Source organism: Electrona antarctica (assembly GCF_951216825.1).
Source record: "Electrona antarctica genome assembly, chromosome: 12".
NCBI lineage: Eukaryota > Metazoa > Chordata > Actinopteri > Myctophiformes > Myctophidae > Electrona > Electrona antarctica.
The window spans coordinates 18,021,297-18,165,475 of record NC_136793.1 but is presented as its reverse complement, the minus strand read 5'-3'; the positions used below and the strand labels follow the sequence as shown (position 1 = coordinate 18,165,475).

The window sequence follows — 144,179 nt, the reverse complement described above, 5'->3', positions numbered from 1 at the left end:
CGGTTCTGATATGTTTACTTTTTGGAATCAATACTGTGAAAAGGGTTTAATCCACTGTTTGTGGACGGTCTCGACCCAGCTAGACCCCATTTCGACCTGTGCAGGGATATCACGGGACGGAACCTCATCTCATCTAGCAGCGTAGATGAGATGAGCGTAGATTGAGGTTCCAAACGGAGCTAACATCCATGGCACCTTGGGTCACGGGTGAGCACTTTATATTTAGAATCTGAACGTTTATGTACACGTTTTCTCTGTAAATGTAGCAGTCCCAAAAAACAGGCTGAAGTTGAACCATGACGAGCGTCATGTGAAACATGGCTAGATGTGTGTGTGAAATCTGTGAATCCACTGACAAATATACAACAGTGATTGTCAACATTTTTCCATGTCAAGGACCCTAAAATTTAGGGATGGGCAATGAATCGGTCATCACATCGGTATTGGCCTTAAAATGCAATATCGGTATCGAATCAATATACAAATAATATCCGTTTTAGCAGATATTTTATTTTATGCAAATTCTATAAATATAAATAAATAAAATACTATATTCAAGCTGTTTATGCTGAGATATGGGCCAACATTTCAATTCCTAGTTTTGGAATAAAGAGGCATTGCTCTTTTGTAATTCAGTGTTTGTAAACCTTTTTCAGAATGGACAAAATTATTATATATTTTGAGGGGCGCTAGCCCCTCCTATCTATGTACAGCTTTGAGGGTCTGTCTAAACACAAACATTGAAGACAAAAGTGTGTAAGCACAAACGTTGAAGACAAAAGTGTGTAAGCACAAACGTTGAAGACAAAAGTGAGGACGCAAATTGTGATTGGCCAGAATGTGATGATGTATGATGACGTATGATTACTCACACTACTCACTTCACACGGGTGTGATTTTTTTTGATACAGAATGAGATAGCGACATCGGTTGACATATGGCCAATATTGCGCCCCTCACTTCACAGTGTGATTTTGTACTCTATCATCAAACACAAGCTTAACATTTTCAGGACATAAAGGAACGTAGGACATGTGGTAGTCTAATGCATAGTTATGTTTATTGTTCAACAATTAGTTAAAGTAGGCCTACATAATAAAAAAACAAACATATTTGCTCATTATATTTTGTAATAAATATAGTACAAGCAGCTTATATTAAACACAAATTATATACATTTACAGGTAAATGAGAGGCAGTTTTATATGACATAAATAACGCTGTTTTAAAAACAAAATAAATAATTCCGAACTGAAGCTTTACTCAAGTAAAGTGCCTCTTCATAACAGCAGAACTTTCAGGGTGGTTGAGAGGTCACGTGGTCCAATGGTCATGTGTGGACTGAGGAAGTCGAGGTCAGGGCAGAGAGATGGGGGAATGTTCACTTTTCTTTATCGACCCTGAAACAAAAAAAAGTCAGTCTTATAATATTGTTTTGTGAAAGCATCCGTATCATTTTAGATTTTAGCGTTGGCTTTTCAAAAATAGCAGATCTTCAAGCTCACAGCACGCGAAAGTCTCAGACACAAATCGTCTCTTCATGGGTGGTCCCATGGCACAAAACATTTTCAGATGGGGGTCTGTGGCCAAATATATAAATGTGGGGGTTTATTTTCTTTCTTTTTTACTACTGATTTAGAAGGCATTTGTAGAATCGGCCTCAAGTCAGGAGTAAACGCTGTTTTCCATAATTTATATTATTTTAGTGCAGTTCATTCAGGGTTTTTTTTTTTTTCCAATCATATTTTTATAGATTTTTACATTTTATGACGAAGACAAAACAAAAAGGTCGATGTTAATCTTACCTGTCTATGGTGTTTATTGTAGAGATACTTTCCCATCTGTGACTCTGGATTCAAACATTTGCGGCCTTTTGTTGTTTCCACACTGGAGATGGATGAAATCATATTAGTGACAGACAGGTGATGGAGAACAGTGTGTAAAGTTAAATCATATTAGTGACAGACAGGCCCCTCCTATGCCCAGATTTGTGTGTTTGTGTGCACCCTATAGCGATGATTTGATCGGCTGAGCGCGACAGAATTGAGGATAAAAATCACACCCGTGTGAAGTGAGGGGATGCTAATATATTAAAGTCTAACTCATGTTGATTAGGTGATGTCAAACAAACGGTGCCAACACAAACATTAAACGCTATTAACAATACAGTGACAATATGACGTAAACGACACATTATGACGTAAATGTTGCCTTCATTGTCAATGCGTTTACTAAACAAACTTTGAACTAAAGACAAACATTAAACCTGTGTATAGGAGGGGCAAGCGCCCCTCAAAAAGTGAGGACAGAAGAGTGAGGACGCCAATTGTGATTGGCCGGAAGGACAGAAAAGTGAGGACGCTGAGGAGGCCAATTGTGATTGGCCGGAATGTGATCATGTATTCACACGTGTGATTTTTTACTTAAGTAAAAGTATCAATACTGTAATGTCGAAATACTCTATTACAAGTAAAAGTCCAGAATTCAAAATGTACTTGAGTAAAAAGTATGAAAGTATTTATTGGTATAAAAATGTACTTTAAGTACCAAAAGTAAAATAACTCATTATGCAAAATGTCCCATTTCACATGTTTTAAAATGTATAAAATTATTTTTCAAATGGCTGAAATGTATATAGCCGGCCTGAAGTGGTTATAACCACTTCAGGCCGGCTATATGTTGAGTATAACATAACAATACAGTATACTGTATTGTTATGTTATACTCAACATCTACAAAGTAACTAGTAACTAAAGTTTTCAAATAATAGTAGAGTAAAAGTACAATATTTTCCTCTGAGATGTAGTGGAGTAGAAGTAAAAGTATTGCAAATTGGAAACACTCAAGTAAAGTACAAATGCCTCAAAATGATGTAGGCTACTTGAGCAAATGTACGTAGTTATTTTTCCACCACTGTTTATAACATTGTACTTACACAATCTCCCTGCGAGGACAGAAGGCACTGGCTTCATACACATGGTAAGCGTTGATGAGTTTTGGGTTCATGCCATTGAGCCCTTTTTCTCGACATTTGCAGGAAAAGCGATGACTTATGGGATGACCTGTGGAATGAAGGGACACAAGACACCGTTAGCCAAGCAGTGACATTACAATAATTAAAGATTAAAACCTAATTTGTGTTTTAAAACCACTACTGACAAACTGCATTGGCAGTCAAATCAAAGCAAAGTATTTTGTGACTATAAAACTACAAGACAATATAATTCCAAAACCCATCTATCCATACAACTGTGCTGGTATTATCCAAAGCAACTTGGTGTTGCTTTGGATAACCATGCATATTATTGTAAAAGGCGCATTACCTTCTAAATGAAGAGCTAGCAGACAGACGAGAAAGATGACGACAGCTGATTTCATGATGCTGGACATAATGGATCAGACGCTTCTTCAAGTGTTCTCCCTTAATAATGCTGCGAATGGACGGGAGCGCTCATATTTATACTTTTTCAAAGACACCCACTCAAACCCCTCCACCCACTCACTCACACACCCACACAGGACATTATTTCACCCTTTCCTCTTTTGGTTTCATTTTCCCTCGCCTCAGGCTCAGGAGAAACACATTTGGGATAATCTCTTCACCGTTTCAAGAAGACAGCTGGTCATTTCTTGAAAATGGTACGACACACTGAAGCCAAGTGTCTGTTCTAGCATTATTAATTTGAGACTCTTGAATGTTGGAAGAAATATTGTAACTACAAAGTTGATATTTAAATCGTCCTATACTCGGGCAATCTTCAACCGATTGTTCTAATTCCAAATGGCCTATAATCCGTGAAGTGTACATTTTCATTGGGTGTATAATTCATGTTTTGTATATGCTTTTATTAAATTATATGGAGTGAGATGCTAACATCGGCATATAATGCTCAAGCACAGTTCACGTGCACTGCATGTAGTGGTTACACATGTGTGTTGATACGCTCCCTCTTACAATTAAATCAAAATGCATTGCCTGCAATGTTTATTGTTTACCATACTAAAAAAAGATGACTGCATGTTTGGTGGCGAGCCTTTCCAAAAAAATTATTAGCCTACTCCATTCATATACTGCGCCATGGCGCAGCAAAATGAAGACGACGCATGGAGTTACAATAGCTGCATTTTCCTAAATGTGCTGTCACGGGTAATCCAATAATTCTAAAAGAAATATAAAACATATGGCAAGATGGCTGAAATTCTCTAGATGATGCTAAAAATATTAATTTAATTACGACATTTTTATATTTAAAAAGGCTTTAGGAAAAACGGGGTTGCTTCTAAATTAATTCATGCAGGAGGCCTTATGACACGTAAGGCTGTGCTCTATCTAGGTATTCTATGTCTATCTTGTCGTGTTTGATGGCGTTTCCCAAAAAAGGACATGGTGTCTGATTCGCTGCCCATGCAGCCAATTATGCAGCAGACAGGCTTCTGTTTGCGGCCTAGAGGGCTACTGCGCGTGCCTAGAACTTTGCTCTTAAGAAGATGCGTAAGAAATCTGTACGGGAAACAGGGCCGGATTTAGCCAGCCCCACTCAGGTGGTGAGACAGAATTGTAAGGGGGGGGGGCGACTCCGCCGGCGCGGGTGGGGTGTCAAACCCACATTGGGTGGGCAGGGCGCACGTTTGGGTGGGCTATGCCCACCCCTGCCCCCCCCCTAGAACCGGCCCTGAGTCGGGAAACGCGGCCAATGGCAGGTGGTATGGTGATTGGTTTAATCATTGTAACGCCCAAACCACACCTATGCATAATGTAAGGGGTAATGGAGGTGTTTCAGGGACTTAGGCTGTGGCACAAGATAACACATTTTACGGGGCCACACCTCTCACACAATACTAAATCCCCAAATTAAGGAAAAAGGGCCCCTGCCGCAAGACAGAGCCCAGTGTCTATTCTTCCCTTGTTGGGAGACTATCTATGGCCAGGAGGTTATTATTTTATTGTCCCCACCAGGCCTAAGGCATGGGGAGAGAGTATGTTTTGCACTCCGTCCGTGTGTGTGTCCGTCCGTGTGTGTGTCCGTCCGTTACCAGCTAATCTCCGGCACCGTTAACCCGGTTGATGCCAAACTTTCTCCCTAGATGCCAATGATTACTCCTCCAGATTTTGTCCAAAAATCCCGCAAATCGTTACACAGCATCTCTATAGTGATGTGCTCAAGACCGGTCTGTCCGATATTTCATATTCCATCCTAATTGGCTAACATTGGCTTTCAAAGTTTGCAGGATTGGCCCGTTTTGGGAAAAAAAAGCCTCAAATCATGAACGCAGCGTGCAATTTAAGTGAAATCTTTCACGCACTTTCCTATACTAGGCTGAGGAATATATCCCACCCTTTTCACATTGGCCTGTTATAGCGCCACCAACAGGTGGATTTTTGAATGCCTCAAATCATCCAATTGCCATTAAAGGCGTAAGAACAAATGGCACCCTTTTCACATTGGCCTAGTGGCACCAGGAGGCCACAATCTGACCTGGCCTGGTGGAGTAGGAAAGTGCACCTGAGGGGAACTTTTTCTAGTTTTGTTATTATTCTTGTTATGTCTTTGTATACTTTTCTTTCTTTTTTTTAACAATAATGTTGGGTCTGAGGTTTTATTTTCTTGTATGTTTTCATGTTTTTATTGTGTGTGTGTATGTGTGTTGATTGTCTTTGTTAAAAATCAATAAACATACTTTGTAAAACAAAAAAGAGTGTAAATGTACAGTCCTTAATTTGTAACATGATCAAACAAATGGTAATAAAAGAAGAATGTTGTTGAACCAAATAAGGTAAAACCAAATATGTTAATGCTTCACGTTATATCTGAACGAGATCTCATGACTGACTCACACTTATTTATTTTTATTTCAGAAAGAGAGAAAAGGCAGGAGATGGGGGCGTTAAGGTTATATGCGACAAAAGGTCTTATGTCGTATTCGTCAAACCCAGGCCAGCTGTGGGAAGGACTATATATAGCCTTATTCACGCACACTCTGTGAGCAGTGGGCGTCTGCGTCATACTCTGTGAGCAGTGGGCGTCTGTGTCATACTCTGTGAGCAGTGGGCGTCTGTGTCAGCATTTGAAACATGTGTGGGCCCCCGGATATTGACTCCACCTCCTTCCCTCGCCTTCCCACACCTCCCTCTGAGGAATTGAAAAATTCCTCTTCCAGCAGGAAGTAATATTGACTTCACCCCATGAAGTTTACGAGGCATCCTGGGGATGCCTCGTAATCAGACTCGTCAGAGTCACAGAACGTGAAACATGATCATGTTAATTGTAAACAGACAAGAGCAGTGAAGACTTGGGTCCATTCCCATGTGTGTCTGGGTCTATTGCAGTGGTTCTCAATCAGTGGTCTGGGGACCACCAGTGGTTCTTGAATGGGTTCCAGGTGGTCCCCAGCTAAATGATGGAGAGTTGGTAACCTTAATGGACCCTTATGGATCTTTAACTCTTGTCTTGAGAGTGTAAAGTGGGTAAGGGTCCATTTGGTTCCATTTTACACTCTCAAGAGTTAAATTATTGTTAAACATCTGCATTACTTAATTTACTATAACGGTAGAACACACCACTGACCACTGGTGGTTCTGCTGTTGGGAGAGGAATTCAATTTGTGTATTTGTGGATCTTTTGTGGATCCTTTCTTAAAGGTCACATCATTTCAGATAGTAGTGTGGTTCAATGTTGAAATGTCTTGCCATATACACAGTACACAGTACACGGTACACACACACAGAGAGACACGCACGCGCCCACACAGTCAGTCACACATACACACACACATACTGACACAAGTTTTTACTAGTAAGAATGTTATTATTAATATTGTTAATTACCATTATGACTAGTGAAAAATTCTGAGAATACAATTTTGACTCTGAGAAATGTGATTATAGATACCTATCTAATTTTCAGATCAGAGTGTGGTTCGATTAAATGTTAAAAAGGCTTGCCTGTTTCCATATGCCACTGACTCTGATTCTGATGTGCACACCTTTGTTATTAATCCCCTCTAATAACCTCTAATAACTAAAATAAAAACACCATAAAAATGTATTTATAGATAATCTTCACTCAATAGGGACCACTCCTGTTGCAAGTTGATGATGTCTTATCATGTCCATGTGTGGTCTAGCCCTATGGAATGTATGGGGTGCTAATAAAAACAATGTAATACTTCCTACGGTTAATATCAACGCAATTGAAATACTTTTTATTAGCACATGCATTCCATACATTCCACAGGGCTGGACCACACATGGACAAATTACATCATCAACATGTGACAGGAGTTGTCCCTATTCAGCCTGGGCACATCTGAACTTCCATGCGCGGCCAAAGGAAGCTGTCAGCCGGGGTCTCTTCCGGGTTTTTAGACAGCTGGTGGATGGAAATGAAGCTCCACCCACGCGGCAGAATGCCGCTGGGGCAAGCTTTTCTGGGAATCTGGCCGATGCTGCAATCTGCCGCATGGGTGGAGCTTCATTTCCATCCACCAGCTGTCTAAAAACCCAGAAGAGACCCCGGCAGACAGCTTCCTTTGGCCGCGCATGGAATCTTAGGTGTGCCCAGACCCATTGCGTGAATTTCTAAAATAAATTAAATATTGAAGGTGTTTTAAATTTCAGATTTTTGTTATAGAGGGGAATTATAATGTATTATTAAGGCATATTTGTCTTACTAGAGCGGTGCCCATTGGAGCCTCTACAGCGGTGCCCGTTGGGCACTGGCCTACTTACGATGCAAGTTGGAAATTAATGACCCACCCAGATATTATCCCTTTTATGCCCATATATGGAGTTCTTTGTCAGGCATGCCCAAATATGGAGTCTATGCAGACGTCAGAATGATGTCAGAACAGGCCAGCTCCATATATGGACACTGGGCAGGGGCCCTGTCTAGAGCCCGGGCAGAGGCCTTTTTGGGGCGGTTCTGGACAACCGTGGCACACGGTTGTCCGTGGGTTGGAACGTGTGTGTCGAATTTGAAGTCGTTGGGGCAAACGGTTCTCGATACTGGCACATCCGCTGAGGAGGCAGGTGCAAGATAACAAATGTATTTTTAACAGTGGTGGAAAAAGTACTTACAATGTTTACTTAATTAATTGTATGTCAATATCGCAACAATACAAAAATACTTTTGGTACTTAAAGTACCAAAAGTAAAAGTATTCATTATGCAGAACGTCTCGTTTCAAGTTCCTTAGCATGAAAAGGTTTGGGTTAACTACAGTAACTGCTCTCTGGTACGATGGAAGCATATTTAAACAGCCTGAGTGAGCATGTACGGTAGATATGCCTTTTTCACTATTTACAATACAAGTAGTGATTGCTAATCACACTAATCGATTTAGTCGATTTTTGGAAAAAAAACTTCAAATTTCAATAATTTGCTGCTATAAGAAATGGAACAAATTCTCAAAGGAAAATGTGGTTCTCCATTTTCCGATTCGATGTTGTTCACAGAACCGCATATCATCACTGTCGGGAGGAAACCACATAATGTCCAAAACTGTTTATTTTCAGCATTCAAATGCAAAAGGAGCAAAAGGAGATCTACAAGCTCGAAACTTACGTGTCGCTTCTTCACACCCTGTTTCGAGCTTGCAGATCTACTACTTTTGATGCTTTTGTGTGATCGAATATTATTATTATAATATATTATAGGAGGTTTTTGCCCAACAGCGATACACATCATTGGTCACTTCTCTGTGGATAAGAAAAGAGAAGTGACCTTCCTTTCACTATAATGTCCACTAGCTGTGGAAAGAAGACTATAAGGAAACACATGGATTCCTTTTCCTTTTGAGAAAGCTCCTACATAAATGGTAAATGTTTTTTCAAGGACACTGTTCCTTTATGCATACATAATTATATAACTATTTCTAACAACCATAGTATTTACAAGTTGCAATGTCACATAGCTCTGTGTACACAATGCAGCAACTCTGTTTAATTTCCCTGTTCTTTTTTTCTGATTTTTCTTCAGAATCTGTTTTATTATGTTTTTGACACTTGCTTTGACAATGTATGTAAAATTGTGCTTTCTCATGCCAATAAAGCTCATTTGAATTGAATTGTCAATGCGGCTTCCACTTTGTTTTGGCCTCCTACGCCTCCTAATCCAATATGCATTGAAGCAGGTCTCCAATATTAAATTCCCTATAACGCATAATGAATGTATACAACATGCATTATGAGTTAGACCACAGCTTCAATACATACATACATACATACATACATACATACATACATACATACATACATACATACATACATACATACATACATACGTCTCTATTGAAGCAGGCGGTCTTTCCACTATTAATATCATCATCACTGATACAGTGCATTTGGCTACTGTATTGAAGCACTATTAAAACTAAATTTCTGATTTTCAAGCGGTTTGCTTTGATATAAAAAGGCCAGACGTGTAGTTATGTCACAGGACACGTCTGGTTATAGTTAAAAACAAACGGGGGGTTTCATGCCAAAACCACCAATGTCTTACAAACGTCCAGCCTAGGCATAATATGCCTAGGCTGGACGAGTGAGATATTTATAGCTCGTTATCTAGACACAATAATATTGTGTAACGAGCTATAAATATCTCACTGATTTGTATCAGATGTTGCATCAGCTGAGATTGTTATCACATGTGTATGGTCTTACCTTCGGACAGTGGTGGACATTAAACTAAGTACATTTACTTGTTTGTTGTTTACTGTTTCTTTCGATCGCTCTGTATTCATTTTGTTTGACTGCGAGTCACTAAATGGTACTTAAAATGGTGTACACTTTGAATAAAATGCCACAAGACATTTTTATAGAAATAGGGCTTTATCCGTGTGAAAGTGATTTTGATATGTCATATTCTTCATGGGGAGGGGGAGAGGGGGGATTCCCACACTTCTCACCTACAGGATATGGGGCTCTTTTCCCACAGGAAGTTAGGACTCCTGGCAGCCATGGCCAGCTATGAAGTCATGTCACACAATAAAGGTCCCTTTTCAGATAGTTTATTGACCTCTCCACAGACAGAACAACGGATGCATTTCAAGGTCTTCCTTAGCGTTGAGGACTCCTGGGTGACAATGTTATCACACGTAAAGATGAAATTACCTACCTAGGTTCCATCCTGGAGGCTAATCTTTCCGGTGATAAAATGGCCACCAACGTAATCAAAAAAGTCAACCAAAGAACAAGATTCCTTTACAGGATCTCCTCACTGGTCGACAAAAACCCCTTGAAGACCTTAACAGGAGCCCTTGTACAAGGCTTCTTTGACTATGCATGCACCTCCTGGTACCACAGCACCTCAAAGGCCCTTAAAACTAGGCTCCAGACCTCCCAAAACAAACTGGTCAGGCTCCTACTTGGCCTCACCCCCCGAACCCACCTCACCCCTGCCCACTTTGACAGACTGGCATGGCTTAGGGTCGGCGACAGAGTACAGCATCTTGCAATGGGTCTGGTCCACAAGATTCGATACTCCACCAAGATACCCATGTACCTGTGTAGATACTTCCTTAATGTTAACGAAGTCCACACCCACAACACCAGAGGGAGTGCAACGAATCATGTTCAACCCAGATTCGGCACAAACAAGGGACTAAATTCTTTTCGCTCCTATGCCACCAAAATGTGGAACGCCATACCAACAGTCATTAAGACATGCGAATCCCTTGACTCCTTCAAAACCGCTCTCAAAGGGCACCTACGGATGGCTGCAATTCGAAACTGGCCCCCGTAAAATCTGAATCCCCCCCCACCACCCCCCCCTTTTTCCCCTCACTGTATATGTTTCTTTTCCCTTTTTACCTCCATTATGATGAATTCCTGTACTGTTCTTTGTCTATATAGAAGTGTCTATTTGTACGTCTCTAAATGTTTTGATGAATTGAACATGGTGGACCCTGTTGTAAACAAGTGTAATGCTTAATTGGGTCGTCCACTCACAGTTAACAGCCTTTGTATTGAGTTTGTGCTTGAAATGTACTGTAATTCTGCAAACTGTTAATAAATATTTCAATCAATCAATGTGTGCTGGATTCTGGACAGGGCTGTAGAAGCTGTCCTATACTGCCCTATTTAATCATACGTGTGTGAGATATATGAGAGAGAGAGAGAGACAGAGAGAATAGTTATATATCCATAATATAGCGCGAGGGAGAGAGTCACACTCAGGCGGCAGTGAGATGAATGCGCCGGTGAAACGTTAGTCCATTATTTATTTTATCCCCTTTATTCTGACCTTGTTTATGGTGAGAAGCCTACTTGTTGTATTTCACACAACAGTAGGCTTAATAAATCCCATTTTGGCGAACTGAAAGAGCTCTAGCACCGTGCACTAAACACTCAAACACCAACTTTATACACTTGATGCAGATCTAATATGTAGTAGGGCTTGTAGGCCATCACAATCACAATGGCGCTCACGCCTACCGTGACGTCAGCCTTGCATCTCCTATTCTGCAAACTGTTAATACAATTTTCAATCAATCAGTCAATCCTGGCAGCCATGGTCAGCTATGAAGTCATGTACCTAAATCAAGACGTCGTCACGTCACTATTTACTTCCCGTCGTCAGCTGGCCTTTGTATACCTTTCATGGTACTGCAGAGAGTGGTGTAAAGTAACTGACTGATGACGTTTCAAAACTAACGTGATAATGGAATGACGTTCAACACAGTCAGCTAGACTGGCTAGAGCCTTCCAAGCCCCCACAAATAATCAATCATATTTGAACTGGGGAGCCCCCAAACTTATCATATTTGAACTGAGGAAATAATAAACGTGACGCTCTGTGTTGCACTTCGTGCTCGTAGATCTGCTACTTTTGATGCTTTTGTGACACTGTAGTATGATCAAGTAGGGCTTTAATTTACAAACTAAATTACATAGTTAGAATATGGAGATAAGAGGTTTCTACACGACAGCAACAATAGAAGGTATGCGCATGTGTTCTGCCCTCGCTGCTTCGAGGCACAGTTAGGCAGAAAGATAACTCCGGACAAAAGTACCAGGTGTAACAACTGTTTACTGAAGTCCCAGAGTAAAACTGTAACAAATACAAGTAGGCCTGCAACAAAACATAATCAGTTTGATTAAAATATAGCATAAATGATCATTCCTTTGACATACATAATCAGATGCAGAAATAATACTGACAATGCTTTGTCACACAAGCAAGAAAAAAGGACATCTGTCTGCATTCACACACCAAACTGAACAAACTAGATGCTGTACTGCTAATTACAATCTAGCACAATGTCAAACACCTGTCTTAAAACAAGGTACACTCTTCAAAATAACTTGTGAAATAGCACCACCCACTGGCGGACATAGTCTCAGCCAGCACAGCATGCATAAAGTGAATAGGCAAATAGTGGCAAAGTGAGTTTAATGTTGTTTAATGTAATTTAATGCAATCAGATTGGACTTTTCTGTTTGGATGTATGGGCTGTCAAGGCCAGAAAGTAGTTTTTTGCCACTCAGTAGGCACATTCCCGCATTCCGTACGTGTATGACGATGATGTCGCGCATATAACCTCTATATAGCGGAGAACGGGTTAAGATGAACCACTTTTTGCTTAAGTTGTCCTGGAAGCAAGGCAAAATGAGATGGCAGTAAAATCTAATGATCTACCCATATTTCAGGATGTCTTCTATTATTGAAATGATGAGTAAGCATGACAAAGGGCCATGAAAATATGACCTTTTCAAAAAAAGCGGTCATGTGGCTCAATTTGCCCCATGTAAGGGGTAAGTTGATCCAAGTCGAGGGGTAAGTTGAACGACATGATATTTTAAGCTTAAACTTGAACAGATAATGTATTCACTTATCGATAATAATATAATAACAGTTTTCTCTTTTGCAAATAGTCTTTTATTATTTAAACAATATTAAGACAATTAAATACTTGTTATTCAGAACCTTATATTTGCAATATTGTTATGTTAATACAATATTGCAAACTTCTCTTAAATGAGTATGTAGATGCAAATTAAAGGCCATTCAGTATAATTTGAGTAGCAAAGACTTAATAAAAAAAATATGAATAGTGATTCACATTGACTCAATTTACCCCCGGACATTGGTTCATTTTACCCATAGCTACCAATTTAGAAAACAATGCTAGAATAAGCTACTTCAGACAATTTATTTGCTAAATGATTCACATGGTTCATTTTACATGATGTGTCGAAATTTTACTTTCCCCATGTGCTTCCCAACTTCACAGCCAGGTGTAAATGATGGATGCTTACTAGATTTAAGGTCACATGGCAACACAGTTTTCTAGTTTTCTAGATAAAGGGGGTGGTTCAACTTACCCCGTTCTCTGTAACATCTGACGGTGAAACATTGTATACTAAGCTCTACTTGATATATTGGGTAACCGGAGAACTCGCCGGTGTCACGTTTGAACTAAACTGGCAGACCCAAATGCAGACACCAAGGAGGGCAAAGTCCAAGGGTGTTTATTGAAAACAAAGGTGAGCTTGTCGATAGGCAACTTTTCAGAATGAGCTTGTATTGGCTATACTTTTCAGAAAGTTAGCTGGAGCTGGGATGGTGGGTAGGCTGGCAGGCAAACAAGCAGGCAACTGAAGCTGAAGGAAAACACCAAAACCAAAAAACACTGGGAACAAAGCAATAGTAGAGCAAAAACACTAGGAAATAATTGTCACGAGAAAACCAGGGCTTTTATGGAGTGGTGGTGATGAGAAGATGGCAGGCAGGTGAGTGAGATTAGATGATCAGAGCCAGGTACGTGTGCCAATCTGGAAAGCCAGGAACCAAGCCTACACCCACATGCTCACACACAGACAGACAGACACAAATAGACACACCAGGACACTGGCAGGGGCCGACTCGCCGCGGTTTATTTTAGTTTTACTTCACCTAAATTGCATTGAATTGAGAGAGAGAGGATAGTTGTTTAGAGTTTACACTAGATGAAGTAGGAATGCTATTAAGTTTAAACACCAAAGTACCGAAACAATGTAATTCATTAGTAAACAATCCTGAAATATCATTGGTAGGCTACTATCATTGGTATTCACATACTCTTTTTATTATCATTAGCTGACCATTTAATTGCACAAAATAATTTGATCACTTTGGAAATTAACTATAACATCTGTGGGTTTGACATACTATACTGATGAAGACAGCATGTTAGCATAACGATGAAGACATTGAAACTTGTTTCTCTCCACTTTTCGCTGCAGAGAGTTGGTAAACCGGCGAGAGCTCATGCTGAAGTACCTCGGTGTGAGACACTGGCACCAAAGTAATATCCAGTAGTCTAATGTACTCAGTAGGCTAAATATACTCAATTGACAATTACTGTACTTAAGCACAATTTCACTGTAGTACCACTTATGATACTTAACTTTTCTATATTAAGCCTTTGCGTTTTATGTGTGCATAATGTCCTCCTCCTCTTGCCATATTTGTCAAGAGAAACAAACCACCAGGTCTATGAAAACAAGCCCAAATGTTTTAACACTTTACATCGGCTATTTTAAAATAGCAGATCTACAAGCTCACAGTGACACGTTGTTACACCTGTTATTTTCAATATATATATTCAAAATATTTCAATTTAATCTCAATATTTTGAATATTTATGAGACCTTTTAACAACACAAATCTTGTGTATGGGGGTCCCTGGCACAAAATATGTTAAGATGGATGTCCGTGGACAATTACCATTCCATATTTTACTGTATCCGTAGTCGGGTCGCGGGGGCAACAGCTCCACAAGAGTGTTCCAGACTTCCCTCTCCAGAGCAACATTAGTGACTTCCTCCTGGGGGATCCCGAGACGTTCCAAGGCCAGTGAGTCAATGTGTTTCCTCCAACTGCGTCTTGGTCTGCCCCGGGGTCTCCTCCCAGTGGGACGTGCCTCGAGGACCTCCCTAGGGAGACGCCCAAGAGGCATCCTAACCAGATGCCCGAACCACCTAAAGCCCAACACACACCATCTGTGAACGCCGCGCGTCAAAACAGCCGCCTCCGTTCCCACCTATCCCAACCTATCCTATCACCGGTGGCGTCAGACGCGCGTTCACGCCTCGCCTGACGCTCCGATACGCCGCTGTTCTATTTTCCAGGCGTTGCCACGCGGCCTCCATCCGGGAATCCGTGGGCGTGACTGGCCAGCCGCGCGGTAGCGCGCCGCGTCCTGTGGATGTTGCTGTGCGGCTATGACGCGCGGCAATACTGTGCCGCGTCGCTGCGCACCCGCTTCACAGACGGTGTGTTGGGCTTTAGCTGGCTCCTTTCCAGGCAAAGAAGCAGCGACTCTACTCCGAGTCTCTCTCGTGTGACTGAACTTCTCACCTTATCTCTAAGGGAGATGCCAGCCACCCTTTGAAGAAAAGTTATTTCGGCCGCTTGTATTCGCGACCTTATTCTTTCGGTCATGACCCACACTTCGTGACCATAGGTGAGAGTAGGAACGAAGATTGCTCGGTAGACAGAGAGCTTTGCCTTCTGGCTCAACTCTCTTTTCGTCACAACAGTGTGGTACAGCGACTGCAATACCGCCCCTGCTGCTCCGATTCTCCGTCCTCCCCTCACTCGTGAACAAGACCCCGAGATACTTGAACTCCTTCACCTGGGGTTTAGCTCAAGGAGTGTTTTTCGTGCAAAACTAATGCTTGGAATGGGTTTAGACTCATGAAAACCCCCTAGTTTGACACATCACATGCTTCTTAAAGCATACAGGTAATTAAATTTAGATTTTGTTTTGCCTTGTAGGTTTTTAATGGTACTCCAACTTTCAACGCCTGAATTTTCCATGATCCAAAATGTTTATAATTCTCTGTTAGTTGGATCACCCTAAGGATCATAAATAAAAATCACACCCATGTGAACTGAGTGGTGTAAGGTCTTATATAGACTGATCAGCTGTGGTCTGACGTAATGTCTGACGTAATGACATCACACCGGTGTGAACTGGGTGACCATAGCAACCATGCTCATTTTTTGACACGTAAACTAACAAAGCCAGTTGTAGGAGTGGTTTACACCACTCAAAAACCTTGAACGATTGCAATTTCTTTTGGGTCAAATCTTACATTGACTGGCCTACACTCAATAGTAGTATTCCATTCTTTTGTTCTTGCTTACTGTAAGACTATGGAATGGAATCCAGGCTAGTCTATGATGTCAATAAACACAATTATGTCATATTATATTGACGTCTTTAGGGTAACAACTCTCTGGCCTGAGATGGCAAAGCTCATGTTTCTGATGACCAAACTACTTAATCCAAAAAAGGCGTAAAAACGTTGAAAACACTGTACACGGAACATGTTTTTGTAGAATGACTCCTATATTTGGAAAGAATTATGTCATACTTGATGCGATATTATGTACGCAGGTATATTTAAGAAGTCCACTCACAATATTTCTGTTAGTTCTCATAATCCAGCCTTGGTTTCTGTCTGAGTTAATAATCTTCTGATTTAGTAGCAGTTAGAACTAAGGAACTAAGGAACTATGGGGAAGGAGAAGGCTCACATTAACATTGTGGTCATTGGCCATGTCGACTCCGGCAAGTCCACCACCACCGGCCACTTGATCTACAAGTGCGGAGGCATCGACCAGAGAACCCTTGAAAAGTTCGAGAAGGAGGCCAGCGAGATCGGCAGGGGCTCCTTCAAATACGCCTGGGTGCTGGACAAGCTGAAGTCAGAGCGCGAGCGTGGCATCACCATCGACATCGCTCTGTGGAAGTTCGATACCAGCAAGTACTCGGTCACCATCATCGATGCCCCCGGGCACCGGGACTTCATCAAGAACATGATCACTGGGACCTCCCAGGCCGACTGCGCCGTGCTGATCGTCACGGCCGGCAAGGGCGAGTTCGAGGCCGGAATCTCAAAGGAGGGACAGACCCGCGAGCACATCATGCTAGCCTACACCCTGGGAGTGAAGCAGCTTATCGTCGCCGTCAACAAAATGGACAGCTCTGAGCCGCCGTACAGCCAGCCGCGCTTTGAGGAGATCACCAAGGAAGTGTCCGCCTACATCAAGAAGGTCGGCTACGCACCCGCCACCGTGCCCTTCGTGCCCATCTCCGGCTGGGTTGGGGACAACATGGTGGAGCCCAGCACCAACATGAGCTGGTTCAAGGGCTGGAAGGTCGACCGCAAGGACGGCAGCAGCGCCAATGGAATCACCCTGGTCGAGGCCCTGGACGCCTTCGAGCCCCCCATCCGTCCCGTCGGCCGACCCCTTCGCCTGCCTCTGCAGGACGTCTACAAGATCGGCGGCATCGGAACAGTCCCTGTGGGGCGCGTGGAGACCGGCGTCCTGAAACCCGGCATGGTCGTCACCTTCGCCCCTGTCAACATCTCCACTGAAGTAAAGTCCGTGGAGATGCACCACCAGAGCCTGGTTGAGGCAGGGCCCGGTGACAACGTGGGCTTCAACATCAAGAACGTCTCCGTCAAGGACATCCGCCGTGGAAACGTGGCTGGGGACAGCAAGAATGACCCGCCCATGCAGGCCGCTTCCTTCACCGCCCGCGTCTCCATCCTCAACCACCCGGGGCAGATCACCAAGGGCTACACACCCGTGCTCGACTGCCACACGGCCCACATCGCCTGCAAGTTCAGCGAGCTCCAGGCGAAGCTTGACAAGCGCTCCGGCAAGAAGATTGAGGACAACCCCCCGGCGCTGAAGTCTGCCGATGCCGCCATCGTCGAGCTCATCCCCCAGAAGCCCATGTGCGTGGAGGTCTTCAAGGAGTACGCTCCCCTTGGACGTTTCGCAGTGCGTGACATGAAGCAGACCGTGGCCGTCGGTGTCATCCTGTCTGTGGACAAGAGGGTCGGCGGCACCGCCAAGGTGACAAAGTCTGCAGTCAAGGCACAGAAGACTAAGTGAGTTCTGCTCATGCTACAGCGCCCCCTCTGGTTGGAGGGTCTGCAGCAACACCAAGATTCACATAGAAATAACCTGAGCTCCTTTGGGATTTTTTTTTACCCCATATCATATATAAAGGACCCGCAGTTATGGACCATCTGAGTGAAGCTGGAACGGAATTCCCCCTCAGATGGTTGTAATGAGGGGACATGCATTTCATGCTGAAATCTTTTCCCTGCACAGGAGGGGAACCCAACATATCTTACAACACTGGCATTGTCTTCCGCTGAATCTACAATTTAAGTTGAAGCAGAATTGGTTTTAGAACTGTTCCTTGATGTTGATGCCACAAATTGGAATTGAAAAAGCTGCTGGTGTGACTAGTGAAGTAAAATAAATAAATAATAATAAATAAAAACAATAATAAAAAGGAACATAAAATGAAAATATAATAATAATTGTAATAATAATAACATCAGTTGCCCGAATATGGAGCCCAAGTCCACACTGGCCCGAGGCATGGTGGGTTACTCTACTCCCCCTCAGAATCATAAAAAAATAAATAAAAAAAAGATTGAAATGCGTTGAGTGAGTGCATCCAGGCGACTTTGAATGAGGCCTGAAGAAAACATAATCCCATGAAGAACGAGACCAGAAAAATAACATTAAATAACTTTAAACTGCACCAGGTCAGGAACATTTGTGATGTTTGGACAAAATATGTAGGAGTAATATAAACATGTTTTTTTTTTTTTTTTTGCAAAAATGTGCCTCCTGTTGGCACTATAATAGGGCAATGTTAAACAGGTGGCATTAATTGAGGAAATAATTGTTCCTCAAAGTAGTGGAAATGTGTGTGAAAAGTTTCACAGCAATTGGGTGCTGTGTTGATTTGATGCATTTTGTTCAAAACGGGCCACACCTGCAAACTTTAGATGTCAATCTTGGCCAACCATGATAGAATATAAAAATCACACAGATCCGTCTGGACTACAAAGATCATATGTAGCAATTTGTGTGATATTTGGATAAAATCTGAAGGACTAATATAAAAACATAAATTGGCCTCCTGGTGGCGCTATAAAAGGCAGATGAGAAATGCACGGCAAAAAAAAAATGTGTGCAAACAAAGTTTAAGAGAATAATAATAAAAATCACAGTCACCCCTGGAGTGAGGGGTCCTTGGCAAAACGCAATATATCGAATATCATGTTATCAAGGACCTAATATCACCACTGATATCGTATCGTGAGGTATACCCATATCGTCCCACCCCTAGTAAGTGGCCTTACTTACCCCTTTTGAAAAAATAAATAAAAATGAATCATCCTAGCATAATCATAAGACCTGATGATATTAGGCAGGGGGGAAACAAATCATAGTACTCCGTCTGTAAGATCTCTTCCATGAAGTAGTATGTGAGGCCGGCCAGACCCAGACATACTGTAGGTAGCCCTCGTAGATGGGCACTGTGTGGTCACACCATCACCGGAGTCCATGACCATATGGGCACTGTGTGGTCACACCATCACCGGAGTCCATGACCATATGGGCACTGTGTGGTCACACCATCACCGGAGTCCATGACCATATGCCAGTGGTACAACCTGGTCACACCATCACCGGAGTCCATGACCATATGCCAGTGGTACAACCTGGTCACACCATCACCGGAGTCCATGACCATATGCCAGTGGTACAACCTGGTCACACCATCACCGGAGTCCATGACCATATGCCAGTGGTACAACCAGAGGCATATAAGGAGTGGTGGCCGAACGGATTGCGGAGCGGTCTTGATACCGGAAGGTCGCCAGTTCGAATCAGCGGTCCGACACGTTAAAATTACCACCGCTGAAGTGCCCTTGAACAAGGCATTGAACCACTACGATCAAATGTTTTATGAGCATGGCCTGGCTGGAAACAAGTTCTTGAGCTTAGCCCAGATACCCTGGGTAAATATAGTAATCATTTCATTTCATGTTATCCTTATCTTTTTCCTTATTCCTAATTCAACATTTTAACCACTTAATCCATTGTGTCCCTATACTCTACTGCACCACTCGAAGCCCACTAGAGCTATTACATGCTTTAATGAAATACAAATGTGTATACTTTTTGAATCAAAAAGTAAAAAATATCCAACGTTCTGTACAGAAATACAGTCCAGTGAGCCCAGGCAAACAGGTTGTAAAGAATCATGTCAAAATCTCGTAATAGTGATCCAAGAAATGTGCTCTGAGTAACATGTTTCATGTCTCCGCTTTCACCATGTCAAGTTAAGGAAAAGAAAGAAGTAAAGAGTAAAGGGGGTGGGGGGGTATATGAAAAATATACTATGGGGAAATCCAAAGAACGAAAATCAATTTTTTCACTAATCAAAGACAACCACCACCAATGGTACATGTACACAAATACATTACATTAGTCAGACCATTTCACACCACCGGTCACGCCTAAATAATAAAAAAAATAAAACACCAACAGAAAAGACAGTCAGTCACCTGAACACAAAATTATGTCAAAAAAAACAACTAATAAGCAGTCAAGTGTACAAAGTGGGAGACATTTACAATCAGCATCAAGCACATCATGAACGAGACATACTATTGGTCTGACTAACTGTCATTAGACCGACACGGACAACCTACACCTCCGGGAACCTAACCCTAACCGCAAGCACGGGAGCAGTGCATGTCCGACCGTTGTTTCCACATGTCAGTCTGTTGGTGTCTGTGTCTATTCTGCATGTGCATCCCGAACTGCCTGCTCACGAGCTTGTAGATCTGTTATTTTCGCCAGTTATTTAGTGTATAGCGAAAACAGGCAGGCCCCAGTATAAAGCTATGGGGCACTACAGTCAAATATGTATATTTAGTATATTATGTATATTTTGTTAAAATAATGAGTTTTCCTTTGTAAGAGCTGATTTCAATGTAATCATTTCTTAAACAAAATCCTATTACTGTACAACAGAATCAACTGTAATGTTATGCAACATTTCCTTAGTAAAATTAAATGTGACTGCAGTTGGGATTCTGGAGTGCCATTTGCCGTGGCCTGTGTCAAGGGCTATTCAATTCACCTGAATAAATAAGATTCATATAGTTAAGTCAAAGGTTTATTTAAATCGACATTGTCAAAAGACAAGACACGACCTCTACAGACTTTATAGCCACTATGCTTGAAACAAGTTAAAGAGCAATTTATTCAATAATAACAGTAATCACCAGTATTAAAGGGCTCTGTAAACTGTGGCATTTCTTTGTTAAAATACATGTTAAATATATTCTGATAGTAACCATTCTTAGTGTTTGCTCAGTAACCGGTCGGGATAAGTGGAATTGGAAATTATGAAACTAAACAAGTGAGCAGACACAATTGGGAGAAAAAAAACATTAAAATTGTTAAAAAGTAGCTTTAACTCAAAAAATAAAAATAGTTTTAAACTACCTTTAACATTTTCTAAATCAACAGTCAAATGTTGCAGCCGTATGCTGTACATGTACCATATCAGTTCAAACAATTGTGTATAGTTCAAATTCACATCATTCTCAATACAATACAAAAATAAAACTTTTTTCTTTCTGTAATAATGCATTTATAGTCTCTCTGTCGGGTGGAAACCTCATAGTATGTCCAAAATGGTTACTTTTCAGGATTCAAAATGACAAAACAGCAAGAGTAGCAGCTTGCAGATCTGCTACTTTTGATGCTTTTGTGTGACACTGTAGTGTGATCGAGTAGGGTGTTAATTTATTTCAAAAAGTTTAAATAACCGACAGCGATGATTTGTTGTCGAGTGGTGACACCCATGCAGTTCAGTTCATGTTTGGCCTCTAGAGCTCATTGATGTGCAGGGGGAAAAAAGCCATTCCATGATGATGACATTATTTATACACAATCAGTAGGCTATTTAGACTGTATAAGAGCATTATGACAGCATGCAGTCACATTGTATAAAATAGTGGTTCATAGTGATTAAAAACAATGAGATTCGTTCTACGTCATAAATAAAACCATGAATTTGGAGACTGTGCTGATTTTTACTGAAGGATTTTCCTGTGTGTAATTTGTTTTTGGCCAACAGGACTGGAAGGATTGTTGTGTGGGCTTAAGTGGTTAATTTATAATGTACTTTTTTATCCCTTCCAATAAATGTAATGGGGTCAAAAGTGCAATTGTCTTTGAAACATAGTGGAGTGAAATTCACCCAAAAAGTATCAAAACTACAAATACTCAAGTACAGATACTCAAAACATTTTACACAAATATAGCCTAGTATTCAAGAAAATGTGCTTCATTACTGTTTAGCACTGGTTATCTGGTTTTGACTGAACTGAAGTTATTGATTGAATCCGTTACGGTCTGATGATACTTTAATTGGTTATTACCTGGTTTGGATTTTGATACGCCCGTTTCCAAGTAGGATCGTCATTGAGCTAAATATCTGTGTGTCTAATAATGTGAATCCACTTCCCTTTTCAATTATCTTTGATTTGTCTTGTTACAGAATCAGATGATGAAGGAAAATTACTTAATCCTCAAGTTGATACTTGTGTTTTGTAATTGTGTAAAACTGATCTATAGTCAGTCTGACTAAGTCATTAAAAAAAAAAGACATTTCCTGTTTGGAACCAAGGAAGCTCTTTCTAAAGTAAAGGTCAGCCTGGACGCCGGCAAACCAAACTTCGCACCGGATGTTTCGCTGAAATACATAGCAGTGGATGGAGCCGGCTGGATCAACCCGTAAATAAATGTACTATTTCACTAGTAAGAGACCAGACCTGTACTTAAGTTTGACAATTTATTTAAAACAAAATTAGATGAATGTTTTAATCAGTCTCAATGGTATCTCAAAACAGCCTATAAAAAAGAAATTGTATCGGCCTAAACAGAAGGAATGTGCTCCAATATTGTTCTGCTGGTGAAAAGGGGTTCCTGCCCGATTTTGGGCAGGAACCCCTTTTGGTGTTTTAAGCATTGTTATGCTTTAGCTGTTGAAAAATAGCAGATCTACAAGCTCATAGCGGGGCAAGGTCTGCTATTTTTGAAAAATTGTGAAAATGTGGCGCAAATCTTTGAATATATATATTCTTTCAGAGTGGACGTTTTTAACATATTTTCAGATGGGGGTCGGCAGCCAAATGCATCTATTTTTGGGGATCCTTGACATGAAATAGTTTGAGAACCACTGATATGGAAACATAGGGTTTTCAGAAAACTTTCAGGATTTAGAAGACATTTGTAGAATCGTTACCAGGTCTAAAAGGGTTAAGGCAAGACTCAGGGTGGGGGCAAAGTCTCGGGAGCTGACAGCCATCGTTGCTCTACTTGGTGAGTGGTCGTCGCCTCTGCTCTGTCACTGCCTGCCTGGATTCCTATAGAAGAGCGAGAATCGAGGAGGAAGGAGGAGGTTGGGGTGGAAGAGGATGATGAATTTGAAAGCAATGAATAGCAGAAATAATCGATCTACAAGCGTATTACTCACGACCCATGTTTGGTCTGTTGTGAAGCAGAACAGACAAGCCGTGGTCGAGAGATCACAGGTATATTTATACTGTGGTGTGATTGCAATAAGGATTGGCTGTGGTGAATGGAGGCAGGTGTAGTGGATACGGGTGATTGTGAATGGGGAGTGGCTAATGAGAGAAGGCAAGTGTGGTAGATATACTGACACCACAGCGCGTAATCAGCGCCTCAAACTGTGACTCCGCCCACCCCCGGGGGAAGTTGTGATTTGCACTCGGTCACTGCAATGCAATTTGCGGCATTTTCAAAACAATATTGAGCAGAGTAGCGATTATCAAACGTATTTGCGATGCCATACGTTGAAAGATCTGTTGCCCGTGGACAAGGCACGCTACCTCCGCAAGTTAGATAGCATCGGCATAAATGTTTGTCCGTATGTGATTAAGGATTGGACCAAGTTGCATTGGCAGCCATAGAAAATTCTTACCCCAGGCTAAAACTGGATGTGACGTTTTTGGGCGTTCCTGTCTAGCGTGGTGTCAGTGTATAGGGAAGCGACTGAGAACGAGGAGTGGCCGTTATAAGTAGAGGGTGGTCTCTGCTCCTGAACCTACGTTGATCACAATTACATTGATCACAAGAAATGTATGAACGATTGAAACTTTTGTCATAATAATCAGTTCAGGAATATAAAAAAATACCTATCACAGGTTGTTTTCTAATCACTTTCTTTTTTCGATGTGCACAGCACTTTTGTGTTCCAGAAGCGATTACTTGATCTCTGCCATAGGAATAGTGTTTGTTCATGAGCTAGTCGCCGAGCTCTCATTGACTCCAATGCATTCCACCGAACTTCCGGGTGCAGTTTGGCTCCCATGGAGCCGTCTCTGCCGCCTGAAATTGCATGATAGCAATTATAGTATATAATCTTGGTTTGAAGCAACAAGTGGTGAGCTGGGTGTGCAAATAACATTATTTTCTGTTGCAGTGCTTGACTTTATCATATGGGTTGTGTTTATGCCTGATTTAGACTTGGTTGTGTGACGTGTCACGCACCAAAAATATCTGCAAGCTCAGAAACCGCGCCGCTTAGCGACCGCCTATGCGCTTTGCAAGCTTGCAGATCTGCTATTTTCATCGTGCTACACTGACACACAACTAAGTGTGAGAGAACACCAAGAGTTATTTATGCAAGATACATGTTGGCCTCTTTAGAATCTAAATGACAAATAACGTTATACTGTGAGGGCTCTATTTGGACCATAAAAAGCACCCCTTCTGAAGAAAAATGGCAGAAAATGGTCACCTACTAATCCAGGGAGGCAGAGTGGTCGAATTAAGCAAACGGCAAACAGAATCTCAATGCAAGAGCTTGAAGTCCATTCATGTAAAAAAAAAAATGCTACTTTGACATACTATTTTGTACTTGCAGATGCCAACTTTTACACGCGAGCAAATTGTCATCAAATCCAACACCGCAATCACACAGCTACAAGCTCACAGTTCCATTTCAATTTCTCGGCACGTTCACTTGATTCACAAACAGAATGACTTGTCGACGCGGATGATTGTCCTCAGATTTGCGGGGTTGCGGCAGTTCGGCTACGCTTTCCTGGGATGAATTGCGGCCGATAATCCAGCATCGTTGACGCCACAGCAGTTTTGTTCTCACAAAAAAAAAGTAAAAAAAAAGAAAGTGCTGCTCTCAGTCTTATATCCACGCCTCTGGAATGTGACGGACGTCTTGATGTAGCAGAGTGGATCAGAGACTCTGCCTGACGTCTTGATGTAGCAGAGTGGATCAGAGACTCTGCCTGACGGACGTCTTGATGTAGCAGAGTGGATCAGAGACTCTGCCTGACGTCTTGATGTAGCAGAGTGGATCAGAGACTCTGCCTGACGACCGAAAAGCCTAATATCCCCTTTTAGGCTAGTGGTTAAAATGTTTGGTTTTAGTTGCCTTTACCAACCCTGGGTTCGAATCCCCGGCGCAGTGACCCGGATCGGGTTTCCCGGGTTGGGGGTGAGTGAGTGTAGACAAAAAGCCTAATATCTCCCCCTGCCAAAGGGTGAGTTCCCCTTTCGGCTTGGTGGATAACAAAATGTTTGGCTTTTGCGTCACCTTTCCCGTGCGGGAAGACCAGGGTTTCGAATCCCGGGGCAGAGTGAGCCGGATCCGAGTATCCCAGCGGAGGAGAGGTGAGGTTAGCAGCGGTGAACTCAGAGCCTATACCCTGAAGACCAGAAGCCTAATATCTCCCAGGGTTCCAGACCAGGGTTCCAGACTCCAGCTGGAGGGGGGGTCACATTTGCGCGTGAAAGCGTCACACCGAAGTCCTGGGTTTCCGTATGAGCAGCACGACGGCTCCGTCGGCGGTGGATTTGATGGCGTTCCAGGCGTCGTAGTGCATGAGGCCCTGCAGCGAGCGGCCGTTGATCGCCAACACCTCGTCGCCCACGTCCACCGCCCTGGACAGCTCGGCGGCGCCGCCTGTTGGGCACGGCAAGCACACGTTCAAAGGGTCAATAGACTCTATGGACACAGAATAACTCTTCCTACTTCCTCTAATGGGCTCTAGTATGCACACAGAATAACTCTTCCTACTTCCTCTAATGGGCTCTAGTATGCACACAGAATAACTCTTCCTACTTCCTCTAATGGGCTCTATGCACACAGAATAACTCTTCCTACTTCCTCTAATGGGCTCTAGTATGCACACAGAATAACTCTTCCTACTTCCTCTAATGGGCTCTATGCACACAGAATAACTCTTCCTACTTCCTCTAATGGGCTCTAGTATGCACACAGAATAACTCTTCCTACTTCCTCTAATGGGCTCTAGTATGCACACAGAATAACTCTTCCTACTTCCTTCACGGGTGTTACAGATGATACTAATTAAGGCTCTGTTCCATTTAGTGTGCAGTGGTTTTCAAACTTTTTTAATTTCAAGGACCCCCATAACTCTTAGAGTATACAAATAGAAACAAATTGTACACTCTCAGAGTTACACACCTGTACGGGGCCATTTGGAACCCACTCTAGGACACTTTGAGACCCACTACGGGGCCATTTGGAACCCACTCTAGGACACTTTGAGACCCACTACGGGGCCATTTGGAACCCACTCTAGGACACTTTGAGACCCACTACGGGGCCATTTGGAACCCACTCTAGGACACTTTGAGACCCACTGGTGTAGCAGAGTGTTCCCAGTGAGACAACATGCACAATAGCAGCACCCTGACTTTGTTTGACCAGAATGGAACAGAGCCTTCCTTAGCATCAGCGGTAACACCGGAAGGAAGTAGGGAAGGGGCCCAAGTTCTTCCCAAAATGGTGTGTGTGCATATTTGCATAATAGCCCATTGCTTGTCAGTCAATGCAGGTGTGGAATGGACACATGAACCATTTTTATATGTCATGTCAAGGACGCCCAGTTTGATATGCATTAAGCCACCCTCCATTAGTCGACTACCATTTTTTACTAACAAAACAACCTTGCAGTCATATGCAAAGGCTAAAATATGTACAGTAATTTAGATAACATATTATGTAGACATAAGAATCTATAGTATCATTGTACAGATATTCTACTGTTAAACGGATGTTAGGTTCTTAGTTTCCTCATGATCCTTGATGTCTATTTCTATGCATTAGTAAGTCGCTCTGGATTAAGCGTCTGCTAAATGCCTATAATTGTAAATTGTATGACAGCAACAACTAAATACACTGACAAAATCACTGAAAAAACTAGACGGAAATGTGAACTAAGCATATTTATGCTTGGCTGTGCGTGGGTGCCAGTGTGTCACGTTCTGGAAATAGCCAATCTAACTAAGCTCACAACACGTTGCAGAAATCCGGTATTACGACCCAAAAAAGGCCGCCAAAAACACATTTTAGTCGACTAAATCAACTGTACTGTATTTAGTAAATCTTATATTTAGTCAACTAAAACTAGACAAAAGGAAACCATCTCAAATGATGACTAAACTAGGACTAAACTAAATTTCATTTTATTCAAAACACTATGACCAAAATTAAAGCAACATTTGATGTAAAAATTAACGCTGCAATTAACACCCTGAGCGGCAAGGACGGAGTTCTCCGTTCAATCAATTAATAATGCCCAACACTCAGGACGGAGATTGATAAAAAGGACGGAGATTATTGATATCAAAACCGATCGCATCGCTCCACAGGCTGGGAGCGTATGTGACGTCATCGAAAATGTTCCCCCCCATTTTAGCGGATGAGATCGAAAATCTTAAAACGTGAATAACTCTTGATCTAAATCATTCCGTCCAATTCTAAGCAAAGATTATGTGTTAGACGGCCCATCACGGTCCCGTCACTAGTCGCGTTAGAATTAATCATACCTCCCGTTGTTGTCGTTCGCCTCGAGAGTGTTTTCGGGAGCTACTACAGCTACATCCGGGATAGCATCCGGTGCGTCGCTAAATGTGCTCCGCTGCTATAAATCGCTGGGCGCTATGATTTAATGGTAATGATTAAATAACCCCTGGTGTTAACACAGTGACAATCTACACTGTGACAATGTTGTTGTACACGGTTCATTTCCTATAAGGGTCCATTTGGTTCCATTTTGTACACTGAGAGTTACAGAGCCCTAACTCCGGTGTTGATAACCAGTGTGCTAAACACTGTTGCAGTACACATCAGTACACGTCTGTAGACATCAGTCTCTCAATCTACAAGCTCAGAACGTGTCAGAACCCGACACGCTTGTAGATCTGCTATTTTCAGCACACAGAGTGACACCAGTGTGCAGCCAAGCATACAATGAACTTGTTTCAAAGTTCTACTGGATCTCTAATCCACTGGTCCCTCCCCAACATTTTAGTCTAGTTGTTGAGGAAATGGTCAGCATATTTAGTCTTAGTTTCAGTCATCATAGCTTAGTTTGTATTTAGTTTTTTGTCAATTAAAAAAAGGTAGTCGACAAACATCTTTCATCATGGTTTTCGTTGACAAAATTAACGTAGTAAATGAATACATTTTGTATATATTGCAGTAACCTTTAAAGATGCGCTTGACGTGCAGCGGTCTGTCGCCCTGTGCGGACGCTCTGCCTCCTTCCAGGCTGAATCCCAGGCCTGCGCACGTCTTCTGGAGCTCCACCCGCAGAACACCATCAGGTCCCACCTCCACCACTGTAACATTAAGCCATTAAGACCTGGAATGCATCTTTGTCACCTTATTTCTCACCTGATTTTGGGGGGTCCCCAGAGGACAGTAATGTGACAATATAAGAACGCACGCACGCACATGCGTACATGTGGCTATTTGCACGTGCCAGTAGCCAGGGCCACCCCAGTTGAAACACTGTGGACACACCACTGCATGGCGCTCACTCACCTGCTCCCGTGTCCACAGGCTTGTCGTTGGAAGACAGCGGTGTGCGTCCGGGACGGCCCAGCAGCGCGTTGTGTCGGGGAGAGGAGGAGGCGTTGTTATCGGCAGCGTCGCTGCCTCTCCGGATCACCACCAAAGCCTGGGTGGACAGCCGGGCCTGGTGCAGGCAGGACAGGGCCTGGCCGTGTGTGCTGCCCTCCAGACTGCTGCCGTTGATGGACAGGACGCTGTCTCCTCTCTGGATGGTTCCTTCAACACCCGACACCCCTTTTGTGAAGACACGATGCACCTGTGCCAACAAAGTTAAATTAAAGATGGATTGCCGTGATTTTTTTCCACCCTAAAATATGATCATCAGGTATTATTTGTATATAAGGAGGAAGAATTTTGTCAAAAAACTTTGGTCAGAGCCACTTGGGATGGGATCCCTATACAACTTGATCATATTACTCCAGACATAATGTGTAGAGGCTATTTTTGGTGAATGTTTCCCCCAGAATAGGAATGCTGGGGTTTAACCCATTTTGACCTGAGATCAGATTCTAAAATGTCTTCTACATCCTGACAGTTTTCTGTAAAAGCTATGTTTCTGTCAGTCGTTCTTCGATTTTTCAAAAATAGCAGACCTACAAGCTCGTAGCGCGCCACTCGGTGGCGCGCAATGAGCTTGTAGGTGGACATTTTCTTTTATTGTGGTGGACATTTTTGTCAAAATTCTATTTTTACATAATGTATGATCAAAATAAGAACATTATAATGATGTGTAAAAAGTTAAAACTAAATGTAGAATTGGCCACGGACGAGGCCAAGCTAAATCTTTGCCACGGACACATTAGTCCATGTTGAATGACCCCTGGCTATATTGTACTTACAACTATGTTCTTCTGTTCTAGATCCACTCCACCGGCGATGCTGAAGCCCAGTCCAGAGCCCTCCTCTTTGTTCAGCACAACAAAGTGAGTGTCATCTTTACTCTGTGGACATTTGACATACAGTATATCCAATTATGCATCAAATACGAGTCAAAAACGAGTTGAGCAAACCAAAAACAATTCATGCGGAATTGTAGTTTGGCTTCATGGTGAACGAAGAATCAAAGATGCAGAGAATACTTGATGCATTGAACTATTGTTAATAGTGGACCAACATAAGGTATCCAATCAATCTGAAACATTCTTTTTTTAACACTTCTGGGGGGGGGGGGGGGGGGGGGGGACGACGACTTTTGGGAGGACTTTTGATGGTATGTCGGTGCAAACCCTTGGCCAATAAGGGACCACTATTATTAACGTATTATTGATGTATTATAGAGCACCGAAGTCCTGACGTCACTGCCCTCTACTATCAGTAGAGGGCGCCAGTCCCTAGGTTCGTGTATTTTTTTATAAGCATTGTAATCTCCATAGGGGGATTTTAGATCGCCTCATATAAGAACTGTGTTCCCCGGCCTTTTCACTCATATGGATATGAAGCATCGACTGAAGGTGGAAATGTACAAATATACCCAAAGAGTAACAAAATAAGCGTTAGAAACGAGCCAAACAACCCAGAGACTACATTTCCGGGTAGGCTGCATCTGCCCGCAGCCCGTCGCACAACATAAACTGAACGTTAATTACGTTTATTTTAATTTTATTGATATATAATGTATCGTGGTTAGTACGAGTCGAGTCACCACCAGCTGAGCTTACGTCAACGAGGAATCTCAGGAACGCAATATGTTGACAGCTGGGCGTGACGTATATGCTCAGCGACATTGCATTCATATGTAGTTTCAAGGCTTTTGCGGTCACATTAATTCCATTTTCTCCAGAAACTGGCTGTATCAAATATGAATGGACATCATTAACGACGCACAGCCACTCCCCTGACAGAAAGGCCGGGGTGGTCGGTTTATTTTTCAAACACAGTTCTTATATGAAGCGACATAAAATCGCCCTATGGAGATTTCAATACAAATAAAAAAATACACAAACCTGTGTGTTGGTGCCCTCTACTGAAAGTGACGTCAGACTTCGGTGCTCTATTGACGTAACTAAGGTATCTTTCAAGGTCGGTATACTGTAAGGTCAATAATGGGTTTAAAGGATTTAGAACTGCAGTTGTATTAGACATTACTGTTTTATTGGATGATGTACGATGAATAGACCGCCCCTCACTTCACACGAGCATATATGATATAAATGTAGCTTTCCATCATTCAAGTATTCTCTTAATTCTTCATTCACTATGACGGAATGCAACACAAACACACATTAACAGTAAGTAATTGACATCTTGTCAGCTGTAAATCTATTGGGGCGGACGTGGTGTACCTCAGAGAGAGGCTCTATTGGGGCGGACGTGGTGTACCTCAGAGAGAGGCTCTATTGGGGCGGACGTGGTGTACCTCAGAGAGAGGCTCTATTGGGGCGGACGTGGTGTACCTCAGAGAGAGGCTCTATTGGGGCGGACGTGGTGTACCTCAGAGAGAGGCTCTATTGGGGCGGACGTGGTGTACCTCAGAGAGAGGCTCTATTGGGGCGGACGTGGTGTACCTCAGAGAGAGGCTCTATTGGGGCGGACGTGGTGTACCTCAGAGAGAGGCTCTATTGGGGCGGACGTGGTGTACCTCAGAGAGAGGCTCTATTGGGGCGGACGTGGTGTACCTCAGAGAGAGGCTCTATTGGGGCGGACGTGGTGTACCTCAGAGAGAGGCTCTATTGGGGCGGACGTGGTGTACCTCAGAGAGAGGCTCTATTGGGGCGGACGTGGTGTACCTCAGAGAGAGGCTCTATTGGGGCGGACGTGGTGTACCTCAGAGAGAGGCTCTATTGGGGCGGACGTGGTGTACCTCAGAGAGAGGCTCTATTGGGGCGGACGTGGTGTACCTCAGAGAGAGGCTCTATTGGGGCGGACGTGGTGTACCTCAGAGAGAGGCTCTATTGGGGCGGACGTGGTGTACCTCAGAGAGAGCCTTGGTCTCCTGCAGCAGAGACAACACATCTGACTGGGCGGTGAGAGAGGACAGCACCGTCTGCAGCTTACTCTGCTGGACCGGAGAACTGGCCAGCTCCCTCAAACTGCACGCATGCACGCACGCAAACACACACAAATGTGCACACACACGCACAAATGTGCACACACACACACACACACACACACACACACACACACACACACACACACACACACACACACACATGTTTCAGAACTGCATGTTTCAATGTGAGATGAAGACCCCATGTACGCTGTGGTTCGAAAAACGTGTTGTCTAATAATACATTTGTGGGAGCGTTATGAAGACAAGTGTACGGATATCCTTTCTCAAGTGCAAGTGTCTAAGCACCCGTCGCTAAGCTTGGTGTGTGCTGTGCATGCACCCAGGGGTCATCAATATGTCCGTACAGACAAATGTGTCCGTGGCAAAGACTTGGCCTTGTCTGTGGCAGATTCTCGATTTTCTGTTTTACACAGCATTATAATGTTCTTATTTTGATCATAAGACCCAATTACTGAATGTCAGTCTCCAGATTTTGTTCAGAATACGTATACGTGTGTACTATGGCACATCATGAGTCCACTACTCATCAAGAAGCAGAATACTGCTTCACCGTGTTTTTATAAGCCATTAAGACACATCGAGCGAGTGGAGGACCTGAGGGGGGCGGTTTGGGACATATCTAGACAGTCGTATAGGTAGGAAGGTGCCAGACCATTGAGAGCTTTATAAACACAAGTAAAATAAATTTAAAATCAATTCTAACTAGAAAAACTGCCCTTCTGGGCACAGGTCTCCACCAGGAGGATAGGAGTGTGTGTGATGTTTGGCAAAATGTTTAGGAGTAATATAAACATGTTTTTTTGTTCGTTTGTTTTTTGCAACAATTTTCTTCATTTTGTTGAGGAAATGCAGAGCCAGATCACTCATAGAATCTCTGAGGATAGAATTGTGGATGAGCAGGACATGTGCAGCATTTTGAACGAAACGGGCCACTCCTGAAAACTTTAGAAGGCAATGTTAGCCAATCAGTGTAGAATCTGATAAATCATACATAAGTTGTATACAGATTGATGAAGTTATAGCTAAAAACAGGAATTGGCCTGTTATAGCGCCACCATGAGGCTGATTCGGAAAAGAATGAGTGTCATGTCGTCCTCGGCCTAGTGGAAATGTGCGTGTATAATTTCACGGAAATTGCACACTGTGTTTGTGATTTGTGGCATTTTGTTCGAAACGGACCTATCATGTGAGCTTTGGAAGCCAATATTAGCCAATCAGGATGGAACATGGGAAATTGTGCAGATCTGTGTTGATCACATGACTATGGAGATAGTGTATACCGAATTGTGTGATGTATGGATAAAATGTGTACGAGTAATCTACAGAAATGTGTTTTGCCTAAATCGGCCTCATGGTGGCGCTATAACGGGTCGTTGAAGAATATTTGGGGCAGAGGTTCATCGTTGGCATCCATGGAGTGTGTGTGCAAAGTTTGGCATGGATCGGGCCAACGGTACCGGAGATTAGCTGATAATGGACGGACGGAAGGACGGAAGGAAGGAAGGAAGGACACACACACACACGGACGGAGTGAAAACGGTAACAAGACAACTCACCCCTTTTCTGTTTTCCTCCCGGAATTTTCCCCAGTGAGGGGTGGGAGAGGCTGGACAGCAGACGGCTGGACTTTGAATTTATCTAACTATAAACTTTCACGGCAGCAGACAGCCTAAGTACAAATATAATTTATGAAAAGCTACTACAGTGAAGTCTGTTCACAGAAGTTGTTGTAGGCTATGTGGGGATTATCTGACGAGGTACCATTTGAGTGGGAAAAATCTTACATATACTAAATAATACTAAATTGTTTATAGGGTCAATATAAGTAAAATAATATAGCCTTTCCACAGGAGTATCTTTTTATATTTGTCCAAAAAGAATACAAACAGCCAATAGCATATTACAAAGTTATCCCCCTCACTGGGGAAAATTCCGGGAGGAAAAACGGGCAAGCACCGGGGTGAGTTGTCTTGTATTCGTGAAAACATACTCTCTCCCCACGCCTTCGGCCTGGTGGAGACAAAAATTAGTTAATTTCTCATCTTACCTGATAGACCACCCGCACGCATCCGTCCGCTGCCCGTGCATCCTTCTACCATGCAGAGAGTCTTCACCGCAGCCAGCTGCATCTCCCTCGCCTAACGTGTTGCCGAGATCCACTCCCGAGACCACCAGGGGGCAGGCTTGGCCCGCGGACGAGGCCTCGGCGGGCCTGCTAGGCTGGATGAGCAGCTCGGTCTTATAGACGGCCGTGGCTCCCGCCGGGTCAGAGCTGAAAACCTCGGTGCAGAGCTTGTCCAGGTCAGGCATGCTGAGAGCCCTCAGCTCACGCAGCCTGACGGATCAACAATCAAACGCCAATTAGTCACACACGCAGAAGTTTACACAGGTGTAAAAAATTATATTAGTATATTATTTTTCTTTTTTTTAAGTTTGGTAGTTTTTTGTCCGGAAACGGAAAAAGAGAAGACGAGGGGAAATTAAACAGTAAGGAAACATGTTAAAAAAAAGGGAACAAAATCGAAGATATCGTTGCTGTCAGGGAGAAACCTCGTCCATATGTTTTAGTTTTTACGAATGAATGCCCTAGTTCATCATACAAGAATGTTGCACAAAATCAGTGAAAATAGGCGATCTACAAACGTCGCGGTGCGACGGGTTGTGAGCTTGTACATGGTCAATTTTCACTACATTCAAATGCTTTTAATGTAATAATAAAAAACGGAACAGTTCTGGACATGCAAGGTTTCCACGCAAACAGCAACGATATATAAAAGCCTTGCTGAGCCATGCGTGACTGGAATAGGCTAGGCAATCCGTAGGCACGGGTGCCAACATTGGCACAGGGAAGGTACTAAAAATTACAAAAAAGTAACAACCTGTTCCGGGAGAGGTGGCCGTGTCCCCTGTGCTTGCTCCGCAACACGGGCGGGGTCTGGGGGGCCACCAGCCCCTCGGGAATTCTGGGAACTCCGTCCACAGCTCTGTCCCTGGACGACAGAGTTGAGCTGCATAGAGAAAATCATTACTGTGTTTTGTTATGGCTGACCTGCTCTACAGTTAGCTCATAACATTAACCGCCTGTTGTCAGCCGCTCCGCTCCGCGTTGCGGTCTGGGTGCTTCTGCGGTGCGCGTGTCATAGCTTAGGAGCCAATCATGACTAGGTCGCTAGTACTACACGATTGCCTACACAAGTGGCTCAGACTCCCATTGGCTGAGGCAGTATGGAGTCAGACTCCCATTGGCTTAGGGGGCAGTCAATCATATCTAGGTCGCTAATAAAAACGGGCCTGTTGTATGTCAAGTTTCACCTGACAAAAAAAAGACGTAAAACATGTCATTGGCAGTGATTGAGTTTAAATAGAAACCCCAACATAATGAAAAACGATACTAACCTTAACGAGCTGCAGCTTGGAGGAGGAGTGGCGGGCAGCAGGGGGTCCACGTTGATCAGCATGAACGCAGAGGGGGACGAAGGCACAGCGGGGATCAGGTTCTCCACGCAGGAGCTGAAACTCCGACGCAGCAACGCGCGGCTGTCGACCGTGGTGCCACCGCTGCTCGCAGACTCCATGTAGCCGGACAGCCTGCGGTTCAGCGGCGGCCGGCTGGCCAGGGCATAGGACTGGATGTCCAGGAACTTGATCACCGGCTTGTCGAAAGTAGCCAGGTTCTCGAAGGACTTGATCCTCTGCCGCACGGAGAACGGGTTGGGGTCGCCGGGCAAGGCCATGTCCGTGGATAGGCTCCGCCTCTCCATCGCCTTCAGGAACAGCCTCGACCGGCCGGTCTTGAGAACGTCGTCCGTCGTCGCGACGCAGCCTCGCGAGGCCTTTACGTCCACGGGTCCGTTGCTCGCGAGCGAAAAGGCTCCGTTGGCTGTGGGATCGGCGGAACTCGCCACGGAGTTCGCTTTTTCGAGTTTCAACATGGAGCTGGCAGACGCAAGCCTCGCGTCGGTCCTTCCGTTGACCTCGTGGTGGAGAGACGGCACGCTCTGGCTGGGTTTGGAGTCTTTCACGGCGGCGGTTTCTTTGCGCGCCAGAACCGGCGTGGAGGAGGAAGAGGAGGACGTGGAGGATGACGGCACCAGGCGGACCTCTATGAAGGTTCGCTGTTTGGTGGGGGGCTCTATGGAGGTTCGCTGTGTGGTGGGGGGCTCTATGGAGGTTCGCTGTGTGGTGGGGGGCTCTATGGAGGTTCGCTGTGTGGTGGGGGGCTCTATGGAGGTTCGCTGTGTGGTGGGGGGCTCTATGGAGGTTCGCTGTGTGGCGGGGGGCTCTATGGAGGTTCGCTGTGTGGCGGGGGGCTCTATGGAGGTTCGCTGTGTGGCGGGGGGCTCTATGGAGGTTCGCTGTGTGGTGGGGGGCTCTATGGAGGTTCGCTGTGTGGTGGGGGGCTCTATGGAGGTTCGCTGTGTGGTGGGGGGCTCTATGGAGGTTCGCTGTGTGGCGGAGGGCTCTATGGAGGTTCGCTGTGTGGCGGAGGGCTCTATGGAGGTTCGCTGTGTGGCGGGGGGCTCTGGGACCACCTGGGAAGTGTGTTCTCCTTCACCTGAGTGGGACGCCTTATTCCTGGAGTGTGTGAGAGCAGCGTCTAACGAAGAACCTGCAGATTAGATTAGATTAGATTAGGCTTGATTGCACCACTGCAATCCTCACACTTTTTCATGTCAAAGGCCCCCAAATTGACACTTATTAGCCTGTGGTCCCCCATTTGAAAAGATATACCAGGGACCCCCATAATCAAGATTTGTACGGCTCTAGCAGAGATTCTCGTCCATTTTAATCCCAGTTTGATTTAATGGCATTTCTAACTCTAAAAGCATGCGGAGCAATACAACAGAATATCGTCTCTGTCAGGTGGAAGTTGGAAGATACTTTTTAGGATTAAAAACAAAGCTGATCCACAAGCTCAACGTGACTCGTTTCGAGCTTGCAGATCTGCTACTCTGCTTTTGTGTGACGCTGTAGTATGATCAAGTAGGGCGTAAAAAAGCTAAAAGTGAAAATATGGAGATAAGAGGTCTCTGCCCGACAGCGACAAATGTTGGACTGTAGATTTGTAGATTACAACCAGAGAGCCGGTGGTGGCCTTACCTCGCCCCGTGTCATTGACCTCACATGAAGCAAGGCTGCTGCATCTGTCCCACTCTTTCCCGCCCTCCGGGCTGCTGGGAACGGCCGCTTTCTTGGCGTGTAACTTGGGGGACTGAGGCACCGGGGAAACGTTGGCTTTCCTCAGAACCGGACTTTCTGCTCTGGCGGTTCTCGGGGACAGCTGCTCTTGCGGCTTGCTCTTACTCTTAATGGTCAGGCCCTTCAGCTTAGGAGTGTTCGAGAACGGTCTGCCTTGAGCTTTGTCCATGAGTCTAAACTTGCTGCTCAGCACTGGCGAGTCCGAACCGACAAGTGATTTCGCCTTAAGTGAGGGACTAGAAGGGACGTGAGGGATTGTTCTGGAGTTCTCGTTCTCCCTGTCTCTTGTCGCCAGGGACGTCGATGGCCGTGCGCCCGCTCTGCCGTTGCTCAAGGCGGAGGATTTCGGGTCCACCATAGGCGAGTGTGGCGGCGTTAGCATGTTTGACTCCCTGACGGAGGCCGAGGTATTGCTGTGCGCCCTCGTCCTCTCCTGACTCCGCGGGGTGACGTGGCGGCATCTGTCCGTCGTCCTCTCCTGTCTCCGCGGTGGGGCGGCGGCGACGCCGTGGCACACGTCCAGCTCCGTCGAGGGACAGACGCTGAGACACGCGGGACGGGACGATGCGACAACGGACGCGTCGTCGCCGTGGCACAGCCCGTTGGCACTGCTGCCGCCGCCGGAGTGGCACTGTGAGTCCGGGGAAGGCACGAAGGTTGAGGTTGTGGTTGTGTCGGTGGAAGACGAGAGCGCCTCTTGGCCAGAGGCGGCTTTGGGTTCCGTGGCTACGGTGATGCCGGAGGACTGGTCGAGCTGGAGGGAGACCGCCGCGGACTCCTGCACCTGCACGTCAGCGGTTTGAGGCACCGCCGCGGACGCCTGCACCCGCACGTCAGCGGTTTGAGGCACCGCCGCGGACGCCTGCCCGTCAGCGGTTTGAGGCACCTCAGTGTCTGTGCTGCTGGCTGAGATCATATGCTGGGGAGAAGACAAGGAGCTGTCTGTTAAATGATTACGTAATAGAACTTTAACAAAAACATAAATAAGCCTGCCTAAATTCAGACGAATTCAGTGCCGGAAGTCCTTCAAAATAGCAGCTCTGGGGTGCCGGAACAACATGGCCGCTTTTACTCGGAAACCCATGACCCGGAAACAATCCACTAAAAAAGGTTTACTTTACATAGCTAGCTTACATTGCGATCGTTTTAGTTTATACGATATAAGATCCAAAAAGCGTTCATATTTTGCGGGAGAGACGGATGAGGAGCAGAAATGAAGCGCCAGTATATCGATCCGTTCAACACCACGGAGAGCGCCCTGGATTAGGAGAGACGAGTCATTCTTTCCGCTGCGCTAACGGCTAAGTCAATGATAAGCTAACAATTGCCTAGAGCGTAGCATACGGTAGCCGAAAGGCGAACTGACAAATAAAAAAAAGGAAAAAATACAGAATATTCTTATCTCGCCCCGTATCATTGAGGATGCGCTAGGATGTCCTCAGACGTCCTATGTACGCGTCGATTGGGACCCCTAGGACGTGTGACGACGTCCTATGTACGGAAACGGTTAAAGGACCACTTCACCACTTTTCAACCTATCTTCTTCATAGGTCCTCACTAATAATCATGAAAAAATTGTGCAATTTTTTTCTACTCGGTCTGTGTCTCATAGGAGGGCTGTGGGCAGTTCAGAAACCGTCTTCCAGTGACATCATCGATGGGGAATACAAGCCAATAGAAACTGCAGGCTTTCTAGTCCTGAAAAGTTGCAATGCGAAAATGGAAGCCATCATTCTCACGATCTCATGATCTTGTTTAAAAAAAAATCTGCCTAATGATGATGTCACTGGAAGACGGTTTCTAAAAGAAAGAATCGTGCCATTTTTTCATGATTATTAGTGAGGACCTATTATATGAAGATAGGTTGAAAAGTGCTGAAGTGGTCCTTTAAGCCTTCCAGGGCCCCGGTGAATCATGACCATAACATCTAGCTAATAGCCCACTGAGCATTTTTCAGGCTATTAGACGTCTAAAATACGTCTAAATGGCCGTCTAAAAATGGGTTATATCAGGTCAAAAATGAACGTTTTCTTTAGCGGTCTAGGCTTAGATTAGACGTGGAAACAACGTAGTTTCAACAGGATGCACGTGCAGATTAGACACACCGACGAACCGACATGCGGTCGAACATGCGCTGCTCCGTGCTTGCGGTTAGGGTTAGGTTAGGGTTTGAGGTAGGTTGTCGGTCTAGTTTCAACAGCTATATATATATATACGGTCTATATAGACGTTTAAATAACGTCTAAAATATATACTGTATATAGACGCTTAAAAACCAGCCAATCAACGTCTAAGCTAAGCCTAGACTGCTCGTTCACTTTATAGACTATTGCTCAGTAGGAGCAGATCTACAAGCTCACCAGTTTTGGAAAAGTTACTCAAAAGGGTTATATATTAGCTATTACAGTTACTTAAACAAGGTAATATTACTTTACATATTACTCCCTGCCAAAAGTAACTAGTTACTTTACTTTCCCTCACTCCCAGTTATTGCATATTTTGTCCCCAAAAGTCTCACACTACCCAGATAAGGCCCTTCTGACGAGTGCCCATCATTTCCATATCCACTCTAGGGTCTAGAATAGATCTAGACCGGATCAGCAGCCTGAAAAGCAACTCCATTCCAACCCAGTCTACCATTAATAAACACTCAAGCCCACAGTACCACCAAGGCTCTTGAAAATAGTAACAAATTACTTAAAATAGTAACATATTAGTAATATTATTACTCAAATTGTAAAGTAATTAGTTATATTACTAGTTACTGGAAAAAGTAATAATATTACTTTAAGTAATACGTTACTTTAGTTACTTTCCAACACTTGCTATTTTTCTGAACCCTAACCCAAACAAAACACAAAAACCTAAAAAGTGTGGTGTGACCGTGCCCTAAACCAGCAAAACCTCTTTAAAATCCAATTATAACTAAGCTGAAAATGAAAAACAAAAGTCAAAAGGAAACAAAAAATACATAAATAGAAACAAATGAAGCTCTAATAACCTTGGGGTGAAGTTGGATGGGAGCACCGGTGGATCGCTGGGCTTCGCCGAAACACATCTCCACTTCCTCCTCATCCGTGTCTGGCGATCGCGCCGTGCCGCCACCAACCGTTTTGTCAGCCAGTACCTGACTGTTGTCCGTGGTGGAGTCGCTCTCACTGTCGCTGTCATCCGCCACATACATGTGCTTAGAGGCCACTTCAGACCCATCTTTGCCCACGTCTTCGCCACAACCAGAGCCGCAGCTCTCCCCCGCGAGAGGACAACAGTTCCTGGAGTAGCTGTTTAAAAAGGTTTTCCCCACGGCCTGAAGGCAGCCTTTATTGTCCTCTGTGTCCAATATGGAGAAGTCCAGAACGTCGGAAACACGGACACTATTGTCTTTTTCACGCGCAGGCAGTGTTGCTCCGCATGGGCCCCCATAACCAGGTAAAGTCTCGTTAATGTTCATTTGAGAGTTTGTACTTGTGCCATTAACAGTCATTTGGGAGCTTGTACTTGTACCATTAATGTTCATTTGAGAGTTTGTACTTGTACCATTAATGGTCTTTTGGGAGCTTGTAGTTTTACCATTAGTGGAGCTTAGTTCTGATATGATATCGTCTATATTTGTGACGGGTATCGGAGAGTCACGGGGGGTTTGTGCGTTGGGCTGGGGGTCTGCGTGTGCTGGAGCGTTCGCTGAGTTTTCGCTGGCCGCTGTCGGTCTGTCATCGGTTGGTTCCTGGGAGGGTGTGAGAGGGTTCGCTCCCGATGACATCCTTAAACTGGACAGACGGTCTACAGCTGCAGGGGAAGAAGTAAAAAAGAAACGTTTCAGCCATAGATATTTAAAAAACAGATGCCTCATTGGCCGCAGCAGTTCATTGGAGCGATGTGTCTCCAGCAAAGGCGGAAGTCAAGCGGAAGTGCGGAACGCACGCTGCGTCGCTGCCACTCAAGTGACTACTGGCCAATCACAGCGCGTCTTTTCCGGGACTTATCAACTCAATCCAAGGGAGCTTTATTGGCATGAGAAAACATAGGAGCCTCTGATTTGCCAACTGAACGTCTCCTTCTGTGCCGCTTGATGGATGAGCGGAAGCTTGGCAAGCTTCCGCTCACGCTCCCGCTCATGTAGTGGAGCAGATTAAGTCAATATATCATAAGAATCGTTCACTTGATGGTACAAGCACCAAAATTGGCACACAAGTGCTTCGGAACCTACTCTCTCAGAAAAGTACGTTGTCCACTTGAAAAAAACAAAATGGACACCATTTTTCAAGATGGCCGCCATTCGAGGTCGTTTTAAACCGTGTTTGAGCTATATTGAGCTATACAATCCTATTTTGATGGCCTATACATCGAAATATATGTTTCTGAGTATGATAAATCCAATTCTGCATTTAGAACATCAAAACTATTTAATATTATGATGATACAATGGGAATTCAACGATATAATGGGGCATATTAAGTCCATATTCCATAATAATCCTTCACTTGGTGGTACAAGCACCACATTTGGCACAAATGATGTCCAGGATGTACTTTCTAAGAAAAGTACGTTATCCAGCTGAAAATCCAAGATGGCCACCAGTTTTCAAGATGGCCACCTCGTCAAATAAATACGTATAACTTTAATGAACAGAAATGTGTGATCCACACATTGATCCAAACATCAAAATGAATGTATTCTGACTGGAAGAACTCAATGGTGTCAATTATTTAATTCCAATATGGCCGCCAGTTTTCAAGATGGCGTCTATTACGCAACTCAAAATTAGCGTTTTTGGAAGCTGTCTGATCACCGATATTGTTGAAGGGCAACATCATTCATTGAAATGCTGTGATCAAGCTCTATTGGTTTGTAATTTTGTATATAAGAGTTATGTCAAAGCACAACCAGGACACACTGGTGACATCACTGCTGTGAGACTCAGCATGGGGTTCAGTGTATGCTTGTAGCGTACTAGCTGTAGTTGTGGTTTACTAACTGTTGTAGTGGTGTAGCTACTCACTGTAGTTTGTAGTATACTTTAGTGTCCTAAATGCTATCTAATAAGCCCCTGTGTATATCTCAACTAGAAGTTTAGTTAGTTGTAGGATTGTAGTTGATAGCCGCACCTGAATTGACAGGATGTGTCAGCATGGGAGAGCTGAGACAAGGGTAACAGGGATTCAGTTACCTGGATGGTGTACAGATCGCAGAGGACTTGCACTGGATGAATGGTCGGGCTAGGTGTAGGGCACCAGATGCTTGAACCTAGATGCATCCCATATTTCAATGTGCTTTGATGTTTTGTACGGTTGGGTGGTACAAGGATATAGCCCTCAGCCTTTAACCGTATAACACAAGATGTTCCGCTACTAAAACTGATTGGAGGAAGTGTGTCAAACAGATACGAAAGAGGAGTTGAAGTCTCCCCGTATTTCCACCCCATTCGACCGTTATCTCTGTATTGGATAGGCGAAATCCTCCGTTATCAGCACCTTTATACCGCCAATATGGCCATACTGGCATACTCACTGTTTCAGTATGTCATTATCACCTATTGTGTGACGGGTGATAATGGTATTTTTGTGTCACTGATGTCAATGACGGAGGTGCGCTGTGTCTGGTGGCCTTGAGCCACGTGAGACAACGTGCCGAGCGTTGCGACGGCCACCAGACCCGGCACCGCCTGAGTTACGTCCCGATAGGCAGAGGATAGTATAGTAGCCCCTAGTTTCCATGCGCTGACAATAGAGTTGGAAATGAAACGTTCAGCCAAGGGTGAGTATGCCAGTATGGCCATATTGGCCGTATTCCAAGGTGCTGATAACGGTTGATTTCGCCTATCCGATACAGTGATAACGGTCGTGCCCATCATGTTAGACTCATCCAGATTGGATGATGGAGGTGGCAGTGAAGATACATTGAAGCAAAACAGTACAAAGTTAGTTAGTACCAAAAAGTACCAAAATTGTCGGCCAAATGTTTAGCAACGGAAACTCCAGTTTTCCACTAAGAGAGCAGCTGAAATTCAGAATGATCCTGGTGACGGACATGCAAAAATTCGAAGAGTGCAGTGGATGTGATCTCCCCCCATCGAAGCCCTGTATGACGATCGTTGTGTCAGCAAAGCTCGTGGACTTATGAGGGACCCAAGCCATCCCAACCGCAGAGATGCTTGCGGATGCTGCCACATGGAAAACGTTTTCAGTCTCAAAGCCACTGGAAATAGACTGCAAATAAGCTTCTTTCCCCAAACAATCAGATACATGAACGAACTGATAAGAACCGGGGCGAAAGTTTACCTAACTTTGCTACTACAGGGAAAACATGCACATATATATGTTACTATTTTTCTAGCACTCTTTATTCTATCCCTTTGTTTGCTGTGCTTGCTGTGTTTTTTGTTGTTTGCCATCTATGCCGCTGCATTGTCTGTAAGGAAGCCAAACTAAAATAAGTTTTACTCTTATGTACCTGTCCTGTACACAAGATGTAACAATAAAGTCCAACCTTGAACCTTGATCTAGGTTCAAGCATCTGGTGCCCTACACCTAGCACGACCGTTCATCCAGTTCCATTTAAGTCCTGTGCGATCTGTACACCATCCAGGTAACTGAAGTTCCGTTACCCTTGTCTCAGCTCTCCCACGGTGGCACATCACGTCAATTCAGGTGCGGCTATCTAACTACAATACTACAACTAACTAAACTTCTAGTGGAGATATATACAGGGGCTAATTAGCATTAGGACACTAAAGAATACAACAAACTACAGTGAGTACACTACAACAGTTAGTAAACCACAACTACAGCACTGAACCCCATGCTGAGTCTAACAGCAGTGATGTCACCAGTGTGTTCCTGGTTGTACTTTGACATCACTCCTATAAAATACAAACCAATAGAGCTTGACCACAGCATTTCAATGCATGATCAATGAATGATGTTGCCCTTCAACAATATCTATGATCAGACAGCTTCCGAAAACACTAATTTCACGTAATAGCTGCATCTTGCAAACTGGCGGCCATATTGGAATTAAATTCCAACACCATTGAGTTCTTACAATCAGAATACATTCATGTTGATGTTTGGATCATTAACACAATTTTACTTCGAAAACCTTTTTGTTGTTTTGTTTTTTTGCATTTGACGAGGCGGCCATCTTGAAAACTGGCAGCCATCTTGGATTTTCAGCTGGATAACGTGCTTTTCATAGAAAGTACATCCTGGACATCATGTGTGCCAAATGTGGTGCTTGTACCACCAAGTGAAAGATTCTTATGGAATATTGACTTAATCTGCCCCAGCTTTTTGTTTAATTCCCATTGTATCATCATAATATTCAATAATTTTGATTTGCTAAATGCAGAATTGGATTTCTCATACTCAGAAACATACATTTCCATGTATAGGCCATCACAATAGGATTATTCAATCAAACTATAGTTCAAACACTGTTTAAAACCATTTTGAAAGGCGGCCATCTTGAAAACTGGTGGCCATTTAGTTTTTTCAAGTGGACAACGTACTTTTCTGAGAGAGTAGGTTCTGAAGCACTTGTGTGCCAAATTTGGTGCTTGTACCATCAAGTGAACGATCGTTTCAGTAATCTGCTCCACTAATGCTTCCGCTCACGCTTCCGCCATGCTTCCGCCACGCTTCCGCCACGCTTCCGCCATGCTTCGCAAGGAATCTCTGGAAAGTTTGCTTTCTCTCAAGTACGCCCCAGAGCCGAAGGAGGTGTCTACCTTTTTTATGGTTTCAGCCACTAATCTAAAGGACGTCTATAACTTTAACTTTGACTATAATGTACAGTACAACTATAACTATAATTATTACTATAACTATAACTATAAAACTATAACTGTAACTACTAACTAGAAAAGGTGCAATTCTGGAAAATTGCAAGTGTGGTTGCGAGCTGCGAACAACACGCTGGGAAATTAATTCTGTAGTTCTTCTTACAACATGTGTTTTCTTGATTAATTCTGTTTTGCCATTCATATTACATATTGCGATGTCACTCCTGTCTGATTGGACATTATATTGTCCAATCAGAAAAGGTTACAAAAAACATCCATTGAACTCAATGAACAAAAAAGGTTAACACAAAACAGATCTTTTAGCTGGCATAAAAGTTTTTGGACCTAGAACAATAGTGTGTTGCCAACAGCAAGCAATATGGGTAAATTCTCCTTCTACAGCACGGCCACCCAGGCGTGGAATTAGCCTGGCTAAAGCCAGACACGTGATTTGAGTCTGGCTTATTAGCCAGGCTAGCGTGGAATGCCCTGACCCCCTCCCTCAAAAAATGCAGATCACTTACTTATCTTTTAAAACAGGCCTGAAATTCATCTTTCAGCAGGCCCATGGGAGAGGAAATGATCCTTCCCCCTTAATGGCCCCTAGATGTGTCACAGAGACTACATTTTTTGGGGGAGCGTTTTACTCAATGCTGGCTGTCTGAATACCAAATATATTTAAAACAAAGTCATTAAAGATTTGACACATTATTGCTTATAGCAGCTTTAAGTTAAGAAGACCGGGAAAGCATCTGTGTCATTTTAGATTTTAACCACTTGAACCATTAATTTGTTTTTCAAGAAAAGAAAGAAATCTGCACACCATTTTCTGCTCCCTCATTTCTGCTCATTTTCTGACCTTCCTCAGAAGGTCTGAGGAAGGCCTGAAACATTACCACTTCAGTAAAATAAATATCTGGGAGCAGAAAATGGTGTGTGGATTTCTTTCTTTTCTTGATTTGTGACTTTATTTGATCCAGCACCCAGCCTAGTAGGTACTTTGATGTGCGTGTTCCTTTTGGCTATCACCTATAATGACGGACACTTAAAGTGGCTAAACCAAATTACAGTGCAATAAACAAATAGCTGTCAATAACTAAACACATACTGTATAAAGCTAAATCAATGTTCAGCAGAAGCAGATCTCAATCCATAACCAGCATGAGGAGCAACCAGCTCCTGGGAACAGGGTGGCATTCCGACGCACCGCCATTCCGACTACGTGGCTTCCGTGTGCGGTTAGGGTTAGGCTTAGGCTTAGGGACAGGGTTAGTATTCAGCGAGTCAGAATGGCAGTGCGTCGAAATAACGGGCTTCGGAATGCCGGTGTGTAACCCGGGCTCCTAAACCAGCATTCCACAGCCACACAAAAACATAACGGAGCCAGAATAAAGCTTCATATATACTAGTACATCATCGTAATAATACATTTACTATGACATACTCGTAGTACAAGCGCGTTGCTTGCAAGAAAGACCTAATCTACAAAATGAAAGTGTCTTTATTTGCAAGTGCGATGGAGTATAATAAATGCAAAATGACTCTTTGGTAGATGTTTGGGTTGTCATGATGTAACTCCAAACATTAGTGAGATATCTTCAATAGTTGTTAAATTGACATACCAAAAATTGTAGATCTGCTATTTTTCAATAGCTAAATTATAACATAATGTTTGAAACACCAAAAGGGGCTCCCGCCCAGAATGGGTTAATGTGCTAAAAGAGTGACTTTGAGATTTTTAAGACTTTGCAAGACTTTTGTGTACTTGTAACTTGACTTGCAATGTACAGTATAAAGGGTATGCGCGTGACCTCATCATCATACCCGGACGTTATGTGGGAACGCCTACTGAGTGGCAAAAAAACTACTTTCTGGCCTTGACAGCCCATACATCCAAACAGAAAAGTCCTATCTGATCACATGAAACGACATTAAATGTGTGCTCTTTTTCTGTCTTATATCTTTTTTTGCTGTTGTTGATATCTACTGTATGATGAACACATTAATAAGTCAGTGTTGTCAATTTACACCATAGCAAGCAAGCAGTAAATCAACGAGGAGATTAATCACTGTTGAAGATACCTCACCAATGTTTACAGTTGGGTAGCTACGCAATCCTAATCTCCACCAGTGTCATTTGTGTTGACTCTAAAGATGCTATGGGATTATAGTAGAAAAGCTAACTAGCAAAGCAAGCAGCTAAATGGTGGAAGGATGGGTTGGGGGGGGGGGGGGGGGGGGGGGTTTAGAAGTGTTGATTTCGTCAGCAAATTCTGATTTTGTTTTAGTCATATATGGTCACACTTTTGAATATATCATATTTTAGTCTAGTTGTAGTATCATAAGATTTTAGTCGACTAAAATGTGGTGGGCCTTGATGGCGTCATAATGGCTGATTTTACACTTGTTTGGTGGCATGCTGAAAATAGCCGATCTAGTTTGTAATTTTTTTTGGCAAAATGGTCAATCTACTTATTTTTAGTCATCATAGCTTCGTTTATATTTTGTTTTCATCAGTGAAAAGGTAGTCGACGATCATTTTCCATCATAGTTTTAGTCGACGAAATCGACACTGGGGGGGGGGGGCAGGCTAGTAGCATAATTATCTACCATTAGCTACTGGAGGGGGAGAAAGAAGTAAAATAGTCACCATGGATACAAAGCCAGCTGTGTGCAGGTATTCCGTTTGGGGGTGTGAGGGGGGGTGTGATCCTACATCTTAGAGCAGCGTGGGGGGGGGGGGGGGGGGGAGAGACACACTGCTCTATTGAATGGACGTCCCAATGCATAACTAAACCCACAAGTCCCAAAAACCAGGACATATCCCCGATGTCAGGTGGAAACCTTGCATGTTACTTTTCAGAAAATGTAAAAAAATAAAAAGTATACCAACATATCAGATACAGGTGATGGTATTCCTGCTGGGCATTTCTGCCTGACGCACCTCCTCCAGTGCCTTTTGAACAGGTGTGCTGTGACACCTCACTGAACACCTCTGTGGACCTAAACGGGTCTAGGTGTTTGTCCCCCAACTCTTATGTTTCCTCCTTAGCCACAGCCAGAAGCTGCCTTTCTCCGCCTCCTCAGCCAGCTCTTTCATGGCTTTCCGATGCCCCACTCCTGTGCATCCCATGTCGCGGAGTAGGCGAGCAGTTGAGGAACCTAACCCAACAACATGACCTGCATAGCTGCATAGCTGCTAGGCTTCTACAGAGGTATTATGTATGCAAATCACCCAGGCATGCACGGCTTGGACTTGTTGTAGCGGGCACACAGTCTCGTGGGCACGCACGTGAACTTGGGTGCATCTGTTCTGCAGGCCCTCGTGTGTGGTTCAAAAAGGGGCCAGGCCATACACCGTAGCTACTAGCTACGCGTTGCAGACCACTACAAATTGACCCGCCTTTGTCAAGCCTGTGGTTGTGCCCCTCTTTGCACCCATTGGTTGCTGTTTCTTGGTTGGACAAAAATCCTTTCTCTCCATCCACTACAATTGAAAAAAAAATGTGTTCATATTGTATTCGTATTGATATTCTGTGTATTAAATTATTTTAAACTTGGTGTCAGTAAAAGATCTCAGGTACAGTATAGTGACGAGGCATATATATATATATATATACACATTTTGGATGCGCCCACAGTTATTCATTCTTTAATGTGTCCCGTATCTCTGGCACCTGCACAGCGTTTCTATTCTAACAGGTGGCATGGATAACTTATTCTCCATTTCCTGAAAAGTAATCAATTTGGGCATACAAGGTTTCCACCCGACAGAGACAATATCAAAAATAATCTTTGTTTAATTGACACTAGTGACACAGTATTGACTTTAAAGGTCCATTCTCACCATAAGCAGTAAGCACCATAACTATAACTTAGCTCTGGTCCATATAGCTCTAATGCTGTCACATTACTGCCGACGTCCGGGTCTCGCATAAATGCCTCTCCTCTGTAGCGAAAATAATGTTTTACCTATACTCACCAATACAAAGAGGGGTTGTGCAAAGAAAAAGCCTACTTTCCTTAGTGGACGGCTGGACGCACTTTGAGCGCCCCACCACATGTATAAATGCACTATTTGGCCAGAAAGGGATTTTCTTTCACCCGAAGGAAAAATCTTCTCTATGCAGGTTTTCTTTTGGCAATATCGGTAGAGGGCGCAGTGGAGTAACTAAAATATTTTTTTAAATCCCTTTCTGGCCAAAAAGTGTGGTGGGGGGCTCAAAGTGCATCCACTAAGGAAAGTAGGCTTTCTAATTACACAACCCGTCTTTATATTGGTGAGTAGGTAAAACATTATTTTTATTTTCGCTACAGAGGAGAGGCTGGTCTGCATTTCATGCGAGGCAGGAAGCTATTCAATTCCATAGCCTTAATGCAACGGCAGCAAGAGCAGTAAGACCAGAGCTAACTATAACTATAGTTAAAAAAATATATCTGTCAAGTTGATGGCAGTGTTCACATCACAACAACAAAGACAATGGTGAACAATATAGTTATAATCATCGTTATAGTGCTTAGTACGAACGGCCCTTAAGCCCTAATTTATGCTCTGGTGCGCCGAGCCAGAAAGTGACGGCCGCCACACTGCGAAAGTGGGCTTAAATGTGCTTCTCACCTGAAACGGGTCTCTTGATCTCGAGGCAGAGGGTGACGGGGAGGTTGTGCATGAGGTCACAGATGTCCTGATAGCTGGACGAGGACACCAGTGTGTCCCCGATGGCCACGATCTCATCGCCCACACTCATCTTCCCCATGGATTCCTGGGAAGGGAGTCACGGGACATTCCAGAAAGGGACAAATTACCAACTGCTGCTTTTTCAGTGGTGGATACCACGGTTGATTTTGACAGCAAATTTGGATTTGGTTTTAGTCATAGTCTTTAGAATAAAGTTCCATTTAGTTTTAGTCACCTGCATAATAATAAGACCATTACTACCATGTCAAAAGTACATACTTTAGTCACCTGCATTATAATAAGACCATTACTACTACATCAAAAGCAACCAAAAAACTATACTATAAAACACATGTCAAACATTGGCCAAATATAACCTAAGGCAAAAATTGTGAAAATAGCCGTAGTGTTGTGATCTTGTAGTTCGGCTATTTTCACAATATTTATCTGTGGAACCGACTCCCACAGTTCAATATTATTTTGGGTGGTCGTGGCCAGGAAGGTTTGACAACCCCTTGGTCTAGGGGTGTGTGTGTGTGTGTGTGTGTGTGCGTGCGTGCGTGCGTGCGTGCGTGCGTGCGTGCGTGCGTGCGTGCGTGCGTGCGTGCGTGCGTGCGTGCGTGCGTGCGTGCGTGCGTGCGTGCGTACCCTCTCTGCAGCCCCTCCGGGCCTCAGCCCGGTGACGACCACCCTCACGGGGGACGACTTGATCTCCAAGTCCAGGCCGAACGACTCGTCCTCACTCCTCCTCAGCACCACGGCGTCGATGGTGCACACACCCGCCAGCTCGCTGCTGGGCTCCGCCCCCTTCCTGCCCCTTCCTCCAGACTGCGTGCCTGCTGCTTGGGTAGAGGTGGGAGACGGCTCGTCACCTTTGACCTTGGGCTGAGGGGACAGGTTGGGCGCCTCGATGCTCATCATGCTCTTGACGCGCGTGACGGCCTTGTGCTCCAGCTTGGGGGAGCGCTTGGACTCCACCTGGCCCACGTCTCGACTCGGAAGGCTGTCCTTCTTCACGCTCAAGCTGCCAGAGCCGGGGACGCCACCTAGGGGTTTGCCACGGTCATGACATGTTAGTTGACGTATTGGCAGTAGCCAATACGTCAACTATAGCGTTGTACTGGCCGTCAATATAGCGTCATAATCATTTAAAACAGTCTTACTGCCGGGGAATTTTTCAGAATAAAGGCGCTAGAGTGGGCCTTACCACCGCCACCTGCCGGCGCCTCGTGCTCAAAGGGACAGCGAATGGGCATGAAGGGCGACTCGCAGCCCGAGTTGACAGCGACGCCCTCCTCCGACTCCAGTGAGCTTCCGCAGGGCGGCGTGGGCACGTCCACGCTCCCGCCGCCGTCCTGGCTGCTCTCGTCCACCTCCGCGGAGGACGAGGCCATCACGATGCCCGAGTCGTTCTCCGCTGGACGGGATGGCCGGGCGTCACCGGAGGCGGCGCTCCTGCGGATTGGTCACGGGGGTTAATAGTGGAGACATCCAATAATATCGGCCCTCCGATATTACCATAAAAATGTATCGTATCTTGTTTTATCTAGTTGTACTGGCCATCCCCAGTATTATCTCTGGGAGAGCATGAACCAAGCTGTTTGGGGCAAAATGTAAAAATAAATAAAAATGCATCCTGTGGGGCATCACAATCAAAGTGAACATAATGTGTTAATTCCACGACAGGAGATATGTGACCTGACATTAGTTTTGGTGGGGAAAAAAGCCCACATATATCAGTAGATTGGAACGGATATATGCAATAAAGTCAATATCAAACATCCGTTGTTATAACTAACACTAGAATTAAAACATTTAAAATCAGTACAAAAACAATTTGCATCGTGACACGTTGTGAGCTTGTAGATCGTTTTTACCTTGTTCAATTTCACACCTGACAAATTCCCCAAATTACGGGAAAATAATTTCATACTGTATGTCATTGTCAGCAGAAAATAAATTCATATGTCATCTTGAAAAGTAACAAAAAAGCTTGGCAAGGGGAGAACAGGGGCGAAAACAATCTGGCAGTCAATGAGTAAATTACCTTGGATTGTTAGCCCTCCCGAAGGTGAGGGCGGACCCGGGAGCGTGGTCCAGGTCTTCGTCCTCGTCGCTGGGCTCGTCCTCGTCGTAGCACATGATTCGCCGCTGGCGCAGCAGCGGGCTCCGCACGGAGGTGGGGCTACCGCACACGCTGGGCTGGCGTGCTGCGTCCGCGTGGTGGTTGGTGGAGCCGCCGCGGGGCTTACCGTCCGCTGGGTACGCCGCGCCCCCTGCCACGCCTGTAGCAGGAGTCAGAGAACACATGTCACACACACGGAACTGAAGGGACCCCTGCTAACAGCCGAATATGTCAGCACCACTGCCCTAAACATGCAGTGTTGTTGTTAGTAAGAACGCAGAAGGCCTAAGAAAGGGGAGGAAGCAAACTGAGTCGCCGCCCTCACCCACCATCCACTCAAAGTGTTTGTTCAGTAACAGGTGTTTCAATATAGAGTGGCCCAGGAAATGATTCTCCGTTCATTTTCCTCATAGACATTTCAGAAAGTATTTATTTAAAGACGTTTACACCGCGGACAAAGCCAACTCGAGTCAAATCATGACAACAAATCATGACAACAAACAACATTTTTTGGGCCGAACAAATAATTAGAAAGAAGAAAAAAACGGCAGGTTACAACACTTTTTTTGTTGTTTTTCTTCTTTGTAATCATTTGTTTGGTCCAAAATATTGTTTGTGTTGTCATGAGTTGTCACGACTCAAGTTGGCTTTGTCCGCGGCGTAACCGTCTTTAAATAAATACTTTTTGAAATGTCTATGGGAAAAATGCATTGGGATTCATTTCCTGTGCCATGGTAGGGGGTGGGACTGCAACGCTCTATAGACATACTCTATTGCAAGTAAAAGTCACAAGTTAAAAATGTGCTTGAGTAATAGTATAAAAGTATTGGCATCAAAATGTACTTCAAGTACTGAAAGTAAAAGTAATCATTACACAGAAATGTCCCATTTCAGGTTTTCAAATGTATAACTAGCCGATCTACAAGCTTACAATGTGATGCATCACGATGCATTGTGAGCTTGTAGATCGGCTATTTTCAAATCGCTGAAATGTATATGGGGTTGAAATGGTAAATGTATGTTTTGTGATAATAATAATCAAAATCTACAAAGTAACTAGTATTAAAGTTTTCAAATACATATAGTGAAGTAAAAGTACAATATTTGGATCCGAGATGTAGTAGAGTAGAAGTAAAATTATTGGAAATTGAAAATACTCAACTAAACAGACAATACATGTTCATGTCAGGATTTCATGACACCTACACGCAATAAGCCCATAAAGCCCATAAATTACTTGTCTACCGGATCTCTTCTCCACTAGTTACAGCGAGTCCCTCCCTAACATTTTAGTCGAGTTTATAATTGCCAATATACTAGTTTTAGTCACCATAGCTTTGTTTTTCTTTAGTGTTTTTTATCAGTGGGAAAAAAAGGTAGTGGACCGTACCGTGTGTGTGCATAGAGGAGTCTTCCATGGAGGCAGCAGTGCAGCTGCGCTGGTGCAGCTGCATATCGTCGTCGCTGGATCCCAGAGCCATGGACTCACACAGCAGGGAGGAGTAGTGGCTGGAGCCTACCACCTCCTGCAGGGAGAAGTACTGAGCCAGCTCCGACTCGGAGCTGAGCGACGCTTGCTGCACGGCCATAGGAAGAGAAGAGACATACAGTGAGGGGGGACATGAAGGACAATCACATGGTAAAGAAGCATGTATTTATGCCAGGGTCAAGGTGACTATTTGTTTTGTCTTTGTTGGTGCTTTTTACCTATCTTTCTCCCCCAATTTAGTCCTTGCCAATTAGCCCTTTGCTAAACCCCAACCCAAAAGCGATTGTCCAATGCCAATCCAAATAAGGATGCCAAGCTTCCATGTCACCTCATAGCTGTCAGTGTTATTTTGCATGGCTGTGTTGTTGAACACATACACAGCTTAAGAAGAAGTCCCGTCATTTAACATGCATCTCAATAGGCAGGGCCGGATTTACTCTCCCAAGGGCCCCCGGGCTAGACAAAATTTCAGGGCCCCCCTGGGGCACCCGTGGTGCATGTCGGTCGCGCGGCTTTGGAATAAAATTGGCGTATTGTTCTAATTTTGCTGTAATTTTGGTGTCACCCCAGCCCGTAGGAGTACGTACAGTAACAACAAATATCACCCTCCCCGCCCGGCTTCCCTCCTCTGAACATGGGCCAATTGTGTTGGTATATAGACATTCGACAAAGCCGGATGCAAGGATCAAGGTGCTTATGTAGAAGTAGTAGTGGCTCAGAACCTCTGCCTGACGACCACAAGCCGAATTTCTACCCTGGCAGAACTGCAAGCTTTTTGAATCACGCCCTGGCCCTGACTAACCCCATATTACATTAAAGAGCCAAGCCTTTACAAAACATAAAAACACATCAAAGACTAAAACGAACAAGTCTCACACTAATTTGGTTGCACACAGGTGTGTTTTTTCACTGTGTTTTTTGCAGATCCAAAAGTAGTAGGCTATCACTAGCTGTCAGCCTGTCACCAACACCCCACTAGACAGCTCTGGAAAATGGATAAAATCGACCCGCTCCGGAAAAACTTTATACGGACAAAATATCCGGTGGCAGTGTGCAGTGTGACATGAAGTGAGGACGATTTTTTTTAGGTCCTCCGAAATTCGCTACGATATTCAGCCGGGAAAAAAAGGCATACCAGTGTGCAAACACCTTAATTAGAGCAAAATCAAAAACATGAAGACAAAGCAAAAATAATAACACACATGAATGAACAATTCAAAAAGAAGTACAGATTAAAACAAATGGAACATTCAGAACTATTAACAACCTTGGAGTGTAGTGAAGCATGTCTCTGTGTCAGTATTGTGCCATGCAGTCTTACCCTGCTTGCGGGCTCCAGGAACCTCTTCATGGTCCAGCTGAGACCAGGAGAACCTTCTCCCTGCTTGCACTTCACTGTGGGGGACGGACTCTTAGACGGAATACCTGGACACACCAACATAACATCCACATCGTCTTAGAACGCCAACGCTAAAGATCTGTTCACAGACATTGTTACAGTACCTCCCATTCTAATTACAAGCTGACCCATAAGCAGTACTTATGTACGTATTCCACGTTGGCACAAAGTTCCCCACGTCGGTAGTTTTGAAATCACGCAAATGAGCAAAACACATAATTTTTCTTCAATTTGTTTTTTCTTTTGCCTTTTAAGTTTTTTTTTCTCCTCTTCTTCATATTAGTTTTAATGTTGAAAAACCTTTTCATTACAACTGATTTAGGATTAGTTTAAAGCACAAGCATAATAATGGTCAGAATCCGCTTTGCTTGTGTTCGTCATGCGCATTGTGCACAATTTAAGTCAATGAGGAAGGAGATGAGGAAATGTTACATGTGAAGCGCAGGGGTGGAAAAAATACCAATACTGCAATGTAGAACTACTCTGTAACAAGTAAAAGACCGGAATTGAAAATGTACTTGAATAAATGTACAAAAGTATTGGCATCAAAATGTATGTACTTATGTTAAAGCACTTCCTACCTAGAGCGTGGGATGCTGTGTGTCCATCCTTGCTGAGGCTCTCTCTGTGCGTGGAGCGAGCGATCACATGGTCCATCTCCTGCTCCGACACCTATACAACCACAACATGACATAATGGTAAATGGTAAATGGTGCATTTATATAGCGCCTTTATCCAAGGCACTTTGCATAGATTGTGCATTACATTCACCCATTCACACACACATTCATACACCGATTGCGGCGGAAGCCATGCAAGGTACCAACCAGCACATCGGGAGCAATTTGGGGTTCAGTGTCTTGCCCAAGGACACTTCGACATGTAGCCAGGAGGAGCCGGGATTCGAACCGCCGACCCATGGATCATTGGACGACCTGCTCTACCTCTTGAGCCACAGTCGCCCACTGGCACACAGTTAACTGCACAGTAAGACACTTTGAACGCCATAACGCACTTTTCCAGATGAAGTGCCGTGATGTAAAACATGATCATCAGATATTATTATAATATAAGGATTGTTTCAAACAAGTGTAAATACGAATCCTTTTGGGGGGTCCTTGACATGAAAATGTTTGAGAACCCACACGGTCCACTTAGAACTTGTCAAAAGAGCTGCTGTCAGAATGTAGATCTTGTTCCTGTTTTCTATGAGTGGCTGGTCCTGCCAACATATTATTATACACCAGTAGGTGGCAGTGGAGATCAAGAAGCAACATAAAGGACACGTGTTGAATCTGTGTTGTGTTGTGTTGAACACAACACAACACAACACGCATAATGTGGCCAATATATCAAATTGTCACAGGTCCAAATAAAACTGTTAACTGTGTTCCAATGGATCCATATATGGATCCACTATAATTTAGTCACAAGCTGTTTTTAATACTTTTCATTGGTTGAATATTTATAAAAACCCACACACAACATTAGTTTAAGTATTTCAAAAACTTAGTTCAAAAAAGTAGTAAAGCATAGCAAATCTACTGTACAACCTCACAATGCATCACATCACAACATGTTGTGAGCTTGTAGATCTGCTATTTGTGCTTGACAAAGTAAAAAAGAAAAAGAAACATGATATATTAAACATAATTATAGCCTGGCACAAGAAAGACTTGCATTCTGCTTAAACTGCAGAACACTAACACCATTATTACATAGCTGTGCGTACATACATGCATCATTATGTTCGTCCATGCATGTGTGCACAATAGCTTCCCTTCCCACACACACACACACACACACACCACGCCCCCACACACACCACGCCCCCACACACACAGTCACACACACACACACACACACACACACACACACACACACACACACACACACACACACACACACACACACACACACACACACACACACACACACACACACACACACACACACACACACACACACACACACACACACACACACACACACATCTTTATCTCATTTTCTCCAGCTTGAATAGTTGGTATTTATGAGCATGTAATTCTGAATTCAACTGAACCTCCAAGCACAATAGCTCCCCTTGGTCAAGTCGGCGACCTAAGTTCGAATCCCAGGACGGACATAAATTATATTGCTACTCTAAAGTCAACGGTTCCTTTGAGTTACTGCTGTTTACTGCTTTCTATACCTCTCATGATCAGTGGTGGAAGAAGTATTCAGATACCGTATATTTCCAAATAGTAGCCCTGCCTCAAATAGCCGGCCGGTTCCTTTTAAACGCCCGGGGTCTGACACCATATTGCGTATTAAACACCCTGTCCAAATAATAGCCCCGCCCTAAGAAAAAAAGCTATGGATATAATTTGCAGTGGGGCAATTTGCAGAGTCTTCAGCCTAATTGGAATTGTCACCAAATAATGGCCCAGTGCAGGCCAGTGCAAAAATAAATAATAGCCTGGTGCAAATAGCCGCCTGGTTCCTCTTAAACGTCCGGGGTCAAAAACGATTTTGCATTTAAACACCCGGGCTACTATTAGGAAATATAGGCCTACAGCATTTTACTTAAGTAAAAGTAGCAATACTGTAGTTAAAACACTTTGTTACAAATAAAAGTCTTAAGTACAGAGTACAGAGATATTGGCGACTGGCGTCAAAATATATAGGCAGAAAGCTCTTATCTCCATATTTTAACTTGTTTGTGTTTTTTTCATAAATGAATGATCATACTACAGCGTCATGCAAAAGCATCAAAAGTAGCAAATTAGCAAAGAAATTACATTTTGAATCCTGAAAAGTCAGTTTTGGAAATAATGGTTTCCACCTGACAGACGATATACTTACAAAAAGTAAAAATACTAATTATACAGAATGTCCCATTTCACAAGTCCCCCTCCCCCACCAAAGTTTTCAATATTAGTCCAAATCTTTCCTTTCCTGATCTACAAGCTCAAAATGTGACACATTGCTGATTGGTTGAAACAGCCTTCTAGTCGTGGTTCAAACGAGCACCACTCCACACCTAATCAAAACAAAGAATTCAGCTGCTCTGTTTTCCCCAGAGTGCAGCAAACTCGTGGCTAGGCTAGCTAGTTTCTTGGGACATTTGTGGTCGTAGTGACTACATCGGTCATTAAAAAAAACATGTTTTTTCAGCGAGTTTTAAGGCTAACTGTTGTATAATTTCAATATTACACGAGAGGGTGTGGTTTAACGTGATTATTGCCACTTCAGTGATGCTTGCGGAACTCGACTACGTCTCGTTCCTGACCGCATCACTGTCAAATAGACAAGACATAAAAAAGGGACTTAATTGGTTAACTTACGTTTGTGAAAATGATGTAAATCTACAAAGTAACTTGTGGCTAGTCTACAAATAATTGTAGGTTTGCACTAAAAAGTACAATATTTGCCCGTTGCACAGTAGAAGAATGAAGTATTGAAAATGAACATACTGTACAGTACTGAAGCAAAAGTACCTATTTAAAAAATAATTAAGTACAGTACTTGAGTAAATATATTTTGTACTTTCCACCACTGCTCATAATGGAAAAAAAAACTTGACTCAATACGCAATTGAGTAGGCTATAGCTATCTGCTATTTCCTGCGAATATATTGAATGTACAGCCGGAAACAGAAAATACCCTAGTATTGAGCCCTGAGGGATTCGGCTCAACATTAACCTATGAGCTTTAACGTGGTTGATAGTCTTATCTCTTCTCCTAATGAAATCTGTCACTCCACTGAAAGACGAGAGAAATAGCGTTGGCCTGAAATGGCAGCTTATGTTTCTTGTTAGCTCCTGGACATGTTTGACATGAGGGTGGGATAGAGGGGTGAATCCATATGGCTATAGGCCCCAGGCAAATCTTTAACAGAGTGCAGAGCAAGGTCATTATAGGTTTAAAAACATTGTATTGAGTTTTTAATTATTATTTATTTCCAGTTCCACTTTGTTTTCAATATCAGGTTGTTTTAATTTGATTTTAAAGTGTGTATTGTAGTTTAGTTTTTATAGTTGTATTAAGACCTGAGGCCGATTCTACCATTTTGAACCTGGTTTCCCGCGCAAGTGCAGACATTTTTACCATTGAGCCTGCCTGCTTGCTCACACTGAATCTTGACCATCAGGTCATAATTCGTGTCAGATCCTGTGTCTAGGTGAGACATGACCTTTGACACGAGCTAAATGTCTCAATAGAAGAGCAGGGAGACAACATACCATTGTCTACCATACAGATTGGACAAAATTACATTTTATTCACTACAAAATAAGTTTGATATTGCCACTTTAACTTAAATACTTTTCCAAATGTAGTAGTTTTTCCGTTATTTCTTCAGTTATAGTTAACTGTAACAACTGGAAAATATTAAACACCATCAATCTGAAATGGTTCCATATTTCTTCTACCTCAGGGGCATGTTTGACATATCAGTGGGATAGGTGTGAATTCACAGGGGTATCGTCTTGGCCCCGGGGCTCATTTTAAACGGAGTGTACAGAGGGAGAGACGCGCTAAAGCACCTTTTTGTGTGCCTGCAGGGAAATCCATATTTCTGCAGCTCCGAGTAAAGCTAATATTACATTTCCTGTCTGGGCGCCTTGCTCAAGGTGTTGGGTTTCAAAAAGGTGGGTGGGGATTGAACCGACAGTGTCTGCTGGCTGCGACCTGCATTGAAGGAATGTGGAATGTAACTGAGAAAGGAAAAAAAACATAGAAAACCTCCCACAGATGCTGGCTGAAAGCGGAAACCAGCAGCAGAAAGTACTTTTACTCAAGTACTCTACTCTTTGAGGAACTTTTACTTTAATTGCGTTTCACTATTTTCAATATTTGAATACGCTTCTCAACTCTGCACTACTCCAATTTACTCCATATGTTTTTACACCACTACAGTTATTTGAAAAAAACACTAGTAACTTTGTATTATAGAAACCTCCCACAGATGCTGGCTGAAAGCGGAAACCAGCAGCAGAAAGTACTTTTACTACTAAGTACTCTACTCTTTGAGGAACTTTTACTTTAATTGGCGTTTCACTATTTTCAATATTTTAATACGCTTCTCAACTCTGCACTGCTCCAATATACTCCATATGTTTTTACACCACTACAGTTATTTGAAAAAAAAACACTAGTAACTTTGTATTATCACAAAACATAACATACCGTAATAACCAATTAAGCCCTATCTAATTCTTTGGCTATTCTAAATATCTACGGTAACTTGTAGATCTGCTACTTTCGAAAAGGTTTTGAGAAACTCTGCAGGGGTACTTTTATATTTTGGTACTTTAAATACATTTTGATGTCAATACTTTCATACTTTTTAAGTAAAATGCAGAAGTACTTTTACTTGTAATGCTTAAGCATGTGGCTGTGACCTGCACTAAAGGAATATGGAAAGCACAAAGGGAGGACAGAGATCCCCCACGTACGTACGCACGCTGGCTGCAAAGTGGAGACGCAAATAATCAAAGCATGAAGAAATCATAGCCTTTTTCCAGAGTGGAGAAAGAGGTACTCAGACATTTAACCCATTCAATCTGGGAAAGAATGTCATTTTAGATTTTAACCCCTTTAACCATTATTTTATACTCTTTTTCATACATGACCACGTTGTGAGCATGTAGATGTGTTTTTGAATAGCCGAAGTATAAATGAGGACTCATGTGGTTGGTTGATGTAGTTTTTTGTAATAATAATCGAAATCTGCAAAGTAACGATAACTGTAACTAAAGTTTTCAAATAACCGTAGTATAAAAAAGTGACAATAATTGCCTCTAGCATATATTATTGAAAAAAATAATAATACTCAAGTAAAGAAAAACAAAACCCCTCAAAATAATAGGCCTACTTAAAAAGTGCAGTACTTTGTGACACTGTTTCGCCTCTGCACAACGTGAACTTTTCTCCCTTCTGCAAATACTTTGGAGACTTTTGATAATGTGAGTATATTTTCATAATCGTGTTATTGCCACTTAGGGCTTAATTGGTGTTTATTTAGCTTTCATTCTCTCTATCCCTCCATGTCACTCTACAGCCGTATAGTTCCCAAACCCTTTTAACTCGAGACCCATAACTACTGAAAAGAGCCGATCTACAAGCTCAGATCTACAAGCTCACAACAGGTCGAGATTGTTTAACCCCAAAAAATGGGTCCAGATGCACTGCTTAGGAACCGCTGCACTTAAGAATCTGTGAACCCCTAAAAAGGGGTCCATGGCCTTTCAAACCTCCCTCCCATCCATTAAATGGTGCATTCCTTATGACACACACACACACACACACACACACACACACACACACACACACACACACACACACACACACACACACACACACACACACACACACACACACACACACACACACACACACACACACACACACACACACACACACACACACACACACGACAATAATAAAGGCTGCCGTGTTAAGTCAGCACATTCCAGCTGTTCCTGTGTGTCGAGCCTTTTTGGGGTCTCTGGTGCATGTGCGGAGTCCCACAGGGCTCAATACTAGTGTAGCTTCTGTTTTCACTCTACATTAAAGGAATGCTTCACCCAATTTTTTTCCCCTATCAATTACTCACTCTACGAAGCCTTGACTTCATGGAGATTGACATTGTGTTAGTTTTCGTCACATTCCTGAGACAATAATCCAATATAGGTGACTCTATGTCACTAGGAGATGGTGCAAAACTATATAAAAGAATAATATAAACTCACACAGTGTAATCACTGAGGCCTACTGATGATCCAGGTTCAAAGATAATATAGTTTTGCTCTTGTTAAGGTTAGTCTCCTATTAACTTCAATTAGTCAAATATTGGATTATTGACTCCAACCAACCAAACAAACAAATATATATATATATATATCCATGTATTCAAGGCTGGGGTGAGTAATTAAAATAAGACTTTTTTTCCAATGTCCAACACTGTAACTTTTCGGGATTCAAATTCAAAAACAGCAAAATAAGCAGATCTACAAGCTCAAAATGCTTGTGTGTGACACTTTAGTGTGTAAGTAAAAAATAAAAAATAAATAACAAACACACAAAAAGTTAAAACATCGAGATAATAGTTTTTTTTGCCCCGACAGCAACGTTATACTAAAGTGCAAAAAATGGAGTACCTGCTTCCACTACTGTTTGTGTGAGCGTGAATGATTGATGCGGTGGGGTCATTAGCATATTAGCACAGGTGATGGGTTGGGGAGTTGGGGACTACCTTCCATATGGCCAGAGTCTGATAAATTAAACTAACTAACAAAAGAAAGAACATGAAGGTGAGACAGATGGCAGTGCTGCCATGTGTTGAGGAAAGGTGTTCCACAAACAAGCTGACTCCCTGGTAAACAAGCTCTTTGTGAACTTGCCAACACAGTGTTGTTCTGCCCCCTTGAAAGTGAAATATCCCTTTAAGGGTTGGGGTTGGAGATCTGCCTGATTTTATGAGTAGTTGTGAGCTGGGGTCACATCACAACCGCTATCGCAAATAGCAGATAGACAAGAACACAACATGTACAACACGCTGTGTGCTTGTAGATCTGCTATTTTCGGCGCAAGGGTTAAGGCAAAAGAGTGGCAAATTGTAGAAAAGGCATTCATAAAACCTGTCATCCTAAAAAGTTAGGTATATAAAAAGTGTGTGTGTGTGTGTGTGTGTGTGTGTGTGTGTGTGTGTGTGCGCGTGTGTGTACCTTGGGGTTGGGGTGTCTGCCTATGATGAGGCTGACCGGCCCAGGGCCACATTCACTGAGGATGGCGTACGCCTCGCTCAGCGCCACGTGACGGAGGCTGACCGAGTCCACCTCCAACACCTGATCCCCCCGACTAGAGAGAGAGAGATAGAGAGAGACACAGACACAGACACAGACACAGACACAGACAGACAGACAGACAGAGATCATATCAGCCGGTCCATATTTTCCTTAGAGGACATGTATGCGACATGTAAGGTCTTTCAGCCTTTCATACAATAAATGGCTATGCCAAAAATAGCAGGTCCACAGGCCTTAGGACCGTAGATCGGTGTAGTTTGGCTGAGTCAAGGTGACAGGAACGGATAGGAATCATCTGCAACACACCAGCGCCTGTCACAACCAGGGGGCCCTCCCCTGCCCCCGCCCCATACACACACACACGGGCGCGCACAGGGGGTTCAACTGGCACCAGGCTATGCCCCCTGGGATCTCTGCTTCCTGCCTCACCCTTCCTCAATGCGCATCAGATGGTGTACTGTATGTGTGTGTGTATGTGTGTGTGTGTGTGTGTGTGGGTGGGTGTGTGTGTGTGTGTGTGTGTGTGTGTTGTATCAGTGGTTCCCAAATCTTTTAGCTCAAGACTCTTTATTTAAATTAGACGTTTTGACCGGGACCCAAACTAGTGAAAATAGCAGATGTCGTATTCCTGAGCCAATAATTTGATGACGGGCGGAAAGATGCTAATGTTTCTGCTACAATACGTTAGCATTGGCTTTGGAATGCGACAAAAATAAAAAAAAACAGAAAATAAATTGAAGTCTCCATGGGGTGAGTAATCAATATAAAAAAGTCGTTTTGAGGGGTGAACGATCCCTTGAAATACTGTACTATTCAGAGTCACAAGTCTGTAACTCTGGGAGACAAATGGAGCCATGGACCAACCCCGTAACGGTCCAAAGTCAATGTCACATGACCTGCCTGGTCACAAAAAAAACCAAAACGATACAGATATTTTCTGATATAGAATTGTATGCACATATCGGGAGATACTATCGGACATACAGTAACTAGTCCTGTGCGTGGTACCTGAGTCTGTTGTCCATCTTGGCCACGGAGCCGGGGGCCAGGCTGTGGATGTAGATTCCGGGGGCAGAGTTCTCCAAGGTCAGACAGCATGCTCCGATGCCCAGCCCTACGCCAGGCTCTAGAAACAACAACACAATGCACACCATAGTTCACTTAAGCAATATTACACGAGAGGGTGTGCTTTACCGTGATTATTGGCAACGAGTTCCATAAGCAGCACTGAAGTGCCAATAATTTAATTGTAACTGAAGATATTCCATATTTTTTAATGCCAGATTTAGCCACTACGACGGCAAATGTCCCAATGCAAACTGCTAGCCTAGCCACTCAGCCGACAGCCGTCTCTGCTCTGCGAGACAGATTTTTATGTTTTGATCAGTCTATTTCAACCAATCAGATTGCTTCCTCGAAACTACCTGTTGTATAATGTTCATTTTAAACCAGTGGTTCACACGACTGTTGATTTGTTTCTCAGTGGGTTCTTGTAAATATTCAACCAATGAAAAGTATTAACAAGCGCTTGTGACTAAATAATAACTACATTGGATCCATTGGAACACAGGTTATTATTTATTTTCCTGCAAAGTGGCAAACAAACAGGAGAAGGTTGCACACCAGTATCGATGAGGTGCTGCTGACCTTGGTAAATAAGTCTAAAAGTGAATAAAAGGCTGCACGCTCATAGCCACGATGTATACTGTTCTTTCATTAAAGGAATACCGAAATAACGTTTCCACCTGAGAAGGTATTTTTCCCCAAAGAAGACCTTTCCAGGTTGAAACGTTGGTAAGCGGTGTTAATTTTGACAGCAAATGGACCAAAAATAAAATGACTTTTAGTTCTACTGGATCTCTTCTCCACCAGTCCCTCCCTAACATTTTAGTCTAGGTTTTATTTGTTGACCAACTTGTTAAATATATTCAGTCTCATAGCTTAGGTTTTCTTTAGTTTTCATCAGTAAAAAATAAAATAAAAAGGTAGTCGACTTAAAAAAAAGTCATAGTTTTACTCGACGGAATGAACACTTTAGCTGGAACAGACCTTTGTTCAGGGTGACCTCCATGATGATGCGGTCCTTGGGCCCTGGACCCGGGGGACCGACAGGGCCCTTGCGGCCGTCAGCAGCCTCCTCCGGTCCCGAGGAGGGGACGGGTGTCGCCCCCCCGCTGGCGTTGGAGTTGGGCGAGCTGGAGCGGCTCAGCAGGGTGGGGGTGGGGCAGGGCGTGAGGCTGGGGCTGCGCAGACGCGTGCGCACGGTCAGCGTGACCACACCCTTCTTCAGTTGCTGCATGTGGGGACAGAGTGGACAGAGACACTTTTATCCAGCATAGACAACACGTGCCTTCTTTTGGTTTTGTTTCTCTACTTCCTAAACGGTTCTAAACTGTTAATCTTATTCCTAACCAGTTTTTTCTGGTTCCTAAACTATTTCTCTACTTCCTAAACTGTTCCTCTACTTCCTAAACTGTTGATCTTATCCCTGCCAGTTGTTTTCTTCCTAAAGTGTTTATCTACTATTTCTCTATAGTCCCTAAAAAAATTATAGTTCCTAAACTATTTCTCTATAGTTCCTAAACATTTTTTGTAGATCATAAACTATTTCTCTACTTCCTAAAACTATTTCTCTATACTTCCTACAGTTGCTTTTCCCCTCCGAAACGGTTTTGTCTTCTTCCTAAAAAGTGTGTGTATGGGCCATGGGATCACTGAGCATTTTATCTTGGCCAAAAGCCTCCCTGACACGTAGTTGAGAAATAGTGTGAGCTACGTTCCTGGCTGATGCTGATACAGAGTCACAGCGTGCCATCAGACAGCACGACTGCTCGCCGATGGCTTTGTTTGGCCTGGCGAGCTGTGTTTATGTGTGTGTGTGTGTGTGTGTGTGTGTGTGTTACTATACTTATGAGGACCAAATACCACTATACCACAAGTATAGTAGAATTTGAGCAGTAGACACTGCAAGGACCATTTCCCTGGTCCACAAAGATAAATGGCTGTGTTATGGTTAAGTCATAGCTAATCATCTTTTAGCCATCTGAAAAGTGTAGTTTTAGTCGACTATGACTAAATCTACAGTTGATTTTCAGCTGTAGATTTTACACTTGCTTTCTGAAAATAGCCAATCCAGAAGCTCAACGTGTCACAGCACGATGCGTTGTGAGCTTGTAGATCTGCTATTTTCAGAGAGAAACACCCGAGCGCAAGCAAACATAAAATGACTTGGCCTTTAGGTCTACTGAATCTCTTCTCTACTAGTCCCTCCCTAACATTTTAGTCTAGTTTTTATTTGTTGACAAAATTGTCAGTATACTCATTCGAACATTCTTCGTCATAGTTTTAGTCGACGAATTAAACACTGGTGTATTGGTGGTGATGTTACCTTGAAGGTGTGTATGGCCTGCTGGTGTGTGAGGCCTTGGAGAGACTCGCCGTTTACTTCCAGAATTTCATCTCCTACAAGGAGAGAAACAGACAGAAGGACAGGGAGAGTAAGAAGGAAACAGACAGATCCTTTAACCCATTTTGGGCGGGGACCCCTTTTGGTGTTAGCATTATGTTATGCTTTAGCTATTGAAAAATAGCAGATCTACAAGCTCATAGCGCGCCACCGAGTGGCTCGCGACGAGCTTGTAGGTCTGCTATTTTTGAAAAATCGAAGAACGACTGACATAGAAACATAGCTTTTTCAGAAAACTGTCAGGATGTAGAAGACATTTTTAGAATTTGATCTCAGGTCAAAATGGGCTGGACTAGATCTTGGATCCAAATATTGTACTTTTACTCCACTACATATATTTGAAAACATTAGTTACTATTTACTTTGTAGATTCTTATATATATATTAGTATTACAAAACATACATTACCCACTTCAGCCCTATACTTCAGCCATTTGAAAATAGCTGATCTACAAGCTCAAAATGTGTCCATTGTGAGCTTGTAGATCTGCCATTTATCATGCATTTTAAAACATTCTGCATAATGAGTACTTTTACTTGTAGTACTTTAAGTACATATTGATGCCAATACTTTTGTACTTTTACTCAAGTAAAAGTACAAAAGTTATCTTCATATAAGTGGCCCTCACTAGTGTTCATGATAAAATACCACCATGCTTTTCTACTCAGTTTGTGTCTCATAGGAGGGCTGTGGGCAGTTCAGAAACCTGTCTGCCAGTGACATCATCAATTTTGTAAAGATATTTAGATTTTCATTATCGTGAGAACGATTAACCATTATTGCATCGCAACTTTTCAGGAATAGAAAGCCTACAGTTTCTATTAGCTTGTATTCCCCATCGATAATGTGAGCTTGTAACCACTGGTTACAATGCTTCCTGCCACAACTCGTCTATGGTTTTGCTCTGGCTAGGATTTGTCTCCTACTAACTTAGTCAAATGTTGTATTCCTTCTTTAACTAGTTATTCACATTAACATGAACTAGTTAAGTTCATGTTAGGCCAGCCGGGGCGCCTGATGCAGGGGAAAGGAACTGGTCGGAATAACGTCTTCCTTCCATGCGCTACGTCCGGCCGTAGCGCAAAATCGTGTGATAAAAATGTATTAAAAAAAAAACATGAACTAATTAAGTATTCTTACCCTCCTTCAGTCTTCCGTCGGCTGCAGCTGCTCCATTGGGGAAAATAGTTTTGACAAAAATTCCCATCCGGCCGCGTGCCGAGTCCTGTCCTCCAACAATACTGAAGCCCAAACCCTGGAGATGATATTAGATCATAATTAGCTCACATTTAACCCATTCAAACCTCGAAGGTGTCCGTGTCATTATTATTCAAACCACTTTAACCATTATTTTATACTTTGGCTATTCCAGAATAGCAGATATACAAACTCACACACTGTAGACACTTTGTGCCACATTAGGAGCGTAACAGTAACAGTAGATCTGCTATTTCTTAGGTGACAGCGCATCACTTCGTGCCAGCTTGTATATCTGCTATTTTAGAAAGAACATTGTGAAAATGTGTGTAAATTCGAATCTTCTGGGGGGTCCGTGGAAGAAAGTATTTTGAGATGGGGGTCGGCGGCCAAATACATATCATTTTGGGGGTCCTTGACATGAAGAAGTTTGAGCACCAGTGACATAGAAACATACTGGGTTAATGGGTTAAGAAATCAACAACAACAACAACAACAAATATAGGCTACAGGTACAGCTACAGGTACATTCATGAGGAATTTCTAGAAGCTAGGGGTGCTAGGTGCGCAATTTAAATTCCACCCACAAATAGTGTTAGTGAATCATGTTAACCCATTTTGACCTGAGATCAGATTCTAAAAATGTCTTCTAAATCCTGACAGTTTTCAGAAAAAGCTATGTTTCTATGTCAGTCGTTCTTCAATTTTTCAAAAATAGCAGACCTACAAGCTTGTAGCGCGGCACTCGGTGCCGCGCTATGCGCTTGTAGATCTGTTATTTTTCAATAGCTAAAGCATAACATAATGCTAAGACCAAAAGGGGTTCCCGCCCCAAATTGGGTTAATTGGGCAAATTGTAGGAATACATCATGTCAACTGTTTACTGAGATAATTTGTAACCAACATTTTCAAATAATCGCAGTGGAATGAAAAGTAGACCACTAGACCTACTGCACATGTAAACAGAGCTGCTACCTTTAAACACATCTTTTGTATGCTATATAAATAGTCTTGAGAAAGAAATGACACTATTTGTCCCAACGACACAATGTGACATACCAGTAGCTCTGTTTACAAAATGCTGTACTCCTCCAAACGTATATACTTTCCCCATTTTCAACAGTTTATTATATTTTGACCCTTGCTTTGGCAATGTAAATATATGTTTTCTCATGCCAATAAAGCTCCTTTGAATTGAATTGAATTGAATTGAAAAGTGCAGTGGAGAAAATTTGCTTCTTTTTTGAATACTTGGGGAATTTACTTTTTGAGTATAAATACTTTGTACACGGCTAGCCTTTCAGATCAAAGCGTGTCTCACCTTGCCCTGGCCTTTCATCAGGACGATGTTGGAGATAATGGACGGCTGGGCTAGTCGCCATGGAGACTCCACTTGAACCGTGCTGAGGGAGCGGGCCGATTTCTTAACCATCTGATATTCCTAACGAACACAGAGGAGGAAGCATAATTAAAGATCTGATATTCCTAACAAACACAGAGAGGAAGCATTATTAAACATCTGACATTCCTAACGAACACAGAGAGGAAGCATTATTAAACATCTGATCTCTAGAACACAGAGATGAAGCATGACATCTGATATTCCTAGAACACAGAGAAGGATGACGAGAGACAAGGAAGGCGCATTAGGCCTGTCAAAATTATTACATATAATTTATATATATTACACAGATGCCTATAGTCACAATTATAATAATTAACACAATTATTTAGCAGAATCATCAAAATTGTTTCCATGTTGAAAATAAATAATGAATCATAGATTTTTTAAGAAAAGGGGTGTGACAGCAGCGGAGGGTGTGACAGCGGCGGAGGGTGTGACAGCGGCGGGGGGTGTGACGGCGGCTGACCTGTCGTGCTCCAGATGTGTCCAGCTGTTGAGGCAGCGAGTGTTTGCGGCGGCCGTGCGGAGGCTTGTCCGCCGCATCGGCGCCGCCCGGCACGTCTCCGTTCACCATCAGCTCATCGTCCTCCCCCACCGACTCCAGACGACTGCCTCCCCCTGCAGGACACACGGTCACACTGCAGCTGACCAGGGCAGCGCTTCTCAACCCATTGAGACCTGAGACCGCAGATTCTACTAAATGTCTTCTAAATCCTGACAGTTTTCTGAAAAAACCCTATGTTTCTGTTTCTGTCAGTGGTTCTCAAACTAGTTCATGTCAAGGACCTCGAAAATAATATGTAATTTGCCCGCCGACCCCCATCTGAAAATATGTTGTTCCAGGGGACCCCCAGAAGCAAAGATTTGAGGTAAAAACTATATATATATATATATATATATATATATATTATATATATATATATATATTCAAAGATTTGTGCCACATATTCAATATAAAAAAGCAGATCTACAAGCTCCAAGCGCGGCACTCAGTGCCACAATATGAGCTTGTATATCTGCTATTTTTCAATAGCTAAAGCATAAAAGAATGGTTATGTGGTTAAACGCTGAGGTGACACAGATGCGTTCCAGGTCCAAATGGGTTAATGTGGGTGCCATGGCACCCTAGGGTGCCGTGAAGTGTTGATTTCGTCGACTAAAACTATGACAATAAAATGTCCGTTGACTACCTTACGAAAACGAAAATGAAATAAAAACTAAGCTATGGTGGCTAAAACTAAAACTGATTGATTGATTTATTGATTAGTTGATTAAACGAGTACAGTCAAACACTTGGTCTAAAAAGATAGCACCAAAGGAAAGTCCTTGCGGTCTTGTTTACATTCGGTATTCAATTCATATTAAACATGACATGAAAAAGTAAATAACAAAATTCGATATCATAAAACACTATATGTGGAAGAAAATACTATTTGGGGGGAGGGTCAAATTTGATTAATTTGGAGGGGTCCCCTCCCCAGTTCAAATATGATTAATTTGGAGAGGTCTCCAGTTCAAATATGATTAATTTGGGGGTCCCCAGTTCAAATATTATTAATTTGGGGGTCCCCAGTTCAAATATGATTAATTTGGAGAGGTCTCCAGTTCAAATATGATTAATTTGGAGAGGTCTCCAGTTCAAATATGATTAATTTGGGGGTCCCCAGTTCAAATATGATTAATTTGGGGGTCCCCAGTTCAAATATGATTAATTTGGGGGTCTCCAGTTCAAATATGATTAATTTGGAGGGGTCCCCAGTTCAAATATGATTAATTTGGAGAGGTCTCCAGTTCAAATATGATTAATTTGGAGAGGTCTCCAGTTCAAATATGATTAATTTGGGGGTCCCCAGTTCAAATATGATTAATTTGGGGGTCCCCAGTTCAAATATGATTAATTTGGAGGGGTCCCCAGTTGAAATATGATTAATTTGGGGTGCCACCGGCGTAGTGTGCAGTAGGTACCTTGTGAGCGGGAGCGGTGCTTCATGGGAGTGCATGGGGAGCGGCAGCAGCTTTTGGAAGCATCAGTCTTGCCTCCTCTGTCCTCCAGCTTGTCAAACTCTGTCATCTGTCAGGACACAACGGGAACGCACAGCGGTCACAGCCTCAGCCAATCACTGAAGACCAATTCACTGCATCAAACTAGCTGCTTTTCAACATTAAACAAAATTACAGTAACATTTCGCGCGCGCACGCGCGCGCGCGCACGCACGCACGCACGCACGCACGCACGCACACGCGCACGCGCACACGCACGCGCGCACGCGCACACGCACACGCACACGCACACACGCACACACGCGCACACACACACACACACACACACACACACACACACACACACACACACACACACACACACACACACACACACACACACACACACACACACACACACACGTCTAGAAGGCCATGCGAGGGACAGACAGAGCTATGCTCATATAGCTAGCATGAGGAATGTTACACATTGACACAAGAAAGAGAGGGTCATGACCCACACTTCTGGGTCACGACCGAAATAATGATGCGATACAAGCGGACGAAAATGAGTTTTCTCAGACGGGTGCCTGCTGGTGTCTCCCTTAGAGATAGGGTGAGAAGTTCAGTAATACGCGAGAGTGTCAGAGTAGAGCATGTTGCTCCTTCACTTGGAAGAAGATTAGATTAGATTCAATTTATTGTCACTGCACATAGTATACAAATACTTTGACAATGAAATGAATAGTGGCGCCTAGCCAGAGTGCAATACAGTAATGCAGTAATGGAAATAAAATAAATACACTTGTTGATGAATGTACAGAATGTACAGTATGTACAGTAGTATATAATAAATAGGTGGTTTGGAGCATCTAATACGGATGCCTCCAGAGGGTCTCTCTAATAAAAGGAGGTCCTCGCTGCACGTCCCACTGGGAGGGGACCCCCTGCCAGACCAATTAAGGAACAGATGGGGGGGATTATATCTCCACGCTTTGGTACACCTCAGGATCCATCCCGACCCTTTCGGGAAAGGGAAGTGGAATATATATGTGACCAGATTTGACTGAGAGACTGCCATCGCGCAAATTCGAGCTTTTCACCAGAGGAGAAAAACTCATATGACATGAAAAAACGAAAATACAAAAAAATCCAATGGCAGTCCCTCAGTCAAATTTAGTCACATATATGGGTCACAGGCTTTTCTTTTCCCAGCCCACTTTGACAGCCAGTGTTGTGGTCATCCCAGAGGCTGAAAGCAGGTCTGATGCTTTGATCTGTAGCTTTATTTACATGCTGTGTACAAATACACAGGCTGCCTCACACCATTACTTTCATCTGAGTGTCCGCGCGCGTGCGGACACTCAGATGAACACGCACGCACGCGCTCAGTCGCACACGCACACACACACACTAATTGTGATGCTGATTTGAAGTCATGGCGCTGTATTGTGGACTGTGAGTGCACGTTTTCCGGTGGGATGAGCAAAAGGCCACTAATATTTATGGTCCATCTGTGAAGTATTTAATGAGTGGTTATGTAACTTGTACGGAACACTGACAGCTAACTGTCATAACAGAGGAAACTAGAAGTGTCAGACTGCAAGAAAATACATTTTACAGCCAGGTAGTGCATACAATGGACCAGTGGCGTGCACAGACATTTAGAGGGGCAGGTGCTCAAGTGAAAAAAGGGCACCTTGTGCAGCACGTGCAACCGGCCGGTTGCCTTAATAGTGTGAGATTTATAGATTTTGGGGCATAAATAATATATTAGAAGCTTTTTTTTTTTTATTATCAAGAATTGATCAATGTCACCATGGTCCACATACTGTACACTGTACAAAAAAAAGGGGGAAAAAAGGGTTTTTTTCCTTTTCAAAAGGGCACATTGCTGTCCAGAGGGCAAGGGCAGGTGATGCTCTAGCACCCCCTAGTGTCTATCTGTGCACGCCACTGCAATGGACACTAAAAAGGTACATTGAATAATTAACCACGCTTGACCCAGTGTCCCTATTTTGAGAGTGTCATTATAAGCAAAAACAAAAAACATGAACTTGTATTTCCCAAATGTTAAAAAAAAAGTCATTAATTTATGGAACAATACATACAAAAGTGAAATACAGAGGTGTGTGGTTTCTTATCTCTGGGTTGCATTGGAATGGACCAGCCAAGCCATGGTGGATTTTAACCCATTTTGGGCGGGAACCGCTTTTGGTGTTTTAAACATTGTTATAATTTAGCTATTGAAAAATAGCAGATCTACAAGCTCATAGCGCGCCACCGAGTGGCGCGCTATGAGCTTGTAGGTCTGATATTTTTGAAAAATCGTGAAAATATTTATTTCAGAAAACTGGAGGATTTAGAAGATTTTTTTTAAATTTTGAGGTCAGGCCTAAATGGGTTAATTAGATAAAATAAAGAAATGCCAGCACTCAATATATGTCCTTTACTCCTTTTCACATGATTGATTTACCTCTGACGAGCAGACAACGTACGCGTTTGGGCCTGGTCGGCCTTCCTCAGCGTTTTAATTAGAACCTACAGCATTTGGGAGACAGGTAGAGTAACACTTCCTCACTTCTCTGTCTCTGACAACATTCACTCAACAGGAGAGAGAGAAGTCTCTCTTTCTCCCGCTGCCGTCTCTCACTCGTATCGCTGGTACAATACATACATATTCCATTGAGTTTTAGTCATGTTTTAGTCATCTGAAATGTTTTAGTTATAATATAGTTTTAGTCAACTAATTGTACAGTTGATTTTGTCGCAGAAATGTGTCGTAATGGCAGAATTTACACGCATGCTGAAAATAGCCAATCTACTTGCAGAACTGCAAGTAGGGACTTTGATTTAGTGTCGACAGAAAGTGTTTTATATCACTATTGTCACACAGACCATTATGAGCTTTCATTACATTTTAGACATTACGAACCGTTATTGCATTATGAGCCGTTATTACAATTCAATTCAAATGAAAGAAGCTTTATTGGCATGACTTTATGACATTATGAGCAATGGACTTGAAGTACCAAAAGTAAAAGTACTCTTTTGAAAATAGCAGTTCTACAAGCTCACAGTGAGCTTGGTAGATTTTTTTATTTGATGCCAATACTTACACAATACTACATTGTGGAAATATGCTACCTTTATTAGACCCATTAAAACCGGGGAAGCACTGTGTCATTTTAGATTTGTACGTTGGCTATTCAAAAATAGCATATATACAAGCTCGCACAAACTTGTGTGTTCATTTCTTAACATTCATCTTCTCTTCTGGTGGGTTAAGTAAAAACAATATATATTTTAGAAAGGGCCTGGAGGATTTGGGAGGCATTGCTCGTCACTGACAGGTAACAGCTTGTCACTCATCTGACAAGATTCACAAGAAAAATGTTTCCACTGCTTATGAAAGAAGTTTAACATGCTGAAGCCAACAAAAGGTCAGGTTTAACAAGATTTCAACCAAGGCCCCTCAGACCGGCCTAGTTTAGCATTATGCAAACACGTGCACGTGCACACACACTTCAATTAGGACAGATTGATAATAACTTGATGTTTGACCATTGGAATCCCAGCATCGCTATTGGCCTGGAGGGGTGGAACATTCTCCCCCATATTGCACGCACGCACGCACGCACGCACGCACGCAGCTACTACCAATAATTTATTTGCAAGTGACTTTACAGAAAAAACAAGTCAAAGGTTGCTTATAATAAGCAGACATGGCAACACGGCCTGAAGGAAGCAAAGCACACACACACAAGGAGCCCCAGTACCTTGGCGGGGAAAAACGTGGATATGGAAACGTTGTCTCTCTATTACTTGCATTCCGCTAAATAAAGGCTTTAACTGTCCGAGTCTGCTCCAGTGCCTTCCGTCTACCTTAAACCAGTACTGCTCCTGAGATGCACCGGACCAGCCTAAAATAGGCTTGAGGCGTGGTGGAACCCCCTTGTAGTGGATGACTACTTGTATAGCTGCACTCATAGCTGCCAATGCACAACGTTTAATGAGGACACAGTCACAGAGAACCCCCATGTAGTTCATATATTGGCTTGTCAATGTGGAATGGATTGGTATCAGTACTATACGCACAGTAACAGAGAGAGAGACAGAGAGAGAGACTGTGAGGGAAGTGACCCAGTTTCCAAGGAAACCCTCCCTTCACCCGCCCACCCACCCACCGACCCCCCCCCCCCCCCCCCCCTCACACACACACACTCAGGTCAAATACATAATACATATAGTACACAGCTGACTGCTGCCCCCCCCCCCCCCCCCCCCCCCACACACACACACAGCCACATTCACATCAGAGGAACAATGATGCGTGGAGTGTCAGAAGAGGAAGGGTACAAACGGCACCTTCCAGCGGACCATAAATAATGTCTGGCCACACAGAAGTTACAACTCGCTAACAGACAACAGTCTACCAGACTGTGGAAGTTACAATCGTCGCAATGACGCCCATACGAACAGGAATTAAGTGAGATTTATCGTCTTTGATCACCCTGTCCACATTGCCAAAGACAAGATTCTTTTTGATTTTTGATTTTTACACTAGATGGCCCTGTTGGCTAACATATGAGTCACAGCCATATATGGAAACAGGGAGTCATGTGATTGCAAGAAAAAAAAGCTGCTCCACCGGCATGGGTGAATTAAATCCAACTGACTCCACCTGCCAGTGAGGAGCCCCCAAAGGGAGGACACACAGAGCCTTCGTCTACACTCCCTGCTGACAGGTGCAGCTAGTACAGTAGGAACACGTGCACATCCTTGTTTTTGTTTTGTTACTTTACTGTAAATCCTAAAACAACCATTCCGTTTGTGAGGACCAGGAAAATGTAAAATGTTGTGCGCACACGCACACACACACACGCACACACACACACACACACACACACACACACCTTACCGAGTGGTGCGTGGGCAGGGGGAGGGGGGGCAGGGGCTCCATGGCGTCGTGCCTCCGGTGGTCCGATGAGGGCGGGGCGGTGGCGGGAGGCGCGGAGGACAAGGAGCAGGAGGAGGCGCAGGTGCTGACCAGGTCAGGCAGACTGGTGGACGGGTAGCGCTGGAAGTCCACCTCTGACTCCTCCTGGAGGACGGAGGTAAAGCGGCACTATGTGACTAATGTATCGTACATTGATTACGTTTTCTGAAAAACTTTATCAGTGGTGCTTTAAGCAACTAGTCGACTATTCAACTAGTCGACTAGTAAATCCACTAGTTGACCTCGTTGGTAGTAGTTGACTAGTTGATTAAAAACAAGTTTGTTTTTGTAGGCCTCAAGATCAGCTAGATTATAGTCACCAATGTACACAGTTTTTAAATGTACAAATATTATATAAGAAATCCACAATCTGCAAATATGTTGTTCCAGGGACCCCCCCCAGAAGCAAATATTTGAGTTAAAAACGATTTGCTGTGAAATAATGAATATTCAAAGATTTGCAGCACATTTTCACGATTTTTCAAAGAAGAAGACATACAAGCTCATAGCGTGGCACCAAGTGCGTAAAAGTGTGTGTAAAAGTAAAAGCAATGCCATCAAAATGTACTTAAAGTACCAAAAGTAAAAAATATTATTATACAAGTAATAATGCAGAATGTCCTGTTTTCAGCAGTTCTACAAGCATTGTGAGCTTGTAGATCGGTTATTTTTCAAATGGCCGAAATGAAGTGATTAATGTGTTTTGTAATAATGATAAAAAAAACTAGAAAAAAGTATCTAGTAACAAATAAATGTAGTAGCGTAAAAGTATAATATTTGGATCCGAGATGTAGTGGAATAGAAGTATTGGAAATACTCCAGTAAAGTAAAAGTACCTCAAAATGTTACTTAAATACCGTACTTGAGTAAAGGTCCCGGCACACTGCTGCGTTTTTCAGATTTTTAGCAGCGTTTTTCCACCGTTTTTCTGAAAAACGCATCCAGTCTGCAAGGACCGTATGTACTTTCCACCACTACATGTATCCCACTAAAGTCTTTCCATTCAAATGACTGATGGGGTTAAGAGTACATGGCTTGAAAAGGATTTTTTTTTTTACATCCACATGCATGGATTTCATGTGAGTGAGTGAGTGAGTGTGAGCGTGAGTGAGCGTGTGTGCGTGCGTGCGTGCGTGCGCGCGTGCGTGCGTGCGTGAGTCCTACCTGCCAATAATCTCCCTACATCTTCGACTACCGAGGATTTGCACATTTGCTCTGTACAGACCACGAGATGCGTACTACGCATGTGACAGGCAAGCCAGAGGACCCTGCGTGTGTACGTGTGTGTGTGTGTGTGTGTGTGTGTGTGTGCGTGTGTGTGTGTGTATTTTTAACTATCTCCGAAAGCCAGGCCACAACTCTCTACAAGCACATTAAGATCGTGCCTCTTCAATTTTTCAGAGCCAGCTAGGGAAAACCATGCCAGGCAGAGCCGGTTGGCCCACGCTCGCTGTGTGTGTGTGTGTGTGTGTGTGTGTGTGTGTGTGTGTGTGTGTGCGTGCGTGCGTGTGTGTGTGTGCCTGCCTGCAGCCACCTCTCCTTCCACTGTAGAGCCCTGGTTCCCAAACAATGGCTTGGGACCTATCTTTGTGGGTCTTTTATGGGTCATGAGTTATACTTATCATTGTTATGTTGTCAGATTAAGAAAATAAATCAAAATAAGTAAAGATTTGTATAATCAGATAAGCAAACATTTTCAAAAGAATTTCATAATACAAATGAAATCCAGGAATAATAATAATAATAAATAAATAAATCTACAAACTTACAACTCGTCACATCAATCTTGCAGAATTACTTTTTTTCGCTATGTTTGAAAGAGGGTTTAAGTGGTAAATTCACAAGGTATTTCCCGGGAAGACGCCAAATCAACCGTTTGTGTCTCAAGGCGTTTTAGAAGCCCTGCTGGAGAGAACCAGTATTGCAACCAGTGCTGCGTGGCCCAAATTACTGCTGTCTAGCCAAGGAATTAACACATTGCCAGGAATGTGGAATAAGGCAAAGTGGAGCGTAATATGTGGTGTGTTTTTAATGTGTCTCCTAATCTTCCAGGTAATACTAATCCTGTGGGGAGCCCCAAAATTAGCCTGACCCTTCAAGGAGCACTTCACCCATTTTTAACCTTCATATTTAATCTTCAGATAATTGGTCCACTTATGCTCATTATAAGATGGCACCATTTCTGTCCACTCTGTGTCTCAGAGGAGGGCTGCGGACAGTTACTCAATCAAGGTTGTGGATGTGAACGGAACCCTGTCCTCCCCCCTCCCAGCTGTGGCGTTCCTCAAGGAAGCATACTAGGGTCTTACTGTTCCTAATCTGTGTCAACGGCATGACATCAGCATGACATGTGGAATGTGTTCTTGTTCACGGATGACTCTGCTCTCCTGGTCTCAGACAAGAACAAATTGCAGGTTGAAAATAGCTCTGAGCTGATAACAAGCTGTCATTACATCTAGGTCAAACTGAATCCATTCTCTTTGGGTCCTAAATTAACCTCAGCGAGGCCACAGACTTTACGACCAGAGGTGGGTGACAATGTTATCACAAGGAAAGAAGAGATTACCTATCTGGGTTTAGATAACAACCTTTCCGGTAATAAAATGGCAACAAAAGTGATCAAGAAAGTCAACCAAAGAACACGATTTTTGGGCAGGAATATCCTCATTGGTATAGGACCACACTGAGGACAACTAGCTGAAGCACTCATCCAATGTAATTTTGACTATGCACGCACCTCGATGGTACTCTAGCACAGGGGTTCTCAACGTTTTTGGCCGGGGACCCCCGGAAATGCTTTGGCAATGTCTCGGGACCCCCGCCCCGCCCCCTCCCGACCCCCAATATAAATTGACTGCTACAATAACCTTAAACCATTTTGGGCGGGAACCCCTTTTGGTGTTTTAAGCATTGTTATAATTTAGCTATTGAAAAATAGCAGATCTACAAGCTCATAGCGCGCCACCGAGTGGCGCGCTACGAGCTTGTAGGTCTGCTATTTTTGAAAAATCGTGAAAATAATATATATATTTTTTTTTTGAAAATAATTTGGGGACCCCCTAAAATAATTTGGCGACCTCCCTAGGGGACGCGACCCACGGGTTGAGAACCCCTGCTCTAGCACAGTGGTTCCCAAACTGTTCAGCTCATGACCCGAAAGAGAAACTAGACGTTTGCCAACGGTACCCAAACTAGTGAAAATAGCAGATCTACAAGCTCACAACGATTGCAGATCAACTATGTTCACTAGTTCTTAAACAGTTGTTTTCTATAATTTATGATATTTCTTTGATTTTTTTTTTTATTCATGAAACTCTTTTTGAAAAATCAAACAAAACATTTATTTATTATTTTTGTATGCTTTGAGATTTACTCGTGACGCATAAAAAGATACTGAAGTACCTGTCTAACTACTTCAAAAGTTCCATATGATCATCTCATTCCACCCTGATTCGGCACAAACATGGGGATGAATTCATTCTACTGTTAAGTCACAAACTTGTGGAATGTCCCTACCGTCCTTCAACACCGCCATAAAAGAGCACACCCACTGTTGTTCTGTAAATATACTTGTATTGCTCCTAGTATACTTTCTTGCATAGAATTGTCTTGATTAATTGAGTACACAGAACCATAATGAAAACAACCCCTCAGGGATTCTTGTGTTATCCTTTTAGCATTATTGTATAACTGCGCTGTACTTTCTGCAAACATTGAATAAAGTAATCAATCAATAAATCAATCAATCAATCAATCAATCAATCAATCAATCAGCAGGTTTGGAAATTTCAAGATTTCAAACATTTTATTTTTGGTTTCTATCTCAGCATGCTAAAAAGGCTTGTGGCTTTGCTTGTAATCCATGTCGAATTTGTCAGTTTTCTGAACTGTCCATAGTCGAAACAATGGTTTTTTTTATGCAAGCATTTGGTGAAAATAGCAGCTCAAAAGGCTTACGACACATGGTGAACTAGCAGATACTTGGCAATGTTTTGCTGACGTACACTTTAAAAAGTACACGGTATAAGTGGTTAGATTGTGTTTAGCAGCTTTCCATGTTAGACGGCTACAAGAATAAGCTATTTTCTCATCAATAGTGCTGTTCTGTTGTCTTTCTGTCTGGTACTGAACATATAAATAGAAGCTTTGTAACAGATACAGAGGAAGTGTCACTTCAAAGTTCAAACAAATTGCCCTTAACCAATTAAGACCAGAGGCCGATTATTCTACAACATTTTGGCTTCTAAAACAGTTTTCTGAAAAACATGTTACTTTATCAGTGGTTTTCAAACTTGTTCATGTCAAGGACCCCCAAAAAGTATATGTATTTGGCCACATACACGTATCTCAAAATATGTTGTTCGAGGGACCCCCAGAAGCAAAGAATTGAGTTAAACATGTTTACACAAACTAATAAAAACTAGCAAATCTGCTGTAGAAACGAATTAAACTAAATTCGAAAAATAAAAACTAAAACTAAAAACTAAAAACTAAAATGAAAAATCCCAAACTATTATAACCTTGGTGCGCGTGCCCATGTGTGTGTGTGTGTGCTGTCCACGTGAAGTGTGTGCACATGCTTGTGTGCGTGCATGTCTGTGTGTGTGTGTCCACTCACTCGGCTGGCCACCACCAGTTGCACCAGGCCATCAGTGGAGCGCAGCACGGCCACAGCCTCCTGGTGGGACAGTCCTACCAGAGACTGACCGTTTATCATCAGCAACTCATCGCCTGCATGCAGGCGGCCGTCCCTAGAGAACACACACGCACATACGCACACACATACGCACACACACACGTTATAATTACTTAACTTTGCATATTTCAAACATTTAGTTTTTCATATTTTTTGTTTGTTTGTTTTTGGCGTGGGTGCTAGTTTAAAAGAGTTCACCCAAGTGAAGAAGCTGCGGCTCTACTTCGAGTCTCTCTTGTGTGACTGAACATCTCACCCTATTTCTTTTTTTTTTAGATGTTTTTTTGTGGCTTTTGCCTTTTTTATGGAGGGATAGGCAGTAGGCTGACAGGAAATGGGGAGAGGGATGGGGGAGTGACATGCAGTAAGGGCCGTCGGGATCGGGAGTCGAACCCGCGGCACACTGCCAGACTGGATTACCAGCCAAGGTGCCTGGACCGCTGAGCCACGGCCCAGGCCATCTCACCCTATTTCTAATATAAGTGAGATGCCAGCCACCTGTCTGAGAAAATTCATTTCGGCCGCTTGTATCCGCAACCTAATTATTTCGGTCATGACCCACACTTCAGGACCATAGGTGAGAGTAGGAACGAAGATTGCTCGGTAGACAGAGAGCTTTGCCTTCTGGCTCCGCTCTCTTTTCGTCACAAGAGTGCATCACAGCGACTGCAATACCGCACCTGCTGTTCCGATGCTCCGGCTGATCTCCAGCTCCGTCCTCCCCTCACTCGTGAATAAGATCCCGAGATACTTAACCCATTTTGGTCGGGAACCCCTTTTGGTGTTAGCATTATGTTATGCTTTAGCTATTGAAAAAAAAAGAAGCTCATAGGTCTGCTATTTTTGAAAAATCGAAGAACGACTGACATACAGTAGAAACATAACTTTTTCAGAAAACTGTCAGGATATAGAAGACATTTTTAGAATCTGATCTCAGGTCAAAATGGGTTAAAGTCCTTCACCTGAGTCAAAGTCTCATTCCAGACCTGCACTGTCATCAAATTATTGGTTCAGGAATACGGCAAAAACCAAAACATCTCCATGTATTCAAGGCTTCAAGGGGTGTGCAATTGATAGAAAATAACAAGTAATCTTTTGGGTGAACTACTCCTTGGATTTATTTAATTTTCATCTACTACTACTGTATCAATTGGAATCAATTGGCATAATGGCTAAATTGGGGAGAAGTGGTAAAAAGGAAAAACAATCTAAAAGTAGATGAAAATTGAATGAATCCAAGGAGTAGTTGACCCAAAGAATTACAGGGCTTTTCACTTGTAACAGAGTATTGTCACGTTGTGGCGTTGCTACTTTTACCCAAGCAAAATTAAATCTTAACTACTTCTTTCTGTTTAACGCATTGTCAAGAAGTTTCAGTTTGCCCGGTGGCAAGATGTCAACTTGGTTGTGAGTGCCGTGAAGATGCTTCCATTTAGCCTTCCAATCTGACCACAACAATGAAGCCTGTTCTTCCGTTTCTTTTCTTTCTGTGCTGTCATTTGAAGAAAGGCACATCAAAGGATGGCTGTGGTTCCTCCAAATTACTGTCCCCAGGCTCGGAATGATATGTCAGACATTTCCTGTTATGACGATTCACGACTATCCTCACTGTCGGACAGACTAACCTCGTATCTACCATCTTTCAATTTTTTTATGTTTATCTGTAAATTAACGCCATACCGTACAATCATGTCATGAAAATTACTTAAAATAGACAAATAGACGCGTCGCGGTTGTGAGCTTGTAGATTGGCTATTTTCGCTATTTGGGGAAAAAACTTTTTTTTTTTTTTTAAAGTGATTAAGTGGTTAAGTTAAAGGAGAATTCCATGCTAGAAGGCTTTCTTACCTTTCTTTGTAGTCGTTACGTCCCCACCAAAGAGGTCCAGGTGTTTTTTTGTGCAAAAACTCCTTATTGGCCATTTCCCCTACCATAAGCCCTCAATGAATTGCATTGAATTGAATGGGGCTATGGGGTGTTGTGCTAATTCGCTTATTTCCATCGAAATAAGTAGTAAAGTGTGCCGCTTGGGATATTATTTACATTATGAAGAGAGGATATATACAAATTAATAATAATTTTGAGCGATGGAAATAAGCAAATTAGCACAACACCCCATAGCCCCATTCAATTCTCATTCAATTCATTTAGGGCTTATGGTAGGGGAAATAGCCAATAAGGAGCTTTTGCACAAAATAACGCCTCGACCTCTTTGGTGGGGACGTAACAACTACAATTAACTACATTGGATCCATAGGAACACAGGCTATTTATTTCTTCCCCTTTTCATGAAAAGAAACACAGTTTTGGACGTACATGGTTTTCACCCGCTACAGTGTGCTCCCCCTCACACACTGTACAATCCTCAGTGTTCATTATATCCATAGTAGTCCGAGTACTGGAGCCCCATGTCATGTAGCAGCATGCTAACATAATAGTCCCATATGGAACCTCTCCCTCCGCTCATACTGTAGCTCCGAGATGACGTCCCACCACCGTACCATTCCGCCACGTTTCGGAACCAGCGCATATTTTCCAGTATACACACTATTCTTACCCTTTTCCACAAAGTAAAAGGTTGGCCCCAACGCTCTCAGATGTTTTGTTTATTAGCGGACAAGAACACAAGAACATCTAAGTGAAATTGGTTATTTAGTCAGCCCGGTTCCATGTTTTTCAAAGATGTTGTATTGCAGAACGCTTCGTGCCGCGCTTTGAGACGCGTTTCAAGCCACGTTTCGAGCCTGTAGATCTTTTGTGTGACGCTGTAGTATTATGTAGGAGTAAATTTAGGAAGACATAAAACACACAAAAAGTCCAAATATGGAGATAAGAGGTTTCTGCCCGACAGCAACGATATCACACTGGGTGGTCCATGAAAAAATAAGAAGGTTGCGAACCCCTGTGCAGAGTGCTCAGGTGTACTCTGTAGTGAACCCCTGTGCAGAGTGCTCAGGTGTACTCTGTAGTCTGTACTGTACCCCTGTGCAGAGTGCTCAGGTGTACTCTGTAGTCTGTACTGTACCCCTGTGCAGAGTGCTCAGGTGTACTCTGTAGTCTGTACTGAACCCCTGTGCAGAGTGCTCAGGTGTACTCTGTAGTCTGTACTGAACCCCTGTGCAGAGTGCTCAGGTGTACTCTGTAGTCTGTACTGTACCCCTGTGCAGAGTGCTCAGGTGTACTCTGTAGTCTGTACTGAACCCCTGTGCAGAGTGCTCAGGTGTACTCTGTAGTCTGTACTGAACCCCTGTGCAGAGTGCTCAGGTGTACTCTGTAGTCTGTACTGAACCCCTGTGCAGAGTGCTCAGGTGTACTCTGTAGTCTGTACTGTACCCCTGTGCAGAGTGCTCAGGTGTACTCTGTAGTCTGTACTGAACCCCTGTGCAGAGTGCTCAGGTGTAAAGAAGGTTGCGAACCCCTGTGCAGAGTGCTCAGGTGTACTCTGTACTGAACCCCTGTGCAGAGTGCTCAGGTGTACTCTGTACTGAACCCCTGTGCAGAGTGCTCAGGTGTACTCTGTACTGAACCCCTGTGCAGAGTGCTCAGGTGTACTCTGTACTGAACCCCTGTGCAGAGTGCTCAGGTGTACTCTGTAGTCTGTACTGTACCTCTGTGCGGCCCCTCCCTCCTCTACGTGGGCCACGATGATGCCGTGGGGGGAGCGCTTGGACCCCCGGCCCCCCGTGATCTGGATGCCCAGGCCGTCCTGAGCCTTCACCATGTGCATCTTCCAGATGTGGCTCCCGTCCCGGGGCTGGGGAAACCAACACATACATAAAGGGTCAAAGGTCAAAGGGAGACACCAAAACATGGATGGGTTTGATTGATTGATTGATAGAATGGAGAATTACAGTACATTTCAAGCACAACTCAATACAAAACAACCAGTGTTGTAGTTATATCATGTCACATTTTCAAAGTGCATGGGATCCGGGGACCCCCAGGGGTCGTTGAGGGGATTCCTATAGCAAAATCAGTTGATACAGCATCAAAATCAGTTCAACCGAACACGGGCCACGACCCACTGTTTGAGAGCCAATGCGCTAGACCACCCAATAATAAAATAACATTTGATTAACTCAGCCACAATCAACAGTTCTGCCGGACGAGGAGGAAGAATAACACAAACACATTAGCGGAAGATGTGTGTTTGTGATGGCGAGGCGACAGCGACATTAAAATGACCTCACATGTACAACCGTGGAAGTAATGTGGATTTGTCCATGGACCTCGCATCTGAACATATGTTGTGCCAGGGACCTCTGTGCAATATTTATGTTGTTAAAATGCTTCTAAAATATTCTGAATTATTTTCAAATATCCTGTGTACATAAGCATATTTAAAGTGGTTCTGGTCACGTGCGTGAGTGGCGTTCCTCTGGGCTTGTTTTCGTAGACCTGGGTGCGTGTTTCTCTCGCAAAATCTGGCAACACTCGTTTCAGCAAAGCAAAACAACTGCCAGACTCCTGATAAGGGATTGAAGCAATTCAAACTTTAAAAGCGCTACCTTATGTTTGCTAAACAAGCCAGCCACGGTGTGGTGGCGTTTTAGAAGCTATGTGCTCATAAAAAATCTCAACTACATTCATCAAGTCTGTTTACAAAGGATTTAATCGTGAGCAGACAGGCTGATTGGTAAAATACCTTACTGTGGGGTGGAAACCGTGTATGTCCAAAACTGTTACTTCTCAGAAAAATGAATGAATGACTGAATGAATGAATGAATGAACTACGGTAGTCTCTGTGTGCTCACAAACAAGTGAATAAAGACAATCTACAAGCTCATAACGTGGCATGAAAAGTACATTTGTTTTCTAATTTATGGAGTTTCTTAGATTTTTCGTTGATTTCTTCATTAAATTACAGGGGGAAAAAATCATTGAATTTGTTCATGAAAAACGTTCATGGAAACGTTTTTATGAAAATGTTTTGAAATTATAATAATTATAAACAAAATGTGGCAATCGAAAAATGAAAGGACACATAAAAATGTGTCCGCGACCCATAATGTGTCCCGACCCAGTGTTTGGGAAACAATGATGTGTGCTGCCTCATCTCCATAATGCAGTGCTGATCATTAGCATTAGCTGCTCTCTCTCTCTCCTCCTCACACCATAATAGATGCTCCTCAGTAGACACGACCCCACTCTGCACTGTCATGCTAATGCACGTACATCAAAAGTATTCAATTACACACCACAGAGGTGTGTGTGTGTGTGTGTCTCCTGGAGAGTGTGTGTGCGTGTGTGTGTGCGTGTGTGTGTGCGTGCGTGAGTGCGTGCGTGCGTGCGTGCGTGCGTGCGTGCGTGCGTAAGCTGTTCCTGTAGAGTGCAGTGTCATCTAATGGTCACGTTCAAAAGGTAGGGGGAATATTCTAATGAATATTAGTTCAATATAAATATCAGAGACAAAAAGAGATGGACATGGAAACCACCGAGAATCCCAATACTGGGACAAACATTCAGTGAAAAGCCTGCATATATCGGTATCGGTTTATATCGGTATCGGAGTTAGACAATATTGGTATATCGGATATTGGCAAAAATCAGACATCTCTAATAAAACTCTTAAAATGCCACTTTTGTTCACTACTTGCACCCCAACCTCCATGTTCTGGGGTGAACATTAGCCAATATTAAAAGTAGATCCACGCCGATCGGTCCAGTGGTGTCCTGAGATTATCTGTACACAGATGGACGGCCAGACTGACAGAAGGACAGGGGCAGCAATATAATCTCCATCTCCCAGTCTTCCGGCCTGCCGATAATAATTCTGTAATCCCAGTCACATTAGTAATGAATAATTATGAAGACAGTTGATGGTACTCAGTATTGAACACACTTGCGATGAAGGGGTTGAATAATTTTGAGACTGCAGTAGTAATTATGGGACCAAGACCTAAGGGACTTTTCGTCCCTATTGTATTTGTCAGCTTCTTCTTCTTCTTCTTCTTCTTCTTCTTTGCGAAACATGGCAATACGGTAGAGGGTTATGTCAAACGGAGAGGACGCGAAGCACACAACCATTAGCCAAAGGGTGGCGCTATAGCACCTAATGAAAATGCAAACTTTGAACAGGCATATCTCATGAACCGTTTGACCAGCAGCAATACAACTTTGATACACATATGGGTCTCCTTGTGCCGAACAACTTTTTTAGCGTTCCGTGCAGTCCAGCAGGTTTTGCCATTTGCCATCTACCGCTTGCCTGATTCCATGTGAATGCAGCATTACTCCAATTGGCCAAAGGGGTGCTATAGCAATCGTTTGAAAATGAAACCTTTGGACAGGCATAACTCATGCCTCTAGACAGTAGAAGGAAGGCACTGGAGCAACTCGCACAGTTTTTTTTATTCAACAGGGTGCAGGCAATAAAACGTTTCGATGTAACTATAACATCTTCGTCAGTTCATGAGACTTAAACTGTCCGAGTTGCTCCAGTGCCTTCCTTCTACCTGCTACCAGTCCGGCTTCTGAGATGCACCAGACCAGCCTACCACAGGCTTGAGGCGCGGTGGAACCCCCTTGTGCATAACTCATGCCTCGTTTGGCCAAAAGCCATGGCACTTTGAGTGCTTAAACCTGAATTTCTGCCTGGATTTTTTTAGCAATTTGCATGAAACGTTCTACACACAATCTATAGACCATTATGTGAAATCCCAGTTGAAGAGAAGTTTGTGAAAATGTGTAAAATACATATAGCTGCAAGCAGCGATAACTCATGCCTATTGCCTTGTTTGGCCAAAAGCCATGGAACCTATTTACACGTGTGCCTTGACTCGATGCGGAACACATCTGTCACTTTGTATGTGAAGAAATTTGTAAAAAAATAAATAGGCCTATAGCTGAAAGCAGCGATAAGGGGCCAAGGAATGCAGCAATAAGAAAAATACTATATGCACAATAAGCAGGTCTGTTTGGGCTCAGTTCACACGTGTGTGATTTTTCGTATTGCTTGGCCCGTCTTATCGCTTAACATATTTTTTGTGTTGAATGTGGCAAAACCACTTGTAATATTAGTTGTGTTGAGCTATTTAAATTGTTCTGGTTTGTCTTTTATAGCTGACCATTTGTGAATTTCACCCATAAACGTAACTTGCAGCGGGGACTGAATAAGGGTTTTGAGTACAACTGTGCACTGGTTATATGTAATTAAAGTATTTAGGTATTGAGGAGTACGTTAGCCACCGCTGACAAGTTGAATGATGATCCGAGCTTGGAGCTTGTCTGGGCGTGTGGCTCTGCTGACTGCTGCTTCTGACACAGACAATGTGTCTGGCGGGAACGGCTCCACAGACGACAGGGGGAACCGTACTTGAACGCCCTGGAGTCCCCCAGGATTAAGTTACTAATGTTGCTGTGGAGAGAGAAGTCTGGAGCTCTCTACTGGAGCTGTTGCCCCCGCGACCCGAGTCCGGATAAGCGGTTGAAGATGGATGGATGGATGATTCAGACCTGGACAAAACAATTTGGGTCCAATGTCACAGATAACTACAGTATGCCTTCTTTCCTTGTTCAAAACGGTTTGGCTGCTTCCCTTTCTTAGTCCACTTCCTCCCGGGTGCTGCTCTGTTTATTCCTATTAACAACAACACTACATGTTTAAGGCAGTGGTGCTTAGAGATCATTAATTAACCAATTGAACCCTGGGCATAGCAATGCACTGTGAGCTTGCAGAGCAATTTAAACGTTTATGTGACAATCTTGTATGATGAATAGGGCATTGATCTTACAATAAATACACTGACACTGTACGCGTGTGTGTGTGTGTGTGTGTGTGTGTGTGTGTGTGTGTGTGTGTGTGTGTGTGTGTGAGTGTGAGTGTGTGTGTCTAATCAACATAACCCGAGAACTGTTCACCCCACTGACTTCAAATTGACACATGCGTTCCACAACACCACAGGGAGTGCAGTGCCCGGCCGCAAGTTGGTCCAGAACTGCCACAAAAGGCTCTGGTCAGGCTCTGCCAGTGGACTCAATGAGACTAAGTCACCACAACCACCTGCCGAATTCCCCACACCAGTGGCGTGCACAGATAGACACTAGGGGGTGCTAGAGCCCTTTTGGCAATGTGCCCTTTTGAAAAAAAAACGAAAAAAAACAAAACATTTTTTTCTCTTTTTTTTTTGGATTTTTCAAAAATAGCAGACCTACAAGCTCATGAGCTTGTAGATCTGCTATTTTTCAATAGCTAAAGCATAACATAATGCTAACACCAAAAGGGGTTCCCGCCCAAAATGGATTAAGGCAACCGGCCGGTTCCACGCGCTGCACAAGGTGCCCTTTTTTAACTTGAGCACCTGCCCCTCTAAATGTCTGTGCACGCCACTGCCCCACACCAGCCATTTGAGTCAGTCAAGTTCAGACAGATAGAGAGCTCTATATATCAGTCACATTGAGCTTTCCTGTGGCTCAACTCAGATAATAATCTAGAATAAATTGTGCATTAATTAACCATTGCAGCATCTGGACCTGTTATTTAAATGAAACATTATTCATCTGGCAAAACTGCAATCGGGACGTTATGTCCTTCTCTCCGGGTTCACACACGGCTCTCCTGCGCTCTCACAAGAGGGAATCCCCGTTGGCATGGGGACAGTGGTGGAAAAAGTACTCAAATGTTTTACTTGAGCTTCGCAACGCATTGTGAGCTTGTAGATCAGATTTTTTCAAATGGCCAAAATACAGGGTTGATGCGGTTAACGTATGTTTTGTAATACTAATCAAAATCTACAAAGTAACTAGTAACTAAAGTTATCAAATAAATGTAGTGGAGTAAAAGTACAATATTTGACTCTGATATGTAATGGAGTAGAAGTAAAAGTACTTAAAATTTGACATACTCAAGTAAAGTACAAATACCTCAAAATTGTACTTAAGTACAGTACTTGTGTACTTGTCTAAATGTACTTAGTTGCACTGCATGGGGAGATATTGGGCTAATGGGCTTCGGGCAGTACAGCCTGTCAACGAGTAGGTGTTCCTGCCTGGAGCTCTTCCAATCCAATCAGAGGAGAGAACCGAAGAGAGCTTGTACATCTGATTAAAAAAAATCACACCTGTGTGAAGTGAGGGGCGCTCTTATCATCTTACAACATCGAGGACAAAACAAACATGGACAAAACAAACATTATACTCTGTTCATTGTCAATGGCGTTTTTAATGTTTGTCTAAGGAAAAACAAATATTAAACCTGTATAGGCTCCCCTCAAAAATAGCAGATGTACAAGCCTTGTAAATCTTCTATTTTTGAATAGCCAACGCAAGAAAACAAAAATAAATGACACAGATGTTTTCCCGGTTTTAATGGGTTAACAAACACTCTATAGCAGTGATTACTGTACTGCACTCAGAGCTTCAACTTTTTAACACACACACAAAAAGCGGAAGAACAACTTTTTGTTTTAACCAAAGAAAATATCACGTAAACAACTTTTTACAACCGGATTGCGGCTTTAAATGTGTTCCTTCACTGTGACCCTGTCAGAACACGTTACTGTAGTGTCGGTGTGACAGCTGTGGGACCTGTTCTACTGACTACTATGACATCATGTTCACTGGACAAAGAAAATACATTGTTTCACACATTTCCCCGTTTCCGCTCAAAGTTGTTTTCCTGGGATTAACCCCTGTCCTCAACCACACCTGCTGCTAACGCCAGCCGGTAATTACTGCTGTTGCTTCATCTATGAATGAATCAGCGCCACTACAGTTGTATCCAGCCGTGGATTTGCTGTGTGTGTGTGTGTGTGTGTGTGTGTGTGTGTGTGTGTGTGTGTGTGTGTGTGTGTGTGGGACGGGACGGGACGGGGGGGGGGTTGTGTGGCGGAGTGTCAACTAGGCTACAACTAGGCTTTGGGTCCCTATTCAGACGGCCTTTGCAGTCAGTGAGAAAACGCTAATGTTACTGCCGCCGAATTAGTAAAATCTTTCCCAGAAACAGACTGTATCAAATATGAGTGACTACTGTAAACGAGACAGAGCCACCTCACTAACAATATCGCCAGGATAATGTGTTGATTTTTGGAGCACAATGCTTTGAGACCATTTTAAGATGACCCAATATTATTCTCCACAGAGACATTACTTCCATGAACCAGGGAATGAAAAAGTGAGGTCTTTGGTACTCTATTGGCAATCGATAATTCAATTCTGAAATATAGTCAAATACATACAAATTGTGCGTGAAATTTGTTAAATTAATTTGGGACATTCTAAGATAAGCCATAAAAACAAGTTAGATCTTGTACTTATCTTTTCTATCTACCGTATTTCTATTTATTCTATTGATATTAGAACTGGTGTCAGGTGTCTGGTTGTTTATATCAAGTCAATAATAAATGAAAATGTTACCCCCTCTGTTTTATCTTTTTTCTATTCCAAATGTGTTTTAATGTTTTAATGTGTTTGTAGCTAACCGAGAAATCTCTTGGCTAGAATGTATGTCCAAAACCGTTACATTTTGATTAAAAAAAAAAGCTTTAAAGACTTCAGCTTGAAGATCTGCAATTTTCACTACTTGTGTGCCATACTCTTGTATGAAGAAGTAGGGCATTCATTTATGAGAAGAAAAAAAACATAACACATCAGAAATATGGAGATACAAGGTTTCTGCCATGATAGTAACAATTTGCAGGTAGAGTCTTGGGTTACACGTTGTGGACGTGAAGGAGCATGAAGAGTGTGTTACATCAGCGCTGCATGGAGAGCCATGCAGGGTAAAGAGGATTACACACAGATTATAGTGCGTCTGGGTGACTGACTGTCAGGCTGTTAAATGCTGGACTTGCTGATAGACGGGTAGACGATGAAAGCACAAATATGACGATGATTCATTGAGTTCACATCGTCTTTTAGTGGCCTCTGTTCGTTTTCCTTCCCATGGAGGATTTGATGGAGGACAGGGGGGTGGGGGGATCAAACCGTTAACAACCGCGTGAAAGCTCAGTAAAGCAGTTTCTCTCAAGCTTGTTCATGTCAAGAACACAAATTAATGTGCAGTTGCGGGAGCCTTTGGTGTGTCGCCCAGGTGCCGCCTAAACCCTAACCTTTAATTTAAAAAAAAAACTATGCCAAAAACTACCCTTAATCCTAACCCTAACCTGACAAACACAATGCCTAACCTTAACCCATACCTCACAAGCACTATGTCTAACCTTAACCCAGACCTCACAAGCACTATGTGCATAACCTTAACCCAGACCTCACAAGCACTATGTGCATAACCTTAACCCAGACCTCACAAGCACTATGCGCAAAAACCTTAACCCAGACCTCACAAGCACTATGTGCATAACCTTAACCCAGACCTCACAAGCACTATGCCTAACCTTAACCCAGAGCTCACAAGCATAGAAGGAAGCATGAGGTCAGTCCGCTGCCCCCCTAGGTTGGCAGATTACATTGGATAATTGACACTGGGTTGCAAAAACGTGGGATGAAACTATGCGTAGCCCTAACTTTGACCGTAAACCTAACCTCACAGAAATTATGCGTAGACCTGGTGTTGTACTTGAGTCCACCTAAAGCGAGTCCAGGTCAAGTCCGAGGGGTTTGAGTCCGAGTCGACACCGACGGGAGGTGAGACCGAGTCGAGACTGAGACCGAGTCGAGACTGAGACCAGATTTTTATTGTTCTCATTTGATAGGGACAGAAAACACTGGGAGAGCAGGCAGGCACGTCAGCTGCGCTACATTACCTAAGAAGAAAACGTATGTGTCTAAATGCCAGACAGCTCTCTTATGAAGTTAATGTTAGTGTAAAGCTTGTAACACGTTGTGAGTAGGTTGGGATCCTTTCAGGGTTTCCCAATAGGCGGCCCACGGGTCATTTACGGCCCGCAAGGACCAACTGTCCGGCCCGCACCAACCCCTGTCAAAAAGTGAAAGTTACAGGTATGGTGTGTGTGATATGAAATGTGATCTTACCATAATCACAATCAATCTTAATCATATTCCATCGTATTCAAAGGATTTGTAGGTGTGTGTGTGTGTGTGTGTGTGTGTGTGTGTGTGTGTGTGTGTGTGTGTGTGCGTCCGTCCATGTCCAGCTGGCCAAAACTACTGTAGCTGCTGTAATACAGATGCATAGTTTTCATAATAAATGGTTGGTTGATTCTCAACTTATTTTGTTTCAACTTTCAAGAGTGCATTTTTGTCTCCACCAGGCCGAAGGCATGGGGAGAGAGTATGTTTTGCACTCCGTCCGTCCGGTTGTGTGTCCGTCCCTCCGTCCGTCCGTCTGTGGACAGCTAATCTCCGGCACCGTTGGCTTGATCGCAGCCATACTCTGCACACACACTCCCTGAATGCCACAACTGAACCTCTGCCCCAAGGTTTACACATTGGCCTCTTATAGCACCACCAGGAGGCCGTTTTGTGCAGAACAATTTTTTGGATAGTACACCTACAGATTTTGTCCAAACATCACGCAAATTGGTACACAGTCTCTCTAGAGCCATTCAACAAAACGGGTCTTTCAGGACTCCATCCTGATTGGCTAATATTTGGCTTCCAAAGTTCGCAGGAGTGCTCAGTTTCAAACTAAATGCTGCAAATCATGAACACATTGTGTGATTTCCGTGAAATTGTGCACGCACATTCCCACTAGGCCGAGGAAGAAATGCCACTGGAACATTTTCAACTCAGCCTCATGGTGGCGCTATAACTGGCCGATTAGTGTTTTTACCTCTAACTTCACGGATCTGTGTAAAACTTTGTATGCACACTCCCTAGAGGCCAAGGAAAAACCTTTGCCTGGAATTTTTCACATCTGCTCTTTATAGCGCCACCAGGAGGCCGACATATGTAAAACACATTCTCTAATATTACTCCTTCAGATTTTATCCAAATTTCACGCAAATCGGTACAAATGCTCTGCATAGTCATGTGATCAAGACAGGTTTGTTTGATTTCTCATAATCCATCCTGATTGGCTACGATTGGCTTCTAAAGTTTTCAGGAGTAGCCAGAGTAGTCCGCTTAGTTTGTACCCATTTTGTACAAATCACCACAAGTCCTCAACGCAGCGTCCGATTGCGGTGAAACTGTGCATGCATATTCCCACTAGGCTGAGGAAGAAATACCACTTGACAGTTTTCAAACCAGCGTCATGGTGGCGCTACAACAGGCCAAGTTTTCACACACACACACACACACACACACACACACACACACACACACACACACACACACACACACACACACACACACACACACACACACACACACACACACACACACACACACACACACACACACACACACACACACACACACACACACACACATTTTGCCAAACATCACACACACTCCTATCCTCCCTGTGCCCAGAAGGGCACAGGGTTTCCTTATGTGACCCTCAACACAGGATTTAAGAATCCCAGGGGTAAATTAGTAGTACCACAACCAATGGCAGCAACAACACTCTCACTCGAGTAGTATAGTGGGAACGACCTGTAAGGGTCCATTTGGTTCCATTTGTAGACTCTCAGAGTTATGCCTTATGTCCTTGAAGATAAAACGTATGAGAACCACTGTATTGAAAGTGTATAGCCGACTTGAATCCACATACTGCACCAACAGTGTGCTAAAACCTGGTTCCAGAAACGGTTCCAAAATGTGATGGAACCAATTTCAGTCACTCAATGTTGGATCCAGTTCCCACCCAAAGGAACTCACTCCTAGCTCAGAGCTGCCCCCACCCTCACCACGTTTAAAATCACACACAAAACCCACCTTTTCAAACACGGATTCCCTACCTAATTAAAATCCCCCTTTTCTAGCTTCTATAGTTTGTTTTCTCTCCTAAAAACAAAGTTGTAAAGCGACTTATAAAGTGAGCATATAAATTGGATGTATTACTATTATTATTAATATTATTCCTCCAGTTCCGGATCCAAACCATATAAGTTGGGGTTATTTTCGCTGTTGTGACGTTGGGTTTTGTCCATAAATATGGTCTCACCTGGCTTGACGGTTCGCTGCTGATGGACTCTGTTTTGCATTCGGCGAGGCGACCGTGAGACCTGTTGGGCAAGGTGGCCATGCCTCCGTTATGAAGGTGGTGATGATGATGATGATGATGATGAGGGGGAGGAGTAGCAGCTTTCACACGAGGTGCTGATGCTGCGGCGTGTGGAAGGAGCCTGCAGCTAGGCTCCTCCTCCTCCGGAGGCGGGCCATTCTCCACGTCCATGGACACAGAGGGAGAACCGTCACCTATAGGATAGTCACCATACTTGATGAGTTGTTATATAAAGAATGGCATATAACGATTTAATTGGGCATGAGACTTTTAGGATTTGTAAAAAATAAATAAAAGAATGCCTGGGGAAAATATTACTAAAAATAGTAATAACTTAAATACACAAAGATTACTACACACCCATGTACCATGGTCAAAATAGGCCATAAACATGATTTTATACTTTCAAAATGTTTTTAAAAAGTGGTGCAACTCCGTGTGGGCGTCCCCGGGGGGTCCCTGGAACATCCAGACCCACAGGAACGCGCCCAGGGGGGCGGGCTGGTTCCGGCGGTCCGCCCCGCGTCCGAAACGGTTGAGAAATGACAGAGTTACCGTGGGGTGGTCCCCAGGGGGTCCCTCTACTGTACTGTACTGTACTGTACTGTCACACCCGAAATCATCAATCAGCCGAAGTACAGTGAATATGTGTGTGTGTGTGTGTTAGGCTGCGCAACAGTGACACTTGGTTGTGAAAACCAACCAAACGCTATTTTCGTGCTCGGACAGACCCAGCCAGCCACCCACCCACAGACACACAAAGCTCCTTAATGAAGTGGTTGCACCACTTAAAAACCCTGCGGAAATAGCCTCTCATAACACGTCACATGGCAAATTTGGCAATGCGTTGTGAACTTGTGGATCTTTGAAAATATATGAAAATATTTTCATGAATAAAAATGGAAATTAATCAAATGGTTATGCAAGAAAACAATCTGCAATTATGGCAAATAATTGTGATTATTATGATATCATCTCAAATGATATGAGGAGGAAACCTCATATATCCAAAACTGTTTCAGGATTCAAACAGCAACTACAGTATGATCAAGTAAGCCGTTAATTTACAGGAAAAAACACAGAAAGTTAGAATATGGATATAGGCGGTTTCTGCCCGACAGCAACGTGATGCAAGATTATCTCAAATATCAGGCCTACCGTCAACGTGGCAACCATTCTCCAGGTCCGAGTCGCGGCTTCCGTCTTTGCTGACCTTGCTGTCTTGGTTCAGCGACGATCGCGAGATCACGCCGAACTTGCGCGTGCGCTTGTTGCCATTCTGCAGCGGACTGCCGGGCGGCTCCGTGTTGTTCCTGCGTTGCTCGCCTGCCTGGCCGCCGCCCGACGTGATCCCACCTCCGATGGCAGCAGAGGGGGCGGAGTTTCCGTTGCACGGAGGAGGAAGAGGGGCTTTTCGCTTGATCCGCCGCAGCATGATCAGATAGATGCATCCGCCATTCCAGCACTGGTCGGCCAGGTAACTGCAGAGAGACAAAATACAAGGACAAGAATTGGCCCATTAGGACCTGAGGCTGATTCTACAAATGCCTTCTAAATCAGTAATTATCACACTTTTTCCCGCCAAGAACCTCCAAATTGATATATATATTATAGCTGTGTCGTTACGGACCCCCCATCTGAAAATGTTTTGTGGCATGGACCCCCAGAAGATCTTGAAATAAATAAATAAAAAATAAATAAAACACTTTCAAGATTTTTCAAAATGTTCAAAAAATGTACAAGCATGCTTTGTGCCACGCTGTGAGCTTTCTGCTATTTTTGAGAACCACTCTTCTAAATGATTGTGTAGTTTTGGCTGCACAAAGCTCCTAATGCATGTGTGTGTGTGTGTGTGTGTGTGTGTGTGTGTGTGTGTGTGTGTGTGTGTGTGTGTGTGTGTGTGTGTGTGTGTGTGTGTGTGTGTCTCTCAAAGAATTGGACAATCTCCTCTCGCAATGGGTTTACTTAACGAAACAAACCATTATCTTGCAATTCCTTAAGCAGGCATAGAAAAAAGGCCCTTTGTATTGAATACTATATCTCAGACAAAACATAACCTGACAAATTGCTCCTACACTGTGCAATATCTCAACTGTGTTACATTATTTACACTGGAACAAAACACATCCTATTTCCTGTTGTGTTCAATGTCCCATTTTTATTATTCTTTTTGCTTTTTCCCAAGCCATTTATCTGTTCCCTGTTAAGCCAACAATTTACTAGTGAGTTTCACCTGGCTGCATAAGCGTGGCACGCTGAGCTCTGGGCAGCATTTCATAACATCCTGCAAAAAAGCTGTAAAATGCTTTTGGCTGTGATTCTGAACAGAATGTGCCTACACAAGTACATTTTGAAGCTACAAATTAACCTTATGAGCTTTTTTTTCTTTTTGTATTATGAGCCAAACTAAATTTGGGTTAATCATCATCATTGTGAAATGCAAAGTTCAAACTCATTTCCAGCCTTGCTGGCAGTCAAAAAAAAGGGGGGGGGGGGGAAGAAGAAGATTGGGGATATTGCATCTAAATGGACTCGGGATTTAGGGATAGCACCGTTGTTATGGTTTGCGTAATATTGTTGCCGGGTGGAAACTTTTCAGGAAAGAAAAACAAAAAAAGGAAAAAAAAAGAAAAAAGAACAGTGCAGCACAAAGTGGCGGACTGGGAGCTTGTAGACCTGCTACTTTGGAGAACTACTGTTCTATCTAGACCACTGTTCCTAAGATTTTTCTGAAAAACAAATGTTGCTATAATATACAGCTAACATCAAAAAGGACACATAGGCCTATATGCTTCATGTGTTTAATGGGTTAAAATGCTAGGCTACCTCCCAACTTCCCAGTTTGGGAAAACAATGCTCCACACATGAAAGCAAATGCCACTGAAAGCCATCAACATTATGACGCCACATCATGTGCAGTCAGTCATACCTCACCATAAAGCCAGAGAGTTCCATAAATGCAGGAGACAGCCAGTAACTAGTAGGCTGAACATGAGGAGAAAGACACAAACCTTGAACTCTGCTTGGGGACAAGAGAGCCTTTCTGGGAGTCACATGGTTTTAACAATACAAGTATGGTCTCTAGGGTGCAACAGTTAATCCAACAAATAGCCAAATATGAAAAAAGAATAATCAACAATTTAATAATCAACCTATTTCATAATCGATCCCTATTTTGTCAATATTCAATTCATCTGAAAAGTAATCAACAGCATAATCGATAGGGAAATAAACGATAGTTGCATCCAAATTGATTTTACTGGACCCAACAACTGAAAAACTTGTGACTATATATAATGAGTGTGAGGCTACAGCTATATTTTCCTGGGGACCCTGTGGAATCCCGCTCCCCGGACCCCACTTTGAGAACCACTGCACTAGCTTACTATCCCCTGTCCCAGTGCGCTCCTCCCGCCATGCTCTCCACTCCACAGTGGTACATGCATTGTTATTGTCTACAGTTTGTGAGGCCTTTAGCCCCTGGAACAAAGAGCCATGGACATCGTATTGTTGTGTCCCGCCATGTCGGTGTGTCACCATGCTGATGCAACCCCAACCTACAAAACATTCTGCTTACCTTCCCAAACGGGAGGAAAAGACAATAGGCTCGACTAGCCCGAAAATTGACGACACACACACACACACACACACACACACACACACACACACACACACACACACACACACACACACACACACACACACACACACACACACACACACACACACACACACACACACACACACACACACACACACACACACACACACACACACACACACACACACACACACACACACACACACACACACACACACACACACACACACACACAGGGTCATCAATGTGTCCGTGGCAAAGACTTGGTCTTGTCTGTGGCAAAGTTTTGATTTTCTTTTTCACACACCATTATTAATGTTCTTATTTTGATCATAAGAGCCATGTACTGAATGTCAAGTCTCCAGGTTTTCTTCATATATATTCTTCAATATGTATGAGACTGTTTTACTATGACGCGTCGCTAGGGCATATTAGGAGTCCACTAGTTCACAAATGTTTTATTTGCAAGGACCCCCTTAACTCTGAGATTGTACAACGGATCCATTTGGTTCCATTTGAACATTCTCAGAGTTACGGCAATGACCCCGGCCCTGACACACGCACATGCACACTCTTCTGGTTACCATTTGAAGCACCAAAGGGACAGCTGTCAAAACATCACATTCTGCATATTGCAGACATTAATGTAGTATATTGATGTATTATTATTGCATGATTTCACAGCACAGGGGCCATGGCATACTAGAGATTGCATGCAGATCAGCTGAATTGGTCCAATGCTGGTGTGGTATTGCATGACAAGAGAAGCCTTTTACCCCCAGGTGGTGTCGTTTAGCCTGCTTTGGTACCACACACAAGATATGCCTGAGACTAGTGTTTATTAGAAGGTTTGGCTCAAGTAGAGGCTGCCATTGAAGACCATGTCTCTGCTTGTTCCTTCACGTCTATTAAAGACATGCCCCCCCCAAAAAACATAACAATCACCAGGACCATTTGAGGCCACAGTCCCATCACTCGCATTCCAAACCTTTCAAAAGGCAGACAGTCAGTGCAGGGCTGGGAGCCTGACGTCATGGCTAAATTACTGGGCAAAGTATTCCATTCATTGAAACACTAAAGACAAGTTCTAAAGGCTTGTACTTTGTTGCACATACCTGTATCCCGCGGCCAAAAACAGCCGATCTCCAAGCTCACAGATCGTCGTGGCCGTACGACGGTGTCGCAGACTCTGTTTAATTCATTCATTAATTATTTATGAATGGCACATTTCCAATCGTATGTCCACAGTGTAAAGAAAAGAATAATGGAAATACTCAAGTAATGTAAACATACTTCAGTATTATATTAAGCGCAGTACTTAAGTAAATGTACTTAACACCACTGGAAATAAAGCCACCTTAGCCTAAGTCTTAGAGGTCTTGAAGTGGTTAAACATTTCACAGTGGGGCACAGACAGCAGCCATTCAGGATAGATGGAGGCATATAGGGAGCATTCCTGCAGGACAGATAAGTTGTTTGTAAACGTTCCAGACACTATCTGGCATCAAGAGCACGTTCCTGTCTCATTACGGGACACGTTTGAATACTCTGATGACCCGTCAGATGCTATCTAACAGTCCGACTGAAACGAACTCCATGACCACAGCCCGACCACCGCCACATTTTGGCACCCATCCACGTTTTGGAAGATCCTGCCTAGTCCGAGACCAATGTTTTGATTGCTATATTCTAAAAAAAATAAGAAGACGAAGAAGATAAAGACGAAGACGAAGAAAAGTGCAACATTTTATACTCGATTTGAGTTACTTTGATTTTATTCAAGAACTTTATATTCGAGAACATTAAACATTTAAGCAAAAACAAATTAATAAAACAAACAAACACTAGCACGTTTTTGATAGATAAAGAAAGCCCTATTCAAAAATGTTCGGAAATTGGCAGTCTACAAGTGCACAACGCATGGGATGCACACGCAGATTAGACACACCAACGGACCGACATGCGTAAACAACGGCCGGACACGCGCTGCTCCTGTGCTTGCGGTTAGGTTAGGGTTTGAGGTAGGTTGTCGGTCTAATGACAGTCGGACCAATAGTATGTCTAAACATACATGTACCCCAACGCATCATAATGTGACACATTGAGAATAATGACAGGCCCAAAATAGGAATGCCAGGTTGCAGGTGGTTAAAAATCAGGCCACATGGGCCACATGAAAACGTCTTCAAATGCAATTGAAAAGCAGGATTTGTTTTCCTGTAATATATATATATTGGCTGTTTCCATTTTTTTATTATTATTATTTATTTCAATACTGCTGCAATGTGGAGCCCCATAAGGGCATAAGGTGGAGTGTAGTGTGTGCATTGTGTATGTGAAATTGTACATTCACGCCTGTACAAATCAGCCAAACATGCCGCTACACACATTTGCACCGTCTGAACAGATATGCATGCTGCTGTGGTCTATCAATCATTATCATCATAATATAAAGCTGTCACTGTCTGCTGCATTTCACAAATAATGTCCAATGAATAAATCACTGTTGTTGTTGCTATGCCCAAGAGCACATTTTTGTCTCATGCATTAGACTAGGCTGTTTATCCTCTATCACTGTTCCAACATCATCTAAAGAAAATATGTTTTTTTTATACCGGTAGTTTAAAATCACCCTGAATAGGACAGGTAATTATAGAAGCGTACTGTATAACTGTGGATATTCCCTTTGGGGAAAACAAATTGAAAAAGAAACACGTTTGTCAGCGAGCCTTCATGTTAGCCTGGTTTATATTTAGTCGTCCGACTAAATCAACAGTATGTATATATTGTGACATTGCTGCTTTCACCTAAAGGTAGGGTAAGATTTTGCCTGATGAAGAGCCGAGAGAGGCTCGAAACGTCACGTCCATCCATGGTGTCGTAAAGGAACCGTAAACTTTTTCAGGGTTAGGGTTGTGTGCGGACCTTATCTTTCTTTTAGGGTAAGATTTTAACTAAGCTTTTGAAGACCCCATTCTCTAGCAATGATTAGTGCTTTAACCTTTTAACAAAAAAAAACATTTGTGTTAAGCAACAAATGTCACTTACCCAACCTTTACGTATGTCACTTACCCAACCTTTACGTAACACATCTACTTATTCTGCCCCATGTGTTATTTCCCTGTGGTATTTATCGGGATTAATCCATTGAGACCTGGAACGCATCCATGTCACGTTAGCGTTTAACCACATTAACCATTAACCCATTTTGGGGCGGGAACCCGTTTTGGTGTTTTAAACATTGTTATAATTTAGCTATTGAAAAATAGCAGATCTACAAGCTCATAGCGCGCCACCGAGTGGCGCGCTATGAACTTGTAGGTCTGCTATTTTTGAAAAATCGTTAAAATGTGCCTCAAATCTTTCCGAAAATTGTCATGATTTAGAAAACTTTTTTTTTTTTATTTCGATGTCAGGCCTGAATGGGTTAAGCAAGAGTTGGGTGGAGGGGGGGAAAAAAGAAAAGGCACACTGCATATGTTACAACCTAGATAAGTGTGGTTATGTTTGTATGTCTCCTCCTACGCCCTCTGAGGAATACTGGTAGCTTCTGTGAGGAGACCACAGAAATGCAGGACCATTACATCATTCACAGAGATGTTCCCGATTGGAACTTCACTAGTCCCAAAGCAGCATGTCTGTTGTCATGTCTGCTTATCCATAGCGCCTTTTGGTCTTATTTTTCTGTAAACATTGGTAGTTGCCATGTCCACCAAATATGTATTTGGCCAGGTACGTTTGTGTGTGTGATGATCATGAGACCTATTCGCTTCTTTGGGGCTTGTTTTCGTAGACCTGGACGCTTGTTCCTCTCGCAAAAACAAAACGCCACAAAGCAGCATAACATTTGTGGCTGCTGCAAGTGGCTTTTAAAACCTTGTTCTAAGACATAAGACTTTATTTACTCTACTCTTTACTCTATTATGCTGGATATTAAAGATTTATCGGACAAGTTTTATTCTAGTAACACAATTACAATTGAGGCATTAAGCCGACACAAGTCCTAACGACTTAGAAAAGTCCAAGGTACGAGCAAATGCCAGGAATATTTGCAATATTTGCAAGAAACAGGGAGAACTGCTGTGTACAATTGAGGCATTTACACTAAGCAGACATTCTTCAGCAGGACTTGCAAAGTGCAAAGTTCAGAGGTCACTTCAATACAGCACAAATGAGACAATTACGTGCTACAAATTGCAAAGGTTATGGCTAAGCAACATTCCTACCACTAGACAGACGAAGCAAGTGCACCAAGGATTTTCATCGGCTCATGATACTGACAAGCATGAGCTGATGAAATACAAACCTGCCTATGAAGCTACTGTAGGTAGTAGGTATGGTCTAGTTCAGGGATCTTCAACAGGGGGTCTGGGACCCTCAGAGTCACTACAAATCTGTGTGTGACAGAAACCTTTCTTCTTACATTAACCACAGCCTCCCTATTCTGAGGGGAACCATTAGCCGAAAAATGCAGATCTACAAGCTCACAGCTTTCACCGTTTCCGCTTCCGCCAAACAAGCTCAGGAAATGATCCGGGAGTAAAGCGGATGTTAATTTATTATTCGAACGGAAATGACAAACAGAGGACATCTTCTGGAATCTGCATTCAGGTCAGTGTAGTGTCATTCAGACCCATTCAGAGCTTGTGGAATAGTTGTCTGGCTACGCGAGAGACTAGGTATGGTCAGACAGGCAATGGTGACAGGTCTACTTGTGAAAATAAGAATTAAATCAAAGTTGTGTGGATGTGAGCTATGGATCCCTAGTGTATTGTCAGACACCCTGAAGACCAAACTCAGAGGAAGATCAGGCATGACCTCAGCAAGCACTCACAACACATACTGTGACTACAGTAGTATCCAGCTGTTGTAAAACGTAACCGGGCAAACGAATGCTTGAAGCAAGTCCTGCATCACTCTGCTTAATTCTCCTCACACAAACCTAGGGTTTGTCTAAATCGCTTGGTCTTCAACTAGCCTAAATTCTCACAGGACCCTACAAACCCTCCTGCATGCTCAGATCAGCCAATCTGAGGTGTTTAATGACTTTTCTATTCCATATCGCTACACTTGGTCTATCGAAAAATGTATGTATTCTCCGTGTTCATGTCAAGGTGCATGTTTGTACATAATGTGTTCAAATATGCCAGAGAATCACTGTTTATGTTATATCTATAATAATAATAATTATGATTCCCTTAAAAAACCTGCTCTATCTATTCTACATGTTTCACACAGATGTTTTTGCTAAATAGTTACTGTATCGATTTTATCAGCAGCATTAACCAATATCGTCCATGTAGCATCATCCATGTAGCGTCAACCATGTATCGTATCGCTGTTAAAATCAAGGTCAAGGTAAACTTTATTGTCCACAAGGGAAATTTGTCTTGGGCTTTCACCCCAGCTACAGCCACACATAAAACAGCAATGACAAACAAAAATACATTACAGAGGAAGACACAACATTACACAATTGCACACATGATGTGGATAATCTAACCTCACACAGTTACCGCTGTTTCAGAGCCTCGTTCAGAGCCTGTAATGTACTGTTACACCCCTATTCTCCACACACACACACACACACACACACACACACACACACACACACACACACACACACACACACACACACACACACACACACACACACACACACACACACACACACACACACACACACACACACACACACACACACACACACACACACACACACACACACACACACACACACACAGGGATTAAAGAAAAAAAACAACCATAAGTGCCAGATTAGCATGAAGTTTGCACTTCAGCAGCCAAAATGTGCTTTGTCAGCCCTGCACATACTTTAGCACTTTGGATGGCTGCAACACTGTTTAATGGTTTCTGTCTGTCTGTGTGCGTGCGTGCGTGCGTGCGTGCGTGCGTGCGTGCGTGCGTGCGTGCGTGCCGGGGCAGTGGGTACAGCAACTTGGAAAAACAAGCTTTCTTCTAAGATTCAAGGTGTGGTGATTTATAGTCCTGACACAGTTATTACATAATCGCCTGGTTGCGATTACTTGAGCTAATCACAATTGTTGTTTTTTTGCATGATTGTTACTAGAATCGCGTCCCATTCACTCAGCTGCATATAAAAACAGCTGGATGAAATTCAAATAAATGTTTTTTATGTTAATTATTTTATCCATGTTGATGTCCATTTCTCTTTAAACCTCCATCCATCTGACCTCCCTATTTTGGGCTTTAGGGCAAAACACATGCATTGTGAGCACGTAGATTAGCAACATACAAAAACACACATGGTTGTAGGGTTAAACTCTTCCATAGTGCAAGGGTTCCCAAACTTGTCAGGCTGCGACCCGGGACCCCCCACCCTGACAAGCACTAGGAATTTGGAGGAATTTGCAAGTTTGACGTGGTTCCACCGATTGGTATCGTTTGCCTCTCTTTTTTTACGTAATATTTGACAATTTGGCCAATTTGGCATGAGTGAGAAAACAATATTGCATGCACATTAACACCTGGGGGACCCTCCCAAAATAATCTGGAGACCCGCCTGGGAGTCCCGACCCCCAGTTTGGGAACCACTGCCATAGTGGAGAGTTTAATGCTCTTCAATTAAACAACATAATAGCTCGTTAACATTTAAACCTGGGCAGCAGGAAGCCGCAAGTCCAACCCACAGAATTAGAGAAATCTGAGCTGTACAGCAAAGAGAAAAACACACAGAATGCGTGCCTCTGCATTTGATATCCCTCTCTCTGGTCATTCATTTTTATGTCAGGTGGGGATATGTATTATGCGCTTCTGGTCAAATGGTTTAGACTAGTCATTGGTTAGACCAGTCATTCGTCCTACAACTACAACCCCACCCACTTAGGGTGAAAGTACTGCACCCATCTCAAACTCTCACCCTAACCCTAACCTCCCACTGGGCAGCACACCTAAACCTAACCTTAACCCATGTCTAACCAATGACTAGTCTAAACTAAGTATGCACCCCGTGTTTTCTTTTGTTATTGATAATACCTATAGGAAGGAAGGAAGGCAGGCAGGAAGGCAGGAAGGCGATAGATAGATAGATAGATAGATAGATAGATAGATAGATAGATAGATAGATAGATAGATAGATAGATAAAAAAAAGATTGAGATTTGTTTTTGTAGGTATGTTTCCTGAATAGCAGTGCAGCACTCACTCAGACACACACACATTCTTGGGTCAGGAAGCAGACATTCCAGAGGTGTCTCCCCCTAGAAGAGGAAAAGCTAAACATCTGTGTTGATGTGTTGGAGAGCGTCTGGGTCCAGATGCCTGACCATTACCAAGAACCTCTCCAGAACACCACCCACCACACCTGTGTTTTGACCCATTTTTAGTCCTGTCACGATTACAAAAGTTTAAGTTGACACAACTTGACAGTGAACTGTCATGAAAATAATTGTATTGTGTTTCTGTCGCTGAAAACTGGAGCATAATAAAAGTTACATTTCTGTTTCACTTTTAGGCTTCACAATGAAAAATTGCACAGGGCAGATAACCACTTTATCCATTTGTATGTTGCCAATCAACAATATTTGAAAAAATGATCGAATATATTTTGGAAAATGTTTAAACATTTGGGTGTCCCTGGCACAAAACAATTTCAGGTGGGGGTGCGGCGTCCAATAACGTATCAAGTTTGGGTTCCTGGACATGGAAAATGTTTGAGAGCCACTGGGTTAAACATCGGAACACATAACTGCTGATTGATGCCATCAGAAAAGTCAAGTCATGGCTGATATATGGGCCAGACAGATCTATGGGGCAGGACGTCATCTGTTCTGCACACACTGAGCAGGCTGTCAGCCTGCCAGCTGGAACATACTTTCACACAGCACACAGCTTACACAGCTACTAGTAGACTGGGTTGGGATGGAGTTGCTTTGCAGGCTGCTGATCCGGTCTAGATCTAGACTCTAGAGCGTATATGGAAATTATAAACACTTGTCTGTAAGTTTTTTCAGTAACCGATAATGCGTTTCTACAACCGGCCCCGCTGGTGGGCCGTGAGGACATTGCAAGTGGGCCCGGCCCCCCAAATAACTTGCAAAACACTATGACACAGCAGGCTGTCGTGTTACGTCGTGTTAAGTTGGCTATTTTCACTTTTTCACACACTCACACACCTTGGCTTCAGGCCGCTTCAGACAAATGCTTAAAAAACTACTTCACAGATTTTCAACCGTATCTATAGCTCATATAATTGGTCCTCACCTAATGCTCATTATAAGATGGCACCATTTATGTCTACTCACTCAGTGTGGACAAAAACATGCCTATAGTGCCAGGCAGGTTTGTTCATTTCAAAGGAGTTTTTAAACTTCCATAAAGTCCATAGACTTGGCTGGCATGAAATCACATAACCCGAAACAAACATTAAAAGTCCATAGACTTTGCTATAGCCTATGATGTAATTTTCGGAAAGCCATGCTAGGCTAGCGCCCCTCAAAGAAAATGTTTGTCTGTTTGTCTCGTCAAAGCTGGCATTTCTTCACAGTACACTGGGCAGACAAACTTGTTTTTATCGATTACACACCCCATGGAGCCTTGAATTCATGGAGATCGTTTGTTTGTGTCGCATTCCTAAGCCAGTAATTTGATGACCATGTCATCGGTCAATATTTCTGGTCTAGAAGGGCGGTCTGCCGGCGAAAACAGCCGGTGGAATCCATTTGGTTCAATCTGATTAGCATGTGTTTATGAGTAGAACATTAGAGTCAATTTAACACAAAAACTGCTCGTGCCGGAACGTTCCGCCAATTAGAATCCAACCGGCAACTGCTCCTGGCGGAATCATATAAGCTTTATTATTGATATCAAACGGGATCGCTGATTTATTTTTTCTGGACCGGTGTCGCACGTGCGCACTGCCGTTCACTTCTTGTATACAGGATGACTAAAAAGCTGAATAACTCTAAATCTATGGCGCTCTCCATGGTTTTGACCAAACGCACAATGTTCAGAGGTCTTTTCTGATTATGCCGGAAAGTTCCCGATTGGAACATTAGCGTTTTCTAGAGCAAGGATGGCCCCATTTTAGCTCGCTAGCATTGACGCTAAATATTTAGCATCTAAAATTGACGCCACAAATGGACGTGTATCACACTAAAACCATCCGGGTCGGCAGTCAAGCGCTGGCTCTTGCGTCCACCAGGTTTGGTGGCAGAGATAGTTCATTTAATCGCAGACATTGTGAACCATGTTGTAAACCCTACTGTATATACTTAGTTGGCCGGCGGGGTCTCCCAGGGCTCTATATTAGACACCACCCTTCATTTCATTGTCAAAGTATTTGCATACTCTGTGCAGTGACAATAAATTGAATCTAATATTAGGTTTCCGGCCTCTCCCCCAAAAGGCCTTGCCAAAAATAGCTGATCTACAAGCTCACGGTTGAAGTGGTGGTTGATGACAGAATATTCATAGAATACACACACAAAGAGCCCCCCCACCCCCCCACCCACACTGACCAACAAAGATTGTTGTGTGCTAAAGCTTGTGCGTGCGTGTGAGTGAGAGAGAGATTTGTGTCTATGTTGTAATAGAGGTTACAGCCTCCGCCTCCACACACGCACGCACGCACGCACGCACGCACCCCCCCCCCCCCCCCCCCCCCCCTCCCCTCTGGCCTAACTGGACTGGAATCAGAAGTTAACACTGCCTTCCTGTGACTGCATCCATTCCAGTGGTACAAAAAGCATTCATTCAAATATATCGTCTCTGTCAGGTGGAAACCTTGTATGTCTCAAACCGTTACATTTCAGGACATTTATATTCATAAAACCCACAGACACACTTAACCACTTTCAAAAAATGTTCAAGTATCGAAAATGGGTAATCTACATCATGTCACGAGGCATCACAATGTGGCACGTTGTTGGGTGTGTTTGTGTGCGTGCGACGTGCGTGCACGCCCACAAACAGGGACTGAACTCAAGTACAAAATGATCAATGTGACATGTACAGTACCTGCTAAAAGTACTCAAATTCTTCCAAAACATTGTCAAAAATCTTAGAAAAATAGCAGATCTACAAGCTCTGAGATTGTAGATCCTAGTGCAGAGCGAACTCAGTTATAGTTTGCCAAGTCTGGAGAGATTGAAGTCGTTAAAGCATTTTCAACTTTGTGCGAGGGGTTGTTTTACCCCAACTTTCGGCAGCTGTCACAGATTCCCCTAGGCCTAGGTCAGGGAAACTGAATTTCCATCTTTGTGATTGGTGTTACTACACACATTTACAAACACAAATGTATTGGTAGGAATTTATTCCCAGATTGGACATTGTTCTGATAATTATAATATTCCCTGATTTATTGGTCCTAATGCAGATGTCACCAGTTCGGTGTCTCAGAGGAGGGCTGTGGGCAGTTCAGAAACCTGCCTATACCGGTGACATCATCGGTAGGCTATAGGCAGTTTGGAAAGATTTGAAACTTGTGTTTCATTTTCTATTAGTTTGGAATCCCCATCAATGATGTCACTGGCAGGCAGGTTTCTGAACTGTCCACAACCCACCAAGGCCTTTTCCGCCAAAATAACTTTGGTTCTAGAACTGGTTCTGTTCTAGATTCTTGGAACCAATATTGGTGCTCTCACGGAACCGGTGGCCAATGTTTGGTTCCAGTTCCGAGGCAACTTTTAGGGTTCTGAACCAATTCATTTTCAGTGGAAACACTCAACTGGTTCAATATTAGGCAGGAAAAAATAACTGAACCGGTTCAACCACAGTGGAGAAGTGGCCCAATTGAGGAGACAAATGGTTCCATCTTATAATGAGCATTAGGTGAGGACCAATTATATGAAAATATAGTTGAACATGGGTAAGTAAAAGTAACATCACAATGTAGAAATGCTATTGTCCATTAGCAGCCAATACTTTTGTCGAAAATAGCAGATCTACAAGCTCAAATTGCTCGCTCAGAGACATGATGTGAGCTTGTAAATTTGCTATTTTCGGTCTAAATCTAAACCTCCCCGTTTAATCCGGTAGGCTATAGGCTGCAAGATCCCACGTGAGTCTGATAATTGGTTTTAATCACCTACCAGGATATGAAAGTATAGTCCAACTATCACCACCATGATGGCATATTACTCTAGTCCCCAAACAGCTCTAAAAATATGACACCATGATAATTTACATTATTCTTAGTTGGAGCTGTCCTTCCCCCTGCGTGCATGCTCTGCCACAGTCTGTCTAGTCAAATGCAGCTGCGTCAATAATATCAACATGGAACCGCAACGTGTTTGGTCGATTCCCACCTATTCCATTTTACATATATTTCCATGTGAATGAAAAAAATATATAATAAAAATAAAATAAAAAGAAGGATCTGAAATATTGTTTTTATAATGTCGTTGGTGGTGGGGACTAGTGGACGTATACGGCTGTCAGTCAGATGTTGTTAAACCCTCCTTGGTGAATATAATAATAGTTACATGCTACAATCTATTATAAAATGGATATAAAATGCAAATAATTGACATTATTTGTAGCCTACTATTGCCTATGCACAAAGACAAGTGATTAGTCCTAGTATTAACACTATTACACTAACAACTGCGTTAAGGTGAAACTAAGTTCGATCATTATTTGTCTAGCAGCATATGTACGTTTTTAGCCATTTACAATAATACTCCACTGCCAGGTTTCCTAAAATGACACCGTGTGGTGGTGGTGCTCTCACCCCGGCAGAGGGTCGCTGCTAGTCGGTCACACAGCGGCGGTAGCAGCGCGGTGGTGCGCGGTCCTCCGGTCCAGTGCTCCTCAGGTACCGATGCGGGGAGAAGTAACCGCATGTTTGCGTGACGCGCAGGACGCATCATGACAGCTCATCGTGAGGTTGACGTTTCCACACACAACAGCATGACGTTTTGTGTTGTTTGTTTTGTTTTTTAATTCACAGACTGACATGCTATTCTCGTCTCTCTCTCCCACCAAACCCTCCCTCCTCTCTCTACTTCAAACTGTCCCGCCCCTCCGTAGCTCTCGGAACTGTATTCCCAGCTATTCCTATGTGTATTACGGACTGCTAATTTGCGACGTCTAAACTGTTTTAAATTGTAACTTAACTTGTAACAACAATACATTTTTCTCTACTCACCGAAACAAAGTCATTTATGACGTTAGAAACATATTCTCCGCGGTGGGGAGCAACTCAGAACCCCACCTTGTGTAAAATCCACTTTTTTTCGGTCAGAAAATAAAATATGTAGGCCTACACCAGACGGAGATTATTTGATTAACTCAACGGTGCCACCTATAAGTGGTCAATGGCATTTTCTATTGTCCAGCTCAAGGACAATTAATTTAAGCGTGTTTCAATAATGTCCATGCGAATAGTAAGTTACAGACAGTTCTACAAGGCTGCTGTAAGGCTATAATGGCATTTTCAGCGTTTCACTGTGGCTGTTTGTAGACTATGTCAGCCATTATGTAATTTCCCCAAAACATTTCACACAGACTCGTCTAAGAATATAAAAAGATAACTGCACTTGTATGTTATTATTTTATGTGGATGTAGGTTCAGTAGAAAGCTGTCAACGGAATGAACGGTTTCAAACACGGTAATAAGGCGATGCCGCCATCTACTGGTGGATTGAATGGAGACGCTTGGGCAACAGGTCATGTTGATGAAAATCATTTAATTCAATATGAACTAATGTAATTATAAAAGAGTTAATGTTGTAGTTCAACATCGCTGAAAGAAAAGACTTATATAATGAATACAAAATAAATAAATAAATAAATAAAGAGGCTATTAGGCCTACCTACTGACGACATTAGTTGTGTCACTCAAGGTAGTAGGGCTGGGCGACATGTCTTTAAAACAATGTCACAATTATTTCAAACTTTTGCCTCAATTAATAAACAATTATATTTTATATTGCTATTTTATATTTGTTTTGTACTACGATTGCACAAGGAAATATTGTGTTATCAGTGATTGCTTCTAAATATCAGTTTTTACATTACTGTACTGTACTGTACTGTAATGTACTGTACTGTACTCATAAAAATGTACTGCTCACATACTGTAGGCTACTGTACTGTAGGCCTACTGTACTGTACAGTTTATGTGAAGCTGACAGCTTGGTGTGTATGGGCACTATGGGGTCAGATCATTATTTGGTTTGGTGAAGCTCGTGCGTGCGACCAACTGCGAGAAGTAATAACAGTATTAACAGCTCAACAAGCAGCGCTGGATCGTGCGTGCATGTGTGTCCAGCGTTGACGGGTCTCAACTCGCATGCACTATAGTTGTATTAATGAAATGAAAGTGTGTTCTCAGTTGCAGTGAGAGGCTGGGTCCAAACAGAGAGCCACACACAAGTCCACATTCTGCCTGATACTGAAATGTGGTGGTTGTATGTTTTTTTTTATGTTATTGCATTTACGTTAATGTCACTCGGTGACCCATTACTGTTTCGGCTCCTGTTGATGGCTGAGGAAGATTTTTTTTTTCTGAGCGAAGAGGAATAAAACGTTCAACTATTAGGAAGCTGTGTTTGTCCTTCCTTTACCCTGGGTGGTGATTGGTTGGTCACAGGTTGTGTGTAAAAACAACATTTAGAATTTGTCACACACATTTGTCTGTGTACGGAGATATTGATGACCCCTGGCCTATTGTGTTCATTTGGACGCTCGACAAAGTCAGATGCACCGCGGTGGATTCGAACCCACAACCTCCAAGTGGTGGGAAGGCACTTTTACCACTGCTCTGCCCGAGTCACCCTTCACTTGATATGTTGTTAAGTGACAAGGAAACCGTGAGCATGGTTCCTTATAAGGGAGGGATATTCCTACATACTGAGTGTGTATGCAATACCTCAGCCAGGCATACATTCCACACATTCCATTGGAAAGGGGGAAAAAAGAAAGCTTTAGCAGACCAGAAGTTCTCAACCTTTAAAATCTCCAACGTGTTGGCGGACCACCCATCTGACCACCCATCTGACTAATTAACACGTCAGCTGAATGGTGGCATGCAGAGGTTGAGACTTTGGCCTCTAATGTCATTCCAAGAGTGGGGTTCATTGGGCTGTTTTTCTTCCCCCTGCTGTGAGCACTTTCACTTTTCATGCTTGCACTGATAATAATAATTATTATTTCAAGATAATTTTTTCAGATTCAGTATACATGACACGAAGTGACGTTCTGTGAGCTTGTAGATCTGCTATTTTTTATATGCACCGTATAATATGTATTATATGGGGCGACTGTGGCTCAGGAGGTAGAGCAGGTCGTCCAATGATCCATGGGTCGGCGGTTCGAATCCCGGCTCCTCCTGTCTACATGTCGAAGTGTCCTTGGGCAAGACACTGAACCCCAAATTGCTCCTGATGTGCTGGTTGGTACCTTGCATGGCTTCCGCCGCAATCGGTGTATGAATGTGTGTGTGAATGGGTGAATGTAATGCACAATCTATGTAAAGCGCCTTGGATAAAGGCGCTATATAAATGCACCATTTACCATTTACCATTTATAAAACATGGTTAAAGTTGTTACAATGATTGTGATGGTGTAAGTACCCGGTCCCCCACCCCACTTACTTTCAGCAAATATCCATCTGGCCATTATTATTATTCATCTAGTCAACTCATTTATGCAATGTAAGATTCCCATTGTAATGTTTTCGGCTCGCACGGCGAAAAAATAGCAGATCTACAAACTTGCAACGTGTGAGCTTGTACATCTGCTATTTTCTGTGTGCTACACTATTCAAAGGACGAAGTGTAAACCAAGTTGAACTTGCCTGCCTCTATGCTACACAGCTACTGTAAACCAGCCCTGCCTCTATGCTACACAGCTACTGTAAACCAGCCCTGCCTCTATGCTACAGTTGGAGGCCATCGATATTGTCCTTTTCTTTTTGCTGAGGTTTGCGTGATCTGCGCAAAAGGACAGTTAACCCATTTTGGGCGGGAACCACTTTTGGTGTTTTAAACATTATGTTATAATTTAGCTATTGAAAAATAGCAGATCTACAAGCTCATAGCGCGCCACCGAGTGGCGCGCTACGAGCTTGTAGGTCTGCTATTTTTGAAAAATCGTGAAAATATTTATTTCAGAAAACTGGAGGATTTAGAAGGATTTTTTAAAATTTGAGGTCAGGCCTAAATGGGTCAAATGATAAGGGACAATATCGGTGGCACCCAACTGTACACAGCTACTGTAAACCGTTCTGCTAATTATCACAATAAGGGACATGCAGTGGTGGAAAAAGTACTCAAATGTACTTGAGTAAAAGTACAATATTTGCCTCTGAGATGTAGTGGAGTAGAAGTGAAAGTAGGCTACTGACAATTGGAAGTACTTCAGTAAAGTAAAAAATACCTCAAAATTACTTCCCACCACTGACACTTACACAACAAAACTCATCAAAGCACAATGTTCTTTCTCACAGGTAAACAGAACAGAAAGACATTTGTCCTGAACGTCTTACTTATTCCTTAGTTTTATTGCTGGATATCATACAAACTACATCTATGATTATTGCTACTTATCTCCAAGCCCCCTGATATTCCATATGTTGATCCTACCCCACCCGTCCTTCCTCTTCGATGTCTCCCTTTTGACTGATACCTGTCCATTCAAACTCTAGACGTGCCCGCCCCAAAGTCATTAGCGCAATCGCGTCCGGCAGCCGGTCCGAAAGCCGGCCCGAAAATTAAGGCCCAGGCCTAACTGGGCTGGTCCAAGGCCCTGCCTGGCCTTACTAATTAGCACACATTTTACGCCCTACCCGGCCCGAAAACGTCAATTTAAAAAAATGGATACCTGTACATTTAAACTCTAGATGGGCCTGCCCCAAAGTTATTTGTGCAGCTGCGCCTGGCAGCCTGCAAAAACTAGAGTTCTCAACAGGTCCGAAAATTAAGGCTCGGCCCTACCTGGGCCCTTATCAAACCCTGTACACTCAAGACACTGCTCCCACTGCTACCCTTAGATCTCCATATATGGAGCTGACCTGTTCTGACATTCCATATGTTGATCTGACCTCAACACACCCTGTACACTCAAGACACGCTCCATATACGGCCAGTGCACGCTTCTCGCCCTCAGGCATCTTACTGGTAATAATGTTGTGTGGTAGTCACACCAGGACTTGTCTCTGTCAACAAGCCCATTTTGTGCATATTGTAGTTATCATAACTACAGTGAGTTATTTTGTTAACTTGGTACATTTTAAAACAATCAGACAACAAGTGGAAGCAGAGTACAAAAATATACAAACAGAGTCAGTGTCAGGATTTATCCAGGAAATAAAACGTCTGGGTTTCCGAGGCTAGTGTCAGGCAGGCTGAGCACATTATTTGAGCTTAATAGGCAGTTTAATGTTTGTCCAGTAGAGGTCACTCAATTTCACTAATAATATCTGCAAATCTCTGCTATGCTGGAACATGCAGGCAGTGAACTACAAGTACTGAGAGATTGTTCACTTAAATAAAAGTATCAATACCACTGTGTAGAAAAAGTAAAAGGCCTGCATGTTGCCCTGTTTTTGTACTGTTGTTGTTGCTTTTTTTGTTGTTGATATTTTAGTATTTCTTTGTGTACAGCACTTTGTTTCAACTTTTGTTGTATAAAAATGTGCTTTATAAATAAAGTGGATTGGATTGGATTCAAAACTTGACTAAGTAGCCTAAGTATGAAATAGACCTTAATTGTTGTTTTGTAATAATCTAAATCTGCAGTAACCATAAATCTGCAGTAACCAGTAACTCAAGTTTAATTGTAGTGCAGTAAAATGCACAACATCTGACTCTGATGTGTAGTGCAGCATAAAGTAGCATAACGCATTGGAAAAAATAAATTGAAATATTCCAAATTCCTCTCTCAATTACAGCAGAGAGAGAGAGAGAGTGATGGGCCATCACACGACAGACCTGAAATTGAGCCGACACAAATTGATTGGCCGACTTGGAACCAGAATTAGGTTCCCGGTCCGCAGCTCTTCCTGGCTGCCACAATGTCCTTGGGCCTTAATATACTGAACCTCGAACTGCTCCAGATGAGCAGGCCGGTGCCTTGCATGGTTTCCACTGCGTGTGTGTGTGCGTGCGTGCGTGCGTGCGTGCGTGCGTGCGTGCGTGCGTGCGTGCGTGCGTGCGTGCGTGCGTGCGTGCGTGCACGTATAATATATTGTTAAGCATAATATTTTTTTTAAGCCCGGAATCAAAGTAACTAGTAACCAAAGTTTGGGAGTAAAAGGTCAATATTTGGATCCGAGGTTTCCACTGTGTGCGTGCGTGCGTGCGTGCGTGCGTGCTTGCGTGCGTGCGTGCGTGCGTGCGTGCGTGCGTGCGTGCACGTATAATATATTGTTAAGCATAATATTTTTTTTAAGCCCGGAATCAAAGTAACTAGTAACTAAAGTTTTGGAGTAAAAGGTCAATATTTGGATCCGAGATGTGGTGGAGTAGAAGTAAAAATATTGGAAAATTGGAAATACTCAAGTACAAATACTTCAAAATTGTACTTAAGTACAGTAATTAAGTACTAATGTACTTAGTTACTTTCCACCACTGACTATACTTGTGGGGACATCTGGCCCTCACAACCCTGGAAGCTGCTCATACAAGGGCATTGACGTAAAGTGCAGAAGAAAAGTGGATGGCTCAGCATCACAGACAGTTAAAAACCTGACAATCCTCTTTAATCCAGCATGCAGACCATCTGTGTACAGGACTGAGGGCAGTGGATTTGGGAGGGGGGTCTTCTGTTTTCTACGCATATCCTCACCAATCTACCACTAAACTGTCTCAGATGAGAATGACCGTTCTAGACAGATAATGACCCTCTGGGCCGTCATAGCTTAGTACAGGGGTCTTCAACGTTTTGTTTTAAGGCCAAGGACCCATCCTTAGTTGAGAGAGAGCAGTGAACCTGACTAAGACTAAAATCATGATATATATTTTTTTAAATCCAGCCGCCAAAACCATCAATTCTTCCTAAATGCAATCCTAAAAATCAGCAGCACAGAACTTCAACCAAGCTGTAAAGGACCTGAGAGACAATTAAGGCAAGAAGGGCCTTCTATGCCATCAAAAGAAACAGAGAAATAGACATCCCAATTAAAACCTTTCTTAAAAAACTGGACTCTGTGATAGAACCAATTTCCCACTATGGTTGTGAGATCTGGGGACCATTAGCAAACCATGACCTCGAAAAATGGGATAAACACCAAACCGAGACCCTACACTCAGAATTCTGCAAATCCATTCTCCGGACCCAGCGAAAAACAGCAAATAATGCATGCAGGGCAGAATTAGGCTTATGCCTAGAAAGGTGCTATATAAATAAAGTTATTATTATCAGATACATACTTCCCAATCTTCATATTACTATTCCTAATGTTCATGATAAAATACCACCATTTTTTCCTACTCGGTCTGTGTCTCATGGGAGGGCTGTGGGCAGTTCAGAAACCCGTCTACCAGTGACATCATCGTTAGGCTGATTTTCTTTTATAACAATATTTATATATTTATATATGTTTTTATTATCGTGAGAACGATAATAAAACATTGCAAATTTGCATGAATAGAAAGCCTGCAGTTTCTATTAGCTTGGATTCCTCAGATGATGTCACTGGTGTGGGCTATTTTATCATTCGTGAGGACCAATTATATGAAGATGCGTTGAACATTTCTTTACCTTGTCTATTCAGAAATAGCCAACTGTGATGTTTTTGTATGTGGTGCTACAGATGGAAATGAGCTTCTAGACAAAACCGGCATGTTTCCAATTCTTGTAAATGTATTGCATGTTCATTAACGCGCACTGTCCTGTAAATAAACAAATAAAGCAAAGAAAATTACAAAGCGGTGTAAGCCTATTTTGAGCTTTGACCCACACTCTTGAAAGCACTTGTGTGAAACGGGACAATTCTGCATAATACTTTTACTTGTGATATTTTAAGTATATTTTGACGCCAATAGCTACATTTGTACTTTTACTCAAGTAAAAACAAGAAAAAACTGCTCCCAACGCCCTCTGCTCTCAACCGCACGTCTAAAACGCATCCACTGATCTGGTTTCCATACAGGCTCTGACAGACGCAGAGAAACCAAAGAAATGGAGAAAATAAAACATTACAAGTGGAGTCATTAAACCGAAGGCTGTTCTGCGGCCAGCACACTGGACCAGCATGGCTTTGCCAAAACCATGAACATGAAACATTTCCCCATCGTACGTCTTCATTTATTTAACAATGAATCCCTTCTCCCTTCCCCATTATGAGAACATTCAGAATGTACAGTAATTGAAGGTTTTCCAAATTAAAGCTGCAATTCGCAACTTATTCTAATGAATAAAATGTTAAATGAGTATGGGAATATAACTAGTACATCTGACATCATTATATCTCACATTATGAGTAGATTTTAAACTCAGATGCTTCACTTCATGCAGGACGTTTTGTTGCTAAGAAAGGATTCTGTGATCTTTCAACCTCGCCGCTATTAGCCATATTCACACGGCTGCCATCTTTCCAGCAAGGTGATACCTAGGTGACACTTCCCATAGACAACCCATTCATCCAAACAGAAAAGTCCTCTCTAATTATATTAAACAACGTCAAAATCACCAACATTGCAGCTGTAGGGAAAGCTTGAATTGTCCTCTTTCAATCTGTAAAGTGTTTGTTTCATAAAAATCCACCGTAGACATTTTATGAGCTACTTCCTGTCAAGAAATTCCTTGCAGATGCAGAAGTGCTGGAGTTTGGAAGTGCTTGTTGACTATCACTCAATGGCCCATGCGTACCACCTGTCTTGAATGTGCACATAATGCAGGAGGCAGCAGGAGGTTGCTTTACTGATAACGAGCGCTTCCATACTCTGATACTTAGAAAATAATCATCTGCAAAGAATTTCTTGACAGGAAGTAGCTCATAAAATGTCTACGATGGATTTTTATTAAACAAAAACTTTACAGATTGAAAGAGGATAATTCAAGCTTTCCCTACAGCTGCAATGTTGGTGATTTTGACGTTGTTTAATATAATTAGAGAGGACTTTTCTGTTTGGATGAATGGGCTCTCTATGGGAAGTGTCACCTAGGTATCACCTTGCTGGCAAGATGGCAGCCGTGTGAATATCAGCAATAGCACTGTGCCTCACGCAGGGCGTGGCCTGTTCTTTAAATGTGATGGCACCTGGCATACCCGGTTCTAATAAGGTATGCCCCAAGACACACCCAGGACTAATGCACAATACTGTAGATACGTCTTGAGAGAGAGAGATGAGAGAGAGAGCTTCTTTCTTAGCTTTTCTTCAGAAAAGGGAGGTGATTATAGCCTACGAGCTTCGGTCCGGTCCCAGAACCTTTCCTCGGAAGTCGGAACGTGTGCACCTCCAGATGTGCTGACTCTGGGGCCCTATCTTGCACACCACCCTACCCCACTCTTTTGTCATGTTTAACTATTTTGAAACACATTTTAAAACAGTTCAATAGCCAATCTACAAGCTCACAACATGTCAATGTAGATCAGCAAGTTGAACTATTTCAAAATGTTTTTCAAAATAGTAAAATATGGCTAATAAGTTTAGGGATAAGGGATAAGGGATAAGGGATGTCCCCGAACTATAGTTCGGAAAGCCTTTGCGAACCGGGAGATGTTCCGATGTCGGAATAAGTATGTTTTGACCTTGACTCAGGGCTGTATAGTGCATTTCTCCCGGTGCAACTGCCATTTTAGTGCAAATAGCAACGTCGCGTTAGAGTGGACACGCCAACCCGGCTAAGTTAAGACCTTGCGTCTGGTGTTACTTAGCGTTGTGAGAACAGGATCCATGGTCTCTCTTACGGGACAGATGAGTTCAGGAGAGTGCATACAGTAGGCAAGAGAGGCTCAAGCTGGGACACACTGTCAGGGAAGAAAGACACACACATGCTCACATTTTCGCTGAGTATATAAAGGATAGGGTTTCTCAACCAGGGAACTAAAAGTGGATCAAAAGATGTCTTTGGGAAAAGGTCACAACAGCGGTGGATAGATAGTAACTAAGTACATTTACTTGAGTACTGTGGTTAAGTGTAATTTTGATTGTATGTTTATTCTTCTCCACTACATCTCAGTGGCAAATATATGTAACCTGTTTACACCACTACAATTATTTGAGTTGCGTTGCAGATTTAGATTATTATTACAAAACATACATTAACCCATTAAACTCATACCACGGCACGTCTATACCAGAGTAATATAGTAAGAGAGTGGCCACATTCCATTGTAACAATGGAATGCGGAAGTGCTCATTCTATCTCAATGGGATAGTTCCAGCCATAGGAGCAATGTTTGAAACTATAGCCCATAGGCACCCGCTTTGCGGTGAGATCAAAGCGTGTCGCTATACTCTCCTACTCTACACCCTGGTCTATACAAAGCAGATCTACAAGCTCACAACATGTGATGTGACGCAGCGTGAGCTTGTAGATCGCACATCTATACATTTTGAAAACCTGTGAAATGGGACATAACTAATACCACTTTTGATACTTTAAGTATATTTTGAAATCAATCCTGCAATTTGTATACGTCTTCCACCACTGACACAGACAGGCACTCCCATTCCTATTAGGACACATTTCCGCTGAGCATATAAAGTATAGGGTTACTCCAACCCATGGGCCATAATACTAAAGTGGATCCCATAATGCACTGCTTCCCAAACACTGGGTCAGGACACATTTGTGGGTCGCGGACACATTTTTATGTGCCCCTTTATTTTTCGTTTCTACAATTTGTTTTGAATTATTATTATTATATCAAAACAATTTAAAAAAACAAGTGCAATGGGTTTTTTTCCCCAGTAAATCTCATAAATTAGAAAACAGTAGTAATGAAAATAGCCGATCTACAAGCTCATAATGCGGCGTGAAGTGATGCATTGTGGGTCACGGGCTAAAAGGTTTGGGAACCACTGAGATAATGGAAAAGGAGCATTTCACCCATTTCAACCTATCTGTATTGGTCCTCACTGCTTAGATGGTTCAACCTATCTGTATTGGTCCTCACTGCTTAGATGGTTCAACCTATCTGTATTGGTCCTCACTGCTTAGATGGTTCAACCTATCTGTATTGGTCCTCACTGCTTAGATGGTTCAACCTATCTGTATTGGTCCTCACTGCTTAGATGGTTCAACCTATCTGTATTGGTCCTCACTGCTTAGATGGTTCAACCTATCTGTATTGGTCCTCACTGCTTAGATGGTTCAACCTATCTGTATTGGTCCTCACTGCTTAGATGGTTCAACCTATCTGTATTGGTCCTCACTGCTTAGATGGTTCAACCTATCTGTATTGGTCCTCACTGCTTAGATGGTACATGTTCAACCTATCTGTATTGGTCCTCACTGCTTAGATGGTACCATGTTCAACCTATCTGTATTGGTCCTCACTGCTTAGATGGTACATGTTCAACCTATCTGTATTGGTCCTCACTGCTTAGATGGTACATGTTCAACCTATCTGTATTGGTCCTCACTGCTTAGATGGTACAATGTTCAACCTATCTGTATTGGTCCTCACTGCTTAGATGGTACAATGTTCAACCTATCTGTATTGGTCCTCACTGCTTAGATGGTACAATGTTCAACCTATCTGTATTGGTCCTCACTGCTTAGATGGTACAATGTTCAACCTATCTGTATTGGTCCTCACTGCTTAGATGGTACAATGTTCAACCTATCTGTATTGGTCCTCACTGCTTAGATGGTACAATGTTCAACCTATCTGTATTGGTCCTCACTGCTTAGATCAGGGTTCCCCAATTAATTTTCCTCGAGGGCCATATTTTGACTAGGGTACCAGGCTGTGGGCCGAGTCCACACGCATGAGGTCGAGGTCTTGCCCTGAAAATTCATTTTCAGGGCAGGACCCCATTTGAAAAGGATGCCCAGTTTGACATGCATAGGCTACTGACCCCCATTTAATGCCATTTATATCTGGGACCCCCCCCCCCCCCCCCCTCTTCCGCGGGCCGCCAGGGGGCGCTCCGCGGGCCGCAAATGGCCCGCGGGCCGCCTATTGGGGAACCCTGGCTTAGATGGTTCAATGTTCAACCTATCTGTATTGGTCCTCACTGCTTAGAATGGTACAATGTATTGGTCCTCACTGCTTAGATGGTACAATTTGCATCGACTGGGTGGACAGTTCAGAAACCTGCCTATCAGTGACATCAAATAAACTACAGCCTTTCTCTTCATGGAAAGTTGACAGAGAGAGAGAGAGAGAGATGTGTAAATACTGGAATGTGAGTCAGAGCAGGTCAGACGTTGCTTCAGGCCACCTCTCTCCACACACGCACGCACACACGCACGCCCTGTTTCAATACTCCACACACGCACGCCCTGTTTCAATACTCCACAACTCACATGTGTGCTACAACTGAACTCTGAGGGACATTGACTCTGATCAACAGTGATGCAAGTGTAGCCCTCATAGACGTGACACACTCACACACACGGCTACAGTGTTAGCAGCAGAGCAGCTGTGTCTCCTAGAGCAGGTGTTCGCGCACACACGCACGAATGCACGCACGCACGCACGCGCACGCACGCGCACACGCACAGTCGCACACACACACACACACACATCAGCCCCAAATCCTACCCGAGACGTGACACCTTAAAATTAATGGAATCTGTCTCTGATGCATGCAGCATGCAACTCCCTGACACATCTGATACATGCAAGCACACACGTTGCATTCGCTACGTGAAAGATGGAACATTTCACACCCTGTCCATCCTGTGTTCCTGTCCACTACAGAGACACATTATGTGAATCAGCAGCAAATAGCGTAAGGTAAAAAGCAATACCACCATCAACAATGCTCACAAATGGCGACTGTCCATTACAGAGATGCATAAGGAAAAGAGACATCAAATGTCTCTTTTGGGTCACAAAACATTTTCAGATGGTGGGTCTGCGGCCATATACTATACATAATATCATTGTATTGTATCTATACAATTTTGGGGTCCTGGTGGACGTGAAGAAGTTTGAGAACCACTGATGTATATTTTGACTGGTACTGACTGGAGTTGAGTACTTTGTACACTCTCTTCTACTATATTTTATTTTGACGACGGAACTCTTTCCTACCTGGCTCCGGTGACGTCCACGCCCACCATCAGCTGTCCGTTGAGCGAGAGCAGCTCGTCGCGGAGCTTGATGCGTCCGCAGCCCGCCGCCGGACTCCTCTTCCTCACCTCCGTCACCCAGATGCAGCCCACGTCCAGCACGGGGCCCTGGTCGCCCTTCCTCCTCCGCCGGCGGCCTCCCTTCTTCCCGCCGTCCGGGTCGCCGAAGATGGGGATGTTCCCGAAGCTCAGGCCGAACTCCTCCGCATCGGTGGCACCCCGCGCCTTGCCGAGGCAGACGGCGTGGACCTCCGCGTCGACACTCTCCCTGGAGGAGGAGGGTTAGAATAGTTAACTAGCCCCATTAAGACCTGGAACGCATCTGTGTCACTTTGGCTTTTAACCATTATTTTATACTTTAGCTATTGAAACGTAGCAGATATACAAACTCATAGCGTGGCACTCATCGAGTGTCACACTACGAGCTTGTAGATCTGCCTTTTTTATTGTAAAAACGTGTGCAAATCGTTGAACATTTATTTCACAGCAAACGTTTTTAACTCATATCTTTGCTTCTGGGGGGTCCCTGGAACAAAATATTTTCAGATGGGGTAGGCGGTAGCCTCGGTCCCAGGCTTACTTTTCTGCGAAAAGAAGAGCCTGGTCACAACGTAAGGCAGAGAAGCTATAGGGCGGATGTATCCTCCGGAACATCAGTCAGATGTATTTCCCCCGGATACGATATTTTCCCGACCAATCACAAAACTTGTTTCATTCGCGGAGAATGTAAACTGATTTGTAAAGCATCAACGTCATTTCCTTGGGCAATACTTCCGCTAAAATCCCGCAACTTCCGCTGATAGTCTTTTCAGCGTAGGTCTTGCCCAGGGTGGGTAGGCGGCCAATTACATACAGTTTTTGGGGTCCTTGACATGAAATAGTTTGAGAACCACGGACATGAAACAGGTTTTTCAGAAAACTGTCATGATTTAGAAGGCATTTGTAGAATCTGGCCTCAGGTTTCAATGGGCTAGCCCAGGGGTTCTCAACGTTTTTGGCATGCTTTGGCCATGTCTCGCGACCCCCACCCTGCCCCCCCTCCCCACCCCCAATACTGCAAAAAATAACCTTAATAATAGAGAAAATATATCATAAATGAAACCAGATATAATCATTCCCGCGTGATACCGGCTGATACCGACAATAAGCCTCTCCCGACCTACTTATTAAACTAAACTAACGTCCAGTCCGACAACAAACAACTGGAGAAATGTAAAACTCTACCAACCTTGCCCTGGAGGGGGGCCGGAGGATGCCGCCGTGCTGTGGAGATCCGTTGTCAGCCTCGATGAAGTTGAGCTGGATGTATTCCACCAGCTTGTGGATGGCAGCCAGGCACAGGGACATGTTCCCCTGCACCCTGTCCACCTCCTGGTGGGATGTCCTGTCATCATCCTGGGAATCACAGGGGACAAGGTCAGTGATCACTATAGGCCTGTCACAATTATTAAATAATAACCCTTAATCCAGGGGTCTTCAACAGGGGGTCCCGTGGCCCCTAGGGGGAGAGGGTCCTCAGAGTTACTGCCGTCACATCGTTGTGTGATTGGATCATTTTGCATCACTTGAACCCTAGCATCCCTATTCTGGGGGGAACTTTATCTGAAAATAGCTGATCTACAAGCTGACATTGTGAGTGCGATGCGAGTGCGATGCGACATTGTGAGGTCTACAACCTCACAATGCCTCACAATCTGCTATTTTCAAAAGATTTTTTAAATTTTGAAAACTTAAAATGGGACATTCTGCATGACGAGAACGTTCTACTTCTACAAAGTAGCTATATTTTGTTACCAATACTTTTGTACTTTTGTACTCAAGTAAATGTTGAATTCTGGAGGTTTGCTTGTAACAAAGTATTCCTACGCTGCAGTATTGAAACATCCGAGTACTTTTTCCACCACTAGTAAAGGTAGTAGTAAACCTTGTAGTTGCAGTTGTCATGGTCGTTGTGGTGGGCTGGGTGTTGAGCTTGCTTCAGCCAGTCCTCCAGCAGGGTTAGGTGGCTCAGGGCATTCTCCTGGGTGATGGGCATCCTGGCTGGGCATCCTGGGCTTAGACCTGTCACAATCATTCATTACATTATTGTCATTATCGTCATAATCATGTTAAAATATTCATATACCTGTGTGAAGTAAGGGCCGCTCTTATCATACATGTGTGTGTGTGTGTGCCTGTGTACTGCCTGGCTTCCATAATGGATACCGTATATAAACACTTTTCTGTATGAAGCCTAAAAGTCAAACAGAATTTGTATTTGTATGCATAACGTTCCAATGTTCTATGACAGAATAATGGTGTCCTAATAAAATATTGGCACTCTGGCTATTGGCGTGTGCGGCCACCTTCTTGTTTTTTCAAGATTTCCTCTACAGAATAATGGTGACAACCATATTACCTGGGCTGGCCTGTCCCCCTGGCTGGGGACAGGGACCGGGGCTGTCCCCCCTCACTGGCACCCAGGCTGGGACAGGGGCCGCCGAACGATAATCCGAGCACAGGAGGAGACGCAGGAAGCTTGGTGGGTCGGTGGTACCGACGGGCCTGTTGTCTCCATCTTCTGGGAGGGGGAGGAGGGGGGAGAGGGGGGTGGGTCTCCGGGGCCTTCAGACGTCAGATGAAGAGGCTTAGGATCATCGTGGCAAATGAGCTCCACACCACCGCACCCGGCCCCCCACAGTATGATGTCATCATTCAGGGAACAAACCACTAGGGGTCTTCAGTGTGTGTGTGTGTGTGTGTGTGTGTGTGTGTGTGTGTGTGTGTGTGTGTGTGTGTGTGTGTGTGTACACGCGCGCGCGCATGTGTGTGTGTGTGTGTGGGGGGGGGAGGTATCCGTGTCAGAGATGGTGGTCTGCTCCGGGCTGGTACTGACTGCGGCGTAATCAGAGACCTCTCTGGCAGCTCTCCACACACATCCAGACGGGCCAGTTAGAGTGGAAAGTATCCAGCGAGTACACTTACACACGCACACGCGCACACACATACACACACACACACACACACACACACACACACACACACACACACACACTATTCCAACCAACCAGAGTGTCTGTGGAGCATCAGCCCGTCACCTACAGAAGAACGAGAAATGAGAGTTGCCACAATATTAGGCAAGCCTGATTCACACTTAGTTGTGTGCCTGCGTAGCGAGCAGTGATTACTATCAGAACCTTTTAACAAAACACGTTTCGTTTTGTTTTAACCAAAACATATCACTTACCCTACCTTTAAAATGTAATTAGTTACATTCACCAGATCACCACTAGAAATCTAGGTCAATCTTTCAAGAGAAACAGAGTTGCAGCTTTTGCTCTCCAGCAGATATAGACACAAAACAAGCCACCGCAGTTTAAATTACTACCCAGAGCCTCGGCTTAAAAAAACCTCTCGGTTTTGTGGGACCATTTATCTCCACTCTACTCTTTCTGCTTTGACTTGGGGGGGTGCTGAGGCGGCCAGCGACAATCCTTTATAGCTTGCGCTAATTCGGGACAACGTGTAAAATTGTGTGTAAAATTGCTACTTAGTTAGTATAGATAATTTATGCCTGTCGGGCATGTTGAGGTTTTGTCGGATGTAAAAAAGAAAAGACATGGTATCATAAACAAAGTCAAGATTGGATTGATATATAGTTTTGAAGCTTGTTAAATTAAGCCAAGTGGAGAGGTTTTGAAAGGAACAAACAAACTAATTTGCAATCTGCAGTGACACATTAGTTTGATACATGAGGTTTTGTTTCTGCATAATAGTCTGACTGACTGACTGACTGACTTACATCATTTTTGAGGGGGGGGGGAGACATATTTAGATGGCTTGTGGAAACATGTTTGTCGATTTTATAATGATGCAGTGACAATTGTGCAGACACCTTGACCAAGACGTTAAATTGTTCCTGGTCACATTTGATTTAAGAATAAAACATCAACTTCTTTGCCTCAGCCAGGATGAACGTTTTGCTTATATCTCATGTTTTCTGATTTATTTGAATCAGATGGTTGAGGACACTGGTGAAGTACTTAAAGGACCACTCAATCTATTTTCAACGCATCTTCATATAATTGGTCCTCACTGGTCATTATAAGATGGCACCATTTCTTCTAATCAGTAGTACTCACTCATCTCACTGGCGGGCTGTGGACAGTTCAGAAACGTGCGTAGCAATGATATAATTGGTAGGCAGTGTTGGCCATTTCATTGCATTTAAATTAGTTTTATGTTATGCAAGATCAATGGCTTCTATTATGCTAAGTTTCCAGGAGAGCAAGGCTATTTTTTTTTATAGCTTGGAATCCCCATCGATGTTGCTGATAGGCAGGTTTCTGAACTGTCAACAGCCCACCAATGAGACACTGAGTGAGTGAGTGAGTGAGTGAGTGAGTGAGTGAGTGAGTGAGTGAGTGAGTGAGTGAAAATGGCTGAAGTGCTTAAGTAAAAGTAACAATACAGTTACAGTGCAAAAAAGGGCCAAGCCACCCCCCCAAGGGACACTGAACGCCCCAAACATGTCCTCGGAGGCCAGGGCGGCAATCGGCAGCCGTCGGCGGGTCCGGTCGGCCCGTCGGCCTCCTGTTTGCCATCGTCAAGTCCTATCTGATTGTATTAAACAACGTTAAACTCACATACATTGCACCAGCTGTACAGAAAGCTTGAATGCAAAGTGTTTGTTTCAGAAAAATCCACCATAGACATGGTATGAGCTACTTTCTGTCAAAAGAAATCTGTGCAGGTGATTATTTGTCTAAGTGTCAGAGTTTGGAAGCGCTCGTTTTCAATAATGCGACGACGTTACGACGTCCTCCTGTCTACTGCATTATGTGCAATTTAGAAACATGTGGTAGGCCTACTACACAGAACCGTTGAGTGATTAGGGTTAGACACTTAAGAAGTTAGGTTTAGGGTTAGGGCTAGACATTTAGAGGTTACGGTTCAAGATACATGTATACCTGATTTATACTTAGTTGTGCGCCGTTGCGTGCGCCAAAAATAGCCGGGATTTTTGTTAGTTTTTTGTAGATCTAGTATTGTTCATCTATTGCATTCTAAAATGTTGAAGTCCTCACAAGTATAGGTGTGTGTGTGTGTGTGTGTGTGTGTGTGTGTGTGTGTGTGTGTGTGTGTGTGTGTGTGTGTGTGTGTGTGTGTGTGTGCATTTTCTGCCAACAAAAACTTCCTGTGCTCAGTCAGTGGTGATGGTACTGGCTGCACTTTCCATTGCAGTGACCCAGCCAGTGGGAGGCAGCCAAACGGCACACATTAAACCTCATTTATACCCCCCGTTTATACAACTGCGACGCGCCGTGTTGTAGATCAGTTGTTGGGTTATTTTGGCAAGCGACGCCCTCACACGATGGGCGAATTAATTAAGCTTCTGTGCTCATTGTCCAGCCATTCATATTTACAGCCAAAATAGCCTCGCCATGTGGGAATTATTGTACAGCCACACAAAACCAGCCAGAACACGATACTTTGGTTCACCGGAGTCACCTCACGGCGCTCTATATCTATATAATATATTTTGTGTTCGCTCTACATAAAATAGATTTGCTGAAAATAGCCAATCCAGGCAGAAGTTCACAATGCAGCCAGGCGTCGCACATTGCATTCTATCAGACATGCCGCCCTTCCTATATAAACCCATTGTAACTTCAAACCTCACATTTCTTTGGGGGAAAATGAAAGAAAATGTAATACAGCCCCCTCACATATTAGAAGGCCAATATCAGTCACCAGAACCACAGAAGAGTGTTTTAGATTAATCTAACATGGTTTAAAAGGGGTTTGAAGTTACAATGGGTTTGTATAGTATTAGGAAGGGGGGCGTGTCTGATCAAATCAGTGTGGTGTGTGCGTGTGTGTGCGTGCGTGCGTTGGGTGGGGGGGGGGGGGGGGGGGGTCATTGGTTAATTATACAAGCTCATAGTGTTAGTGCTATGTATGAGCTTGTAGATCTGCCATTTTGAAAGATCTCATAAATTGTGCAAATCTTTGAATACAACATTTTAAAACAAACATTTTTGACTCAAATATTTGCTTCAGTGGGTCCCTAGAACAAACTATTTGGAAATGGGGTCCACGTACAGCCAATTCAATTACCCATCATTCTGGGGGTCCATTCACATGGTTGACATGGACATGGGTTTGTGCAAAATACGCACCACTGATATAGAAACATAGGTTTATCAAAAAAAAGATTACGATTTAGGAGACATTTTTTTAATCCGCCTCAGGTCTTAATGGGTCAAAATCGAAATATCCCTTTAAGTCCAATATCTGAGTACCGTATACTTCTCCCACCACAGCTACTCTAATGTCGACCTCCTCCATTTTCTACCTGAAGTCCAGCTATTAAGTCTCATCTGGGTTCCATTTCCTCACTGAAGCCATATCTTTGTTATGCCGTCTGCTTTCCACACTGCAGTGCCCGCTACACTCAGAACTATAGTCTGGTGCAGTAGTTCCCCAAACAGTGGGTGGCTACCCCTTTTGGGGTCGCAGAGCCATTTTTATGAGTCATCGGTAAATGTCACTTTTTTGGTTTTTGATTTTATAATTTCACAAAATTGTCAAAATATTACAATCTAAGAATTATAGAAAAACATAATTTAATACATTTCAAAAAATTCTAAGAAACACTTTGGCTATTTTGTACTAGTTTGGGTCCCGGAGAAGTTGCGTCTCCGAGCTAAAACGTTTGGGAAGCACTTTGTTATGCCGTCTCCTTTTCACACAGGCGTGCATGCTCCTTGCACTAAAAACTAAATTGGCAGGCCGGGGCACCACAGTCTAGTGCATTCATTCAGCAGTGAAATGAAAGCCCCCAAGACCAAGTCTAATCCTACAGTTCTACTCAGATGGATGACTTCCAAAAGGACCCACTTCAATAACTCTGTGGTGGATGGTAACTAAATACATTTACTTGAGTTTGAGTACTGTACTCAACCTCTTATCTCAATATTTTAAACTTTTTGTGTTTTTTGTTTGTTAGTTTGTTTTTTCCCTAAATTAATGTCCTATACTTGTAGCCTGGCTAATAAGCCAGACTCAAATCACACTGTCGTGTGGTATTTGAGTCTGGAGATGCTGTGTATGGATCTTGTTTCCCGGGGGGGCGGGTTCAAACATTTTCTCTTTGACGCAATTGGTCAGAGCTACTGTCAGTCAAAGGTCTCAAGCATTGAACGTCACTGTACCAAAGCCCGCCCATATTGCATACCGTGTGCCGATTGGCCACACCAGTTCTCTGGTGTAGGAAATGGGCGTACAATTGAGCCTCTCCAGACCGTAATCCGCCGGCAAGCAATTTTTTTTTTGCCAGCGGTCGATTCGGTCTGGCTTATTAGCCAGGCTACTATACTTGATCATACATAGCATGGCTTGGCTATTTTTTGCACTGGCAGATTCCCGTCTGGCCACTGCGAGGCCAGTGTCACACAAAATAAAGCATCAAAAGTAGCAGGTCCACAAGTTTGTTTATCTGCTAGCCTACGTTTTAGGTTTTTCCATTTTAATCTTGGAAAGTCAGTTTTGGACATATGAAGCCTAGGCCCTCATTTATCAACCGTGCGTACGCCAAAATATGGGTGTACGCCGGCATTTACGATTTGCGCCAACGTTTGAATTTTAACTTGAGCCAAGACAAAAACCACGTCTGGTCGGGAGCTGTCGTACGCTTTGTCCTCACCTGTTTTTCTGTCGTAGAACAGCGGAGCAGCATTGTTTGACCAGCTGAGAGGCTGTCACAGGCATCAAACATATGTATTCACTCCTAAAATGTTTATATAAAACTGTATAGGTATGTATATGGGCTAAATGTAAAAAAGGAAAAAAAAGTAAAGGAATACATGAACGATGTGTCTTTGTGTCATATGAAATTAGTAGGAGATTTCCAACTTTACAAGCAAGCAATTCAAATCGCGCATTTAAAAACAATGTTGCAAGTTAGGTGCGTAAGCCATTTAAACAGTGTTTTGCATGATGAGCGCATACATGCGAGGATTTGGGCTGTCTGTGCTGAAATATTTCCATGACGGGACGTTGCAGAGTATAGTGCAGCGCTGCAGCTGCGGAGAGTCCCAACTTGGGTAGCCTACTGTAGCCTAATCTACAGCAGGCCGATGTCTTTCTGGAGTTACAGTATGTGCAATCTCCTCCTCGTTTAATAAACCCGACGCGTCGCTCGAATGCCAGCGCAAGTGGGAACGCATCGGAGATAGTATAGGCTAAAGCCAGCCTGCAGCCCACCACCACCCACCACCACTGTCCAGTGCCACATGAGGCTACGGTTTTGGCTGCAATATTCATATAATTGACAGTTGACAGCGAGGCAATTTAAATAGACTGTAGAAACGAACGTGTATGGTCAATTGGTCACGGTGTCACGGACGGACCACAGTGATAGAGAGAGACAGATAGACAAAACAGCAGCGTGTGTGCGCGCCTATTTGTTATATAATTCATGGTTCACAGGTTCAGGTTTTCGTTCACTAATATATCTTGTTGTATATTAAATGAATAAAGACTTTAATAATTTAATATACAACTAACAACACAGTGACAGTTGCTTGCAAATTGCGATATGTGCGTGCGTGCGTGCGGGGGGTGAGGCGGGCAGCAAGGGAAGCGAAGCGAGAGGAGAAACAGACAGGGTAGTCCTACAGCTTTATTTAATTCATGCAGGTTTATTTATTTAAGATACAACAAGTTGCGTGTGCGTGCGTGCGTCTGTGTGTGTGTGTGTGTATGGGAGGGGGCAGCAAGGCAACTTAGGCAAGCGAGTGAAACTTTTTTTCCCTGTAACCATGGTTTCCAGGTCGTATTCCAGTTGTTCATGTCGCAAAACCGAGGGCGCGGCTTGATTTTATAGGGCGTGCCAGATTGATTTCAGCCGTCACATTTATTACTGCTAGGAATGAAATTAGGAAGGATCAGCTGTCTGCGATCACTTTGTAAATGCCGACCCGACGTGGGTGTACTACGAAACCTACACTCGAATTTGGGGCAGATTTTACACTCAATTGATAAATGAGGGCCTAAATATTTGCCTATACTTGTTGACTTTCACTCCACTACGTTTCAAAGACGATTGTACTTTTGACTTCACTTTGACTTGACTTCACTTTGGAAATACTCCAGTATTAGTAAAAGAAAAATGTAATTATGCACAGTACTTGAGTACATGTACTTAGTTACTTTCCACCACAGGTCTTTATCCAGATCAGTAATGACAGAGAGCACCATCATCATCAGATCCACATGGTCCCTTAGCTTGTCAACACCATCCACCATGAGGGTGTTCCCTCATGGTGGATGGTGTCTACTTATTATAGGAGGACGTTGTCAGAAGAACATTTGGTTTGACTTCTGGGGCCGAAAACATCCAAATCTTTTTACCCACATGAACCCTAGCGTGCGTGTCGAACGTTCGGCGAAAATAGCAGATCTGTAACAAGCTCTTGTTGATCTGCTATTTTGGTGCTGCTACTGTATATTTTCTGCACGTGACACAATCCTACAGTTGGAGGCCATCGATATTGTCCTTTTCTTTTTGCTAAGGTTTGCGTGATCTGCGCAAAAGGACAGTTAACCCATTTTGGGCGGGAACCCCTTTTGGTGTTTTAAACATTATGTTATAATTTAGCTATTGGAAAATAGCAGATCTACAAGCTCATAGCGCGCCACCGAGTGGCGCGCTACGAGCTTGTAGGTCTGCTATTTTTGAAAAATCGTGAAAATGTAGAAGGATTTTTTCAGGATTTAGAAGGATTTTTAAAAGTTTTGAGGTCAGGCCTAAATGGGTCAAATGATAAGGGACAATATCGGTGGCACCCAACTGTAACTAAGACAATTATGAATCGGTGTTCAATGGCATTGTTGGAGAATAGAGCCACCAATGCAATGCATCCGGACTGGTTCATGAAACAACCTGGGGATTAATTGCATGGTCAAATCGAACGATACAGTATCATACAGATATTGCACCACAGGTTTCCGTGGGGTTTACCGTATTCGTGAATGGTTTTATAGAGCCAAAATACATTTATGAATGAACTTGTGCAATATGATGAACCCATCCAGATCTCTCAGGTCATCTGGGAAAGGTCTTGCCTTGCCATTAAAAAAAGAAAAAGAAAATAACGAAAATAGTATTGCGACGCGGTGTGCGGTTGTACTGTAGATCGGTTATTTTCACGCCACCATAGTATATCGCAGGCTTTTAAGGCTGACATTGACGCACAAGAAGCCATTAGACTGAGTATTTAGAGCATTATAAAATCCATCACTTCCACACAAAAAGGATCCGTTTTATAATCCTCACAAGGCCTTACAGGATGTTATACTGTATGTGTGTCACTCACTGGCATGGCATATCTGGATCGGCTTACAATGATACAGATGGCACAACACACACACACACACACACACACACACACACACACACACACACACACACACACACACACACACACACACACACACACACACACACACACACACACACACACACACACACACACACACACACACACACACACACACACACACACACACAATGGGGGGTCATATGGGGGGGGATGCTGTGGAGCATGGGTGTTCAACAGGCGGTCCAGGACCCCTAGGGGGTCCCCAAGAGTTACTACAGGGCCAAATCCTTTTGTGATAGGACCTTATTTTGTGTGAGTTTTCTTTTTTTACATTAACGATTCTGTAGGGGGAACATTCGCCAAAAACAATGCAGATCTACAAATTCAAGCTTGTAGATATTTTTGGCAAGGAGGTTGGTGTGTAGACGGCAGACCAAGTACAGAGCCAACCGTGAAGTTTACTAGTAGTCGTCAAATCATAAAGAAAGCATGAATTGAAACAGCATCGACGATAGTGCTGTCAAACAAGCCTATGAAGCCATCTATGCGGTAAGACCATAGATTACGTACATTTCTCCAAAGTTGTTGCGTGCCAGTGAACAGCTGTAGTTTCTCTCTACCACATGTGAACCCAACTGTTTTGGTTTTACGCCAGCAAATTCCTAAAAAGGTTTCCTACATCTTAACCACTGTCAACCTGACATCATAGACAAACGTTTTTTTATTTTAAAAATAATGAATATTGCAGATATACAAGACAAGTTACTGTAAGTTGAAAGCTTGCAGATCAGCTTTTTTTCCTTCTTTCTTTTACTGTTTGTGGTACAACAAATCACCTTTGACGATATCACTGATAGGCAGGTTTGAGGTTTCTGAACTGGCCACACTCCACAGCCCACCAAAGAGACACTAGTGAGTGAACAGAAATGGTGTCATCGTATAATGATCATTAGTGAGGACCAATGAAGAAAAGGGTGAAAATGGAATGGTCCTTTCTCTTTTTAGGTTTTTCATAAAATAATAAGTGCATGAGGAGTGAGCAGGTTGCTTCTTATCACCTGACAGTGGGGAGTTTTTGTTTTCCCAGTAGAACGTAGGGGAGACACGGGAGAACATGCAAACTCCACACAGAAAGGCCCTTTCGCCAACTCTGTAAACAAACAGGAGAAGGACGCACACCAGTGTTTGTGAGGTGCTGCTGGCTTTGGTAAATGGTAAATGGTGCATTTATATAGCGCCTTTATCCAAGGCGCTTTACATAGATTGTGCATTACATTCACCCATTCATACACCAATTGCGGCGGAAGCCATGCAAGGTACCAACCAGCACATCGGGAGCAATTTGGGGTTCAGTGTCTTGCCCAAGGACACTTCGACATGTAGACAATAGGAGCCGGGATTCGAACCGCCGACCCATGGATCATTGGACGACCTGCTCTACCTCCTGAGCCACAGTCGCCCCGAAATAAATATGGGGGTCCGTAGAGTTAGTCCGAGTCCGACGTCCCAAATCTGACACCCATAAATCCGACCATAGAGCCCCATACTAACCATATTACCAAACCCTAACCGCACGCGGAAGCCACAGGTGAGTCTTAACCGGCAACGCAGTCGGACTAACGGGTTGTCGGACTAATGCGTGCCCCCCAGAAAAAGGCTGCACACTCGTAACCACGATGCAAACTTAATTTAAAAATCACACCCGTGTGAACTGAGTGGTGTAAGGTCTTATATAGCCTGTCTGACGTAATGAAATCATGTCTGACGTAGTGAAATCACACCCGGGTGAACAGGGTGAACATAGCAACCATGCTCATTTTTTCTGCACTAACAAAGCCAGTTGTAGGAGTGGTTTACACCACTCAAAAATAAACCAACGTTTCGACCTAGCAAGGTCTAATTCAGGCAATGGCACAGGGTAGGGGCGCTCGCTGATGACCCAGAGGAGAGAACACGCCCCCAGCGGGCCCGGCGGAAATCAAACCTGGGACGTTCTAGCTGTGAATTGACGACAGCCCCACTGACTGCGCTACAGTGCCCCCTCATGGATAAAGGGTATTTAGCTGAGGACCTCCTGGAACCCCATTTCCAAGGACCCCTGGTAGTCCCCAGACCCCACTTTGAGAACCATTGTGGCATGTGACAGAAGTGGCACAGGAATCTCGATGTGGAGAGATTTTTTTTTAGACTTTGTCATTGTGCCTGACTTAGTGGACATTAAAACAGCCCTAATGCTTAGTGGACGACAGCCCAATGCTTCCATGATCTATGGTCCAAACCACGGTCAGAACCTGGAAACGAGTGCAGCCTGTAATCGAGTGGGTCGTCCCCATAAGTAAATGCAGCCCATGTGTAGCCAGATGAACATTCTCATGTGGGAGAAAGATCAAAGACAGTTGCTGGGAATTATAATGCTACTATGACATCACACTGAAACTCCCCATATTCATCACATCTGGGGGTGCAACAAATCAAACTAATATATTTAATCAATTATTTAAATATCGGCTCTCAATTTATATATATATATACACACACACACACACACACACACACACAGTGTATTCATTATATATTTTTTGCAATTATTTAACACAAATCTTACACAAATATTTTCAGATGGCCAAATACATTTGGGGGTCCTTGGTACGAAAATGTTCGAAGACCACATGGTTATTTAGGGGTCCGTACGCTTTGGATACTCACTAAGAAGATAATGGATAGTAGTCGCATCCCTACTGTAATCTATATCATGCATGCATGATAGCAAGTAATGCTTCCCATGTGGAGCCACTGTTCCTCATATGGTATAAAGATGAAAAGGCTGTTGCTGGTACTACTAGGATCACATTTTAACTCCCCAATATTTATCAATCTATAATCCACAATGGCATCTCTTTTCTTTTGGAAAAGCTCCCACTTACATGATATCACTGCTATGCAGACATTACGGATGTTAAAGGAGCATTCAGTGATTTGGGTGATTTGGAAAACCGCCAACAGCATGTGCACCAAGGCCCGCCCCCACTCGATCATGATTGGAGGAAGGCCCCTCTCATCCTGATTGGATGAAGGCTTTGCCACCCGCCACCAAAACTGAAACTAGGGTTTTTTGACCCCAGGGGCTCACTGGGGACAGGGAGGAACTCCTTATATGGTCAGCACACTCTATAGTAGGGAGGATTATCCAGAAAAAAAGAAAAAACAAGTGATATTTGAATTAAGTCAAATCACTGAATATACCTTTAAAGCGATAAGCATATTACTCCATACTTCAAGCATAGACCAGTGGCCACTGGTGTATCCACCCTGAGGTTGGGGTTCCAGTCTCTGGCCTGGTGATATCAGGCGTAGCCAGAATTAAAGTAGTGGCTGGGTATCCAGCAGTTAGCAATGGCTATGTAGAGTTAGCCACGTTCTTTTTTTTTCAGTCACCCGAAATATACTTTTTGTTACCGCGACCAGTGACATTTCGTTACGAGCCGTGAATAAATTGCCGTTGCTACTACTTATAGGGCCCACCCATACTGTAGCTATGCCCCTGCAGGTCATACCAAACAATGGTACTACTTATAGGGCCCACCCATACTGTAGCTATGCCCCTGCAGGTCAGGGCCCACCCATACTGTAGCTATGCCCCTGCAGGTCAGGGCCCACCCATACTGTAGCTATGCCCCTGCAGGTCATACCAAACAATGGTACTACTTATAGGGCCCACCCATACTGTAGCTATGCCCCTGCAGGTCAGGGCCCACCCATACTGTAGCTATGCCCCTGCAGGTCAGGGCCCACCCATACTGTAGCTATGCCCCTGCAGGTCATACCAAACAATGGTACTACTTATAGGGCCCACCCATACTGTAGCTATGCCCCTGCAGGTCAGGGCCCACCCATACTGTAGCTATGCCCCTGCAGGTCAGGGCCCACCCATACTGTAGCTATGCCCCTGCAGGTCATACCAAACAATGGTACTACTTATAGGGCCCACCCATACTGTAGCTATGCCCCTGCAGGTCAGGGCCCACCCATACTGTAGCTATGCCCCTGCAGGTCAGGGCCCACCCATACTGTAGCTATGCCCCTGCAGGTCATACCAAACAATGGTACTACTTATAGGGCCCACCCATACTGTAGCTATGCCCCTGCAGGTCAGGGCCCACCCATACTGTAGCTATGCTCCTGCAGGTCAGGGCCCACCCATACTGTAGCTATGCCCCTGCAGGTCAGGGCCCACCCATACTGTAGCTATGCCCCTGCAGGTCAGGGCCCACCCATACTGTAGCTATGCCCCTGCAGGTCAGGGCCCACCCATACTGTAGCTATGCCCCTGCAGGTCATACCAAACAAAACTGAATGAAGCGTTGGACTGAACTGGACAAAAAATGCACTTTTGATGCACAACAGCACTTTAAAAAACGGTGCTGGTAACGTTTTGTTTTTAAGGATAGCACCATGCCACTTTATTTATTTATAGGTTGTGCGTGGTGTTGGTAATTCTTAACTTTTCCATATGAATTGCACGTCATCATACATACTGGGGCTCTTTTTAAATGTTTGTCCATGTTTTTGTTTTTGTTTTAGTTTTTAGCTTGTGTTTTTTAAATAGGCTCTATGTTTTATGTTGCACTGCCAATAACTGAGGGGAAACGGTATTTCATGTTCTTTTGTATGCAAGTACATAGGAAAATGACAAATAAAGTGATTCTGATTCTGACTCAGCATCAATGGTTGGATCGGGGGTAACTCCCTGGACCCTGCAGCCTACCAGCCTCATGTACAGTGGGTGTACTTGTATACGTCAAGTTGCCTCATACTACAGAAACAGGAGATAGGCTCTGTTCCCTATGGGCCATACGGTTGGCTGTACGCTGTCATGGATCTAGCCCCGGGGTCCCTTCATTTCTAAGTGGTTGAATGATAGAAATGGGCTCGTCAGTGGGTGAGCCATCCCCCTTTGTGAAACAAACAATTAAATACACATTTTGGTTGTTTAAAGGAGTAGTTCAAACACAAAAATATATAATTGTGGGACTATATATATATATATATATATTACAAGAATAAGAAGCCAAAATCATCAAGATTGTTTTGGTTTTTTGTCACATTTCTAAGCTAATAATTTGAAGACCGGCAGAGTCTTGAATCTCCTACTGAGTCTCCAATTGACCGATGTCCCGGTTATCAAATTATTGCCTGAGGAATTTGAGCCAATAATTCAATTCAATAGTCTACCAAGTCTACTCTAGACCTGCTCTAGGCTGTAGAGCAGGTAATTTGGCACTAATATACAGCCTAAAATAAATTTAAATTGACTCGACTTTCAGTGGTAGGCACTGACTACTCCACAGATGTAGTGAAGTAGATAAACACTGAAGAAGGAAATAACGTGCACGGTGTCCCTTTAACTGAGAAACATGCACATATAAACAGTCAAATTGGAAGCCCATAATTTGGAGGGCAAACTGGAGAACACAGTTTCTTCAACTTTTTTAGTCCCAGGTTTATGTTGTGAGGAACACTGGGGGCAAAACAATAACGTATGTTCCTGCCACAGGCGAAATGGCTCTTGCGGCCATAGTCGAGTCTTTCACTTTCTCCCTGCTGTTTGATGACCCCCCCAAGCTCGGTGCCCTGTGCTGCAGGCTGCAGCACCTAAAAGGCCCTTGCGTTATGTCGACACTGACTAATGCACAGCAGCCATATTGGAAAGAAATTGGGCCTCTTCCATAGGCTACTTCCTTGCAATGATACTAATTAAGGCTCCGTTCCATTGTGGTCAAACAGTCAGACCAGACAGTGGCCTTGTGGTTATAGTGTCCGCCCGGAAACTGGGAGGTCGGGGTTCAATCCCCGGCTGGGTCATACCAAAGACTGTAAAAATGGGACCCAATGCCTCCCTGCTTGGCACTCAGCACCAAAGGGTTGGATTGGGGGGTCAAATCTATTAATCAAATGATTCCCGAGCGCGGCACGGCTGCAGCTCACTGCTCCTTGGCTGCGGCTCACTGCTCCATGAGATGGGTCAAATGCGGAGAACAAATGTCACTGCGGTAACGCGTGTGACAAATCGTATGACTTTGACAGAGTGCTGATATGACATGTTGGCTCACTGGAAACACTCTGCTACACCAGTGGGTCTCAAAGTGTGCTCCAAGGTGCATACGTTAGTCCGATGTACCAATAGTCCGACCTACGTGGCCGGTTAAGACTCACCCGTGCAGGCTCTGACATACAGTACGTAGCCAGTTAAGACACCCTGTGTGTGTGTGTGTGTGTGTGTGTGTGTGTGTGTGTGTGTGTGTGTGTGTGTGTGTGTGTGTGTGTGTGTGTGTGTGTGTGTGGAGAGAAAGATGCCATGACAATCCTTTGACATTACATGCTGACATAACCAGTCAGCCCACCACTCTCAGCAGATAATCCTGCGAGCACACACACACAAGCCTCTAAAAGTGATACTACTTTGAGGGCAAATCATGTCATCTAATCGCGGACCATTCCCTGAAAGTGTATAGGCTGGTTGATGTAAATAATGACATCACTATTATGAAATGTATTCTAATCCAAGTACTGTATAGGGTTAATTGCCACACAAATAGTTGTGATTAAGAATTAAATTGTGTATTTGGCATTGAACAAAAATGCATTTCTGTTTGGCTTTTAGGCTTCATTAACAGATACTTCACGGGGCATAGTGTAAAACATTCCGGAAATAGCAGATTCACAAGCTCACATGTCTCATCACAAGATTGCAGATCTGCTATTTCCGCAATCCTGTTTGATATATGTGACCAAATTTGACTGAGGGACTGCCATTGGATTTCTTTGAATTTTCTTTTTTTCATGTCATATGAAAGCAGGGAATCATAGCTTCAAATTGACAGTTTGGCCCACCAGTTTTGAGATTTGGCTTAAAAAACCCAAAAAGAAGGTGTTCTCCTCTGGTGAAAAGCTGGAATTTGCGCGATGGCAGGCTCTCAGTCAAATCTGGTCACATATGTTTCAACATGAATAATCATGTTGTGCAAAATAATTGGGATTATCTCAACTAACTGCGATTAGGCACTCATGTAATAATTGTGACAGGCCTTAACCCTAACCCATCCTTATGAAAATGCATTCTCTAAATTCCATTCCCCCATTCCATGTTATGTGCAAGGCCGGCATGTGGGTTCATGAAGAGAGAAATACACATATAGGATACTGCTATAATTCAATTGAACACAGGTGCTAATACTATGCATTGGTTCAGTATTGAACCAATACTAATATAATACCAATATTGAACACCCCCCCCCCCCCCCCCCCCCACACACACACACACCTTTTCAACAAATTGCTAAAATAGCAGATCTCACACTTGAGAGCCATACATCTGCAACTTTCGATACCTTTGTGCGACACTGTTGCACGTTAACGCAGAGCATTCATTTACAACAAAATATGAAAAAAGGTTGAAACTCTGAGATATAAACGTTCTGCCCGAAAGAAAGCATACTTTTGATGCTTTTGCGTGATGCTGTAGTATGATCAAGTAGGGTGTTCATTTACGGGGGAAAAAATAAAATATGGATGGAGATAAGAGGTTTCTGTCCGACAGCAACAATATATATATATATATATATACACACACACACACATATACCAGTATACATACAGTAAATGTAGTATTACATATAAATACAGATATCCGTGTGTCCTGCACGTTACTTCAGCAAGAAAGCGCCCAGCCTATACACTAGAAAAAGCCCTCCCATCCGACACATAATACAGGGAGCTGCTATTTTCGACCCAAATTATACGTCAGCCCTGAGCTCCCTGCGTTCGGCAGGCCTCCATGACACAAAGTACAATTGGCCTTCACTCCTCCTGATGTGAGACAGATGTTGCTACATAAACCAGACACAGTCAGTCAGGTCGAGTTTGGACTTCGCTGCACCACCGGTGTCGCGCACCCAAATTAGCCGACCACCACCAAGCACTGTGGCCAGTGTTGCCAGGTCTTTTGCGAGAGAAATAAGCAACCAGGTCTTTATTAAAAACGAGTCCAAAAGCAGCAACTAGTCCACAATCATATATAGAGCAATTTCAACTTGTATTGGGTATACCGGTAAGACGCCCTGAGGGCGAGAGGCGAGCACGCATCCGTCTGGGTGACGGCAGACTGCTGGGCTGGCACTTTGGCATGAGGGGTCAGATCAACATATGGAATTAATTCTGTACTGGCCATACATGGAGCATGTCTTGAGTGTACAGGGTTTGATGAGCTCAGATCAACATATGGAATGTCAGAACAGGTCAGCTCCATATATGGAGATCTAAGGGTGGCAGCGGGGCAGTGTTTTGAGTGTAGGGTTTGATGAGGCTGGCCATATATGGAGCATGTCTTGAGCTAGTGTACAGGGTTTGATGAGGTCAGATCAACATATGGAATGTCAGACTCAGAATAGGTCAGCTCCATATATGGAGATATAAGGGTGGCAGCGGGGGCAGTGTCTTGAGTGTACAGGGTTTGATGAGGGCCGGGCCTACGGTCGCAACAACCTGCATGCTATTTTAAAATAGCACTGGCTATTTTCTAAAGAATCTTGGAATTGTTTTTAAAAATGAATGTGGAATCTTTTATGAAAGATTGTAACACATTCACTGGCACATATTAATGACCTTACCATACCATACCATACCACCTTTATTTATATAGCACATTTAAAAACAACAACGTTGTACCAAAGTGCTTTACAGTAAAACATTAAAAAACACAACTTCATTGAAAAACCACAAACAACATGCACACACTTTGAAGTCAATCCTGTATCGCACAGGAAGCCAGTGGAGGGAGGCTAGTACAGGGAGGATGTGGTCTCGCTTAATTAATTATTCCGCTCTAGCTGCCACGGTCTTTTCATTGGATGCTCTTATTTTGAAGACAAAAAAATACCTGGGCCGTGAACAGGAAGTAAAAAAGGGCTATGTAATAATAATAATAAAGTGTCGCGCAATCGTTATTGAATCTGCGGAATATACTTTTACTGCTCTGAGTATTGATGACTTTGTGTAGGCTACAGTGTTGCATGTCTTTATATGTCTTGAATTGAATACAAAGGCCACAATGGAAACAAGCCCTCAGGGGGTTATTCCTTTAGCATTATTGTTGTATAACTGCAGGGCCGGTTGGACCCTAGGTGGCGCTATAAACGAGATCTGTAGAGTGCGCCCCTATAAGAGGTGGCGCTCGAAGCGGCCGCTTCGTCGGCCTGTACTAAGGGCCGGGCCTGTATAACTGTACCACTGTTAAAACCCATTTAGGATGGGAACCCATTATGATTTGTTTTCTTTTTTTTACCTTTCAAGACAGGAACCCCTTTTGGGGTATACTGGTAGTTGTTGCTATGTACAGTATATAGCAACAATTTATTTAATTTTTTTTAATGTTTTAATACAAATTTGAATATTTTCAGAAGGCATTTTTAGAATCGGCCTTGGGTCTTAAATGGGTCAAGTCATTTTGCTGGTGACCCCCCTCTGAGCGTGTGTGCGTGCGTGCGTGTGCCGCGCATGTTTACCTCACAACATCTGGCAACACTGGTGAGTATAGTGTTTATGAGGTCAGTTGATTCTGTGCCAAAGATTTTATATTAATAATCCCAGGGGGGTCAAATGAGTTGAAGGCAGCCGACAGCAGAGCTGAGCACCAATGGAAGCACTAACACAAAAATGAGTAAGCCTACAAATAAATCACTAGTCTACACCCTACAGCCCCGCCCCCTGCTATTAATTTCAATGGAAGTTGCTCAGTGGCATTGAAGCACCCGGAAGAACGCTATACTTACGAGCGCTCAATGTTAAACCTCAGCAGGGTTTCCTGCGTAGGGTTTCCTAGTGCTATATGCACGGCTGTAGAGACGAGCCTACTGGTCATAGCAGTTCCAGCTTTGACCAGTAGGCTCCACGGCTTCAATGTTGGTCAGCCGTTCTGGGGGCTTGGGCCATCCGGGCTATGGGACTGTCTGCAACCATGATCCCATAGTCCGCGAGAACCGTACAAAAAGAGAAAAACGCGGTTCCTGCCAGACATAGGTTATAGTATGATGTTAATCTTAAAAGGAGCTATACAACATTCATTGTTCAACAAAAGATGAAGCTAGAGTGTTTGTTCACTAACAGGGGTATTCCCGTCTCTCCAACACTCTCCAATGGGTACTCACTTCAACAGGAGAGAGTACCCATTTAGTCTTCCAGTTATACAGTTGTCTGCTCATTTATTTGTATTATCACTTCATGTCACTTTGTTTATCCTTCATCCTGTGTGAGTTCTCTCACATTTCGTAACCATTTGTAACCCATCTGAAAATGTAGGCTTACTTTCTGTTTTAAAGGACCTATAACATCAAATTCAACTTTTTCAATTTCTTTTGTGTTTTTGGGGCTCCCATATGTGTTTTCTATCCCCACAAATAACCAATTTTGAACAATCAGGCTTTCATATCATATGGGTGCTTTAATGGAAATTGCTCTCAGGAACAGCTCAACTGATTTTGGCCTCATCGTGATGTCATCAATGTCACCCTACTTTGTATAATTCCTCCTCTTCTTCAGTCTTCAGTTCCAATTTTGCATTTCCACTTTGTTTACAATGTCCACCATTATTGATTTTCCAAGCTGGCATGGAATGGAAACAAGCCTGGTTTTATCTAGCATCAGTATTATAATATCTCAAATATTAAATAATCTGCATATCAGCACCCCCACCATCTCAGGACATTGTGGTACTGCAGCCAAAACTGCTTTCAAAGTCCAGAAAGAAATAACAAGGACTGGTTATATCAGAGTGGTGATTGAGGCTCAAACCATTAGAAATAACTTTGAGGGACATAGACAATATGAAATTAAATATTAAAAGCAGTTTTAAAATGCATGTTATTTGCATGTTAAGTGACTAAACTTGTGACTAAATGATAACTTCATTGGAACACAGGTTATTTTCCCCCCCATTTACTGAAAAGATTTGGAGGTAGGTTTCCTGACCGTGACACCACACACACACACACACACACACACACACACACACACACACACACACACACACACACACACACACACACACACACACACACACACACACACACACACACACACACACACACACACACACACACACACACACACACACACACACACACACACACACACACACACACACACACACACACACACACACACACACACACACACACACACACACACGTCTTCTTCAACCATCCACCCCACCAGGCACAACAGGAGCTCCATTATGTCCGTTACAGGCTGTTGTAATGCTGCCTTCACACCACTTCTTACTGTCCAGGTCGCAGGGATTAGCTTGACACCCATTGTTTACTGTCTGAATCTGACCTACATGTCCTGTCCCACTGTCCCCCCAGTGTCCCCTCCCCCTCATGGCTTCCTAGGGGCCATATGGACAAAGATTAGTGAAGCCCCCCACCCATTCCTGTGCAGGAATCTCAAGTCCATGTATGCATACATGTATGCATGCCCCAAATGCCACATGGCTGGAGAAAAAGAAAATAAATAATGTGTCACACTAGGGCTACAACTATCAATTTAGTTCATAGCAATTATTGTATCGATCATATTTTTGATTGATCAAAAAACTGAGAAAAGCATAATGTTTTGTTATTTTTTTAAAGTTTTTATATATCAACTTATCAATCGACCACTTAAGATGATATTATGCTTAGTAGCACAACAGTATACAAAAATATTGACTATTATATTGATTGGTTCTGCAGCAGATTTTAACTGGCAGTGTCTGGGGTTGGGATCCGGAGGAACAGGACTTAACATTGGGGAGCAGCCAGGATTCGGTTACATCACATTTGGAACCGTTTCCGGAACCAGGTTTTATCACACTATCAGAGCTGGTATGTGGACTACACTCTGAGAGTGTACCAATGGAACCAAGGGGCTATTTCAATTGTTCGCTGCAAGCTTATTTACTTGTCCGGTCGGTAGGAGCCTGTCTCCTGTTTCTGTAG

The 144,179-nt window shown here is 43.3% G+C and overlaps 2 protein-coding genes across 2 annotated transcripts; one reads left to right on the top strand and one right to left on the bottom strand.

The window, feature by feature from the left end:
- Nucleotides 1-16,504: 16,504 nt before the first annotated feature.
- Nucleotides 16,505-17,896, top strand: LOC306933457 (elongation factor 1-alpha-like; the record flags this gene model as incomplete). Its single annotated transcript, XM_079515691.1, has 1 exon — nt 16,505-17,896. One exon carries the CDS (start codon nt 16,505-16,507, stop codon nt 17,894-17,896), a length of 1,392 nt encoding a protein of 463 aa, XP_079371817.1.
- Nucleotides 17,897-22,860: 4,964 nt separating this feature from the next.
- On the bottom strand, nt 22,861-124,402 carry pdzd2 (PDZ domain containing 2). Its single transcript, XM_079515964.1, has 34 exons — nt 124,179-124,402; nt 123,705-123,841; nt 123,009-123,175; nt 121,743-122,048; nt 95,159-95,481; nt 93,941-94,194; nt 83,583-83,728; nt 79,897-80,029; nt 75,201-75,383; nt 70,265-70,370; nt 68,766-68,917; nt 68,216-68,335; nt 66,838-66,952; nt 65,619-65,692; nt 64,280-64,523; nt 63,239-63,356; nt 62,150-62,282; nt 55,022-55,112; nt 54,363-54,466; nt 52,943-53,129; nt 51,475-51,712; nt 50,635-50,882; nt 50,076-50,473; nt 49,368-49,512; nt 39,971-40,755; nt 36,871-37,888; nt 35,167-36,379; nt 34,650-34,778; nt 33,818-34,105; nt 31,672-31,789; nt 29,600-29,701; nt 28,731-29,016; nt 28,391-28,525; nt 22,861-25,838 (listed from the first exon to the last, which is right to left on the bottom strand). The coding sequence occupies exons 2-34, from the start codon at nt 123,813-123,815 to the stop codon at nt 25,672-25,674; spliced, it is 8,337 nt and encodes a 2,778-aa protein (XP_079372090.1). The 5' UTR covers nt 123,816-123,841; nt 124,179-124,402; the 3' UTR covers nt 22,861-25,671.
- Between the last annotated feature and the right edge of the window lie 19,777 nt (nt 124,403-144,179).

Coding starts and splice junctions, on each gene's coding strand:
- pdzd2 (XM_079515964.1), bottom strand. CDS start 123,815: ATGCCCATCACCCAGGAGAATGCCCTGAGCCACCTAACCCTGCTGGAG. Junction 75,384..79,896: donor AACTGGTGGTGGCCAGCCGA/GTGAGTGGACAC, acceptor TCCGTCCTCCAG/GAGGAGTCAGAGGTGGACTT. Junction 55,113..62,149: donor GCAGACACCCCAACCCCAAG/GTACACACACGC, acceptor GTGGTTGTATAG/GTGTCGGAGCAGGAGATGGA.